This window comes from Centrocercus urophasianus, unplaced genomic scaffold (genome assembly GCF_019232065.1).
Source record: "Centrocercus urophasianus isolate 14NV4802_14NV808 unplaced genomic scaffold, USGS_Curo_1.0 seq_73, whole genome shotgun sequence".
In the NCBI taxonomy this organism is placed as follows: domain Eukaryota; kingdom Metazoa; phylum Chordata; class Aves; order Galliformes; family Phasianidae; genus Centrocercus; species Centrocercus urophasianus.
In genome coordinates, this window is record NW_024885344.1 from 3,971,095 (window position 1) to 4,095,337 (window position 124,243).

At 41.2% G+C, this 124,243-nt stretch overlaps 3 protein-coding genes across 7 annotated transcripts; 1 reads left to right on the forward strand and 2 right to left on the reverse strand.

Annotated features, from left to right (window-relative positions):
* Positions 1 to 4,296: 4,296 nt before the first annotated feature.
* Positions 4,297 to 71,913, reverse strand: POLR3B (RNA polymerase III subunit B). Its single transcript, XM_042837746.1, has 28 exons — positions 71,834 to 71,913; positions 71,479 to 71,511; positions 70,286 to 70,342; positions 70,128 to 70,192; positions 69,562 to 69,637; positions 67,496 to 67,596; positions 66,257 to 66,348; positions 64,987 to 65,104; positions 63,896 to 64,004; positions 56,668 to 56,790; positions 55,882 to 55,998; positions 54,469 to 54,603; positions 49,654 to 49,815; positions 46,151 to 46,351; positions 44,551 to 44,713; positions 42,892 to 43,045; positions 41,048 to 41,122; positions 40,270 to 40,368; positions 36,672 to 36,799; positions 30,312 to 30,521; positions 28,262 to 28,420; positions 27,210 to 27,327; positions 25,921 to 26,063; positions 16,683 to 16,786; positions 15,580 to 15,746; positions 13,816 to 13,929; positions 8,205 to 8,378; positions 4,297 to 4,872 (listed from the first exon to the last, which is right to left on the reverse strand). Exons 1-28 carry the CDS (start codon positions 71,903 to 71,905, stop codon positions 4,743 to 4,745), a joined length of 3,399 nt encoding a protein of 1,132 aa, XP_042693680.1. The 5' UTR covers positions 71,906 to 71,913; the 3' UTR covers positions 4,297 to 4,742.
* Positions 71,914 to 74,546: 2,633 nt separating this feature from the next.
* On the reverse strand, positions 74,547 to 91,459 carry TCP11L2 (t-complex 11 like 2). 5 transcript variants are annotated; one of them, XM_042837907.1, is made up of 12 exons: positions 91,201 to 91,459; positions 90,378 to 90,422; positions 88,153 to 88,271; positions 85,761 to 85,930; positions 83,817 to 83,952; positions 82,761 to 82,881; positions 82,120 to 82,340; positions 81,432 to 81,568; positions 80,259 to 80,446; positions 78,655 to 78,836; positions 77,756 to 77,928; positions 74,547 to 77,202 (listed from the first exon to the last, which is right to left on the reverse strand). In XM_042837907.1, the coding sequence occupies exons 4-12, from the start codon at positions 85,894 to 85,896 to the stop codon at positions 76,958 to 76,960; spliced, it is 1,539 nt and encodes a 512-aa protein (XP_042693841.1). In that variant the 5' UTR covers positions 85,897 to 85,930; positions 88,153 to 88,271; positions 90,378 to 90,422; positions 91,201 to 91,459; the 3' UTR covers positions 74,547 to 76,957. The 5 variants fall into 5 exon arrangements, with proteins under 5 accessions (XP_042693841.1, XP_042693839.1, XP_042693843.1 ...); XM_042837905.1 differs by lacking the exon at positions 90,378 to 90,422; XM_042837909.1 differs by lacking the exon at positions 90,378 to 90,422 and having other exon boundaries at positions 83,817 to 83,949; positions 91,201 to 91,458.
* A 5,475-nt stretch (positions 91,460 to 96,934) lies between these two features.
* On the forward strand, positions 96,935 to 103,657 carry CKAP4 (cytoskeleton associated protein 4). Its single transcript, XM_042838031.1, has 2 exons — positions 96,935 to 97,369; positions 100,651 to 103,657. Exons 1-2 carry the CDS (start codon positions 97,010 to 97,012, stop codon positions 101,980 to 101,982), a joined length of 1,692 nt encoding a protein of 563 aa, XP_042693965.1. The 5' UTR covers positions 96,935 to 97,009; the 3' UTR covers positions 101,983 to 103,657.
* The last annotated feature ends 20,586 nt before the right edge of the window (positions 103,658 to 124,243 follow it).

Below are 124,243 nucleotides of genomic sequence, written 5' to 3' on the forward strand. Positions count from 1 at the left end.
AAAAAGTCACTGCTGCTGTTAGCAGGGAGATGCTTTTCATTTGAACCAACACACTGTTAATACGCTGACTGGGATGAGGGGATAAAAGACATGCAAAATGAAGCTATTAGAAAAAAATACTTGGTCTTTGCAAACACCTCAAAGGCACCTGCCTCAGGAAATAGGGGAGTAAAAGAATAACTGGAATTAGGAGAAACACATACTTACTCTTTCCTGCCCCCTCCCACCTCCCAGCAGCAGGATGCAAGGAGCAATGGCCTGCTTACAAGCTCAGAAAGATTTTTCTGAAGGTGGAACAACGGTCCAAATTCACTCACAGAGTGGCTAACAGGAATCATTGCTGTTGACTTTTATGAGACAGGAATTAAGCCATATAAACTGCTTTTTAAAAATCTCAGCTGCAAATAATAGTAGTAATAATAAGAATTATGTATCGTCTCTGATGGGAGCTTGGAGAAAGTTTAACCAAGTTCTGGTGTTCCCCTGGATAAACATTCATAGGCATCTGTGGCAAAGATGGTGCATACGTCCTGTGAGTCTGTATGGTGAGATCTTAAATGACTGCCAAGAGGCAAAACTGATTCACTGGCTGACTCCAGCACCCATTACTACTCTGAGGAGGAGATACTGATCAGGTCTACAGGCAACAAGTAGAGCAAGGTTGGTGAAGCAGCCAGTCACTGCTCATGCACTTCCATACCTCTTCCCAAAGAATGAATTTCCCCACCAAAAGCAGGTAGAAACATTCCATGGGAAGGACAGATTCAAGCCAGAGCTTGCGTTCAAACATGCTCAAGTTTCTAGGAACATTCAGGTCTAAAACATGGGTCAATTTCCTAGGCTTCTGAGCCCTAGACGTAGAAACTGGAATGCAGATCTTCACTGTGCCTTGCACACATTAAGCTTCCCAGCACCGGTCCAGATAATAGCAAAGAGTCACCATCTGGCTGGATTTTACGGTTTGATGAAGTGCTCAGTTTTAAGGCAAGCACGTGTCTGGCACCTGGGGACTGCAGAGTCCTGATCCCAGTTCTGGCACGGTCTTTCTGTGGCCCTGGGCAAGTCACGTCCTCTTTGGAGGAGGGAATTCATCAAGTGCCCCATGGCCCCACTGAACTGGCAACGGGCTGTTAAAACAATCCTCAGCTCCAAGTGGGGAGCGGTTGGCTGGGGGGGCATTGCAGCAGTGCCAAGCTAGCTCCATGCCACAGCTCAGAGCTGCTGGTCCTGGGGCACAACCGAGAGCCTGCGCTGCTCCTGCAGGGCCCTACACAAGGCATGTGAGCTCAGGTAGGTTGTTCCAGGGCTTGGGAGTGCACAGGCTTGAAGCAGCCTAGTTCTAAGATCCTCACACGGCGGAAGCACTGGTAAGTTTTGAGCCCTTCTTATTTGGTTTGGTCTGCACAATGATATTTATTGCTACAATCTGACCCTACAGGTGCATTCTGAGCAGGGTTTACAAACCAATTTGCAGAAGTACAGCACTATTTATTTGCCATTTGTTATCACTAAACAACGACACAATCTTCAGACTCCTAACTTACTCCCATATTACTATAAAGCACAGATGTTTTCTATTTATGAGCAAGAAACCCCAAGTAATGTCACAGCGGTAATTTCTCATCATTGTGGTCTATTTTTTGTTGGTTTTCCTCCTCTTTTTTTAAGCAGCATGTAACTAGGAGCCCATGGAATTCAAAGCCCTCTTTGCTGCATGCTCAAGCTTCTTTGCAAGCAAAGCTCTTAAGATATGGATATTACAAACAAAACCTATTCATTTTCTACATCTTAAAATTATTAAATCCCAGTATACCTGTATTTGATATTGTAACCTCTCTGAATGCCAGAATTGGCCAGTCTGGTTTCATTTTTCTTTACAGTTTTCTTGTTCATATGTTTGGAAACATTTACCTTAGAAAAAAAAAGAAAGAAAGAAAGAAAAAGTCTTAAAGGGTACGCAAGTGACTAAGTGAGGCTGTTTTTCTGAACTCTAAACAACACTTTACCCACAACTCCACAAACAGCTGTGCTTTTTCTGCCCCCTCCTTGACTTGATTCTGCTTCTCACACCAGAGCAGTACAGCTAGGCATGGATGCTGTTTGAAGGGGTAGCTTTTAATGTCTGTGTTTTGAAACGAAATAACAATTTCTGAATTCTATTCCAGAAATACTCCTGTCATTTGATAGTGCTGAATCCTTCATCTGCAAAGTAAATGGGAACTTAAAGATGGAGTTAGACAGCTCTTCCCACAGCAGCACACACCTCTGGGAGCAGACTGTATCCTGCCGTTCAGTTGGGACTAATGATGGTGACCTTCAAGTTGAATAGCAATTGGAGTAGAAAGCCTCTCCTGGAGGCTAACTAGTGAGAGATAAAGAAGTTGCAAAAGAATGAACATTTTTGGCAATTTTCTAGCCACAAGTCCTCCTGCTAATGCCTTAAGATTTTGTTACGTGTTGTTCAGAACACTGTATCTCTTTCAGCAAATGTCTTTTGTGGCAGGGCTGATCTGGGGAAGTTTACTTACAGCAATGCAGCCCCTAGCTGGCATGAGACCTCTTTGTGAAGGAACTCACTGTATAAAAAGGGGGGGGGAGGGGAGGTCAGCTGAAAGATAATTGAAAGGATTGCAAAGATGAGGCTCACCAGAGGAAAGCAGTGTGACAGCTGTGGGATTCTGAGGATATATTTTACTCCACTAGTCTCTGTGTTGTAATTTGCCCTGTCTGCAGTAGGATTCCTTCACTGAACTGCCTCTTTCACCACAGCTGTCTGCTCAGTTTCTGCTGCTGGCTTTATACTGCTTATTCCACTGCAAAGAACTTACTTGTGAGTGTCTTAAGAAGGAACACAGGCATCCTTTTCAAGAGAGGCAAGAAGTAAAAACTGGGATTTCAGCTCAAATCTGCAGGCATATAAACTCCTATATATTCACAGATTTCGGCGAGACAACAATAATGTGTAAATGAAGCTGATCAAGTATCACCAAAGCAGTTCATAGTAGATGACTCTCCTTTGCTCCTAGACATGTCTAGTTTCTATGCTCTGCTGGACACAGCCAATGCTAAAATTGCAACCGGCTTCCTAAACTACAACAGAGGATTTCCTTTACTCTCTCAAGATCTTCTCAAAAGCCATTGCCATGCTTTCAACAGCATGAGGTATAACAGCTGCAAGGTCCCCCCTTCAGGACTGCACACAGATCTGTACTCTCAACAGGGTTACATGGGAGCATGCTACTTTACTCTTCTCTGCTGCGTCTGCTTAAATTTCTGCAGGTGTAATTGCTTGCATTGCTTAGTCTTGATAACATCCTGCAGTTCAGACCTCTTAAGCCAGGAGATCACTTAAAAGAGGACTGGATAGCCTTTATCCTAAGAGTGGTTTCCTTGTGCCAAGTCAACACTTCTCCCATCAACGTGCTAAAGCCTGTGAGGCTCACTCCCTCTGGTGGTGCACCCGAGCCTCAGTTTGGAAATCATGGAGAAAAACAAGTTTGTTAATTTGGTTGGGGCTGTTGATTAACCCCTTCCTCTAGTAGTTTGCAAATGACAATTTTTGGTTTATGTCATTCTGCTATAAATCATCATAAATAACCCAGAGCTGTTCAGATCTCAGTAGAGGTGCTTCAAGAGCTTTTTCAGTCCAAATGTGCTGTGCTGAGATCTACATTGCCATCAGTCCTACTGAAAAAAAAAAAAAGAGAAAAAAGAGAATAAAATCTCCCCTTTCAGATTTTGTTTGTAACCTAAGACACAAAATTGCTAGTTTACGTATTTTGTTAGCAGCTTAGGAAGTCTATTCAAGCTGGTACTCATTTGTGCTTCTTATGTGGCTAAGAGAACAGCAGCAACATGACTGGCATAGTTGTGTCAGGATCAGCATCCACAATTCAGCTGTATGAAGAGGCAGAGGGCACCTCAGGACCTTCACAGTCAATGTTCTGCATTCTGATTGATCTAGTGCAGTATATTTCTCTCAAGCACCTAAACATGCTCATAATTCCTCCTGACTTCAGTTAAAAAGGTAAATGTGCTTTCCTAAGAAAGGACTCAGGAGAGTTTAGGGTTTTGAGTGAACTCTTGGTTCATCTGCTGCTTTAGGTCTCTTTAGACCTTGTATCTCATAAAAAAAAATTGCACTTAAAAATGACTATTTCAAATTCTCTAGGTGCTGTTCTTTCATATCTCTAAGACTGACTAATTAATGCTTTAACAACATGCTTTAGGAATAGCAAAATGTTTTAGACATTAAGAGAAGGCTTCACCATCCTTAACACAATACAGCACCACAGATTCGGGCACAATTATTTAAAACATTTATTAGCCTTTCATATTCCACTAGTCTGTAAAACGTCTTTTTAACCTCTCTGAATAGGATGTGCCCTGAGGGCAGCTCATGCCTTAGTCCAGCAAAACATTTTTCAAAACAAAGTATGGGGTCCTACATCCTTGAAAAGGATACATGTGCCTTGCTGGATCATGACTTCATTCCACCATTCCCTCGTGCCTTGTTCACTAGGACACATCAATGCTTTCAGAACTACTAGTGAATGTTACTGATGAAGTGTCTTCTGTGAACTTAAAACAGGTAGAATACACACGAAAGATTTCCTACAACTGCTCTGCACCTCCTTCTGCCCACTTAGGTTGTAGAGTTACTACTGTGCACCAAAAAATCTTTCAGTTAGATACGCTGGATTTCAATTTATACAAAGTACTTTTTCTCTTCTTTTTCTTGTTCACTCGTTGTACTTAGCTAGTTTTAGTCTAGGTATGATGTTCATCGACTGCAGTTCTTGGAATAAGAGTTTACAGGCATAAGGGATCCGCAGAGAAGACACGTGACATGATGATTTGCAGTAATGGCACCTGTGGAAACAAGCAAAAAGAAAGTCAGAGTTTATGCACAAATAAAGCTCTGCAGAAAAGAGCAGTTGCCACTATCCACCATTTCCTTTGTCCACCTGCATTTAAATACTGCCTTCAGTCCCAGAAGGAGGTGAGTGCTGGAGATGCATTAGCACTTACGGAAGTCACAACTTTAGGCTCTTAAATAAATCTGACTGACGTCAACAAGAGCTTCATGTTAAACCTGCACTTTTCTTGGACAAGAATCACAGTGCTTAGCAGTTAACAGGCCTGACTTCTACTTCTTCACCACTTGCATAACTGCCAACTAATATTCAGCATTACATAATGAGAAAGAAGGTGAACAGAACAAAGTATTTCTGAAACACGACTCATGATTCAGTTGCCATTTTATAGACAGTCACAGAAAAGAGGGAGGAAGAACGAAAGATCACATTTAGTTGGGATTTTTTTTTCCTTTATTCACAATGTTACCCTACTAAGTTGCCTCAAACCAATCCACATTCCTAGCTCTGAAAAGGAGCATCTCTCTCCTTAGGTCCCTCTGTAGAAACAGCAAAATCTTTTGCAGAGATGGAGATCTGGTAAAACTGCTTTAACACGTAGTCTTCGCACTCTTTACTCAAACAATGATATTAAAATCTGGGAAAGAATATTTCCTTTTTATTCTGTTTCTTACCTCTGTATTTCCTCATTCTCTTGTATTCTCCATCTTCTGGCTTTGGAAAGTTGATGATGAAAGTTGATGTGTTTGCCTTTGCAAACACAGAGTGTGTCCCGGCACCTCCCTAATGACCTACTCTCCTTCTGCTTATATGTTTCATATTTATATTCTCAGCATAAAGTCAAGACAGTCTAAAGTTCCAAGCAGCTACATGCTTCTGTGGTGCAGAATGAGACAAAGAACGAACATCTGCAATAAAGCCAATGCTTAGTCATTTGTTTCTGTTATCAGTGACCTTGATCTAGAGCCTGAGGGAGTCACTGCAGCCAGGCCTAATAAGGCTGACTGATGTTAAGCAAGGCTCTTGGTTATGAAACTCACCATTAGTTCCTTCACAGTTGCTCTTCCCTAACTATGCTACTTCTCTTTTATGGATATATTTAAAAGAACATCCCCAACAGATGTTCTGAAAAAATGACCTCCTCATGCTCCATAATTGGGGTATTTCTTTTTTTTTTTCCCTCCTGAAAATCATCTAAGATTTGACAATTAACGGTATAGAAGATTTAATTACATTTCTCTAGTTTATAATGTCTCAAATCAGAACGGGCATCAATTACAGGTTCATAACTATTAACTTGGTCCAAATTTATAGTGATAGCTGTGTTTTTACGAAGGGTGAAGTAGCATAAACAGAAGCAATTTTTGATGACAATAAATAGCAAACAATTGTACTAAGAACAAACAAACAAACAAAACAATACTTTGCAAGCCCTGGAAGCTTGATGAGTCACAACGTTTCTGATTATTAGCAGTAATCTAGTGTTTGATAACAGCAGCTAAGAGCTGAGGAGTCCAAACTACTCACTGCACCACACCTTGAAGCTAGACCCTCCTGTGCCTGTTTTGTAGGTGCACAAAGATCATCCATAAAGGTTACAAGATACAATGTGCACAAATTGTAAATTACTGTCAACAGAGATCATAGAAAGTGAAGTATCCAAGAGACCATTTGAGTTTAGGATTGATGCCACACTGAACAGAAAAAGGCAACAGTGCCAAAGCTGATCTTAAGATTTTAAGACGCCCAGACTCTATGGAAAAGAATAACTTATCATCATCAAAAAAGGACCAAATTTCATTTGAAAAATTCAGTACATAACTCTGTAGCACAGCAAAGCTGAAGGATCTGCATGCAGCTGGTTTTGTTGCAGCAAGCTTCTACCTGTACCTTTTATGGGGACAAATTCTGTCACTGCCACAACAGCCCCCTTCTATGAAAAGTACCAGTCCAGGCCCCAACATCAATGCACTGTTAGTGTGCTGCAGAAAGACATACCCAACTGCTAGTCCCTGTCTGGGAGGAGAGCATCTCTTCCTGCAGACAATTGTCCTTAATGACATCCACCAAACAATATGTTTCACAAGGTTTCTCACAGCAATGCCTGATTAATGCTGGAATCACTGACCAAGCCAGTTTGGAAGACGTGAGTTTCTCTTAATGACCGTCTCCTCTGTGATGCTCATTATAGGGCCACTTGCTTTGGCTACTGGTAGGTGCTGTGTATTACACAGCAGAATCTATCTCTTTTTGATTACTCCTGCACTCCAGACAGCTTTTCACAGAACTCAACTGCAAGAATGTCTCGCTCTGTCTGAGAGCTTCTTTCAGTTATTTTAAAAACTTATTAAACTTCATTATGTTACAAACTTCAAAACAGAAAGCATTTGGATTAGCAATCCTTTAAAAACAAAGTTTAACACTATCTCTAATGTTTAAATTCCCATTTCTTCAAGGTGCTTTCATTGAATCCAGTCTCTGAAATTCAATCTTCAATTGCACTACATCTGCATGAGGGTATTTTTAAGGCACTGCATTACACAGTGAGAAGCAGTTGTTTGAATTCATGCATGCCCTTCCTTCCAGGCAACTGCCTTCAACTCTTACTTGTGCTGCAGCAGTTTTAAAAGACCTGGATCAGAAAGAAGGCTCACTTGTTACATACAGTGCATACAGAGCTTAAAAATGTTTATTGCACAAAAGCCAGTAGGGCAATGTCCAACTAGATATCACCAACCAAGGCTTTGTCTGTATTTCTGCTCCATAGGGAACAGAACTGCTAGTGGTATTAGCAAGCACGGTGAGTTCTTTCTGGCCAGACACACTTCTGAAGAAAGATTTGACCACAGCAAGAAAGGATAGCTGTCACTTCTATGCCTATAAACTGAAAACATGCCTTACTTTCTCCCATATCACAGAAAAATTACTCTCCAAGAACCAAAGTAAATAAAGCCCAACGTCCTGCCCTTCCTAACTGATATTGATATCCAAGATGCTACAAACTTCCAATGTTATTAGGAAATATTTAGAAATGAATCCTCTTCCCCTAACTCCTCGTCTTCCCCAACAAATAAGCACTGAAGTAACTTGCAACATGAACACACACAATTGATATTTTCTTCCCTTAGTCATGGGACTCTTGGCCAAGGGCGAAGTTCTGTCACACAGAGGCACATTTACTCTCTCTATAACATGTTGATTTATGTACCTTAGAGTTGAGGGCTATCTTGAAAATAGGAACATGTAAGAAAGACACCGCATGCACACAGTGAAGAAGGGACACCATGACCTACAAAAGGTCATAACCACTGCAGTTAGACAACTTACCAGCCAGAGTATCCCAGCAAGCCACACTGCCCACAAACATCCACTTCAAAGGCATCACTTGAAATCATCAGTCTCTCCAATAACAGCATGCTGGCTCCATAACCTATCAGGCAATCCCGTTCCATCTCTCCAAGACGTAAACCACCATCACGGGATCGACCTTCAGTGGGTTGCCTTGGAAATAAATATTAGGAAAATGCAGTAAGAATTCCAGAACACAGGTTCCACCACTCTAGGAATACCTGCTTTCAAACTACAGGAATGGTATAATATCATCAGATAACAACATTCTACAAACCAGTGCTGCTGATCTCACAGATGTTATTCAAATTGAAGAATTTCATCTTTGCTCCTGCACTGGCAATGTGACGCAGTTCTGTGAGCAACAACGGCAGTGTCGTGCCACATCTTTACCTCACGGAATGTAGCTGAGCAAGCAAGACCAAAACAGTATCCAAGAAGAATATCTAGCAACCACAAACCTGGATACAGATACTCTTTTTTAGCTGAAATGTTTATTGTATTTTATAGTCATTTAAATGACTATAAAACATATAAAAATGATATAAACTATATATAAAAACTATAAAATTCAGCAGCTAATGAATGCGTCATCAAGATGAACTACAGCTAAGTGAGGCTAAATTGTTAAAATAAGACCGGTTTTAATCAAAAATACCAAAACAAAGCAAGAAAAAGCATGATCAACTACTCCCTTCTGCTGTGTGCGTACTACTAACTCATTACTTAAAAAAAAGAAAGATGCAGAATTTCAGTAACAATTATCTCATTTACTTTTTCACATCTGATGGTTAACAAACTAATTTCAGTGCTGTATGGGCTCTCTCTAGCTCCTCAACACAAACTCAAGTCTCACTACTTGTCTGGAAAGACTTCTTCATTGTGGTGCCAGAAGGAAGGAAGTTTTAAACAAACCACAGAATTGTAGGGGTTTGGAAGTGACCTCTGGAGATGATCAAGACCAACTCCCAAATCAATGGAAACAGACATTGAAAATTTTGAGACAAAAAAGCAAGGTAAAATCTATTACTTAACAGTATATATATATTTTTGGTTGGTCATGGCCAGAATTTTCAATATTCATTTGTCATGCTGCAGTTTAGTTCGGTATTAGTTCTGCTCTCATATATTAGCACACACAGTAGCACTTGGGCTGCAAATACGAAGAGTGAACTATGAAGCAGAAACAATCTTCACTTCCTGAAGCACTAATATATTGCATGCATGTCATGAAACACTTCAATCTTAGTATATTCCCTAAAGCATGACAGCAAAGAGAAGGAATAAAAATTGTTATCAGCAATCACAGGAGGCTTTGTTGGTCATTGAAAGCCAGTGTTTATGTGCTGTTCCTTTCTGCTAGGGCACTATAAATCACATAAAATATACAATGCATACATAACTTTTGGAGTATATTCAGTTGATATTATTTCAATCTACTAAATATGTTAAATATATTAGATAGATTTAAAATAAGTTTTTGCCAACTTAGGGAAAAGGATTTCTAAAACACTTCAACATCTAATAATTATTTACAAGTTAAAAAAAAAAATAATGTATAGCTAATTACCAGACCAAACTGACCTTCCAAAGATGCAAGCTGTGTTTGTTTTTTAGGGGAAGTAGCTCCCTTTACTCTGACCACAGTGGAACTTTAAGACTAATCTGCTTGTAATTCAAATTGCCCTTTTCATTCACATAACCTTCTATTTTTCCCTGCTGTTGGGAGAATGGATAGAAGCTGTTTACATCCTGATTTAACTCCCGAGCCCCCCTCCTACTCGGGCAATGGCACCATCACTGTTCAGACACAGTTTTAAAGGCCTAACCCTGTGGGAATGCAGTTTTGTGAAGCGCTTTGAGGCAGATTTAAAAGCAGCTGAGGCGTCCAGTTGAGCACAGACATTTGCTGCAGCACTGCACTAGAAGTGCCCGAGTTTTCTTCTACCAGCTGACTTGTCCAATAATAGTTAAACTTGGAAGCCTACTTTCAAGAATTTCACCAGGTGTTGGTCCACAGGATAAAATGCCAACAGAGCTTTATAAACGTGACCCCCCCACCCCCTTCCAAATAAAGTCACAATCCAATTAAGGGAGGATAAAACCACTTGAAAAAACTATGGGGTCTCGATTCCAGCCCTTGAAGAGATGTAGGACGAAGATTTTTAAGGCAGCTGAAATCCCATTAAAAAAACCCACGCACACACGAACAGAAATTTCAACTTCAATCTTAAGCTCTTAAACGTTTCACTCCCACTGAATGTCAAAATTATCTCACTAAAAACAAAAGAAAGCAAATAAAACCCTTCCTTTCAGAGAAGTAGTCTAGTTCTGAAGTACCCAAACTTTCAATATCGAGATTGGGCCTTTGAAAAGAGTCTGTCTTTGGCTCTTAAGTTTATCAGAGTTTTTTCAGCTTACACGAGTTGGAAGATTTTTCATGCTAAGGGTCGTTTAAAATATTCAGACAGTTTTTAGGAAGCATCTGTGCTTCTATACACATACACTGCAGCTGTTGCCCCGGGTAACTGCTGCTGTTATTTATTCTGAATATAACATTCTGAAGACAAAGCAGACACTCAAAAGATAAGATGAGGAATATACAAAAAAACTACATCTTTCATATTTCAAGGAAAACAGAGATCTTAAGACTCTTAAATCTTACGTCAAATGAATGGATTTTTTAAATTAAAAGAACTAATGATCAGGCCAAGTGGTCTTCATACTACTCAACTGTTGCATTTAGGAAAAAAACCCATGAGACAATTAACTCCAGTGGTTTAATCACATTAAGGGTTTATTGGTACTATTTTCTGGAAGAGCAGCAGGTTCAGCTTCATGGTGCCATTCCTTGTTTCAGTGGCAGTGGAGGAAAATGTGACCTGCTCCCGTGAGCAAGGGGACACCTCCTGGATCTCACCTCAACTCCTTGCCTGCACCAGAGCTCTTGGCTGAAATGCTGATCTCCCAGAAGTGTGGCACTACCTAAAAAAACCACAGCCCAACAGGAGGTGGGAGCACTGTGCTCTCCAGAGAGGAACTCTGACCACACTCACATTACGGCTCCACGGTACAATAGGAACTGGCAATGTCTGATAAGTTCAAAGGACGCGCAGGCGGCAGCTCTGACTGCCCATCAAAATAACCATGCCTGCAGAAAGCTTACACTGTTCTCTCACAAACAAAACTAAAACCAGTTTATCTATTAGATATTTAGCAAGACTGAGCATCTGCACAACACCATCTATAGAATTACGTTTTAAATTAATTGTTAACCACTCATGGGAAAAAAATAGTGAAGTCTTGCATTTCATTTAGCAAATGCCAACTCAGAGGGTAACACCCTGGTGGTTTTTGATCATGCTGACAGAGTGCTGCTTTGCAATTTCACAAAGTCCTGTTTAAATCTAAGCAGTACTTAACATTAGCGATGTTCAGGGAATTCAAGTCTTCTGCCTTATTTCAGATGGAAATGTAACTCCATCAGTTAAGGTACACTTGATATATAATAACATGTATTTCAAGATGATGATTGCTAAATTCCATGTTGGAAGCTGTTACAAGATTACCTCAAAAGGCAAAAAAAACCCAACAATGTTAGAGGCAATCTAACAGGAAGTGCGATGGATGAAAAAACAATAGTGAATATGAAAGCTGGCAGAGCAGGCTCCCTCAGCAGAGGCGATGGCAATAAGGGCAGTTTAATTAGTTGAGGAGAAAAAAGAAAATTCCTAAAGGGCTAGTCAAGTGGCAGCATAAATTGAACATTCACTAGCTTTCCTCAAAGTCAAATAAAGAGACCTAGCTCCATAGTGTGATGTTACTGACTGGAACAAAGGATTCAAAGCAAGGGGTGGGGGAAATCACAGCACATTCATTTTTACATACAAGTATTACCTTGACTTGGGATTTAAGTTTTATTTAAATTCATTATCTCTAAAAAGCTGAGAAAGCTGGGGGAGACAATATGAAAGCTGATGAAGGGATTTGGATAAGCTAGGAGCTCTAGTGAAACAACTGTGTGCACCTCTAGCTGAGACTAAGTTTTCATTTTCGTATGAAGGGACAACGGTATGACTAACACAGAAAATGGGGCAGACAGACCAGTAATTGGGAATATCATTCCCACTATACAAATCATCATCCAAATTGTCCAAATCATATTGGCAAGGAGCTATGACACAAAAATTAAGAAGGAAAGTGCAGCAAAACTATTCAAAGTTTAGAAATAGAAGTTTTTCATGTTTTCTCTCCCTGTTTAACTATTGATATTTTTCTCTATGGAATGTGTGAGACAACTTCAATTTGCCCCAGAGAAAGCATGGGGTCAGAGAGCTAAAATACATGGGAAACGTGCAGCAAAAAGCAAGAGAGAAGGATGCTTCTTTATCAGGTAGAGCAGAGACCTGCACCTCCACTCCGTAACAATGTAAGACAGGCAAAAGCTGCACCTGTTAAGAGGACCGAGTGGCTAACATAGTGTGTGGGCAGACAGGGCAAGCTGTCTGGCAAGATTTAGCTGATAATCCTCTGTGATGGACAGAGTTAGACTAAGGGATTCACTAGAAGCCTCCTCAAAACAAAGACTGTGCCACTGAGCCACCTTCTGTGAGACAGGGATGTCAGCAATACAGCTCATGAGTGCAAGCAGCCTTAGAGCTGGAGCAAAAAAGCTTGTTTGCCCTCAAGGAGAAAAGGTGAGTAGCACCAATGAAAGCAGAATGCTGCCAACTCCCCAAAGGTGCAGAGAATGTAAGCCCACCTCCAGGTGTTTTTGTTATGTTTACCCCAGTGTATATCTTCAAAATTTACCCAAGAGGACATCAATGCAGCAATCAACATTTTTGTTGGAGAGAGAACCAAGTTCAGCCTCGGAGCAATCAACACAGCTCCACAGAAACTGAAGACATATTTAAACAGGGCAAGTAAAAATGGAGATTTATTGTTGTTGTCTCTGTAACCTTTGCAATTTATTAGTGTGAAAGCACAGTTCTCTTGCACAGTATTGTACAAAAACTGTGGATCACCACATAAAACTCTAAATTAAATTTTACAGTTGAATGGAAGTTTTGCAAGGCCAAGTGCAGTGTACTGGGGATGCATATTATGCTAATGCTGGTTTGTGCTACAGTTGGGCCACATCAGTATTAACCTGCTCCGTATCACAGACTGTTGAAGTATCTAAATTAATTTGTTTCTACTCGTATCTTCTTTTGTAAAAGTACAGTTGCTAAAGGGGAGAACTGGTCCTCCTAAAATGCCTATGATAAGAACAGTCCAGCGGGGAAGGGCCACATTGTGCCCTGAGAATCAGAACATGGTGCTTTTTAACCAACTGCTAACAGAAGTCTGAGAAGCACTCAGTTTTTGTACAGCACAGAGCACACCTGGATATTCAGAACAACCTCCTACCACAGCGCACTGTGAGAGCTCCACTGTGCAGAAGCGTATCAATAGGTGACAGCATCTTTTGTCAAGCATCAATAAATAAACTGATGAATAAACTGAATAAACTGCTTTACACCCATCTGTTGGATGAGCACATTTCTGAGTGCAGGTGAGGAATGCTGCATCCAGCCTTGTACAGTACCTGGTAAGCACTGCTCTGGGTCCTCGAGCTCTTGCATGCATTTTATCCAACACCATGTGCTTCAGTTTCTGGTAATACACAGGGCCAAAATAGATGTATGCTTCCAGAGGCTCCCTGGATGAATTAAGAAAAAACACAACATTCACAGTTAGCACATATTTACTTTAAGAGAGATAAGCGTGTCACAGACAAGAAGAATTTAAAACCATCTGGGAATCACAAGTCCTTAAAATATGCGTTTGGGCTTCCAGGTCTGAAAATCCTCCAGAGAACCCCTCTGAACAGAAGAGCAGTGCACTGCCAGCACCACGCACTGCTGCATCAAGGGACAAGCAAGGAACAAGCTCCTCAACTCTTGCCACATGATGTTCTATCTGCAGCAGGTGGGGGCCTGCTCAGCAGCCGTGCCCCCAGCACAACACTCTCTGTCCGGAGACTCTGACAAGCAGGGTAAAAGGAGCATTCAGAACTGCACTTAAGATGCTGAGCTTTGCATCCACACAGGAACATTTAGAAGCAGCACAGAGGGTGTTACTCATTTCTGGAAGCTAGAATAATAGGTGAAGATTTCTGTCTTTAAAATAGCCCCAACTGTAAGAACAGCACAAACAACTAAAGATCAGAAAGCAACAGCTGAGAATACTTGGTCATTTCCCAGTTACCACCTTCAGCACTCACTAACAGCCAGATTTAACACAAAAACTCAGCACACTGCCAGCCATTTCTTTCTAGAAACACGCATGTGATGCAAAACCAAACAGCAGACGACCTCCCAGTCACAGCCCCTATTGACATGGTGGAGTGTTAATCCAAAAGCCACCCATTTAAGCCAGTAACAACATGCAACTAGATATTTGGAATTTGCATACGTATTTGGAATTTTCACACATATTTGCTTCCAAATTTCATAAAAAAAAGAGTACATGAAGCACGTGAAATTTTGCCTGCGAGAATACCAGCAACCTAAAGAAAAGTTTCTAAATAGGACAAAAATCAGTACAAAGCTGAAGTTCAGGAGCAGGAGAATTCTAGAGCAAGATTATTCTCAGTGGGAAACAAGATTAGGCATGTTTGTTAAAATCATGAGTTATCAACAAAAAGTTTTTCAAACATTCAAGTACTTCACAAAGAATGTAAGGTGTAAAAAATCTTTGGTCTTGAAACAAAAGACAAACAACATATGGAATAAGTTGGTAAGAATAGCAATTAAAAATAAAACAACTTACAGGAGAGATCCAAACTTATTCCTTGAGAAGAAAGGGACTTGGAGAATAATAAAAATAGCAGGAAGGTGGGATTAAGATACATTTTGGAAGGCAGGCATGTGGAACCATATGGCCTTTTCCTGTTCCTAAACTATCTTGTGTTCTTTGAACTCTGTGCCTCAGAAGCCAGTCCCATCGGCACAGCAGGAAGGTTGCAGATTAGTGTGCAATGCCAGACTGAATCATTGTGTAAGTGAAAGGAAAAATAAAATAAAGCACACAAAAAATATTCTCAAGGAACAGACACCTGCTTCCAAATCTACATTTTACAGTACTATTAGAATCACTATGAAAATGCTCATCTGATTCCAAGTACATACAAGAACTGCTGCTAAAAGAAAACTGAATTTTCTCCCAATCCCTCAGAAGGAAAACCTTGATTTTAACTTTTTTGCCATACAGAAGAACTCGGCAGATTTTCATGTCTCCTACAATAGCCAGTCACATTACAGCATTTCCCCACTCCCCCAGACAGCTAAATTACACAGCAAACTCTTACCCAGTGATACCAGATGTTACATAGTCCTTCCCTAGGTAGTTATAACCATGGCGAATGAGATCTTCACACACATCCTTCACTTTACTGCCTCCAAAAGCTGTTCCGTAGTGAAATCTGCCATCTAGGACCCCAGCCTTCCCAGCCAGGAGTTCAATTAACTTTCCTACCTACAAGGAAAAGCAGAGTTAACAGCCTGCTGACCAGCACATGCTAGAACATACCTGGATCAATCACAGTGTTAGTAAGGCAGATGTCTAGTGGGAGGTGCCCCTGCCTATAGGAGGGGGGATGGAACTAGATATCTCAAAGGCCCCTTCCAACACAAACCGTTCTGTGATGGGCCTGAGATGGCAACCTGTGTTACTGTGTGCAACAGAAACAGTGGAAGAAACCCAAGGAGAACAAGGAGGTATTCCTGTAGTGAGGGATGAAAAGCAGACCGGGTCTGGGATCCCTTTAAGTGCCAGAGTCAGACATTCCCTTTTTTTTTTTCCAGCTTGTCTGAAAAGTGAGCAGGATCCAGTGTGGCCTTCTGCTGTGGGAGACTGCTGCAGAGTTTGACACTCTGACCCACAGTGCAGCAGTTGGAACAGGAGGAAGGCAGCTAACAAAGAAGAACATCACAGAGGTATACAAAGTAATCAGGAGAGGTTCCATACAAAGGTCAGGTTCTGATGTACGTGGTACAGCCCCACAACAAGGCTTGCATGAATTCCATGGAGATGTCAGTGATATAAGGCATAGAACTATTACCGAAACTCTGTTCTTCCCCTCACTTTTGCCCAGCTGACTTACTGGGCACGGTCACTTGGGAGGGAAAGACTTTAAATGAAGTAATTGGTCGCTCTTCTAATAGTTCGATGCAGAACAAAATGATTGTGATGCACAAACAAAAAGCCCACATCCCAATTCCTTTTACAGAAGGATGTTTCAAAACAGATGGTTGAAGGTTCATAAGAGGGTAAGCATGTGGTATGAGGACTGGAGAATATTCTGGCTGCAACTGTATGGCTCTCACATACGCACAGTTTTGTTTTTCTGGCTTAACAACTTCACTTTCTATTGCAGGATGCTGCCTCTTTAATGACAACATAGCCACTAACCGTCATACGCGATGGGAAGCCATGAGGGTTCATTATGATATCTGGACAAATCCCTGTATCACAAAATGGCATGTCCTCCTGAGGAACAATCAGTCCACACACCCCTGCAGAAGAGAGAATATTTCAATTCACCAACAGCAAACCACCAGCAGGGCTGACGCCTCATCACCAGATTTTCTTTGGTGTTTTTCTCCTCCTCTCTTTCTCATGGATCACTTTTTACCCAGATTCATTACCGTGACCGCTGCTCGGACCTGCAGACTGGAAGAGAGCCCTTGTGACAGGACTGGCTGCATTAGCATAGCCCTGCATAATGCTCCCTGTGACGTGTCAGCTAGCAATTAGGGAAGAAAGCTTCAGATACAGTTTTCAGATGCAACCAGAAGCTTTTGACCATCAGTCTGGAACATCTCAAGTGAAACTATTTTTTAGAGTTGATACTATAATTGTCAGGGAGAAAAAAAAAAAAAAAAAGAAATCAGGTTTCTTGCATTACCTCTTCGGACAAACAAAATTAACACTGATTCAGAATCCCTTTATCACGTGCATCTTCACTAAACGCTCAATAAAGTCAGCATTTGATGCAAGCTGGAGCAAATTAAGGGAAAATACAAAAACCCAACATTGTTTCAGGTAGTGTTCATTTGCTGAGCAAAAACTGTTCTTGATGAACTACAGGCAGTATAAGGAGGGGTTGTACTTTGTATTTTGTCTGCCCCTGAACTCACATCGTAACTTTAGGAATTTTTTTTTTTTGTCTCACTGAGACAAAACAAAAGAACAAAACACCAAACTCTAAAATTACTTGTGACCTGTTAAGTGGAAGCACAAGAACTCACTTAAAAGTCTATCACGCATCGTGATGTTTTCCTTTCCATTCTTACAGTCGAATGCTGCAGATCAGAACACTGCAGTGATAAATGACCAAGAGATCTAACATACAACTTCAGGTGTTAAAATGCAGCTGCTTACGCCCATACTCCTTCAAGCCAATGCTACCGTTTGAGCGGCCAATTTCTTCCAGAAGCCCTTACAACTGGAAAAGCCAACAAGCTGTCTGAGATGAGCCTGTCACACTCTGGGAAGGGCCCCACAGTGGAGGGGCTACTAAGGGCTGGGGGTGCTGGGCACATCCCCAAGCAGGCAGCCCTGGCCGCCAGCACACAGGGGGATGGCGGCGGCAGCTCAGGAGGGAGCAGCAAGGCAGGGAGAGGTGCACCAAGAGCAGTCAACAGAGCGGGAATGTAAGTATGGGGGGAGGGAGGAGAAGGATGAGAGTGCCTGTGGGGGGGGGGGGGGGGCCGCCATTTATTTTTTAACTTATTTAAATTAATTTTCACTGTTCCATTATGATAAAGCGGTAGCACCTTTCTACCCTCCCAACCAAGAAGCAACCACTTGCTGAAAATGAAAAAAAAAAAAAACACCAAAAAACAAAAAACAAACCCCACTCTTTCTTGTGAGCACAAGTTCTTTATCCTACATTCATACACATAAATACTTCACTATGGCTTTATTATGGCATTTGTGTTGTGCCTTATTCCTGTTTAGTTCTAAGAAAGCATTAGGCTACATCTGGACTCTGGGGCACCTGTAAGCCAAAAATTAAATCTTAGCTAACTTAAAATTACTTTAGGCTCTGAAAACCTTTTATATGCCACGCTGGTTCCCATAGCAGACAGCCACTGTGTTGTTTGTTTTGTGTGAAAGTGAATGATAAAAGATCCATGAAATCGACACAGAAAGGCAGAACAGCAGAAAGAACTGAGGGCTCTCCATCATAGCGGCTTCTACCCTCCGCTGACTTGTGGAACAATGGGACCTACACACCCAACTGCAGATCTAACACAGCTGTGCATTTCATTAGATGAAGAGCACTAGTGACACAAGTAAATAATTAACTTATTCTGGTCCGCTGGCTGTGGTTATGAGACCAGTCATAGCTGACAGATTTTAATACAAGTTAACACAAAGACAGCATAATGAGCTTAGAAGTTAAAAACAAAATATTTAGAATCCAGCAATGGGAAGCTCGCTAGGCCATTTATAAAGTTTCTGTTATAGCCCAGGAAAAAAAAAAAAAAAAGGAAAGAAAGAAAGAAAGGGAAAGCTATGAAACCTCGGTTCTGAGTGTCTGTATTTTAAGAAGTTGCTGAGTTTAGGTAGCAGATGTACAGCACATTCAATTGCAGAGAAATATGCAGAGAACGGGATGGAGAGCAGCTTCTACTTCTCCGTGTTTTAAGAAAGTTTATTTTTTCTCCTAAGGAGAAATGTACAAACCTGAAAGGCACCTTCCTGCACACAACACAACTTCTAAAAGCAAGCAGCTGCAACTCACTCCAAAACGTGAACTTGATTCACTTTGTAGTCCCTCTCTGTCGGAGGCTCTTTCAGAGATCAGCTAATGCCTGCAGGTCTGCTCTGAGAGTTCCTGACTCTGCTTCTCCCTTTCAGACCCGACTGCTGTACCGGGGTTTGCAGCAGGGCAACAAAATGCCAGTTTTGCATTGCCAGGCAGCTGCAAAAAGGTGACTGAGTGAATTAATCCATTAGAAGTAGAATAATCACTTGAAACTGGCACATAAAACAGTAAAGGAGAAAAGGCAGAAGCTGGATTTAATACAGCCTCAAGTTCCAAACACTGTCCCGTGCAACACCAACTACATTTCACAGCCAAGCTGCCCGGCCGTTCCCTATGCAATATCCATAAATAGGACATGCTCACACCCGTACTTAACTTACTGCAGGTTTGTAGGACTTCCTGATTATTATTCATTCAGACATCACATGAAAACTGCTCCCCAGCTTTCATATGGAACAAACAAAATTACTCGGTTTCATTCTCCCCCCCCTCCCCAGCACGCATGTTCATGTGCTGCATGTGAAATCCAGCAATACAGTTTTAGCCTGCATGCTGTATTCTGATGGGCCTGAATCTCTTCTCACCCGTAACACTGTGAAGTTCTTTTCTAGGACCAGAATCAAACACTAACAACCAGAAAAGGCAGCAATTACTTTTCTAGACAAAACAAATGCCGTGCTGTTGTATGCCAGCCAGTAAATGCCAGCCCTCATCACTCCCGATGGCCTCATCTTATGCACAGCTGTCTGCATCCCAGCACCCCGTGCTTCCACATGGCCCTACAGGACACAGAGCTCTCCCACCTCTTTTCTCCATTCCTTGATGGGAGATATTCCCATTTCCAGAACCGGTGTCTGCTCTGCAGCCTGCTGACAGCCATGAAGGGCTGGGGGTGGTGGGAGGGGGCAGGGTCCCAGTGATGGTATGAGAAAGTTTGTCACCAGCTCTGTCAGGTGCCCTCTATGCACACATGCCAAATGAAAAAAAAAATAATCAAATAAGTCAAAACAACCTAATATAGAAAACTAATTACTAGCAGCAGGAGGGACATTAGCAAGCAAAGGAGACAAAGTGAATGGAAGCAGCAGTAATACCAGCTCCTATCAGCGAGACAAAAAGAACTGCATTACTAAGTTGTCCCTGTTTGTTTATTCCAATGATAGAACGGCAAAAGAGCTCAAACTGAAAAGTGCCTACTTTAGATCTGCCAGGTTTGACAGAGTTTGGAAATACCCCTGCAAAAAACAGCTAGGCCATATAATGAAGAAGAGGGGTACCTACAACACAGCGCTGTATATTGCGGGCAAAGGACCAACTGACGGGCAATAATGAATAAGGTTAAGCAAAAAAGTACATCTGCATCAGAACTCTGACTGCACACTGCCATGGCTAACTAAGCACAAAACAACTCCAGGAGAGAAAAGTGCCGCATCACACGAGCTTTGCTCAATATCAAATCATTCGCTGATCTATCGTATCACTTCCTAGATCCCATTTGACATAAGAACAGAATTAAAATTAACAGATAAATAATGCATAAGTAAACTTGATTAGTTTTCTTATTAAAAACATCACTCTAAATGAGAGGAGGTGCTAGAAGACAATACAGTTTGTACACTGCTTTCCCATGAGCTGCTGAATGGTCTGATGTGATAAATTTGCATAGTCTGAAGCACACAAAGAGCTGATTAATTGAAACCCTTACAATGCTTCTGGAAGCAGCTATTGTAAAACAATAACCATAGGAACTTTACAAAATACACATGGCTGAATGAGTCAAGAGCTTAATAAAATGTGTGTTCAGGATACACTATTTGGAAACAGAATTAGAGATTTTTATTCTGTGCCATAAAATGCTAAATCACCCCAATTTCAGAGGTTGTTGAGGATTTACTGAAGAGGTCAGAAGGTTACCTGTTTGCTGCTTGAGATAAAAAATGCCATGATTTTCTTCCTAAGCAAGCACGCCAAGCAGCGGTGTTGTGAAAAATAAACAAACAAAGCCCGTAAGGGAAGTTTTAACAACATTCTGACATCTCCTTTTCTCATAACCAACTTCTGAAGATTAAAATAAGGTAAGAAATTCCTACCTTCCCCAATGTGCAATAAACGCTAATCATCCTGCATTCCTGCAGTCAATAACAGCAAATTCTTTTTAATACCGCTTTAACCATTTAATTCCTATAAACCCACCTATGTGTTATTAGAGATAATGCACTAAGTCTGATTTATAAGGTGGGAAAATGACACCAGCAACGATTTAAAGCTCGCATCTCAGTTTACACACACTGCCTACATGCAGTGCAAAAGCAGCCACTGAGAGGACAAAGATAAGTTGTTCTGAGCTATGAATTCAGGCAAGCATGAGGCAGATGCTCAAACTAGTAAAAATTTTAGAAAGTAAGCAAGGTCAGACTTTGGTATATAAATGGCATTGTAATGAAGTTTATGTAGTTGACAATGCTGTGAATGGATTTTGTTTTGACAATAAAGAACACGGTTCATTTAGGAAAACAAAGACCATCTTTCATGAATTTAAACTCGCTTCCTTGTCTTTAGAGTTGTTTAAGTGCAGATACTTCAGAAAGGTTTAATCCTTTATCTTAGATCTCCAGCTATTAAAAAGCTTCTGTTTGCCAGTTCAAACAATCTCTTGCTTAAATACAGTTTTTCCACTCCTCAGGAATACTGTTCAGTATTGCTGCTTAGTTCTGTGATCTACAGGACCTTTGTTGGAGGTGTTAATCCTTTTTCACATGAGAGACTGAGAAATGTTCTTTCAGAGAAGTGATATATTGCTTTTTTTCACATCAAAGGAGCCCAACTTTTTCCTCATTGTGACTTGTAGCAAAGCAAGAGGAAATCTGGAAATATAATAATTTAGTTTGTATGGAATTCAGATGAAGCTTCTTTAGCTTAACAATCCTTTAGGCTTCTGTGCTTTGAAAGTGAATTTTCTGAAGAATGCAAGATTAGAAAACAAAATAATACACCAAAAAAGTTTCTTTATCCTTCTGGAAAATGTATGATATGATATAGTTAAAGCAAAGACCTACAGCTTAAGATAAGTCCTCTCTGGTATGTATACATTTAGTCCTGAAACATTAGAAGCTTAAGGACTTTACAAACTAAAAGGACAGCCCTAAGATCTCATTGTGACATCCTGTTTGAAGATGAATATTGGGATAGCACAACATACTAGCCTGTGGGTTTCAGAACACAACGCAATGGCCTAACTTTCCTTCTTCTCCTGCACTTTGCTGACAAGTTTCAAAGGGAAGGCGAGGGCTTTCCAGGCAGTTTGGAAGAAGTGCACTTACAGCATGGACTTGCATGAAAAGAGTGGACAGGCCAGGAAGTGGTGACCCTTGCCCATACAGTGTTGACATGGGAGAGGACACAAAGAAAGTAGCAAATACAGATGCAGTGGCATAGATCTAAATTATTACAGGGGCCTACCAAATCTACATGCGTATTTAATGAAAGGCTCTTCTGTAACAAAAGGCTAAAGCTGGTTTGTGAGATTTAATCTGTTGTATCCCAGACACTTTCCAATTCTGTTACTCTGCTTCCTTCTGCCCCAGTGACAAAGTATACCTTCAGAATACAAATCAATTTGGAACACATGGAAAAAAAAAAACCAACATGAAAAAAGCTTTGCGCAATCTTGTATTTAATACATATTTAATTAGTTTAAAACTGTGACCACAATATCATGAAATCAAATCTCATCTTCATACACTCTCTCCAGAAAATAAAAAATACTGACAATAGAGAAAGGACAGTAATTTGCTTTCTCTCCTTCTTACTAAATTGAGGTACTTGTTTAAATGGCTCTACGATGGGCTTAAAACTAACACTCACAAATTAAACTTGAAGAGGTAATCAGCTGCATTCAGACAAAGAAAGAACAAATTCAAGGCTAATTAAAAATTCTTTCAATAGAAAACATTAAACCATTAGTACTGTGATTTCTGTTTCACAGTTGCCTATATTCTTCTGCTACAACAGATCCTTCCCTGATTTGATGTTAGAGAAAGATGATACTAGCAGTATGCTTACACAGCTAGCGCAGGAGATTTTCCCCTTCTTTTCAAAGCTTTTGTTGCCTGTAATCTAACATTAAGTCAGCATCCAGTTCTTCACTGTATGCTGAAGTCACAAAACAGTAAGCTCCAGTGTTCTTGTCAGTATTTATTTCTACGTATCTAATGTATTTATCTTCTCCCCAAGCACATTTCTCCCTTCCACCACTCTTCCTAACATTTTTTCTTCTTAAGTACTACAAGACAATAAACTGAAAAGCCTGCTACCAGTAAGGGCATAAATCCCTGTAGGATATAATATTTAGAACATGCCAACTCCCAGGATCACAAGAGATTATTACAGATTGATGTACTGGACAGCTAACAAGCACACGCCTGCAAAATCTGTAACACAACTGTTGCAATGTTCCCACTCTTATCCCCCCCAGCAAGTGGAAAGGGACATTCGGCATTCTGAATAATTGACATTGGCTTATCATCATCACAGGTCCAAAGAAGGGATGGAGTGGGCATCAGTCATTCTAACCTGATATGATGTCAGGTGTAACTGTGGATGCTCCCAAATCCCCCTACAGCATTTAGGATGTTGTTTTTCATTACAATGGGACCCATACAGCTATTTTACTTTAGGGAAAAAATATTATTAACACTCTCAGGTTTTCCGGATATTAAAGAAAATACCGTGATTCCACTACCATGATTATCGTGTCTGCATGTGACCACAGATAATATCAGAGCTTAACAAGGAGCAAGAATATCCAGTGAAATGTCTGTCCTTCAAGACCTCTAGAATAAGCTCTCTCTACTGGGAGATGCCTTATGTACATTTAGTGGTAGGGAACCTGGCACTTCTGCTTCCTCCTGTCATTCTTTCACTTCTCCCTCTTCTCCTCTGATGAATCTCAATTTGTGGAGAATTATTCTTGGTTTTTGGAGCAGTATGGGAAACAGTTCCATTTTAATGCTCTCCAACTATTTCAATTGATGCGCATCGATAGCCCAAGTCAGGAGACAACCGCACATGCTTACATTTTTCATGCAAGATAAATATTTGTCATGATTAACATAGTAGCTTCTTAACTATAATGTACAGTTTTTAAATTCCAATAAGAAAAATTGTCACATGCAGCTACAATGCTGCATTACGCCTGAAAGAAGAACAAACCAATTAGATAAAGCTTAAGAAAGTACGAAGAAATGGGCTTTGCTATAAAAACAGTCTCAAGCTTAACGTACTTCACATCTCCTTTGTGTCTTAGGCTGTAAAATTACTTCAAACAAATTCTACAGGAATTCTTCATGAAAGAGAAAAAAGGAATGGAGCAGCTAACTATCAAGTCTTTCTATTTCTCTCTTAAGCTAATGATCTTCCTTCTCACTTACAGAAACTATCCTATATGGCTGTTGTGGAAGAACTTGACTGGATTTTAAAGGGAAAGTCAAGAATGCACTGTTTCTTATTTACTTTTTTGAAGCCTTCCATAGGTATTTTTTCCCCAGATACTTAGGGAAACAGTGGGAATCACTTCTGTTTTTAGATTAAAAGCCACCGTGAAAATAGAACTGAGAAAAACATTTCAATGTTCATCAGAGGGGTTTATCTCCATTTCTTAACAGTAGCAGAAAAAAGGCGAAAGACCAGTTTAATTTCAAGGTGGCAGCCCAAGTTTTAAGCCGAGCTATTACTGCAAAGTTCATTAACTACAAGTAGTTTTAAGTATGTGTGTTTCAAATCTAAAGAGTGTTCTCCACTGTTTCCTCAGTTTCCTCTCTCTTTGCTCCACGTAGACCTCACAGATACTTGTGTCACCAGATAGAAGAAGTTGGTGTGCTAACACTGAATGCTGTGGTTCCAGTTCCTCAGAAATCAAACTAGGGAAGTACAGATTTTGTTATTGTTGTTGCTGGTCCAGTAGTTTTTAAGGTGATATCACGTTTGCCCAGTAGCAGGAGAGATGTGTATATGCCTCTTTCCTTCCCCAGTCCTTAGTCTCACGTCAGATGCACTGCCTTCAGTGAGACTAAGCAATGATTTCAAACCAAAGCAGGATCTAAATACACACTAGGAATACAACATTCAGGTAACAGGTTTAGTACATCACATACAATGCGGCAAAAGGTCATGCTAAATTTCTAAATTTCTAGATTTTCCATGTGCAAAGATGAAAAAGTGACTAACAGTCAAAACCAGTCCCATATTTAGACCACAGGGAACAAACCATGTTCGCAAATCATTCGCGGTCAGACTGCAAATCTTCAGCCACTTCTTTCACTACGCGCCTCCCATGTACCCCCAGTACTTTGAGATTCAGAGAGGATATTCCATGTCATGTTTTATTGCCGTTCATGCCAAAGGGATTTCATTACTATCTTCAAAAGATAGGGAAACAAGCTTCTAACTTTCATTTTACAACGAATATTCAACCCTGGAGATCACCATGCCACTGAGCAGCTTCTTAGTAGGAAGCTATTTTACGGCTCTTGGTTTGAAGATCAAGAGGTGCCCCAGATCACGTTCCATCTCTAGTCTTCTCTGTTATTCAGAATAGGCCCTCTCACTCTTTCCTTCAACACCTTACTCATTGATAAATCTATCTGAAATCAAATTCACACTTGGAAAAACTACTTTCTAGGTTCATATATCAACAGTTTTGTTTGCCGATTCCTCCTTCTCTTTCCAGAAACATAATTGCTCCATTAGGCAAACTCAACCAATAAGGAATACTTCTTCTACCACTGTAGTCATAAAATATCTGAAACATGCATGATGCATATATGTGATGGGAATACTCAACATGTATTTCTTTTTATTAAATACATAGCTTACCTTTCTGTCCATGACGACTGCTAAATTTATCTCCAATTTCTGGGCGCCTCGTTTGCCTCAACAACATTTTGATCAAGAAAGCATCCTCTGCATTTGATGAAATCATTACTTTTTCAATATAAGAATCAGTAGCACCTTTATAGCTAGCAAAAGAAGACAGAACATGAATTTTACATTTGCGAACAAAATCAGTTAAAAACAAGTACCTATTTATTGTTAATTTTCTGGCTGAGATGCAGCCTTAATGGAGCCAGGATTATAACTGAAGAAAGGAGCTTAAGAAATATTCTAAAATAATTTAAGAACAAAATGAAGACATAATATCATGTACTGGTATAGAAACGAATGATGGGCAGAACACAGTATGGGATACAGAAAGGGAAGAACTTCACAGGTATCACCTGAGTTTATGCAGCAGGAGATGCAGAAATTAAAAAGATAAATGCAGAATGAGGTTCTATCAGATTTCAGTATCTCATGTAGGAGATTGTTTTGTCTGTTGTTCCAGTAGCTGAGATGGTTGAACTATGACACCTAAACTTAGAGCCCTGTATGCATGTCTGTATCTCTTGATAACTATCTTGTTATATCACTTCTTTATTAGTATCCTGTAGGAATAAATCTTCAGCTTCCTATTGGTTCTGAATCACAGAGAAGTGCAGCATGGCTCTATCTGCCTTTCTGACCTGGGCACCAATTTTTGCCTTGCTCTCCAGTAATTTATCAACATGCCAAAGCTACTGCCGACTAAATAGTAAAAAACTTTGCATGCTTCCTAATTTATGTATTTTACTTCAAAGTTTTCATCTCAGAATTCTTCTGATCTTTCAGGACACTAAGGGAAAAAAATCTTTTTAATTGTCTTTTCCTACTCATTTGGTGCTTTCATAAAGAACATCTGCTGGAGTGCCCAGAGCAAGCTGACCATCGGTCACCATCAGCCTCTGAGATAGGAAGGCCTCCATCTTCTGGACTACTACCTGGAAAAATGAGAGCTGAGCAGCAGTCAGTGTTTTCTGAGAGTCTCCATGGAGGAGATGCACTCCCTCACTGAGCATACATGTGTTCCCTGCCCTCCCACTTGTTCTGCTTCTCTCCTGTTTCTCCATTGCTTAAGCTATGTATGACACCACTCCTTGCTCACAGTGTCATCACTTCTTTCTTGGATTCTCCTGGGAAACTCTCTCAATGATTCCTCTCTATACACATATATTCAGGAGAGTTCCTTGTACAGTGGGACCTTTCCTCTATGCTACCTTCCCCAGGTAGAAAGTCAAGATGCAACATACGTTACTGGCACGTCTTTGTACTGTGGTTGCTGTGGCACACTGCTTCCTTCCAGAGGTGTCTGGGTCACTGTTGGCATTGATTTGTTCACAAGGACTTGTTTATTTTCTACTTTTTCACCTACATCAAAGAGAAAATAAAATAAAATGTATCTGGGTACCTATATTAGAAATACATTCAAAGCTACAGAATAAGGAGTACTGGAAAACAAACTGTTAGGAACACATCCAGGAAGCAGGCCATGTTATATTATTGAATATCGCATGGTTAGGGAATCATCAAACCAGCTTTTTTGGTAATCAGAACAGTTGTGTGTCGAGGGCACTTTGAGAAGATCTGTCGAACATGGCCAAGGTCTAAATATAAATATGAAAAGGCATCTAAGGTCATTTACCATAAGGAGAATATTAACAAGCAACACTGTAATTAATTTTAGAAATTTCCACCTAAATGTCTGGACATTACATAACATCCACGAGTTGTGCAAGAGCACTTTTAGTCTCTCTTTCCCTGCCCAATTGCATTTCCCATTGTATTTGTTTTCCTCTCTCCCTCAAAATATATTTTTGAGGTGTTAAAATGACAAAGTCTTACCTCCTCAGGGAGCTGCATTAGCTGACAATGCACTAGGAGGTTTTAATAATGAAAAATAATATAAAATCTCTCCTTAAAAGTCAACAACAAAAAACCATGATGGATGGAACCAGTAAGAAACTACAATAATAAAAGTCTGCCATTTTGGGGATGTAAGAAGAGTAGTAGTACTTCATAACAGTGAATCAATGTAAAGGTTAGGACTTACAGTATAAATTTTCTACTTAAGCACCTCTCTTTCCCATGCTCTCCCATCAAAAAAACAACCAACATACCCACAATATCAGGCACCACGTTGCCTTCACAGGCTAACATTTAAACATTTTCCTCTATAATATTGTCCACTACAAGCAAAAAAATACGCTAAGAACAAAACAAAGCACACAAGAAACAGTAACAGAACGTTCATGTCTACTTCAGATCCAGTAGGTGCTAGGCCAAAACATGCAGTCTGACATACCAGGAGAGCAGATCCCATCAGCATCTAAGATTTCATGGCGCCAGATTGGTTTGCGAGTAGCTGCATCCAACATCGGACCCATCACTTTGTCAAACGTCTGATTTGTGTAACGCTTCAGTGTACACTTGGCATTCTTGTACACAAGACACCTTCCAAAACCTAAAACGTGTTCAAAAAGTCTTTACAACATGTTATCATAACAAAAAAAAAAAAAAAAAGAATGCTGAAACACGTGCTAAGCTATGAAATAATGTATTTTTAAGTTAGATTATTCATCATTGTGAATATGCGTACTTGCCACTGCACAAAGGCACAATTTAAAATCAGATCATGTATGCTATCACTTTTTAAATACAGGACTGCACACCAATTCTGAAGTTCTGTCAATCCCTCCTATAGCTCTGTACACACACACACACACACACACACACACACACACACACACACACACCATTTTTCTTATCTTTGGTGGTCCACACACAGACATACCATAGGAGGAGATGTTTGAACAGGATGAGAACAGCCCCTCTTCCTTTCGGAGGTTCTAAAGGACCCAAACTTTCACTCACCCTTGTAGCTAACAAAGCCTAGCTTACCAGGAAAGTGATTAGTGGGTGTTTCATACAATCATTCCATTTTCTCCCAGTTCCAAGAAGTATGAATTACATATGACTTATATGTACATATACACATACATACACATGTATATGAATACAATTACATGTAGAGTCAGCTTGTTTAGATGAGAGAAGCAGCACCTTTGGAAACTTCTCCCTAGGTGTGGCAACTAGCCATACTACAAAACTTCCATCACGCTTAGAGTTACAGACAGCCTAGAGTGGTGCTTTCTAACAATCCTACATTATTTTAGTCCATTTGAAAGATGGCTGTGGCCACATACAGTACATCTATATTGTTAGATTATGTCAAGTAACTCCTGACAGGCACCACAGCTCGCCCTGTAAATGCTACCAGTCTACCAGAAAAGAAAACATTCCCTTTTAAATCATGCCTGTTGTTGTTTTAGAAAAGGAGGCATAAATTAAATGCATCAGACATTAATGCCAAAGATACATGTCTAGGAATACTATTATTGCTGCCTAGCAACAGGGAGGAAGGGTGTATGGGGGGGAATAAAGTCATGGAAGAAACTGATTTTGGCCACCCAAAAATAAACCAATTTGATCACACTGCATTACGTCTCCTCTCAAGGGAATTTATTGAGGAGAGAGAGAAGAGACACCAAGTTTTCAGGGAACTCTGCTCTATCCCCCAGCAGCATTAACATAAAGCTCTGAGATCTGTGGAGAGGATGACACAGGCCAGAATAGCACAAATACAGGTTTCATTTTGTTAGCTTCTATTTGGTGCATTGAAATATTGAAATATTCGGTACATTGAAAGACACATGCAGTGCATTGGTTTTACTTTTCTGCTTTTAAAGAAAGAAGAAATTAACTTCTCCCGGAATAAATACTATTTTGTTTTAGCCAATACTATTAATTTTCCTCAGAAAACAAGCAATACTGTTACAGTGCCCTCAGAGCACCAAGATCACAGCACACAAAACACTAGACGTTACACACACTTTCTGAATACATTCAAAAATCTGTTTTTATCTATTGCTTTCATTACTGACAAAAATTATGAGACCTGTGTTAGCACTGATGAAAGTCTCAGGCAGCCATCTAGAAAGCAAGTACCACACACATTTTATACAATACCTTTTTTTTTTTTGGCAAGCTAAATATTTCCCAAGAGACCATTTCTCCTTTTTTACTTGAAGTCAAAAGTTGTCATAGGTTCTTATAATACTCACACTCAAGAGTTTATTCACACATTGGCAACTTCACCCAACTATTACAACCATGGAATTACAGACACTGTACATGCAGAAAACAAAAGCACCCAAAGTGGTTTTGAAAACTGTTCGTAACTGTTTGTAAGAGCAATAAAATATAATATATGATAACACCATGAGGCACCGAGGTTATTAAAGTATGTATTGCAGCACACAGTGGAGAACCGGGAAAGAATTGGTGGTTCTTACCTCTGTCCAAAGATGCTTTGTTTAGGACAAGAGCATCTTCAATATCGTAACCACTGTAGCTCATGACAGCAACTGTGGCATTCTGTCCAGCAGGCAGTTTCTCAAAATCTATCAGTTCAATTGTTTTTGTTTTTACCATTGGCTTTTGAGGATAGGCAAGAAGATACATAAGAGTATCTATTCTGTTTCTTTGATTATATCCAATAGTACCTGTACATAAAAGAAAAAAAACAGTCTGAAGGTCAGTGGGTTTCCTAGAAAAAAGCATTTCTTAGCAAAAAATCACCAACATGCATAGAAACTAAACTGACAAAGTGAGAAATTTCATATAGTGAGATGAATTCCTCATGAAAAAAGTAAAAAAATCATACAAGAGACTGAAGCAAAACAACTTCACATTATTATACTCAGATAAACCTCCAAGAGGTTTCTTATTTTAAACTTACAGAAAGATTATTATTTTTTTTTTTTTTAAGGGAAGACCTAAGCACCAAGGCAAAAAGAAAAACAAAAGAAATCAAACTATTGTCTCCCATGACTGAATGCAAATAAGATTCTTTTAAAACACCGAATTACAGTACAAGTATTAAGTTTGTTGTTACTGTTGCAATAGCCACAGAATTTTTTAAGAGCTGAAACTGTGACCCAAAATTCATATCAGAACCAATAGAAGGACTCCCATTGTGTTCAAGGGGAACTCTGGATCGATCTCTGTCTCTTTTACTTTGTATTTTCTTCCTTTTTCCGGCCAATAATTAGTTTACCAGCAGCCTGTGATACAGTGTCACAAAGCACAAACAAAGCATACAGCTAGCAGCAGCCAAGACTGATTTACTTTTGGAATTAGAGACGCCTTTGCTAGAAAGACTACTGTAGAAGTTCACCCACAATATATTTGTCTTTTTACATGAAATTAATTTTAAATTTACAGTTCAGAATTCAATCCTTTGTATAGACCTCCCAGCTTGAGACTGAAATTTTTGGCCCTGTCCCATCAGACTGCCAGAGTGTCTCCTGAAATCTGAGGAAAAAATAATTAACACCCAGCAGGGAAACATAAACTGTTGTGTAGCAGAACAAAAGTTAAGGCAATCGTATGTTATTAGTTTGCTGTACCAGGACTATGCTACGTCTCTAAGCAATTAAGAAATTATAGCCTGAAAAGCTGAAGCACTAAATATTCTGCAGTACATGTGCTAAAGAACGAAGTCTTTCAGAACCTTTCCCATTTCTCCTGCAATTTCAAAGAGTGGCTTTTTTCAAAGAAAGGTCAAAGCAGCCTAACTATAATGAAGACTTCACATGGCCAGCATATAACATAGCTGAACACAAAGCTGCTCCTAAGGGCTTTATGTGTTATATGCACATACTCGCAATTTCCAATTGTCTGCATTTAAATAAAACATCTAGAATATCAATGATTTAAATGCAGGCAGCATCATGGGCAGTTCCAAAGGCCTACTGGGCTGCTTACTGCTAGGCTCACTGTTCTGAACCACCATTCTCAGGGATGAGAACAGGGAGATACCTCAACAAATAACGTCAAAAACAAACATCTTACTAACCATCTGGCAGGCCTAGACTTTTCTTGGTTCGAGGAACTAAACCTGAAGCCACAAGCACAATGTTCTTAAACACCTGGGACAATTTAGAATGCTTGACAGGCTTTACCCATCCCTTGCATCTGAACAGCTGCTTTCCTGTCTTTTTCTTAGAGGAAGAAATAGTTCACCCCAGAGCAGTATTTTCTGCACGCGGCAAGAAGCAAGCTCACAGGGCCTGGAATTTCCAACACTGAAGACTCTCCCAGTAATCCCCGAATAAGGCTCTACAACCTGAATGCTCTCTTACTTTTGATATTACTCTAGCCTAAGAACAAGACAATGTTTTCATTTCTACTGCCAAACAAAATGGAGCTTTAGACCACTCTTTTTCTTGGCACCTAGAATGAATAATGTGCGCTTTCAGGACAGGCTATCTGCTGCACAGCTCATCTTAAAAGTTTTAGACAGGTGTATTTCCCTGTTGTTGAAAGAAATATTCTCCTGAGTATGCCACCATCTTTCTCAACTTTCCCTTCTGAAATGCTTGCAATTTTTTTCTCCTCTGGCGTGTCAGATCTTAGCTAAATTTCTTCTTTTATACTCCAGGAACAATCTGAGTAACCTCTTATATCTAAGGGTTTACAGATGACACACTCACATATTTCAGGCAATTCAAATTCAAATTCTGTCTATGCCAGAATAACAATGCTTCATGTGTTTCAAAGGTTCAGCTGTTACTGCTTATCTCAGACCAGAACTGACATTACTGAGATTCTGAGCCTCAGTAATAAAGTATTCAGGTAATTTTCAGAGCTGAGTGTTGTAGCATATCAAATGGAAAATGTACATGTAGACCAAGTAGTCGATATCCTAGCAGGAAAGAAATGTTAGTAGAGAATGATTCAAGAACACAAGTAAAATGATCAAACACCTGAGGGATGGGATGCCACTCAGAGGGACCTACACAGGCTTGAGCAGTGGGTCCAGGTGAACCTCATGAGGTTCAACAAATCCAAATGTAGGGACTTGCACCTGGCCCTCAACCCAGGTGCAACCCCCCCACTATCAATACAAGGATGGGGGATGAAAGGATTGAGGACAGCCCTTCCAAAAAAGACTCGGGGTGCTGGTCAGTGGCAAACTGGACAGGAGCCAGCAATGCATCCTCACAGCTCAGAAAGCCATCTGTATCCTGAGCACATCAAAAGAAGTGTGGCCAACAGTACAAGGGATCTTGCCCCTCTGCTCTGCACTGGTGAAGCCTCACTAGGAGCACTGTGTCCAGGTGTGAAGTCTTCAGTACAGGAGAGACAAGGACCTGTAGGAGCACATCCAGAGGAGGGCCACAAAAATGATCAAAGGGATAGAACATACAGCCAGCTAGAATACACATTTATCCAATCCTCTGGTGTATTACTTATAGCAAGATTAAATTTAACAACCAAAATTAACATAAATACAGAAATTAATCTACTTGAGATAGGAGCACAAAGGGATATATTACTGCACAAGTCAAGAGAGGAACTTCCATACTTCTGTACTTCCCTTAGTTTCACCATGGATTTTCTATTATTCTGTCCTTCATATGAGCACAAACCAACAGAGAATAGGTGAATCATTTTAAAGGCTGCAGTGAACTCTGAAGAGAAGCTCCACCTCAGCTCACAGATTTTCTTTCACATTACATGTGTTGATTGATCTGGACATTCAGGATCTGAAATATTCTTCTCAAGGTAGAAAGATTAAGAAGTTGGTCCCAAAGATTACGGGGGAAATCTGGCTTGTTACTGCCCCAACAGGTGCCTGGTGACAGGGAGAGAAGCTCCAGACAGGGGCTGCCTCACAGGGCCCAAGTGCTGCAGAACTGGGTCTGGCCACAAAGCAGCAAGCCCAGAAGAACAGCACAAGCTGGTGTTGCTTTGTTGGCTTAGTTCCCTGCCTACAGGCCGGCCATACACAACCTGGGAGCACTTCAGCTCTCAGCCCACCAACCAAAGTTGCATCAGTGTTCTTGCCCTCAAATATTCTCTGTTCTTTCACAGGCTGGAGCTACAACTGACATGCAGAGCCTTCCCTCCTTGCTCAGACTCGTGTTAAACACTTGGGGTGGAACCACCACACACAGCTTTGCGGACTTGCAAAGCCACCCTCACAGATAGGCCTGTGCAATACAGTGGACTGCTGGCAGGACTATGGGTGTTTTCACACATTAGGTTTTTGTGTAACGCTTCTCAGTAACAGAGGTACAGCATATTAAACAGACCCATTTCCTGCAAGTTGAAGTGACTGAAAAGCTGCATTTAAAATCACACCTCTAGTCTTAGGCGCCTTTGATCATTTTAAACATTACTGTACCAACACACGGAATTCGAACAGTACAGATTGTTGTATTTTAATCCTAAATATTCCTCAGATTTTATGCTTCTGCTGTTACTTCTGCACTCAAATGTCAGCCTTCCACTGAGGCCCTTGCAGCTGCTCCTGTATTTGCCAGCACAACTTCCCCTCGGTCTCACAGTACAACTGACAGTGCAGTACAGCACACGGTACATCGTCTATGACAAAACAAAGTGATTTCATTTCAATATCATCTCACTGAAATCCACTTTGCTCACTACACCGAGCGCAGCCCCAGTCCTCCAACAAAATGACCCACTCAGAAAGAGAGATATTTTTCCATATGTTTTAGACGGTCGTATTTTAACACCTAACACTCATCAAGGATGCTGGATTGCAGACCTCACTGCAACCTGACGGACACCCTCCCTTTATTTGTGCTTCCACATCTTTCTCTACAGCTGATATTTGTAAAAAGGGCTGACCAAGCACACAGGGCCCTCCTGAACACGGGGCCCCCGCTGTGCTCCCCAGTTTCGGACAGACAGAAGTGACACCGTGCACTTGGACGTGTCTCCACATGGCAACATGGACCTTGGAGCCAGTCTGCAATTGTGAGATGGGGAAAGAAAGAAGGGTGGAGAACTGCAGAAAAGCTTGGGGTTTGTAGTGCAGCATTACATGCCCTCGTAAGTAAAGTCTGAACTACATGTAACCTGTTTCAGGATTATCCTTTTTATCTCATTTGATCTACAGCTGTATAGAAAAACAGTTTCACACCCTACATATTACCACTGAGCGCGTTTTTTTTAGAAAGCACTAATTAAAGAAAAGTTTGGGTGCTTGCAGATACTTCAGGCAGAGCAAAACAAAGCTCAGGTCACGTGCCAACATTTAAAATGTACTTTTATCTAGCTGCTTATTCTTAAAGTCAGGTGTTTTGTCATAACAAACTGAAACAAAAGCTTTTTTTATTGCTCAAGATATTCAATGGCTTTTGTGTTCCTAGCGTCAGCAGAAACGTCAGAGGATTGTATCCAAGGAGCTAAATGTGCAAGACCTGGGGTCAAAGCAGCTGAATACACCAACCTCAGAAAACACAGACAATGAATTGCAAATGACACTCAAAACAAAACGGGGAAAAAAACCTTCACACAGAAAACTACAAAAGAACTCCACAGATACTGAATTGGCTTTCTGTACACACTGATCCTGCTTAACTGTGTGTGGTAACTAACCAAACCTTCTGAGACTAATAGTCATAAAATAGAGACTAGGGGGTGGGAGGAAAGATAATGGGATGGGGGAGAACCGTAAGAAAAAAAATTGCATCGCCCCTCTCTCTTTTTTAAATTTTATTTAAAGGGGATAACACACATCTGCTTCTATTTTCTGCTATTTTGTTGGCTGACCACGACAGTTCAGCATCAGGCAGTTAGCATGCTACTAGTTCTGCTGGAAAAGGCTCACTAAAGGTGCTGAGGTTCAGATGCACAGCATTAACAGGAGTGGTGTGCTTTTTTTCTACAGTAACTCAGCTTCCAAGGGACCATCAATACAAGCACATGTACAGCACCAGTCTGAGTGCAGCTGTCTGAGCTGATGTACTGCAGCTCAGATTCTTGTCAGCACTCACTCTGGTTTGATCACAGGCTGTATGACTGCAATGCTTTAATGCTAGCTTAGCTAAGTAAGAATGGAAGAATGAGGACATACTGTGTGTTAATTGCTTACCACTGCATACTTAGAAAATGGTTTGATTTTTCTTTAACGATCAGCTGGTACGTTTGTAAAAAGAATAATTAACTGATCATAAATCAATTTTGTTTCAACCATTTTTCTGGGAAGTCATTATTATATTGCATTCTTCATTTAAAAAGGAAAAAAAAGAGCCCCGAATCTAAACTGCTGCTGTGGGAAGTGGGCAAGTAACTAAGTGTGCTCTTTAGTAATTTGCTCACTGTGTTTCTATTATGTCAGTCTAACTTTTCTTTTAAAAGACAACTGCTCAGCTACTGAGGAGAAGTCTCTTCTCTTTGCACTGCCTCTCTTTGTGAGAATGCTTTATTTATTTATTTATTTTTGGTCTGGAATCTCTTATCTCTTTTTGTCTGGAAACTCATAGCACATTGCAGCATAAAGAGAAAGGAAAACCTGACTGCCAATCCTTCCGTTATGTTGAAAACTTCAAAGTCATTATGATTTACCCCCCCAAAAAACCAAAAAAACAGCAATAGTGCCCCCCCATTTTCTCCAAATGTAATTATTAAGACTTACAGATATGGTCTCCATCCAGCATAACTGCTTTTTTTTATTTTATTTTTTTGAACTTTTTAGAAGTAACTTCCTTACTTCATCTCCCTTCCTATAGAAACATTAACGTTGAGCAGGAAAGAATATCTCTGTTTTGTAACTTTCTCTACACAGCCTCAAAAACTACATAATATTCCAAAGTGGAGTAAAAATCAATTAATCTTACCCATTGCTTGTTTCCCCATGGCACACTGGTAAGTGTTTCGTGGCGACTGGTTGTGGTGAGGATATGGAATCAGACCGGCACAGACACCAAGCAGTGTGAAAGGCTCAATCTCCAAATGTGTTGTATCCCTTAAAAAAAAAAAAAAAAAAAAAAAAAAGGTACCAGTTACCAAAGGCTCGTGAACAAACATATAAATATCAGTTATTTAATTTAATAGTATCTCATAACTCTTTATTTCAGTTTTGCTAAGGAAAATGCAAGCCAGTAAGACTTCAAAATATGGATTCAATGTGGGATTTTTTTTTTAGCTTTTTTTTTTTTTTCTTCCTAATTTTAACTGTTTCCACATGAAATGAATTAAAGGAAAATAAAGTTTCATCAAGGAGAGAAAAAGCCTCTAGGTAACAACAACCTGAGGGAGCTCAGCAAGACAATAAAACATCAGCTTATACAGCAAGTCCCAAAAATGCCGTAAGGAATGTCATCTCATGTAACAAGAGTCCTCCGCATCAAGTTACCATTCTAGAGATCTAAAATCTACAGGGGATGTGGAGGAAAGAGAAGCAAGACAGATTCAGGTATTGAAGAAAATCCCAAAGCGTAGTTTTAGTTTTCCAAAATCAGTTATATAATATCAGTTAGAAAGAAAACATCTGTTTCCAAACCAGATCCAGCACCATGGATGATACGCCATAATAAAATACTACTTGAAAAGCTCTGCAAATATTTTGATATTAATTACGTTGCTATATGGCACAACTGATGAGGAATAAAAAGACAGGGACAAGGCGTACAAAGGCTGAGAAATAAGAAAAAATCCATTCTACCTGGCTTGAGCTTAAGAAATTCCATGCACAATGAAGACAATTAAATCAGTGTGCGCGAGGATGCACACAGAGCGACTAACAACTGAGGATGCAGTATACAATAAAGCTTGGTTGAAGCAGGCCTGTTTTTTAAAATCAACATAAGCAACTAGGAAATGCTTCATTTTAAAATAAAGATAATTATAACTAAACCTGCCCAAGGCGTATCTTTCAAGATTTCTGGAGTTACTAGGCACAGCACATGTATAGGTATACATTGCTTGTCTCACACATCTAAATCCACTGCACTCCGCAAATCTCATGTTTAATATCTGACTTATCTGGAAAGTCTCTTGGAAATTTTTTTGAATTGAAAACATGAATTTGATTACTTAACTTTAAGACCCTGCAAATGAAACAACTGGAAAAATATTTATTATAACGACATTATAAAGGGGTAAAGCACTACAAACTCAAGAAGGCTGAGGCACAACCTGGTAGTGCACACTGAAGAGAAAGAATAGCAGGAACTTACAGAAACAACACACAAACCACTGGAAAGTTGAATCTGAACAAACTGGAAACCCTACGGACCAAGCCTAGTGAAAACACCTGACATCCCAGGCACCTCTATGAATCACAAATCTGCTTCAGCAGCCTAAAAATCACCTGCTGGTCAGAGGGTAGATGCTATTTTTCTCAGTTTATTATAAATGTTTATTGAAGCCTACCTTAAAAAACACAAATAGTAGAATGCCAACTGCAGTCAAGGAATTGTAAAGTAGTCTTAAGAGCCAGCAGTTAACTTCAAGCACGGACTGCTCTCCCATTCTGTGCAACTTCACAGAACTAACAGCTTTTCACACAATAAAACAAGAGGTTTAAGAACCTACTGATGAGGAAGTTACCAAATTTCTCGAGAGGGTACTAATGCATGGATTTACATACAGATTTTCAGATAGCGTAAAGTTCAGCACAAATATTTTTCTATGGAGGTCAACCTCATTTCATCCACAGAAGATGCTAGATCCAAGGATGCATTTCATAATAATTTAAAGTTTAGAAGAGTTCAATTTCTGCAAGTCAAAATGCCTCTGCCAGAAATGGAACCAAGAAAGGAAGGCAAAATTGTCAGCTTGAAAATAAGAGTTACAAATGGGTAAGGAAGAAATTGAACACGCTAAATAGAAAAAAATTCTTAATTGGATTGGGAAGGCAAAGAGAAGATACCGTAACTAAAAGAAGCCTCCATTACAAAAGCAGGAATGTTAATGGGATACTTCACAATAGTGGATTGTATCCGTTGTATTATCAGAACAAGTTGTACCAACATGGTTGTACCATTTAAAATGCAAGATGATGTTGGGGGCAGGGGATACTCAAAATGTAGGGAATATTATTACTAAAACCAAGGAGCAATGTGCCTGTATGGTGCATGCTTAGATCCTTATGACCCTATTAATTACAAGGAATTACACTAAACTCAAAGCAAGTTGATGGACAAGAATCTTCCAAACTTTTGGCAGCTATCTTGGAGTCATTTCTTCAACACTCTCCATTGGAAGCTCACAGGCTCCTCCTATTTTTAAGTAATCTATAATTTCAGATGATATGTTCCCATCAACCTTCCTAAATGAGTCAGCCGTAGGATAACTTAAATTTTTTAGCTCTGACAGTGTAAGGAGGTTGCTTAATTTTGGCACAGAAGACAGCAGTTGTATGTACTCTTCTTTGCTCATGTATACAGAAGCCAGACAAGAGCATGCAAGAGTAATTTCTTAAAGTGATGAAGTCTTCCAAGGCCTGGGCATGAGCAATGCAACTTAATTAGCAGAGTTAATGCATTTCAACTGGCAAAGGGTACAGACAATTGAAGGTCTCATCCAGATCCACTGAAATCAATGATGTATTTCTACTAGCTTCCATGAGCACTTGACAAGGACAGAACAGTCAGAAAATGCATTTTCTGCATAAACCTACTGATCAAATATTTCATGGAAGTAACCAATATGCTCCTATGTGTAGCCTTACTTGACAGAATGTTGTCAGAGCAATGCTGAAGTAGAAAGATATGAGGACTTAAAAATTTTAAAGAAATGTTCCTTTTATATGGAGTTTCAAATCACACTCACAAGCTAGAGGGTCTTTTACCTATGCAGAAAACACACACACCCAAAAAAATAATCAATAAATCTTTTTAAACAAAAACTACGTGCCAGGAATGGGCTTTAACATATGGTAAAGATACTTAGAATGATACAGACATTTTTATTGGGGCCTATTGTACATCAAAAAGTCAAATGGAATGTCTCATCCTGACACTTCAGGCATTTAATGTAACCCAGTTGTCTAGTATCCCCATACATTAAGAACAAAGAAACTTTTCCAAAGAACAATCACAAAATCTTAATATCATTGTTTAACGAATGGAACCATCTCCCTTCTGGCTTCCTAATGTATAAAACTACTCATGATGAGCAGCTCAATGATTAAAAAAAAACAAAACTACCTCCAGAGAATTGAACTATATACCCTTAAATATTCCATATTATGGAGAATTAGAAGCTGGGGTAGATCTCCCAAAAAAGACAAAAGGTAAACCACTTTTTGTAACTATCCCACAGATAATTAAGGATGTCTGGAAACTGATACCTTCTATCTGGGGTTGTTTTAATCATTAGCAAGGAAGCAGTATACATGTATAAAAATAATAACATAATATTCTTGCATTTTGGAGAGTCACTCTATGAATTTTTTTTATACATCAGTGTTTAGTCTGAATGCATACTTACTTATTAATTGTATGCTCATACAGTGCAATGTTGCAGTCATTTTCTTCATTCACATCCAAATATTCAACAAGGCCTTCATGCAAGAAATCTTCAAAATTCCTGTTGTTAAATTAAAAAATCACATTGGAAGTATGGTCTTTTCTTATGTTTCTGCAAAAATTGAATTACAGAATGCCTATATTGAAAGAATGTAACGTGTGGAATACAATCTAGAGAATTCATTTATATTAAACCTCTGCATTTTTAGTATTCAAAGAAAACTGCATCTTCAAGCAATCAATTCCCTTATTTTGCTGCTTCACAAAGACTGACTGACCAGTGATACTTACTTGAACAACAAAGTAAAATATCCTGAATGTATTCATCATCACCATGATATCAGCAAAGCATAAGCACTTCATTTTCAATCAAGAGGAAGATGGAAATCTCCCTGGAACTTCCACTTGTGGGAAAAGGAAGCTCTGAGAGATTTTATTCCATGTAATTGACAAATTTCATACCACACACACACACACACACACACACACACACACACACACAAAAAAAAAAAAAAAAGGACAAAGAAAAACTAAGACAACTACACTTAATTTGACTCTGAGACAGAAAACCTTCAAAACACTGATTTACACACGTAACTTATACATGTAAATGTATAGAAGAACACACTCCTCTTAATGGCTAACCAACACTGTGAAATGATGGACTGTCTAAATAATTTCCACATAGTATTTACAAAAAGATGTAAAGATTATGAAAATAGTATGCTTGAACTGAGTACCTGTAACCCTGAGCCAGTTCTTCCATATGCTTGTTTGTTACTGCAGGTTTTTGCTTCTTTACAATTATATAGGGTCTACAAGTAAAAGGAAAAGGAAGAATTACAATTGCAAATACTTGGGTAACAGTTTGTGCTTTCAGGACACTGCAGCCATATCAACCATTTTATAAACTGATACAGCCAAATAGACACAACCAACAATTATTCAGACCTTGGTTTGAAACACAGGTGTCCTGAACTGGCTTTTTGTCCTTTCAGTAGCAAAAAACTGCACCAGAAAAAAAATCAGATTTGAATTTTGACAAAGCCATCTTTTTTCTCTTCTAAACCTTTAAACTAACATTTTCTAAGTTTTACCTGCACATTTTGTCAATGGCTTTAAGAGATTTAAACCTTATTCCACAAAGCTAAGAATAGCATTAAGTTCTACGGATATTTCAGGAACTCCATGCAATAGAAAGTCATCACTTTGTGCTGAAATGCCCACATGCAGAATGTATTTTGCTGATACTTAGAAAGCGCTGGCATTTACTATTGGTTGCATTACATGAATCCATAAATTTCAACCACACATGGGCTTCTGAAGGCTTCCTTATTGCAAGGAAACCCTAGCACAAAGGATGGCACGCAAGAATGAAACATCAAGGGCTGTTGCTATTTGGACAAGTTGCTCTTATAAAGAGCAGCAAATAGCTACAAGATACTTGTGGAGTCCACTCTGAAGTCTAAATAACTGTTTGAAGACTAAGGAGCACTTTTAAATGGTTAATAAGGGGATCTGAACAATTACCGGGTGGGGAATGTCACAAAGCAATTTGGTTAATTCCTGGAAATACACACAATTTCACTTCTCACTCTTAAAAAAAAAAAGAAAGGAAGGAAATAAAAAAAACCCCACATCAAATCAGAACTTTTTCAAACCTGGATTAGCCTAACTGGTAAGGTGATTTCTGTGCTAATGCAATATGGCCGTACCACTGCATGTCTTGAGTGGGTGTGATTAGCTGATATTTATGAGTACTACTTCGGGGTCTTTACCATGCCTTACACAGCATTCAGTATGCTCTGAATTTCAATTAACAAACAAGGTGGAATGCCAACTGTAACTAACGTATGCACATAGTTCTTATGTCATTCTGCTCCCAATCTCTTTTTTGTTCTGTTACACCTTGTTCTTTAACCAACCGATTCCTTTTTGCTTGCCTTTGTGACATGACTGTTATCAAGGCACTCTCTGTGCAATAAGGAGTGTAAGCACTCAAGGCAGAGACCTTCCTTACAGATTTAATGAATTCCCTGCCTAGATAACAGCAAGCAGTGAACTAAACCAAAACTTTGAGACTTTCCTTTTACAACAGAGAGCACATGCAAGCCTGAGGGAGCTTTGTACCAGAAATAATGGCTCTTGAAGGCAAAGGGTAGCCTCTCATTCTACAAAGTGGTATCATGTCCAAGAGGTGGCTGCTTGTACCTTGTTTAAGTACTCTGATAACTTAAAAAAAAGAAGTAAAGAAACAATCCAAGGAAATGGACTATCACTGCAGTTGCCAACCAAGTTGATTTCTCCTTCTTCCTTTTTTAAGAAGCTGGAAGCAATATTTTGCTCTAACTTCTTTATAGAGATAAAACTAATCTATTCAGGCTTTTTTTGGGAAGTTGATTGACTACATAATGTGTCTTGCCTACCTATCTTCTTTGAATGAGGGTTATTTAAGGAGAAAATAAATGCTCAAATTCCCCTGAATTTGAAACCAGTTTTTATGTTTAAATCTGTAGTTCCTTCACCCAGTGTACTTACAGTGCACAGAACAGTGCTTACTAGATAATTCTGATAGGACGCTTACCTGCACAATCTCCCTCCATCAGAGGAAATGTAGACACATCTGTCAGAAAGATTTGTAGAGATGGAAACAAATTCATTGATATAACCAGCTCGTCGCATTATCCGAAACGTGTTGACTAGCTTTTGATGATCACGTATGACACCAAGGATGTTACCTATTCAGAAAGGGAACAAGTTCATGGCCCACTCTATGGCTCACTCACATGCAAACTCTGATCGTGTCTAACATGTACAGAAGTACTTCCCACTTCTTGCAATTAGTATACATATTTAAAATACATATCTAAGTATTCTCATGCATGATGAGCAAAGAAGACTAAAATTCATTTTTGAAGAGTCATCTAACCAAGTTTATCTTAACATATAGAACACAACTTAGTACAGTGTCATATTAAACAAAACACAGGGAGACAGCCGGATATAAATGTAGGAATATGCACTTGAAAGACTTTCTGTCCTCTTACATCACATACTTAAATTTGAAACAAATCAGACAACCACAAGGCCAGATTCTTCTAGAATTAAAACAAGAAACTAATTATATTGATCAGTTTTGCTTCATTAAGTATGAGATCATCTACATTTTGGAACATAAGTGATCTTGCTCCATACTACAGATGGAGTGTCTGAAGGAAGAATCCAATCCTTCTGCTTGGCATTTCCCTTTAGACCATAAAGCGAAACAGGAGGAGTGCATGTGGTTTCACTGAACCTTATCTTTAACATATTGCTAAAGAAAAGCAGAACTAAGGAATGCAGTTTAGTCAAGTGTTTCTTTCATGTAACTGAGAAGAATAACTGCTGTTTAATTTGAAGGTAAATGGAAAACTTACTCACAGTGACAGACCTTAAATACTAATCCCTGAAGTGGATGCTGCTGACAAAATCATAGTTTTTAACATGTCACTATTTTGGAATCTAATATTATAGTAACTGCTGATTAGAAATACTGAAAGATCAGCTGCAAAAGGAACTTAAGCGTGCAGAAGCAAAGCACATGTGCCAAATCATTCTTCTAACAAAGAAAAGCAATGCAGCTTGTTTTAAGTCTCATTTTTTATAATCATTCACAAAGCAAGTTGCTGCTTAAAAGGCAGTTTTAAAGAGAACAGCATTGCTAAATATTGCAAACAGTAAATGCTGGCTTCCTATTTTTAAACACAGTTGCATGAATAGATACAAAAATATATGAAGACTGCAATAAGAAGAAAAAAATTCTGTGAATGAAGCTCTGGATTTATAAAATTAAAGTTATCATTTTAAGAGCATTATTCTTTTTAAAAAGCACCTTAGGAAGGTCAACTAATTGGTGAATGACTAGAAAACCAACCAAACAAAAAAAATCTGTAATGGAGTATAAATATATTTGTATGCATTCATGCAAACCTGTATACAAACAGTACTGAAACTCAAAAGAGCTTCAATATCCCAGCTATATGCATTTGCAGAGTTCTGAGGACAACTTCACACACAAATAAATGCCATCATTTGACCCGTGTCCTCTGCTTAACCCTATCAAATATTTGCTGATGAAATTACAGGGGAAATTCACAGGGAATACAACAACTGTGTTTGGCCACGCTCCAAATATCGCAGCGTTTCTGAAGAGTAACTCAAAATTGGCAACAAATCAGAGTCAGACTGCTGAAGAGTTGCCTACCATTCAGGAAAACAAGGAACACATTAGGATATGAAAGTTCTTCACCACAGAGCAAATTCACATCTTCGACTCCAAGATTACTGGCTAGTTTAATGATTGGGCCATCTTCCATATCTGTAGTAATGTGAGTCATCAGAGCAAGGTTTTTAACCAAACCACAAGCCTAAAGAAAGAAAAAACAATTTAATCTTGTATCCATTCGTGGAATCACAGAATCATTAAGGTCGGAAAAGACCTCTAAGATCATGCAGTCCAAACATCCACCTACCACCAGTATTTCTCCATTAACCATGTCCCTTAATACCACATTTAAACGTTTTCTGAACACCTCCAGGGGCGGTGACTCCACCACATCCCTGGGCAGCCTGTGCCACTGCAGCACCGCTCTAAGAAGAAATTGTTCCTATTATCCAACCTGAACCTCCCCTGCCATTCCCTTTAGTCTATTGCTAGTTACACAGCCGCTCCACCTCACAACAGCCGCTTTTCAGGCCACTGCACAGAGTTACAGAAGAAATTCAAAGCACAAAACAAATTAAATACATTGAAAATTAGGAAAAAAAAAAAGTAAGTACTTTCTACATTGCACAGAAAGGTAATGGTTTAGCATTCAAAAATAAAAAGTACAATTTGTAGATATGAAGTTAACCAAAACATGTATAACCGTTTATTTTTCTCTCTTTAAAGCAACATCTTTATTATTTACATAGAAAAATCAAGGAAATAAAATTCAGCAGCACGACAATATTTGGACACTTTATTGTCATAGCACATAGTTTTTAAAGATAAAGTACATGAATAAGTACAAACAATTCAGTTTTAGGTTAATAAAAAAGAAGTTAGGTTAATAAATTTTAAGTTATTAGAATCGATTGTTATAACTCCATCCATCAAAACTTCTTAATTTTAATGTAATTTTACCACTATATCTTTGTGGAGACTTGAAAATAACAATAAAATTATTTGCAATTATTTGCAAAATAGGTAACAAAAAGCATTTAAGTATCTTAAACAGCATAATTTTACTTCAGCTGCTTAAGACTAGCTCATATTGATTACATATTTACTCCAGAAGTCCAAAGCTCTCACAGGGCTTTCCATTCAGGACGTAGAAAATGAAAAGATAACAATATAAAGGAAGACTGCCAGCATCAATAATTTGGTTGAAAAAGCTCCATATTTAAAGGTAAGATAAAGCAGTTTCTGAAAAATTAATACAATTCCAGAAAAATTGCAGGTTGATTGTAATTTCAAAACAGTATGCTCATTCTAGAACAAAGGGATAAGAGTTGAGGATTCCTTTTCCTGTCCAGATCAAAACAGAGCAAAGAGAGCAAAAATAATTCAACCTAATGATTTCTCAACAAAGCTTCTAGCCATTCCCTTCTGAAAGGAGAACAGTATAGTAAGGAGGACCAGGACGTAAACTGATGGGATGTGAGAAGACAAACAAGCAGTGCTACTTGACTAAGGATAATTTCTCTCATCAAGAACCCTCCTCAGCAAAATTCTTCCTCTGTCAGAGGACTGCTTCAAACCAAACAGTGCCACCACTGCTCAGGAGGACAGAAATACTGACAGCAACATACAAGTCCCTTACCTCTCCTTCAGGAGTGTCCGATGGGCAGAGCATCCCCCACTGAGATGGCTGCAATGATCGAGGACCACTCACTTTCCTTGTCTTTTCAAACTGAGAAGAGATTCTAGTCATCATTCCCAGAGCAGATATGTAAGACAAGCGGGACAATACTTGAGTCACACCTTGGCGGTCCATTTTGAATCTCTTCAGAGACCAATTTCCCTGTAGAACACAACGAGCATTTAAAAAACAGTTATCACAGTTTATCTGTCTTTCAACACTGCATTCCTTTTTTCAAGATTTAGACTGAACAACCTCAGGAGCTTTGCACAGCCAATACTGCCCATTTCATAGAATCCCAGAATGGCTTGTGTTGGACAGGACCTTAAAGCTCATCCAGTCCAACCCCCTGCAGTGGGCAGGGCTGTCACTCTCTAGATCAGGTTGCCCAGGGCCCATCCAACCTGGGCATTTATTTCATACAGCTGTCTAACTACCCATCTGTATATAAACTACTGGTTATGACACACTTACTAACTGAAGTTGAAACAGAAGAATTGCTATTCCAGATGATTTTGCTATAACATCTTCAATTACACAGAGACTGATCTTCACATGCACACAGGTATATCAATGCTCAAATTTAACAAAAGTAAAAGTTTTTCTGGCCTTTTTGAGTATGTCAACAAAAGGGGTGCTTCTTTTGTGTGTGAAATATACTTTTACAGTAGGTCCTGCTTCAGTTCTGTCTTTTTTGTGATTTATTTTGATAGGAAACACAGATGGTTATACTGAAGCAATCTGACATCAAAGTCATGTGCGCTTTCTCAAAACCTTTGGGTATCAGAATCCAGAGGAAAAAGACTCATTCATGTGTCTTATCTTCAAAGAAGGGTGGGAGGTTTTAGGTCTATCCACACTTCTCCAGTGAGTTTACATCAACTAGAAGAGATTCATTCATATACCAATGATTTCACGCTTTGTGACTGTCAAGGGCAGTGTTACTTGTGGTTTCAACTAGAACAAAGGAGTTCAGAGAATGTTCTAGAACACAATCACGTTTAAATGGCAAGTAGATACAATAATATCTACCAATACCCAGCAGTTCACTGCAACCTAAACTAATGTTTCAGCAGGCTATTAAATTTAGATACTATGTATCTTGATTTCAAGATCCATACTCCATATATAGAGAGTTCCTGGTACCTGAGTCAGTAGATACAGCACATTTTTGCCCAGTTGTTACTACTTGCCCCAGTCACACTACCAGTCAGTCCAAAGGGAGCCAAGAGCCTGAATGTTTTCTCTAGGACTGCCACCTCCTAATCCATGCAACCTTTTGACAAACTCATGCCAGCACAGCTAACAAAGAATTTAGAGTTTGCTTGCTATACTGCACTGAAATCTTTTTGCTAGGTTTCTTTATTTATACATTAACAGCATAATCTCATCTTTTGATTAACAGCGAGAAAAATTGGGATGGATACTGGCTTATTTGCCTACATTACAGAGACGGTTAAGTAGTCATGAGAATCTGCCTTTTTCCCTTGTTGCAGAAAGGGTGAAGACATCATATCCAACAGCAAAAGGCCTCACTACTTGTTCATCCTTCTCACTCACTCACCATGACACTGTTACAGGACTGGAAATTATCAGAATATGAATGGAGAGTAAAATAAACCAGTAATTTATCCTCATGCTAGAAATGATTGTAACCTGAACTACCACTCAGTTTTTCTGCACTGTCCAAATGACTGAAATCTCAGCAACAGAAAAGGGAGGTAAAACACTCCCTGGAGAAATAATGTGAAAAAATTATTTATGCTTCGGAAGTGTCAGAGTGACTCCTTCAAAGCTGTCTAAAACAACCCAAACAGGTCAGGGCTGCTGCAAGATAGAGGACTTCCTACTGAAAACTCCTGTATCAAAATTCCTTCTTCAATGGCACTGCATGATTTTGTAGGCTCTGAAATGTCAGTTAGGTCTGTACTATTTCTGCTCACTTACTCTCCTCTGGTATTTCCAGGATACACAGACTAAGTACCACTGAACACCAGTGTACAGAGGATTTAGCAGTGTTATGAATTATTCTGCATGCTACTAGTGTAATTACAAGTCTGTTAAGTTATCTCATGCTCTTTGGGACTATCACTGAAGCATTCTGGTGAGATTGGAGATTGCTGTTTCCAAGAACGATGTTTATGGTATTTGCTTAATCTCTTGAATAGTATGCACTGGGCATTGTTCCTGAGAAATGATTTTCAGTGCTTAAGAGCAGATGGTGTTTAACTGCTTATGTGACAGTAACAAAAAAAAAAAAAAGTCCTAAGACAGCAGAAGAAGGAAGACTTCACAATATGTACTGAATAGTTTGCAGATTTATCTCTGTCAGTCCAAATGGAAAAACTGGCACCAGCTAGAAGAAAGCACAAGCATTTAGAGAAACAAATCTGTCAACTGTTTTGGGTACGTGCACTATAGAGATTTAACTACGTTTCGGGCACTCATAAAATTAAATAGTGATAAGCTTTAAACACTGGGATTTGTAAGTAACAGACTAGGTTGTTTCAAATGCAATTTGTGGAGTTAATTTTATTTACAAGAAATGAAGAAAAATTTCAGTTTTGTACTGGGCAGAAAAGCCCTCTCAAGAGTTCCAAAGATTAAGAAGCAAGTTGCACGCAGTCTACCAGCAACTAAAATACTTTCACTGATCTAATTTATTAAAAATTCACGTATTTCAAAGTCATTTACAAGCTACTAGCTAGATTGCAGGGATTATCACACAAACTGTTCTTGAAGATATGCGAGGTGAGAGACAAAGTTAATAATTACATCTTGCTCTCGTCCACTGGCATGAATGAAGATATCCACTCTAGTAGAAGGCAGATATGAGCAAAAATCTAACCACGACAAATTAGACTTGATTCCAACCATTTTACAGTAACATCTGGTCTATTAGTTTTCCCAGTTAAATAGTTCAGTATCGCTATCATTGACGTAACAAAAAAAATACTGGCTCCTAGCTACAAATTTGATCACTAAATTTACTTCTACTAGCTAGCTCATATAATTAAAAAGGCATCACTCTTCAAAGAGCTCTTTTTTAGCAATTGTCTTTCCTTCACAATGTGTTCTTTTCCTGTCATATTTCAATCATATTTTGCACATATGATATAGCCTCAACTTAATTAGGTAATAAAAAAATATCACGAACCACACAATAAAGCAGAACGCACAAGACAGCAAGTTGGATAAACAATCTCTATTTTAAATTGGTCTGTTTCTACTGTTCCATCACAGATACTACAAACACCTCTTTTAATTAAATGGGGAAATAAAAAATTGGTTTGAAGAATAACGATTTTTCATCCAATTCCAAAAGCCATGTCCATGACAGAACTTTGCAATTTTTGATAGATTTGACCAAAGACAGTGGAGCCATCAGAACAAAATTTACACCACTTCAGCACTCAGTACAGTGGAAAAATCTTGTATATTAGAATTAAACCAAAAGTACTTACTGTGGAAATGGCATTGACCATGCCATTGGTGATTTGGTCCTGACGCATGTGCTTCACTACATCAAACTGAGCTGCACGTTGCTTGGGGATTACCTGGTCAGCAATCTTTTTCAGCTCAGAGTTAAATTTTTTGAACAAATCTTCAAACAGAAGAGAAAGAAGCTGGAAATACAAAAAAAATTGGATTAAGGTCTGGGAAAAGTGGAAGAACGCAGGTGTTTCGATATTTCTACCCTTCTGGTCAGCTGAAATGCAGCGTTTGTTTCTTACATATTACTCTCGTAAGTTTTTTTTGCTTAATTTCTCAGATGTTTCACTTTAATAATTTCAAAATAGAAAGCAAAGTAAGAAGAAGAGTCTAAGCCTATCTATTAATCTTTTTTTTTTGTTCTGACCTTCACAATATCTTTGCATATGCACCCATCAACAGTCAGAAAAAAAAACAACCAAACAAACAGCAATACATCTCTTTAGAAGCATTGCAATTTAAACTCCGAATGTCAGGAGGACTAAAAACACAGCAGCTATCAAATGCCAGAAATGGTAGTTCCCAGTGTCCAAGGCACTGTAAGGCAGAACAAGCTAGGCATTCAGCCATCACAAGTCAAGATGTCCTGGTGTCAGTTGTGCAATCTAATTTTTTTATGTGAAGAATTAAAACTGAATTATAACTGTATCCATTAAACATAGTCTTAATATCTCCTTCTCTTCTGGAAAGAATGCAAACTACTCTTCATACTATCATTGGGATGGGCCATTAGATTTCACTTGCTTTTCTCCACTTACATGTCACAACCAGACTGATCAAAGTGTTAGCCAAATGACACTGTAAAGCAGCTACATAGATTATAAAATATCATTTTCACTAGCATCAGTGCATTTAAGTATGACAAGATCTACTAGAAACTCACACAGTTGTATGATTAGGCAATACAAGATTGTCACTACCTTTCACAGAGATTAAGAGTAGACTAAGACAGTCTACACGAAAGATGTAAAGAGCATTTAATGTGCAGTCATTAAATAGTAAAACCTTATATAGAATAGTGATCATGTCACTGCATGTTAACTCTTGACAAAAACAGAACCCTATTTCCATTCAGAATAGAGAGTCTTCAATAAATTTTTTTTTTTTTTAAACCTGGTCTTGATACATCATGAAGGTTTTGGAGACCCTCTTCCTTCCTGATCCTTGTAGTACCATTTTACAATGCAACTTCCTCTTACTACTGTTAAAAGAAACTCAGTCACCTGAGACTCACTGCAGTGTCACAGCTTTTTTAAAGCCAAATTCAACTAGAAATGAAAACATCTTTCATGAAGTATTATATTAGGAAGGACAACCCACTGGCATCTCCAAAAATCAGATTATGAGAGATGTGTTTCAAATGGAGGGAAAAGGGATGTGCACAGTTTTAAGATGTCTGAAAGTCTTGTTAAACACAAAACAGACTGTTTTGAGGTCAATCCTGGTATACATTTAATCTCAACAGGTTTCCGTGCAGAAACTTTTGATAAAAACACGTCACATATAAAGACAATAGTTCCATTTTTGATTTCTTGATCTTAAAAATCTTTACAAAGTCTCCTAGTTCCACGTGCTGTAGGGATTACAACATCATCCTTCTTCTCTGAAATAATAAAGCCAAACCCCAAGTACACAAACTTTGCCAGTCTGAAAAGTGTTATGCTTTGCTAATTTCACTCACGGACTCTCAGTTTGTAAGAGCTCTGACTATCTGGCAAGGCAGAGTCTCACAATAACCACATTATTTAGGTCAAGAGTGGGCGATTAAAGAAAAAGGATGGAATGCCAGTGATAATATTCAATGGATTTCATAGTTAGTCCAGGGCCTTTCAGCCTGCTTAAGTCAGGATCACTAAAGAGCAAATTATATTAAAGAAAAAAAAATACTGACAGCTCATCAATTGATTTTCATTGAAAATCCAAAGAAAAATTAATAAAGAAGTTAAGCTGCTGAAATACAGTTTCACCAATTAGCTTAATGTCAGAGAATTCTAATTAGGCGCCTTGAGATTGCTATTTAGCGTTTAAGCCTTTTGAGTGCCAAATTCTCCCTTTCACACAAACTGGTTGCAAAATTAAAGACATTAGGCAGCCTTAATTATATTATCAGAACAGCTGGGATTAGCCAATCTCTGAAGTCAAGGCGGTATTCTTTTGTCACAGGGTAGAAATCCCTTGCTTTCCAGGGTGCCGGATTTTGGTGCTGTTCCATATCTCACCCATACAAAGCAAGCTGCATTAGAAACAAAAAAAAATGAGGACAAAGAACAGAGTAATGCTTAGCAAATAATGAACACATTAAGGAAACAGAAAAGGTAGGTGAAAAGATTAAGCCTGAAATCGGTAGGTTTTGCTAACACCTCAGCTGGCACCTGGCCTACCAAGCCTCTCGTGGCAGAAAGACTAAGAGAAAGCTCTGTAAACCAGCTTGGCTAGTGGATACAACTCTGTTATCTAAAGCTAAAGCACATTTCGTACTCTCTTGTCCCATGGGGTGTGAAATTAGCAGCTATTGTTTTCACACATCTTTATAAACACAATGCCTTTTATGTCTCTGCATTGTTTAGACCGCTATGTTTTTCTCCTCACATGGGAATCTTTTCTTTTTTTTCCTTTATTCAAATTATAAATCAACAGGATTTTTATTCCAGGAACATGCTGGCATGAAAAGAAAAAAATAACAACAACAAAACCCCCTCACTGCTCATTTTATCCGCACAAACTTTAGCTAAACACAAACATTTAGAAACTGACAAAAAAAAGATTTCTACACTTCTTAGTCAGTAATCAAATCAACAATATTAAACTGATAATACAGCAGAGAGGAATTCAAGTGTTCAGCTTGAAATGAGCATTTAAAATATCACAAGGGATCCATAACTGCTCTTAAGCAAGTGTTACAGCCTCCCCCCTGTGCAGCTCTCCTTGATGTAGAAAAAATATGCATTGCCTTTGTTATGATGATCCTCTACATTTAAGACCCCTTCCCAGTTAATTTAAAACAACTTTGGTTGTTAACATCTGTGAGCAGAAGCCTTTTTCTTACAGCCTGTAAAAACTTCTTTCCGCTTTATTTTCTGCCTCTAAATTATCAAGAAAAATAACTACTTTTCAGTCCAGCTAAACAAGAGCATATGATAGAGCACTAATTACATTGATTTACAGCAACAATGCTAAAGCAAAATAAATAAAAAACAAAACAAAACAAAAAAAGCCCAACAAACCCAACAAATAAATCCATTGTAGACTGAAATATTTGTCCCACTAGAATATTGAAATTATGTCTTATTATTCTGCTTTGCTACAAGAGTAGAATCCTAACGGACAATTACACATTAACTTGAAGAAAAGAATTCCTTTCCTATGTGGTTAAGAATTTTCATTGTTTAATTTGTACTCAGAGCACCATCCTAATTCTGCTGACAACTAGGAAGCAAAGTACATTTTTATTCTGAAGTGACTGCAAACTGTGTGTGCACATGCAATCTGTATTTGCGTTCACACATGTGGATGAGAACAAGCGTGAGTGGGAAGGAAAACAGGGATGTGAGGCAACATGCACTGTACTCCTAAATAAAAGTACAGTAAGATGAGAATTCCCATAAGACTGGAACAGAAACTGATGGATATTGTTATTTGTACTGCAACAGAAACCCCAAGGCAAAGGACGTGGGGAGCAGAAATGCAATTTCCCATGATAAATTATGTATATTTGTTTGGATTTCTGATGCGTGATCAATAATCACAGATTATATTGACTGCAATAACTCCAACTTAAATTCACAGAGATTAGAACAATGAAATCCAATTGTTATCTAAAGAAAACATCCATGCCAGGATAATTAAGCTGTTCCTTCACCCAATAGGCAAATTCGTACTGCTTTAGGAAAACATGGCGGGTTGATGGTTGGACTACATGATTTTAGTGGTCTTTTCCAACCTTAAACATTCTATGACTTTCTAAACTTCATTTCGCCAACAGCCGTTAGCCACCAGCCTCCTTGCAAAAGAATGGTGCCAATCATGCATAAATTCAGCAAGCAAAGAAACCCATGCACTCTACTTTAATTAGTCAGTCAAGTTAACCTACTATTTTCAGAAATTTCAAATAATCCCTCCTAGTTCTGCCTTTAGTAAGCTGAAGATTTTTCCCACTAGTCATTTTCTGTCAGAACCAGAAGGCACACAGCTGCACCCAGAAAACACAGCAAGGGCTTCTGAAGCAAATCAAGTGTTTGCGCTTCCATTTTTGAAGGCTCAAAACAGAGCTTATTGCCAGAAAAGAAGTATCTAGTAAGGCTTTAAACCACATACTAATCATGTTACTCTAAAGGCTAGATGAGCAGTTGATAACAAATAACCAATCACAGGGACTTCTCCTAATTACAGATGGCTCAAGCAGTTGTTCTGCTAACTGTTGCAGAACCTGGGTTCTCCACAGAGGCTGAGCCCTGGTTTAATATATAAGTTCTCTCAGTACAATGCTTCTGTATGGGGGGATGGATTTACTGCAGAAGTCTTGGCACTGACAAAGGTACAATGGAAGTAAAACTGATGCAGTATTAACAGTTTTGCCTTTTCATTTGTTGGAGGGGCAGAACAGAAGTCAGGATACAGTTTATTAGTCCCAACAACCTATCTATGAGTTAAAACAGAAAAGCTAATGAAAATAATACCAGAGGAAAATGCTTCAGTTGAGAAGGCAGGGATTCCCCTTATTATACCTCTTTTAAAAACAGGTACTAACAAAACCCCAAAAGAGCCTTAGCTCTGAAGTAAAAACCTACCTGCCCTGCCAACTCCAAGCGTTTATTTCCATAGTAGTCTCTGTCATCTACTTTATTTTCTCCTTGAGCCAGAATTACTCTGCGCACCATTACTGCTGTGTAAATGCATTTGGCACGGAAATTGAACTCCTTCACCTGTAATGAAAGAAATGAAGAACAAACTGATGCTTCAGGACCAATTCCTCAGTTCTGACTCAGACACCAATTTAAAACACAAGAGAACATGGCTGGACAAAAGGATTACAAAATAGCATTCTGTAGTTGAGAATGTTCTCTATCAAATAGCGTTACTGTACTCTTTGTATCTGTTGTAGTTTCCATGGAAATAAACTGGAGGCATTTCTTTCAGAGCAAGTAGTACAGGTACAGGTAAAGACCTGAAGTAACAGCTGACAGTGTCTGGCTATAATTCAGTGGTACAGCATTTCATAAACAGATTACTTTTGACTCAGTTAAAATATTTTTCTTCAGTTTAAGGATGATTTACTTCATCTCCACAACAAAGCAAACAAAGACATTTCTGCCATGTCAGCAAAGCTCTTCCACACAAATTGCACTGATTTTTCCATATAGAACAGTCTTTTGTCTCACAGTCAAAATCTGGGTAATCTGGGATAAGGATCATTTTTTTTACTGCTCATTTTCAAACACTAGCATGTTGCTCTCACAGAGATTTGCAGCTGTCTTATTTCATATTTTGACCACACAAACCAAATCCGTACTTCTTCCTTGATTGAAATCACACTTTCCAGAAGTCCACCTGTCTTAGTCCCAAAACTAACCAGGATAAAACTTAAAGTTCTTGCATTATAGGAGCATTTCTGTGAGGAGGATGAGAGAGGTTTGTTCAAAACTTGTCGTTATTGCATCCTGATCAGCTTCTGTAAGACCATCAGTTCCTGTTTTGTTTTCAAAAGGACTGATGTCATTGCAACCAACACCATTTCTGGCCATCACTTTTTTTAAAAGACTAAAAAAAATAATACTTTCATATTTTCCTTAAATGAATGTTTTTCCATTGTGAATATTTTGCATATTTGGTCGGTTTTTGCTATGTTTTTTTCTTTTAAATCCCAACTAGCACCAAAGTTGCTCCTACGCCACCATGTTCTAAAGCAGGGCAAAAGAATAATAGAGGCTGAACACAGACCAAACAGAACATCACCATCTAAAATACTCCAAAAGCATCTAAAGTCTCACATCACTTCTGGGTTTTCTCTCCTTAGCTGTATGATTTTATTAGAAGTCTGTTTAGCTCCAGAATGCCACAGTCTGCAGTTCTTTGTGTGAGAAGTTTTCAGGTGCTATATCATTACAGACATACAGACATCATTACAGAACGAAGAAGAAAGAACTGGACATCTCTAAAAATAACCACACAGATCTACTTCAGGGAAAGAAACCATTACATACAAGAACATGGGTCAGAATAGTTGATGCTAGCAGTTCTCGTGCTTCTTCCATCTTCGTTTTCTTTGGGCCTCCCCACATCCTTTGCCTTCGTACTTTGTTTCCAATGTACTTCAATGCCTGTCAAGTGAAGCAATTATCTTCAGTTAATATCAGAGCTGTAACCTATAAAAACACACATATCTTTGCTTTCCTTAATCAATCAGTGCAAAGCCACAAGCTACAGACAACACAAACTTCAAGGTGGAAAATAAGAAACTGCATAAGTGATGCTAACAAAAAAAATCTCAAGAACTGAACACGACTATGATTATAATACATGCATACGTGTTGCCTATCTTGTCCTGATAACATCTGGAATTGGAAGTGTTGAAAGATTATGATTACTACAGTAAGGATTGTAGGTATAAGAAAAAAGATTGTGTAAATACCAAAGACATCTAGTTTATCTCATTAGGCTTTTTCATCTCCAGTTCTTTTGTGTACTTGCTGAGTTTCATCTAGGTATAAAACGATGAGGTGCACTCTGAATTTAAGGATGTCACTACTTTTCACATGCATTACAACATAACCCCAGGCTTCTGAAAACAAAGAATTTATTGACTTTGCTTCCTTTCAGTTAAGCAGTTCAGAGCAAAGCCTAACTATCGACAGGGCCTGCTGCCTAAAAGCCCCTGGCTTAAACTATCTCTGCAAAAAAACAAAGTGTATGTGGACTGCTGACAGAGCAAAGTGGTCAATATAATCATCTTTAGATTTTATGGCTACTTGCAAAAAGAAAAGATGCACCTGCATCTGTGTAAAAATTTGAGCTTTTTGGCACTCTTCCAGACTAGGAGCAAATGCAGCCATCACGTGTTCCTCTGTGCCAATCATCTGTACAATCTCTTGGTCACTTTCAACACCCATGGCCTAGGAAAAGAAGAAAAGACAGAAACAGCACAGGCTTTATGTTTACTCACTGACATTTGCTTATGCTAATTTGGTATTGTTTGTCTGCATTACTACTAAGCAAGAGCTAGTTCTTCCCTCAGAAACTGTGCCATCTGGCACTGGCAGTACATATTTTAGCTATGGAAGAACCCAAAATGGAAATCTTGATAAGCAGCAGGAACACACACACACACACTCTTTAGACAACAGTTAAATTCCACACTTCTTTTGTGAAAAATAAGTAACAACCCTACACGTGTAAAACCAAAACCAACTCAGAATCTACAACAAAGGAAGGTGAAATTACTTAAAAGATTACACATGGTCTCTTACCACAAGCAATTTGGCAAATGCAATTGTCTACGATACAGCACGTCCTGTTGGAGAATTATTATTATTATTATTTTTTTTACAATACACCTCTTCTGCAGCTCTTTGCATCTAGAAGATGACTTCACTACACAGTTCCACTTGAAAGCCATTCTATTATTTCGGTGATCCTTGGACACCTTGTTAGGCTTTATACCACAGAAAAAGCTTAATAAACTAAGAAAGCGCTTAACAGGTTTAAAAAAAATCTCTCTATCAGTAAGTGTTTCAAGGTGGCAGCCAGCAGTGAAGGCCTTTGTGGATTCCAGATGGTGCTAAAGCTCCCCCTTCACACATTTGTCTGGAGCTCTGCCATATCAAGAAACAGAATAATCTCACTAAACCTCTTCTGGTTGACTTATAATACGTTTCTCAGAAGTTTGGGAGGAAGTTACGTTTGCATTCATATTGTTCTTCAAACTGCCAGCCACAAAGACCATTGTAAATAATGGCCTATGTAGACTCTGCATTCTGGTTTTCATTAAAAACTGGCAGTGTCCCAAAAAGCTACATTTTCCTCAAAAATGCACAAATACCTTTCCTTCTTTTTGCCTTCATGGGGTGTTATTTTGCCTAATGCCTACCTAATGCTATCGCTTTGCAGAACTGCTGCCCCAATTGTGAAGTACCCAGCTTTTTCTTTTTTCTCTTTTCTTCTTTCTTTCTCAACAAGGAGGCCGAAGTTCTTTCAACTTAGAACTTTCTCTCTTCACCTTGTGGTTTATTGGAAATTAAAAGCAGTGCAAAAATAGCACAACCCATTAAAACTGTGAGAATGGTTCAGTTTTGACGCGAAGCGCAGATCACTACTCCATTTATCTCAGACAAATTTGAGTGTCAAATCAAGACAGTTAACTGCACCAGGTAAGAGTGGTTCATCCCAGTTCATTCCTACCAGGTAGTCATACCATCGATATCAAGGCACTTCTCAGAACCAGAATTTGCCTGTCTGATATGACTGTAGTTAACTTACGTGACTATTTTTCAGATACAACTATGCTACCTCATCCTTTCAAATAAGGTCACTTAGTAGTAAAAAAAAAAAAAAAAAAACAAACCACTTCAGCAGAGAAGTAAACAAAATCCATTGCAAGTCAGTCTCATACGAAAAGCATGAAAGCTTTACCATAGTCATTTTCCATGTTTCTAGAACTTAGAAGCTAACCAGCAAACCAATTTAGGAACCACTACTTGATTGACACCATTGTTACATTTAGTTCTAATAAGAAGAACATTTTATGAAGGGAATTCTTCATACTGCTCCAGGCACACATACCAGGAACACATTTACCTAGAACACATCAAATACAAGTTGATAAGGCATTGCTCCATATCCCGCCACCAGATTTAAGGTAAGAAGGCAACCAGACAGTAAGAATCATGTGAAATGTGAACAGAACAAGCAGGGAAGAAAAAAACCAAGAAAAATATCAATCTGCAGTTTTATTATGTTCTTTTGTCCCTTTAAAAACAGAAAGTTGCAGTCAATTAGAAAAGGTTGATCATTTCTTCTAAATTGACAAATAGTCTGATTAAAATTCGGACAACATACAGATGAAAATAGGACATACCATCATACCACTACAGATTTTCTAGTTCAAATTTGCAGCAGCAAAACTCACTTGAAAATTCAAAGGCTGTAACATAATGTATATTGTATTATTACAGAAATACAAACTGGAGAAATTAATTCATGAGTAGTAATAACTATAATTTCGGGCAAATAACTAAGAAAGATATGCTGATGTAGTAGCCTACAAATAAATCCATGTATTCTCTTCTGCGTTCTAAAAAACCAGTCAGAGCTGCACATACAAATCCACCTACATGCAGTGTGAATGGGGCAAACAAGAGACACATACTGGTATGAGATGTTTTCTTTGTTAGTAAGTTCAGGACAAGTGCAACACAAGGGCTATCTTCTCCACTCACCCCTCAACAAAACGAAAAAAAACACCCACTAACCCAAATCCCCCAGACAAAAACCCACTCCTGAATTAACTTATAACATCGTTAGGATAGTAACATGACATTCTTGGGTTGCTACCTGTGTTACAGGAACACTGTCACGGGGGTAAACCATGACGAACACCAAAGATGTGTGAAGTGCTACAAAGCTGACAGGAAGAGAATTAACATTAAAGCACAGTTAGCCACAAGTTCTCTTGTTCGTTTTTGTTTGGAAGGCAATGCTGCAAAAGAACAACTTCACAGGAAAGTGGGGGACAGAAGGAAGGGACATGATGCAAAGGGATGACTTAGAAAGAGCAGTGATGGGATTAGAAAGGAGATGGCAGAAAGATGATGAAGAGCGTGGTTGGAAGTCTAGCAGTCAATGGATGCAATAGAAGTCAAAGCAAACATTAACAATACTCATATTATTCTGGGTTCAAGTGGGATAAAGCGCTCCAACTAGGGTCAACTGCTTCCTAGGACTGGGGAGGATCCTGTTGCACAAAGTCTGTATGTGTATGTGTGGATACACACACTCGTAACACACGATAAAGTGTGCATGAAAGAGTGAGAGCCCAGTTCTTCCTCCCCCAGCTTGTGTCTTAATGATGATGTCTAGGCGTTTCCATGGCACTTGCCTAGAATGTAGCTCTGCAGTCCATCAGGCTAAATTACAGAATGGAGACAGGCAGATGACTGGATTAAAAAGATGTCAGGGAAGTTCAAGGTTGACATCACAGACAGAATTGGTCTGGAGCTTTCATAATTCTAAAGATACGAGCTATGAAACTGTAGCCATGGAAACACATGATTCTGCGGGTCCAGCAAGACCACCACTCAGCTGTTCCTCCAGGGTTGCATCTTAATGGCTCCAAGGCTAACATAATTTTTTTTTTTTTTTAATATGAAACTCAACCCACTGTTTACATCTTTTGCTGCAGGTCTTAGAGCATCTCCCTACAACCTCAAGATAATTCATCCAGCAACTTGTAACATAAAATTCAGCTTTTGAGCCCGCCCTTGGCTACATATAACTCTCTTCCTTCTCCAGCTGGTTTTAGTGCAGCACTCAACCTTCATTTACTTCAGCGCCCAGAGCCTACCCAATCCAGGCCATACATCCAAACCAAAAATAGTCTTTACCTTAAAACAGCTCTAATTCCCTGCAAAAATGGCAGCAGCATCTCATCTGTAACCTGATGTTTTTCAAAACAGGAACAACAGACACTGTAAATATTGCTCTGGTTGCATGTGTATATTAACTAATAAAGCAACCTTATTCAGTAAGCAAGTTACTTTTGTCTGATGCTTTCTACTACAAGGAGTCTGAAAATCTTGGCAGATACATACTTCAGGGGACAAAATCGTTCACTTTATACTACTTCAAACCAGAAACTGCATTTACACATACAGGTGCTGCACAAGTGCTTCTGTCTCTTTCAAGAAAAAAAAAAAAAGTAAGGGAAAAATATCTGTGTTAGCACAGCAACAAAGGACTAAGTGCCCAAAAAGCAAAGAGTAGATACTTCCGAGTTTGTTCTAGTCTACTCTCAGGAACTTGTGCATTGTAACCTATCATATTTCATTTAGTTGTGGTCAATGCATTAAACTCCATAAAACCATGGCCTATATGTACTCATTCAGCACAACTTGCTGCTAAATCTTCTAATATGTCAATCACAAAGATTCTTACAGGTCAGGATGGCAGAAGAACTCACTCAGGCTTGCAGTTTAGAACAGACTACGGGTAAGGATGAACTACAAGGCAGATGCTCCTTCTAGGACGACCCTACACAGGCCGGTTCCCCTACCTACCCACCTTAAAGGACCTTTACAGCCACACCACTATTTCCTTCTGTATAGAAAGGTGATGACAAATAACCAGTTCTAAATTACCCAAAAAAGGATGATGGTCACAAACCAGTTAAAGAAAGAAAGATTTGCTTACCCATCCCAAAGATCAAGGCCCACCAAATATTTCAGAAAGAAGGATCTCTAGGTAAAGAACATTTCCCTGTGGATCCAGCCTCTAATTGAGGCTTAGGGAAGCTGGTTCCACCCCTTCTGATCACACAGGTGAACTACTTTCACCTGTGCTACCAGGGTTCCCTGTGCCCCTTCACCAGGTACTCCATCATTGGTTCAGTCTGTGAGTTAGCAATTCCCATGCTCCTTCCCTCCTCATAAAACAAAAGAAAAGGTGGGAACAACATACAAAATCATATAACCATTAAGGTTGGAAAAGGCCACAAAGATCAACCAGTCTGACCATCAATCATACGTTCAGGCCTTGCCACAAAACGTTGTCAAGATGTGACCATGAGTCATGCCTGAAACAGGAAAGTGATCTTAGATTCTAGTTAAAATAAGCACTTTTTGAGTTTTAGTCCTCAGCTCTGTTGGTCATTGGTATCTGTAATGCTCTCTACTTCACAGCCCTCGCTTTTGAGATAAAAATGTCTAAGGGATGTTATTACCTCCACTTTGGAATTAAGGCATGGGCAGTCAAAGCTTCAGACCTAAGACTGTATATACAACTTAACTTCAGCCCTTCCAGATGCACACTGTGATACAACCTCTACGTTAGAGAAGGAAAACTTACTAGTAACAAGTAAGATCCACATTCTGTGCCCTTTCTACTGAAAAGAATTACTCTCCTTGTTTTTCCAACAGATGTCCTGAGCAGAATACTGGAATACTGCTGTGTGAGAGCTGAGGTACAAGGGGATCCTTTGGTTAGAAATTTTCTAATTTCAGAGCCAGGGACTTTGTAACTTGAGTTCTAGTAGTTCAATAAAAGCTATATTTACATTCCGCAGTGACCAAGAAGAAAAACATCAGAAGGCACTGTCTTCTTAATAATTAATTCAAAAAACTATTGGGATTTTTAGTTTGCAGCTGGAGAATCATCAGCAATGGAACAAAGACGTCTCAAGTTCACGTAACATTGAAAGAAAAAGTAAGGAGAATGATGTCTCATGAATTCATCAAGCACTAGTCAGGAATGGGGCAGTCAGAACAGTTAAAAGGGGTGCATCTAATTCCCTGCTGGACCAAATCGATATAAGGCTGTGAAAAGCACTACTGTGAGAACATCCAACAGCTGCAACCCCTTATTTAATAAATACATTTAAGTAAATATGCAACAGTTATCTGGAATTTTAAAAGTATAGAAAAGGCAGGTAAATAACTCTAACTCACATGGTTGGAAGGTGATCAAATAGACTGTATAATGCTGCTAAAAAGAAAATAGAAAACCCACAAACCAACCCACAACCTCCTCAGACTTAATAACCCTGAGCAGTTACTCGTGCCTGTGGTCAGGTATTTATCTATACCAGCAGGGCGTGACAAAATGTAATAAAAGTCTGTTAGTGAAGGTGGAACCCAGCTGTTTGGTGCTTGAGCAAATGGATTATGGGCTACATTAACACTTTCCTGTAACAGAAAAGTTATGAATTTAATTCTGACATTCTTATGTGCATTTCTCCCCACAGATGGTCTCTCTGTCTCTTTCAACACTGGTCACGGAGACCAGATGATTTTCTCTAACCACTTCAAGTGATCAGCATCCTCCGACATAAGACATTTGCTTCCCATGTCTAGAACCAATTATCTAGGTATATTCCAGAACCAAACCCAAAGCACTTCTCACAAGGAAGCTGATTCCTACAACTCAGAGCTGTGGTAACACAAAGCCTGTAGCTGCAAACTTCAGCACGCAGTACTGCTGGCAGGAACTTGATGGATGATGTGAGCAAGTGCTGACCTCTGCTGGCAATATATTTCCTCTGTAATTATCCCATTGCCAGCACTTGTTTGCCACGAAGCACTATAGGTGAAGACAGTAAAAGAGGTATAGAAGTTACTTCTGCTGGCTGGTGAATCTAGGGGGAAGGCCCTCGGTTTCCCTCTAGCAGCAAATATCCTTGAGTGAATCAAAACGAAAGTGACAAGCAGAGGGCAAAATAGGATAGTCTGTGGTTTCACAGGCAATGAGGGCCATGGCATGATTCTGTCACCAGCTCAACTGGCAGGGCAAATACTCCATATTCACTCCAGTTCTTGCACTGAATCAAGTCTTTTCATTGGTCTCATCAGGGACCGCTTTAAAACTATCATAGCTGTCCACATTCACTGCACTGAAGAGAGGTGTGCCTGAACCACAGATTCTGAAGGCTGTGAGACTCCATGAGTCTCCTGCCAAGAAATAAAAGCCACTAGTCATCTCAAAGGATTTAGGACTTGGTCTAAGAACTGCAGGGCCTCCCTAAAAGCAACCAGTTGCCTTATGGTTATGACTGGAAGTTACATATGTCCAGTTCATGGCTATGTCATGTCACTGCATCTGAAATCAAAAGATACTGAGCCCCTCAGCAGCTCAGGGGTTCTGGGGAAAACAAAACCAGAAATGGAAACCCTTAACGTAAGTTTGCAACACAGTTCATTAGAAAGCAAGAAAAAAGAAAAAACCTTTACAACTTCCTGCAGCAACATGACAACAGGCAGAGAGACTTTACAAAGCAAGAAGGGGTAGCAACTGTTTGTCTTGGCACAGCAATGCTCTCCTTACTGAAAATAGCAGTGCTTTTCTCCTTTTTGCTGAACAACAAAGACAATATCCCAGGGGAAAAAAAGCTTTCTTTCTTTTTCTCAGCCATGCCATGTCTTTCTGTACATATTAACTTTTGAGAGCTGCAGTCGATCTTCATTTTTTACTACAGCATGGATACGTATTTTTTCAAACCAAGAGTTGTATTACCTTAAAGATGATAGCAATAGGAATATCTTCAGACAGAGTGTTATGCCTCAGGTAAAATCTTCCTTGTTTCACAACCAAGTTTGTTCTGCTCTTCTTCTCATGAGTGGAACTAAAGGTAAAAAACAAACGTATTATGTGGAACATAAAGTTTGCACTGACACTCCAAGAATCTTCTGCATAAAACTTAGCAAGCTCGAGGAATCATTTAGCTGAACTAACATTGTGTTTTCTCTTTGAAAAATTACATGACAACTGCCAGATACCATCTTTTAGCTCCAAGATGGTGGGCTATTATCATCTGTGATCTGGAAGGCCAGCATTAAGTTTACACATGCACAAGCCCACACTTTTCAAGAGCATCTGTGTATGGTTTCACCCCTGGTTCAGACATAACCAGCAAGGCCAGTCTGCGCACAGATACTGTGACATCAACAGTAACAAGATAACAGACTTTAAGTTGTACTTTTTGCATCATTTAGGAGAGATGTGGGAGACCTCTAGGAAAAGACAAAATAGCCCTGACATCAGACAGTGACAAGCACTATACTACGCCAGCAGGCAGCTGCCAATAGGCAAAAAAGATAAATAAAACTCAGCTGAGAAGGAAAGGCCAGACTTAGACTACTTTTCAATTTTCAACAATTTCTGAAGTATAAAAAAAATTTGTTTCCTTCTCAACTGCCTTTAGAAGTTTTAACACCAATTTGATTGAGGCAGTCAAACAAAAGGTTATACCCTATTTCCACAGCAGTGACTTCACGTTACTTGCTACGAAATGAGGTCATACATCATCAATTATGAGGTTCAACTTGTTATATTAAAAATTCGAATTCGCTTTTCCTAGTCTAGGATGAATACTGAAGCATATGAGCAATTCCCACTGATTTTCAGAGGACTGCTCTCCTAATAGATTCTGGGACTGACATCTGACCATACAAAATGACAGAAGCAAGAGAGGAGCACTGAACACTTACACTTATTCTCCATTAAGCTATTTTAGAGAGAAAACTGCTCAGCTACTTCAACTACAACAACTAATGCTCAAATTGTCATTTTTATCTTCTTCATGTAATTGCAGGCATCTACCATACCTGGTAACAGAAGCACCCACTGTGCCTTTTCTATCAGCTTCCACAATTATTCTGTTTTTGGATAACTGCTCTTGGATAAGGATGACTTTCTCTACACCTTTAACGATGAAATAGCCACCTATTCAAAAGAAAAGAAAGGTTTTGCATATCAGTATCCCTGCACCTTACTCACCTCTTTCAGTATCTTTGAATAAAAATTATTAGACAGCAAACAGTGAGTATTTAAAGGACAACACAGGAGAGCAAATTTTCCCTTAATAAAGAATAAACTGTCTAAAAGCTATGATTTCCAGGAAAATATTCCATTAGACTAAACTGAACTTTTGCTAGGTTCAAATCCAGTCTTGGGGATCTAAGAATGTGTTTGGAAAGTGCTTGGACAGAATAAAAGTGGCCAGAGAGAGCTCTCAGTCAAACTAAACACTGTAAAGTTGGAAAAAAACAACCCTCAAACCTCCAAAGTAACCATGCTTATTTAAGGATGTTACAGAATTATTAATTTTACAGTATTGCCTGCCAGAAGAGTGTATCACAAGGACATCACAAGAGAGCTGGCCATTTCAGATACTTGTTATAAAAGAGTAAGTCTCCCATAATTTACTCACTTGCACTCTCCAGCACTCCAGGAAGAAATTTACTTTGTATTACTTTTAAAAATGTATTTCAATGTTGCAGCTAAGACAATCTAAGGAATACGCACATAAGCGATGTTTGATTCCTGCCTTAAATTGCAGCTGTCTACTCACGCTCCTCCAGCACAGAACAGTATGTCACTGTATTTTCCCATCATGAGCAAGCACAGTCCAGCATGTGCTTCAAAAGCAGTCTATTAAAAGCCAAGATCTTGCTTGTTAGAACTCCTTCATCTCCTCTCTGCATATTCAAGGTTATCATATAGCACCTTATTCTTGCTTCACAAAATGCAATAAATGAAGGTTCCTGCTCTGGAGAATACTGTTTTATTCCTCTGTTTCCTCTCTTCCCTGATCTATTTCAATGCCACAAACTAGCCCCATCGCTATTCCCTTACAATACATCTCTGTACAACGCTATATGCACATCCCAACTTCTTCAAACTTGCAGAGCATCATTTTTGTGGTTGAAAGCTCTGTCTGCAAACACAAACATCCCCTGCTGTTATTTTCAAAAGCCTGATGATTTCATTTAGCTACAGGTTTACATTTGAGAGTTCCCACGACGACTTCACAGTGATAAGAACCATAGCAATGGGGTATTCATCTGCTCAAAAAGAACTTGAATGGAAACGTACCTGGGTCTAAAGGACATTCGTTGAGTTTTGCAAATTCTGCTGGAGTTTTTCCAGTAAGAACACAATTGGAGCTACGCAGCATGATAGGCATTCTGCAAGAAAATCACAGTTACAAGACAGAACACACTTAAGGTACCTAAAACATAAGCAAAATGCAAACAACAAGCTTTTCCTTCAATCCAGCCTTATTTCACAGACTTTCGACATAACTTTATTTTTTAATGGAGAATATATGCTTTTTTTGAAGTTTCCTTCACCTATTGCATACATCACAAAATGACTCAAAGAACCCAAATTTAGATGTTCTTTTAAAAAATGACTCAGACCAATAAACGGTATGACACCTCCAGAAGCACAGGGTTCTAACTGCATTATTGTGCATCATGTTCTACTGACAAATGGGACGGATATTTACTATAGGAAGTGTAGCTTTTTAAGCACCTATCTTCTCTTTCCTGCCACTATTCCAGCTTTGGTACAGTCACATATTAAACAATGACAGTAATCCAGAGTTGGCCTTGAAAAATCTTGTCTACAAAAGACATCTTTGTTGCCTTTAAACAGAGCTGTGCTATAACTGCCAGCTATTTTGCTTTTTTGGTATGGTTAAGAGCTTGTCTTTTTCTCATGCCCGTTATTATTTCTTTATGAAACCAGATGTTCTTCACAATATTAATACCCTCAAGTCATTTGATAGTTGATAGGAAAACATCATCAGTAAATGATACTCATCATTTCTCCAAAAACTTTGCCTTGGCTCTAAAATAAATAAATTTTAAAGTAGAGTTTAGTCTCATCTGGGGGAACCAGAGCTTGCTTTACTCATTTCACCCTCTGCTCCCACAGATACCTCTACATTTTATGTATGAAAGACTGAACAAAACACCTTTGGCTACCAAGTAAACACGATTATTCCCATTTCACAAAAAAGGACATTTGCAGCTCTACTTTTCTTTCACACAGTTTCCTCTAGTTTTATATCAATACAAACATAGGCAACATTCATCTTTATATCAATTCTAATAAATAACCTTCTTTGGAGGAGACCAATTTGCAAAAGCTTTTGAAAAAACAGATTTTGTAACGGAGCCTATGAGCCTTACTGTGTACAGCTACTCATCAAGATTTCTCTATCGCCTCTTAAGAAGGAAGCAAGGTTGGCCTGCATTTATTTTGCAACGCAAACTTTTCCCAACACAGCGGCAAATAACAACGAGTACCAGAAGTTTGACATCTTACCTGCCAATGGGTAATGCATTACGGATGATCCTCTGGCTACCTCGGGTATATTCAATGTCCACTGTAATCGGGGCAGAGTAAGTCATGTCTCTCAGGCGGCACTAAAAACAGAGCAGTCCTATGGTTGGGTGGCTGAACAGTGTCTCAACACATCCCATGCTCTCTTTGTCTCTCTCTTGCTCAAGACTCAATCACTGCTATACTGATCTTCCTGGTCTGCTCTCCTCAGACTTGCTCTATCACTGTTGCTAACCCTTAGGTACTCCTGTATCTTCATGCAAGACAAGGTTTACTGCATATGCAGAACACAACAGAGCAACTGACAGAAGGTCATTTGTGACCTCATTGCACATTTTATACCTCTGATCTCCAGAACTGCAGATTTATCAGAATCCAGATGGATAAACTTATGGTCCTATGCAGCTTTTCTGTGTATTGATTATGCATTACTATAAGGGAATTAAGACTATACTGCGCACTGAGGGTGCATCTGTAAGGAAAAACAAGCCTCAAGAATCACTGCAAACTGGTTACTCCTTCTCACCACATGAAAAAGTAAACAACTTCTCTAGTAATAAAATACTGATGTGTACAAGGAGATATAAAATTGTGACTTGTAGGAAATTGGATCCCATTATGCTCCTGGCAACTTCATTGAATCTAAAAGTAATTGACAAGATATTCACTTCTAATCACTTCAAATTCATCTGTACAGTTGACAAAACTCACATAAGAACTGTGTAAGAAGGAGAGTTAGATCACTTCATCAGTATTACCTGAGAAAAACAAGGCTTCAGTATTCTTTGTGTGTGCTTTGTCCACATAAAACACACTATAACCCATTGAAAGAAAAAGAAACAATATCTAGCAATAGGCATTAGTGAGAATACTTGAGATACAAGAGTTGGTTATTCTAAATTCAGGGTGAATATGCTCCTTGAAGCATTTATTTTGCCTTCTTGTGCCTGTACAATCACCTCTCTTTACAACAGACAAGGATTTTGATTACCTTATTCTTAGGTCTGAGTTAGCCACTATTTCTCACATGCAATTTCATTCACATATAGAAAAATCTTTCTCATCTCATTTTGTGCATGTTTAAATATACTGATTTAATGCTAGCTTAAAAAATTGTCAGAACCATGAGGTGGACTCTATTACATTTAATTTATTGTTGATGGCTGAGTTATTAGCTTTACTTAAAACACTTCCATTGAGCTAAATGAGAACTGAGCCAGATTGTAGAACACAGCAATGTGGCCATGCACAAGAGGCAACAACCAGTAGAGGGCTTTTTTACAGAATCTCTCCCAACCACAGAACATCTCTGTGAAAGCTTAAGTGAACCACATACATTACATGGGAAAAAAAAAGGGAATAATAGAGAAATAGATACAATTTCAAGTGTGAAATATATACAATAAAAAAGAAAGCATGCAAAATGGCAACTGATCTATCAGGTTGACAATAGGCTGCATGTAGATAAACAGGAAAAAGAGACGCATGTTCCAAGCTCTGTTTTTCTTCTTCCTTATATGTAAAGAAGCTAGCTTACTTTCTACCAAAACCAGCAAACTTCCTAATTCCAGTCACAGCATCACTTGTTCTTCAGGAGGCTTTATTTCGGACACGCACAATCTATCTGTTAGCCTACATCCTTACAACAGGGAAAACAGCTTTACATGCAGTCCATAAGACTAATGTTCTGCTGCAGTTTGTAAGTTATTATCAACTTCCAACTGCTCAGAATTTCTGTATCTGCTCTCTATCTGACTCAGACTTAAAAACTGCAAGGGATGTACTTCCAAAGAAGACTGGGTCTGAAGTGATCTACAGTGCGAAATGTAGCTGCCATGAAACACTGAACACAACTATTCACACATGTCAGGGCAATAACAGAAGGAAGAGTTACTATGTGATGTTTAAATATGAAGCTTCTTTTTACAAGCATGTGTTGAATCATAAAACATGGCACGCTTGTGCTTGAAGTAAAATCAGATGCAGCAGTTACCCAAGGCATTACCGAGGTCAAACAAGGAACCCCTCACAGACACAAATATCGGTACCTCGTGAGGCGATACAGGTCGTGTCACATTGAAACTTTCTTCCACATCTGGAGTACCCACATAGATGTTGAGGTATCTGTAACACAAAACAACTTAAAAACGAGCCAAATGTCTTCCGGGCAACCTGAAGGAAAAGGAGTTCTACAACAAGTAGAAAATGAATTTGCTTTGATGTGAAAGTAGGTTGATTAACAATAAGCAATGATTCTTCCCAAAGTAACCCACTGTATTTGAACACTGTTATAGTTAGTTAAAACTTAAACTGCACATACGAAAATAAACCCAGATCACCTTTGCAAAAAGGGAAATGGAGATTCCCCTCCATCACCTGAAACTAAGTTACAGAAAGACAGTGACATAAAGCATTGTTAACAACAGAGTTAACTCTATTTATCAGAATTATTATTTAAGCATCTGTGTGTACGTGCTCCAACTAAGAGCAAAGCATGAAAGAGCTTTGCTTCATTTATGCCCAGGCTGATGCTTGTAAACACTTCACAGTCAATAACAAACCCATGTAACTTTATGCAAGCTACTCCTGATAGGGAAACCAGTTTTATGCTTACTTCAAGTACCACATTGGATCAGCATCACTTGTCACTTTTTCATTGGCTTTCATGATTTTCTTTATCTGAAAAAAAAAAAAGAAAAAGAAAAAAGAACTGAATCATTTCTTTTTTTTCTGACTACTAACAGCCAGCCCCTTCCCACCAGGAAAACATACCTCCACGTTGATAAAATAGTTGAATGAGTCTATGTGCTGCTTCACAAGTCCTTTCACCTGAAAAATACATGCATGCAGCAAATAGCATCAGCTTTAATAACACTGATCATATAAGGCAGACATTGAAATATAAGCATTTATGAATGCTTCTGAATCACTGTTAAATTTTTTTTGGTGGACAAATTTCTTAGAACTGAACAATCTGTCTGGTTCCACACTATATGTTTCCAAGTCTACACAAGAGCTGAAACAGAGAAGTAACTCAGGAAATGCAAAAGCAAGCACCAAGCAGATTCTGAAGTTATATAAGCAGAAGATAGTGACTGCACGTCAAAATATCTTTTGTCTTTTTGTAGCACAACTAACCATTTGTGTTACTTGAGAAAGCAGTGATCTGCACCCTGGGAAAGGCAGCTGCCAGAACGAGAGGAAGCCAGTGAGAGCAGAGAAGTGGGGTGTTAAGGAAGTTGATAAAGAAGGGAACAGCCACACAAGGACAAGACAGACTCTCATAATAAATCTGAATTTGATTTCTAGGTAGGAAGAGCACTTGCCCATATGTAGTATCACAGAACCAACAACACCCTTTTTTTCCTAAAAAAAAAAAATCCAAAAAAAAAAAAAAAAAAAAAAAGCAAAAGCTGCAGGGACTGTACACTGAGAAGGAAGGGAATTAACTAAGTCAGGCTGAAAGATGCCTGGTTGAAGGGGGCAGCACCTCCAGAAACTGATTAGAGAGGTGCAGAGGTGGCTGCTGTTCTGCAGAGGTACCTGTGTATATCATAGGCTTCACCTTCACCACACAGTTCTTTCACCACACTCTGCCCCTTTCCATTCTCACTTCCAGCTGCCAACTACCTGTTATTGCAATTCATTTTAAGTAGAACTGTGCCTTTACCTCATACCAGATTATGAGAATAGCACTGAAATCAAGCAATCTCGGTGCTCAACCAAGCTCTGATATTTGTGAGCAGAGATATCCGCACACTGCAGCCTCTGCAGAATGCAGATCTGGGTTTCCCTGCAACAAAGACAACCGCAGATCCAACAGCAGCGTTTGCAGGGAGCTGATATAAAGACCACGAGGAGGGTGTTGGGGTGCAGTGGGAGCCTAAACAACTGCACTACCCTGCCAGAACTGTGAAGCACAAAGAGCTCAGGGTGTTCCCGCCTGGGGCGGTGCATCCACTGACCTTGAGGAACGCGGGTAGGAGCCTCCATTTCTCCTGCAACCAGAACACACAGTGGGAAAGTTGGTTACCAAAGGGTGACCAAACATGTGTGACAGCTAGTAATGGTTTTTGACAGTAGTTACATTTCACGTCACTTAGGAAAGAATAAAAGACCGCCCAAAGTCAGCTCAGACGAGCAGAAACACCCCGAGGGATGACTGGGACCACCTCAGCAGCCCCACGTGCTGCGCAGCACCGACCAGGGGCAACACCCAGGCGCCAGCAGCACTCTCAGGTCACCCTACTGCCGAAGAAGAATCGCCGCTCCTCGCCCCGCGGCTTCCCCCTGCCTCCTGCCCTCCGCCGCTGCCCTCACCTCCACTGCGCTCACAGGGGCCGCCGCCCGCTCCGCCGTCACGGCGCCCAACTCCGCCGCCAGCGCCTCCATCTCAGCCGGCGGACCCGGCGGAGCGTGCCGCGGTGTAGCGACCAAACGGCTCCCTGCTCCTCCTCGCGGAGCCCGAACGTTCCGGGCACGGGCAGTTCCGAAGCGGTCCGGCCTCGCGCGGCTGAATGATTTGTTCCTAGCGCACAAATGCTCCAAACAATCCAATCTTCCCTTGAACCCATCCGCGCCCCCGATTTTTTTTTTTTTTTGTTTTTTTTTTTTCTGGTTTTGTTGTCCTAAAAGCAGATTCGCCTCCCGGTGTGCAACGAGTCACTCATCACATGCTCAGAGGAGACATTGCTTCTTTATTTCAGGATTGCAAACCTGGGTGCTGGTGGGTTTCCATAGGTCACACGCAAGCACAAAATGATCTGCACAATTTTTATACACCAAAGTTATGGAGTCTGTATTTTTCCAGTCTGCTCTCCTCATGATAATGGGTCAGTGACAACATTGCTGACTCCACACTTACGCGGCTACTCATGCTCAGGGGAAAAGTCTGCATGTGGGCTGGGGTCTGTGTGACCTGTGGGTGTGAGGATCTGTGACCTGGTTGAGATCTGTGGGTTAAAACTGGGCACCAGACAAAGGACATCTGGTGGTTGGGGTCCGCTATAGCCACCCAAACCAGGGGGAGCAGTTGTGGAGCCTTCTCTCATCTGCTACAGGAGGTGCCAAATCGCAGGGCTCATCCTGTTGGGGAAAGAGCTCTCCTGCCTCTAACATGAGGAATTCCACAGAGGAGGCAGGAAACCGCCATGGCTGAGCCAGGGCCTGCTGGTCAGTGACATCACCAAGCAGCGGGCTGTGATGTCACCAAGTCTTATGCCTGGACTCCCGCCAAGTGTGTGTGCGTGAGGCTTGGAGCAAGCATTTGTCTTGGGTGCTGGGTTGTGCTTTGGGCACTGCTGGCAGTGGCCCTCGCTGCCCATACCTACAGCCATCACTTGCATTTCCCTGACCTGTCTGGCTCAGGCAGCTGGAGCCCCACATGCAGCAGAAGAGGCGAGCTGGGTGGGGACATGTCCCCAAGGGTGGCAATGAACACTAGGACACGAGGAGCTGCCAGAGCCAGGGCTGCATCCTGAGGGCTCTCTGAATGTGTGGAGCATGGGGATGAATGTCATCTCAACTCTCCAACCTTAGTTTTCCACAAAGTCTCAGTTTTACATGGAACAGAGCTGAGGCACAACAAGCTCTGTAAACAAATATTTGCAATCAGGTCTGAGCAAATCCATGCAGCAAACTGAAGTTTAATGATCTTCTTTCTCTCTCTCTTCTTCCTTTACCAATTTCCCACCAAAGGAGGTGGGAGAAATGAATTAAATCAATAACCAAAGGCTTCATTTTTACAAACCCTTTAACCATTAGAGCTCCCAGTCTTCACTGCACCCTTCACAGCCTCCCCCACCCAAGCACACTCACTGCACATGTAGAAGAAATACTCCCAGCCTGGCCTTAACCATATTCAGTCCATGCTCTGTACTTCAAGGTTTCAAGTAATTGTTTCATTCCTTGATGTAACCCCATTCTGCCTGTTGAGCCTTTCTATTCTGCAGTTAGTATGCACTGCAATATGGGGCAAAGGCCCACTGTCATTCATCCTTAATTAAAAGGACACAAGCAGTGGAGTGGTGAATTAGAAGTGCAACAGCATACTATCTTGGAATCTGAGCTTACAAAATGTAAGAATAGGACTCATCAAATGCAGCCCTGACAGAGGAACAGGAATTATTTTTGCATTATTAAGAGAATCCAACAACCATCCTGCTTTCAGCACAGTCTCAGCACATTGTATCTGTGCCCAGGCCATACCTCAAGTCCATCAAAACTAGCCAAAGTGGGCAGATGATCGAGATAAGGGAAAAAAGCAATATTGATACATTAACCACCTTTAATAAAAACTTCATTTACGAATATTCCACCAGACCCTGTCACATTAATGGAATTCCTTGGCAATCAAATCAAACTTCTAATTACCCCCACTCATCCACCAGTCTGAAGCCTGTTATGATTAACATACTCCTCATAGAGTGTAGCTATAGAATCTATAAGGTTGGAAAAGACTGCTAAGATCACCTAGTCCAACTGCCAGCCCACCCCCACCACACCTCCCCAGCCATGTACCTCAGCACCACATTCACACATTTCTCAAAACACCTCCAGGGACGGTGACTCCACAACCTCCCTGGGCAGCCTGTGCCACTGCAGCACCGCTCTTCCTGAGAAGAACTTTTTTTTTTAATATCCAACCTGAATCTCCCCCAGTAAAACTGAAGGCCAATCCCTTTCATCCTATCACTGTTACCTGGGAGAAGCAGCTGTCCCCCATCTCCCTGCAACCTCCTTTCAGGTCACTGTAGAGAGCAATGAAATGTCCCCTGAGCCTCCCTCCTCCAGACTGAGCAACTCCAGTTCCCTCAGCCGCTCCCTATAAGACTTGTGCTCCAGACCTTCACAACTCCATTACCCATCTCTGGACATGCTCCAGGGCCTCAGTGCGACCTATGATCACACAGAGAGTACATTAATTTCATCAAGAGCCAGATGTCAAGGACAGCAATTACACAATGTGTAATATCTTTTGCTCTATGCTCCAGCTGAAACTGAAAAGTTACAGAAAAAGAAAAGCGCCACAACATATTAGTGCAGTCCTTTATCTTCAGCATTTAACATGATCCATTACATTCCAGAAACAATTTGCGTAAGAGGCTTTTCAGCACAATGGTATCACAAACAATTGAATGCATACAAAACTTCAAAAATTTGTATTTCAATAAAAGAAGCTGTAACAGAATGGCATCTTGTTTCACAAGGACAGTTTCAGAGCAGAGGCAAGGGCTTTTCAGCCAGGGTAGCGTCACCAGCATGCAGTAACATGACATTAAACAGATGCAATCCTGATGGTTGAAACATCAAATAAAAATTAAGATACATTAAACAAGCACTTGAAACATAGGCCATGCTATAAAACGCCCTTTTCAAATCACCAAAATTTTTTTTTTCCTTTGAACAGCAGAATGTATACATTGTATTAAAGTTCATAGTTACATTATAAATGTTCTTCCAATACCCATTAAAAAAACCATCTTTTGGCTGAAACTTGACGTATGTATTTCCAAGGGTGTAGCAAATCACAGAGAATTAACTTCCTGTAAGAGCTTTTGAAATGCATTCTTATCTCGCTGACTTTGAATTGCATGTCGAAGTTCTGTATCTGTTTGAATCAATCCATTTTACCACCTGGCACTGTTACTGTATTCTAAGAGTTCCTTTCTCAGGCTTCCATAGAAGTTCCCTTCAGAATACATACTCAGTTTTTACACCTTTTTTATTTTTTTAAAACAAAGGATAGAACAGAAGTGCACTACAGCCATTTGTTTTCTAAAAGCCTTTCAAAAAATGATTTTCATACCATGTACATGAGGCCAAAGTCCTCAGACACTGAGGAACAGCTGACAAGAAGTCATTTCCCTTATTAAAAAGAGTACACAATTCTGTAAAAATGGACTACAAAACCACAGTGCTAATAATGCCCAGTTTTGTTATGTTAGACATAGTAATATATATATAATATGTGTGGCACATTAAGCTTTCATGGGCAACTCTTCACATCAATAAGAATATATCGTAGTATAAAATATTAAAAACAAGCTATTTAACTTGTACCACATGGAATTTATATATATCTGACACTTTAAAAGGACCATTGTATGATAATATACTAAAGGATCATTTTCAAGTAAATTATGATTCATTTCCATAGATAAGAACACATGTATATCAAGTATTGCAGCAGTATCTATTCCCAGTAATCTGAAATATGCAAAATAAAACATGTAAACTTACAGAAGTTTACTTCCGTATCTCTCAGTTCCAAGCCTATTCTATTTCTGTATGTAAGATTCTTGCTGTATTAAATGGGAACCAAGTATTGGGGCTGAATCTGCAGGGATTTTGAGAAAAGCAAATTCAGAACAATATAAATCTAAAATGAAGACGTACTTCTCTCTGACACCTACTGAGAGTGAACATGATCACATTTGCAAGAATTGCAAGGGACCTGGCTGTCTGCCTTGTGACACAAGAGTACCCAAAATACATTTTGAACATTCTAGGCCCTTATTCAACAGATTATAAAAGGTGAATGCTCTCTGTTGTACTCTGTAAGATCTCTCCCAAAGTCAAGTGCTTTCAAGAATAAAGGTCAGAAAGCCCAACCTCAAAAATACTTAATACCCATTAAAATCAATATAAGCATATATATTAGAGGTTAGACTTGGGATCTGTATGATATTCACTAGATGGGTATCATACAGATATTTGCATTCCCACCCCACCCCATGCCTGGCATCATGTTTCTGAAGTGTTTCATCTCTCTATCTTGTCCAGTTGACAACTACTGAATTATTCTTATTTTAAATAATGAACGCTTCTGCAACTTCTGTACCAGAACAACTTGCAATACTGGCATTCCTGAACATAACAGGGGCTAGGTTTAGTTCCAGTATTCACAGGAGCACCAGACGTTGGCCTACTATAAACCTGGATTTGGTTACAAAAGCAGTTATGCTTCATTTCTTTTTATACTTCAAAGTCTTTTCAGAATCATGATATTTTTTTTATTAGACGCTGCTCTAAAAAATACAGTGTAAGCATAATGCATTTTATCTACAATTATTCTGTCATCTCAAAATAGCATATGTAAATATATGTAAATATATATTTTTTAAAATATTATGTTTTAATGGTGGCAAAACAGTAAGTGCTTCACCACCTCCTACCCACCACAAATACAAATAATTGCTCGTCTCAAAAAGTGAAATACAAGTGCCACAATGCATTGAGCAGACTTAGTTCAATAAAATATATATGTAATAGAAATTAACTTTCTTCCAGTGGATTTCAGAAATTATCCATCTACAATTTACGATATTGCTCTCGTTAATAGTCACTGGAATTCTTAGTGGGGGAGCCAGAACACAATCTCTATATTAAAAAAAGATAAAAGGTAAAATAAAGGGGTACAGAAATAGTTTGGGGTTTTTTTTTTCAGTTACTGGGTGCTTCTATTCCTGCTTTCCCTATTGCTGCCTCAGGAAAAAGTAGTTTTTTAAGTATGTTTGCATAGAATGGTCCATACACTTGTTTATTAAATTCTACAATGCTTGCAAATTGAGATCCAACAAGTTCCATCTCTGGTTGAATCACAGAAAGGCCTCCTGGCAGTGCAGGCATACATTTCCGAAAGCTTGGAAGAGCAAGCAAGCTTTTCATGAACAACTGGATCCGTTTATCTGAAACATAATATCAAGTATGCTCAGAACAATGTCAATCCAAGATGAAGACACACTCACTTCCCAAGTGCTCTGTACATCAGTACAAGAAATTCAATAATAGAGGTAACTACACTTTCCTAAGCCTCATCTTTCAGAAGGAAGCAATATGAGAAGCCTTTTGCAGCTGGCTCCTCAGAGGCAGACAGAGCATTACCCTGTTGCAATAAAGTACTTTCACTAAAAGGTAGTAGATACTAACCAAAAACCCTCTGGGTTTAAACCCAAAAATGACAGAGAGATTGAGTATCCTTCAAAGCTCTGCTATCTCTTGGCCTTTAAGGACATGTTTAGAATTTTTCCTCACTACACCAAAGCACACCTTGCAGCATACCCAGAGCACAGACTCCAGGTAAGCAATATTTCTTTACTCTTAGCTAATCCAGTATTTTACTGCACTAAGAAAGTGCTTTTAAAACAGCTAATTAAGCTTGCTGGAAGTAAGTTTTAAAATTTATCTAACAGCTTCTATATAGACACATACAGTAAGACAGTGATGTATTTTCTTACTAACCAATCAAGGAACTGACGGGGTTATTCTCCTCAACAATACTTCTGATTTGACCCATTAAATTATTCTGCATTTCTGCATTAAGAGTGGGAAGATCTCTTGCAGTGAGAGACTCATTCACTTTGATGCAAATCTGAACACCAATAGCATTTAGAGCTTCTTTCAAATCAAAAGTTCTGGAAGATTAAAAAAAGAGAAAAGCATTAACAAGATTTACAGTTTCTGCACCAGTTTAAAGTGAATTTACTATCTCTTTTCCCCCTCATTTTCAACCTGCCCTCTGCAATTGTACAATATAAAAACATTATCAGCAGATTTCTGCACTTCTACAGATATAAGACAAGTTAGCATCTGTAAGATAAGGATGTCAATTGGAAAAAAAAGTCATTTTTAGCATGCAGCAATGACAGACTCACACTGACCTGGAGCTTATGCATTCCTTGGGGCTCGATTCACAGCATTTCACAAGGAAAAAGTAAAATGGAAGTTGTTGGGGTTTTATTTTTTTGGGGTTTTTTTTTTGAGACACTCTGAGATCACATCATACTTGCTTGTAGCACAAGCTGTAGCAACATTAGAGGCCGTATAACTTCAGCTTCCTAAAGTAAACTTGAATCAACTGGCAAAAATGATTTGGGGAACACACTGCTGCAGCCCTCCTAGTACTAGAACAGCTCAGTTCAAAAGGATCTACAAACACCAAAGCCCATCTGCCTGCTTGACTTCAGGACTAACCAGAAGTTAAAGTGCAGTACAGAGAGCACCATCCAAACGCCTCCTTTTGCCATTCACAATCAACAAATGGTGGCTCTAACATTTAAACTGTTTTCCCCTGAGTTTTTAGACCTGCTTGGTATTCCTTGTTAAAAAGTAAGTATGAAGAGGGATAAACAAGGCCTTACTTCTTGCTCATGCCTTCAAGAAGGGGAACAGAGATTCTTTTCAGTAGGTTGGCAAAATCAGGCACATTTGCAATCGCTGCGCCCACCATATTGGTTGTTATGAGACAAACACAAGCTATGATTTTTAATTGATTCAGCTTTTCTCTCAACTCCTGAAGACGAACTTCATCTGTTATTAGAGTCTAGAAACAAAACAATAACACCAGTTTAGGGATACAGAGGGAGAAAAGCAGGGAGGAGGACAAATAGGATTTAATCATGAAGCATTAACGCTTTTAACCAACAAATATGCAAAGTCAGACAAGACAGCAGTTAAAACATTTTGAACATGCAACACTGCACAAAATGGCATTATGCACAAGTACCAAAGTCAGACTGTGGTAGGGAAGAAAGATAAGGCCTCCAGTGAACAGAGCATGGAAGAAACTGCATTTTATTTCTCTTTGTTGCTGACAGTTATCTGCGGACAACAATTCAGGCCATGATGTGGCATGTTTCTGAGATCCAACATACAGCAGTGATTAGGATTAGACAGAACAGTCTTCTGGAATCAGCTGTCTTTGGAAAAATGCCATCATCTGCAGTTGATGGACAGCGCATGACAAACTGTGCATAACAAACATCAGTTCAACCACCTGAGCAGGTTCTGTGAGTCACCTATAATGCTGCAGGCAAAAAGCCAGCAGATCACACCAAGAATGTAGTTACTACAGCTAAATGTAGTTTTTTAAAGATCAGTTTTAAGTTTAAAAACTCACGATAACCAAATCTCCCCACTGATGAGCTGGGCATTAATATTCAACTGCTCAATAGTAATCTCATACTTCAACAGTCTAGATTCACCAGAAGATGCCTGTGTGGAGCTCTTATTCAGACTCAGTAGAAGAATGGTAAGGTATTTTCCTTTTCTTCTGTTGACTGGGAGTGCTAAGAGCACCCCCATGTAGTCCAGGAATTCTCTGCCAAGCCACTAAGAATAGCAGCTAAGATGCTTGCTGCAGTTGCTAATTTTATCCTTGACTGATAGACCATTTCACACTGGCTTAATTTAAAGTGGCAGAGGTTGGTAATCAGGAATTGGAGGGAAATACCAGTGATTCTTGAAGCAATAGTTTACACGCATAGAGAAACTATGAATATCCACTATAGTAAGCTTTAATTTCTTAATGACTGTCATAGAGTAAGAGATTCACAACCTGATCCCACCAATTCCAGTTTCTGCCATTTGTTTGGGAAAACAAGGTACTGCAGACAAATCTCTCTCTCAAAAAAAAAAATAAATAAATTAAAAAAAAAAAAAATGTATGTATATATAAATAAAGAAAGCCAAGCATCATCAGTACAACGTCCAGCTTTTGACCACAGGCATGATTGCTCTTAGGGTGGAGCTAGTGAGCTATATGGAAAGAAAACAAGCTTTTCTGGTTATTGAACTTGCCCCATCTCAGTTCAGAAAACAAAACTAGTCAATTTCCAAATCTACTACTCAGAAGATTAAGAACCACAAGAGAAATGTTTCACTCGTTGTCATTAATAGCATGATTATCATACTGCATCAATATTTTCATACAGCTAGAAAGCTGAAGACACCGGAACACACTGACCTCTGGAATTGTTTTGTGGTAGTCCCACTGTAGTAGTTTCAAGTAGCCATTGTTTAGCACCAGTGTAGGACTAATACTTGATTTAGAACTATGATCAGCACCAGGGGATGAGGATGATTCATTGGAAATGGATGACAATTCATCTTCTATGGATTCCTTTATCCATTCTGTTGTGAGATCCAGAGCACCTAAGCATTGCAAATCAGCACAGATTTATCAAATAATTCCATCAAAGCAGCAACTTGAGGCAGAAAGCTGAATAATGTAAGCAAGGTTAATATGTACTTCTGAATACTGAGAAAATGTGGTGGACACTATGCCCTCAGAGAAGCCAATCTTTCCCTTGCTTTTTTCATGACCATCTCAGCTGATCATCTTTGCACAAACCCAGTAAGAAACTATTGGACTTCAGCCAAGATTAATGATAAAAACCCTCAAACTCCAAGGACCCAATTCACTTTTTCCTCTTTCAGGGAGGCCACTGAGTAGTTGGGTCACAGAATTGGAAAGAAGAGGTGAAAGGAGAAACTGCATTAACAGCAAATCAATCCCTTTTAAGTTACTTGACAGGCTGCATTTATAAACACAGCCGGCTGTATCAACGGCTCAGGGTTCCCATTTTAGAAGCCAACACTTAAGAAGCAAGTTTACTCTTTTCCTCTCCTTTTAAAAATGTTCTCTTAAAGGCTGCTTTGCAACATTAAGCAAAATGCGTACCAGTGGATCAAGGTGACCTAAAGAAGCTTTCTCAAAGTTTGCATTAAAAAAAAATTTCAGAACTTCTGCCCCTCTGACTTTTCAGGCACACTAACTGGTTTTCCACATATACTTCAGACTAACAGACTTGCTGGGTAGAAAATAAGTCTCATCTTTCAATACATAACACCAGGCCTCTTTGTCTCCAGACACTAAGAGTCGCTGTTTGTTTTTCAGATACTACTCAATTAGACAAATACAAATTAGTCAGAAAACACCCAACAGACAAAAGATGCTTAACAATAAATCAGCACTTACTTACTGGAGTTTTTCGTCTAAGTTAACTAGAGAGAGATTCTCTAACACACCCTTAAATATATACATGTATATATATATATATTTCATTTAAATCTCTAATATATGTATATATATTATATAAGGACAAAATACAACAGGATATTGTATAAGGACACCTACTTGGTGTTTCTTCAAGAATTTCTTGGAATTTTGTTCTTTCATAGTCCACCAAATTACGCCGGAGGTATGGTCTAAGGCTTTGAATCGCGTAATTTGCTACATCCATTCTCATCAGGTCCAGGACATGGAAAATTTGCCTGAAAAAAATAGAGATTTTAAAACAAGAAAGCTAGAATAGTCCATGGATTTTCATCAGTAGAGGTGAAGCACGCCCTCATTAGCACTTTAATTCCCATTTTGGTGAAGGACTCTCCTTTGTTATTTAAATGCAGCAGTCCCAACTGTTACTTTTTTTTTTTTTGGTCTGAATACTTGCAGGAAGCAAAAGTTCAAGGTAGAATGAATATGCCCTCTGAATTTTGAAAGAATGAGCAAGACTGAAGCAGCAGTCTCAGAAACATATTATTTCAAGTGGTGTTGTTGCTGTTCAGTGTTTAACTACTCAGAGTCAGTAATTTTAATTCAGGCACTCTACTCACCGCATTAGGATGGACATTACATCCCAGTCACAGAATGATACAGCAATTGCCTCTTGCCTTTAATGCTTCTGCTGCACAAGTTTTCTTACAGCATGAGAACAATTAAAAAATGCCACTATTTAAGACCTTCCCCACCATCTTTCTCTGCCCAGATGCTCTATGAGACTAGAGATATTTTTTTCCTGTGTAAAAACCACCCGAATACCAACCTCAGTAATTCTACAATATTTTCAGTTGCTTTTAACTGTTTTATATCGTTGTCTCTTATTGGAGCACATAATTTTCCCATAGTGTTGATGATATAGTTAGCTAGCCCATGAATATCAACAGCATTGTGTTCTGCCTGCTGCCTTATAAGATCTGTGTCCAGAACTTCACAAATTTGATTTTGAATCCTGTTTGCTCCTGGAGCCAGGAAGGAAAGAAGAATCTAAATTAGGGGAAAAAAAAAAACATGAAAAGCTTATCAATAAAAAACAAAGCACTTTGTAAACATGTTAAAATAAGATTAGTATTAGTGTCAAGTGTATTTAGCTGTAACAGGATAGATTAAGACTGGGCACAATCTAAGGTAGCAAGAAAAAGGCTGTGTAATCAGACAGAAACCAGTGGAAATGTTAAGCTTTGAGAAGAGTTTTGACTTGCAGCTAACCATCCCGCACTGAAAGCTGATTGGACATGCAGCCATAATCACAATTAATATAAATTTATTATTAATATTCTGTATAATCATGGCTTCATTTTAAAAGCAGGAACTCAAAACGTTGGCTTCACCGTGAATTAACAGAACCTTCAGTGAATTACCAGACTCAGACTCGACAAAAATACTGGAAAGGGAAAAAAAAGTTACCTCCTTAATTTCCTCAAAGAGCTTGATAGCATGTTCATATTCTGGAGGGTCTTCATTCAGTTCCGATTCCAGGTGATCCCAAAATGCCTTGTGTACTATTTGTTTCACTGTGCCTGCTAAGCTGTGGAAGAAGTCAATTACAGACAGAGAGAAAGACCACTAAAGAGCCTTCATTCTTGGCAGGACTATTTTAGGGTTAACCCAGTGACTTGCTGGAAACATACAAGGCATTGCCAGCTGTCACATGACCTGAAAAAATACTTTCCTTGTGCTGTAGACCATCAGCTCCTAAAACATGACCTACACCAAGAAGTCTTTCCCAAAACACTGTGTTAGAAAGTGCTGAAGGTAATTCAAACGCAGTTGTAGAGATACTGCCTTTCCTTTTTCCTTACCAAATTTATTCTGTTAGTCCTAACCTTGCGTGTTATGTGCTAAGCTTTCTCAAAAAATGCATCCATCATATAATTATCACTTAAGGGATTTCTGCAACTAAAAATTTCATTTTCTGTCATGTTAATTTTCTCAAGAGATGAGGTTTTTAAGTTAAAAAGTCATCTGTAATCAAGAACATTTTAATCACCTACAATGAGGAAAGTATTTCTCACTTCCTCTAGATCTCCAGATCCTTTTACACCTCCTTCGGTGTAGTACTGGAGATAAATTAATGATGAGCCTTATCTTCCTTATTGTCATGAGACCAAATTGCTACTACAAGCAGCTACACAGAAGCTCACTATTTCACCTTCTCCACAGGACTTAAACTACACAGAACAAACCTATCCTTGTTATTTTCACAATGTTAATTCATGTGACATTAGCCTTTTACTTTCCACATGACATATAAGACAGAGCATAAGATGCTCTATTTGTATCAAGCCAGTTGGATGGCAATACTTGCTCTGAGCAAGACAGCTTTGACAGCGACTCTTGGAGTTGCGTTAGAAACATCCGTAGCTTTTCAAAATGTAGTGTTGTTTGTTTGCTTTAATGCTACTTTAATGCTGCCTCTCTTTTTAATCTCCATCTTGCTTTGTGCAAAATTCATGCCCTTACCTGTTCTGTGGGTAGTCTTCGTGTTTTATACAGAAATTTGCATTTACAGCAATTTCATGAGCTAATGTCAAGTTGGATAAATTTCTCGCAGCTGCCATCAGTTCATCAAATGTAACCATCTTGGGAGGACTTGCTGCTGGATCAAACAAAATCAAGACAAAGCACTATGGTAGGTAAGTGCAATTCAAAGTATTATTAAAAATTAGCAGCCTTGTACACAAGTAACAAGGCAAGAAATTTTGCTTCTTGCTAATTGGACTCTAGTGCTTTGGAAGAAAGAAGCTAGGATTACCAGGCCTTTATATCTTCTTAAAACACTAACTCAGGAAACTCCCAGCTTATCGGGTGTGTGTGTGTGTGTGTGGATGGGTGGGTAACATCACATTTTTAAAAGCAGTTCTATATTTTTTCATCTTAACGGGGATAATTTTCTTTCCTTCAAAATGGGACCTTATAGACCCCAGACTTCCTTCCAGTTGTTCTATAGGACTCACCAGAAGAAAAGCACAGGCAATAACAGATATCAGACTTGCACTGTAATCTGGAGCACATGATAAAGCTTCTCTTGCCTGCAGACAAGGTTCCAACGTTACCCATTTAATAACCCCCTACTAAAGAACCATGGCGAATGCATCATAAGTTTGTCCCTTTCTTAAACAAATAGGAATTAAGAATGTAAACATGTCTGAAGTTTATTTGAAAGCAGGAGTATTTCTAAGATCCCTGCTTTTAAATGCCAAGTTCTCCCATTTAATATCTGTGATTATTGTTCTGTCATTATTACTCTTTAGGAGTCTAGAGCTAATTGCCAATTGCTCCACTAATAAGCCTGTTTTAACGCAAGATTTCACTTATTTGGACACTAACCAGGTATGCATGGCTTGAGAATGCTTACAGACACCAATACTAAGCACATTTAATTAAGGTGTTATTTATCAGTACTCATTCAGGAAATATCATAGAAAGGTCTGGGTTGAAAAGGACCACAATGATCATTGAGTTTCAACCCCCCGCTATGTGCAGGGTCGCCAACCAGCAGACCAGGCTGCCCAGAGCCACATCCAGCCTGGCCTTGAATGCCTCCAGGGATGGGGCATCCACAGCCTCGTTGGGCAACCTGTTCTAGTGTGTGTAACCACCCTCTGTGTGAAAAACTTTCTCCTAATATCTAACTTAAACCTCCTCTGCCTCAGTTTAAAACCATTCCCCCTTGTCCCATCACTATCTACCCTTGTAAACAGCCGTTTCCCTTCCTGTTCATACACTCTCTTCAAGTACTAGAAAGCCACAGTGAGGTCTCCCTGGAGCCTTCTCTTCTCCAAGCTAAAGAAGCCCAGTTCCCTCAACCTTTCCTCATAGAAGAGGTGCTCCAGCCCTCTGATCATCTTAGTGGCCCTCCTCTGGACCCACTCCAAGAGCTCTGCATCTTTCTTGTGCTGGGGGCCCCAGGCCTGGACGCAGTACTGAAATATCTTCCTTGTGCAAATGAGTGTTCAATCCTAGTGTTTACCAGATAAATATTAAAATCATAGATTAAACTCATGCAACTTCAGGTAACACTGAGTTAATTTTATTTTGTAAAAGATTTCATTTCAAACAGTGTGGCCCAAAATCCACCCTTTGCACATAAAGGGCAAAGTGAGTTTGGTTGAGTGAGAGACTGCTACCAACAAGATTAACTCTAGACTAGGATACAGGTAGTGGCACACTTGCCTTGCATTTTCTAAAGGGAAGAAGCCAACAGAGACACCTCCACAGACACAGCTATCAGTGATACTCCACACAAAAAGAAATGTGCTGCTCCATGGCCATGACAATATCACACATTACATTTAATACCCTTAAACACAAATTCAGACTCCCAGGCTTTGACCACTACATGAAAGAGACAGAGGATAGGTTATCCTTAAGTGTCAAGCACAGGTAAGGTTGAAATAGGCTTACAAGCTGGGGAACTGGGTTTGCTTGAAGAATCGCTGTTAAAGCTCTGTCTTGAATATTCAGAGTCACTAGAAGAAGCTGTACTTTCAGAAAGGCGAGAAGAATCTGAATCACTGTTCTGGTCATCGTTGAGAGGCATTGTGCTTCCCTTTAGCTGGTGAATTAAACAAGATCTGGAAAGACAAACACACTTCCTATGTTTTTTGGTTTTGAAAGTTGAGTACAGATTACAGTGTACAAGGAACAATAGTTGTCTTCCTTATAAAAAGTGCTACAAAAGCGACCTGGCTCGACATATGCAGCATCATGCAGTTATTAATAAATTGTATCTGTCCTGTACAAAATTTATATACTTTTGCCATTCCATATTTTACCATCTCTAACATAATCGATCTTTAAATTGATTAAATTGAAAACAAAAAACTCAACTACTGATAGCAACTCCCTTGATTGCTCACTGTCAGAATTTTGGAAGCTCTCAATCTCAAAACATAAAGACATTTATCGGGGTGTTACCATCCCCCAGCTGACTTCACCATCAAGTCATGTTTAGCAATTAGCTTCCTGCCACAGACTGACACTGAGAGCAACAACTGGAGCAAGCAGAGAAGTTGCTGGGGAAGAATGGGCAAGTAGTTCAGAGTGCTAAATTTCTGACATGATGCCTCAAGAAGCCCAGCCTGATGCTTTAGGGTGAGACCTTGCTCAAAATCAGACTGAAAATGGCAGAGACCCCAGAAATACTGCTCTAGGGATGAGAAGGCAGGTAGGTCTTTATGCTTTAATTTAAACAGTAACACTAAGTCTCTAGCACTACCTTCAGTGTACGTGACAAATAACATCCTATGAAGTTTCATGCTTCATTGTGCTGTCTTCATAAGGCAACTGCCTCCCAGGCAGATAATCTGCAACTACACAGAACTTGGACAGTTGCCCTGTTCAATGAAGATGATTAATAGTTCTAAGTCAGGAAGTAAAAATATGTTAATCATCACATTAAAATGCGAAATTGGAAGCCAGTCATAACTACTCCCAGAGGAATTTGGCCCAGATACCAAAAGGAGCGGACCATCATTGACGAAGTACCCTGTAGTACCCTGTAGTAGACTTTATGAAAAGACACAGCCAGCAAGTAACATGACTTCACTTACAATTAAACAGCATCAGCATAAGCAGGCAAAGGATACTGCACTTTGCAACTCCACTAAACCTGGAAAAAGCCCCTTATGGCAGCAAAAGGATGACCATTGTATGTAGTTATACGAATCAATTATTGTGGGGTTGTGAGGTAGACAAAAGAGGACAAGGATTATGATCTCTTCTGTTAGCTCTTAATTACAGCTTAGAGTGATTTCTTGGGTACCAGCTCATGCTGAAGAGACCTTTACAACTTGAGTTATTCCACTGATGAATACTCCCATGTTAATTGTGTTGATTAATAGTTGTTTGGTGTTTCTTTCCTCCTCCGCCCCCAAGAGGAAAGATGATGCATTTGAGTGCCTTTCTGCTCTGTTTTTCAAGGGGATCACATCAACAAGGACAGCTTTACATCAGTGTATAGAAGGTCATAGGTTCAAGGCTTTCAGCTCTAGCTCATACAACCATAGGATCCTTACAATTGGAAGGGACTTCTGAAGGCCATCTAGTTCAACTCCCTGAACAGGGACACCACAGATAGATCAGGTACCCAGGGCCTGATCCAGCCTTGCCTTGGAAGTTTCCAGGGACAGGGCATTCACCACAACTCCGCTGTAGAGCCTCACCACCCTCACTGTAAAAGATTTTTTCCTTATATGTAACCTATATCTCCCCTCTTTAAGCTTGAGGCCCTTTCCCCTTGTTCTATCACCACAGACCCCATTGAAGAGTCTGTACCCTTCTTTCCTGTAGCTCCCCTTTACATACTCATAGATCACTATCAGGTCACTTCAGAGCCTCTAGCTGTGGTACATAATATTAGAAGTCTTTTAGTAAAACAGTGATTTTATCACACTTAAACTGAAATATATATTTCTAGTACTGTCTAGGCAAAATAAAGAGTTGCGAAGAAACTTGGCAAGCCAAAAGCCTCAGAAACATTTTCAGTGGAAATGGTACTCATTTAAGTTACAATTAGAAATGAGTCACTCGTTTGTGTCATGCAGAAGTAGAATCCCTCTACTGTACTTGTGTTACACATCTCAAAGCTAAACCTGACTAGAAACCAGCTGTGACAAATAACCTCACCGTAGAAATACACAGCAGGTTCCTGATGTGGAACCGCTTGCTTACAGTAACTTCTGAGCCTGCAAAGCATGTGTTATTCACCCATCTATTGCTTCTGCATCAACACAGAACTGAAATTCCTAGCTAGAATCATGCCTAAAACCTCTTTATTCATATTCAAATAACTAACCTCCAGAAGGTCAGTGTTGCATGTGGTCCATGGAAAAAACTGCTGTGTGTTGTTAATTGTGTACTGGCCCAAGAGGTCTTGTAAATCCCTTGCCTTCACAGTGTGCCTACTGTTTCAGTCTAGATATTAAAAGAACAGGAAAAAGATCAAATAGATATTAAAAGGAAAGAAATTAAATATCACAGCATTTATACATCAAGAACTTCCCCTTAGCCATATGATAGTTTTAATAACATATTCAAATAATCAAATATTCAGACTTGCAAAGCATTTCTAACAGTACGCAGTACCAAACCATCCACAGAAGCAAGACAGCATTTTCTATCACAATCTTATGCTCAAAATAATTCAAATAGTTAAGGCAAAAATTAGATTTCTATAAATGTTAAGTACTTACACAGTACTCCAAAGCAAAGAATCTTTCAGCAACAAATAGTTGCATCTGAAAGACAGCCATAACTTATTTTGATGCACTGAGAATGTACCTGCTCCTACAATTCATGCTTACAAACAAACACACAGCAGAGAAGCTGTTAAGAGTGTTTTAGAAGACTTAAGTCCCAACAAACTAACACAAGATGGCACATTAAAAAAAGCACTGCAATTTTTGCATGTAATAAATATATTTCCTAGTAGAATGCCTCATGTGGTGAGGAAGAAAATGGGTGTACTCTGCACATTCAGAACATTACTGCTAAACTTGAAGTTTGTAAGACAGAGAAGGCAGCAGCACATCAAAGAAAACAAATGAATACGCAAGCAGGATCCAGAAATGCCATCTACGTTTTAATGTTACCCAACAGCTAAAGATAAAGGAAAGAACCACTCATTGAGAACATCAAAATACAAACCAAAAAGGGCTTTTTTAATTAGTCACAATAAAGGATCAAGCTACCTAGTCCATTCTTTATAACATACACTGCAAGAGCTTCTTGTCCTAATGCTTCTCAGAAGTTACTAAGGGCCAAGTTCACAAGTAATTTTAAGTGACTATTAATGCAGTTTCCAAGTAAGAAATACAATGGCTGCTCCGAAAGAAATGCCTCCTGTTTTATGTTGGCTCACAACACCAGAGGTGGCTGTTGGTGGTATGGCACAAGAGGTCAAACCTTCCCACTAATATCCCATTACGTTTTGTTGCCATGTGACAGATGGCAGCAGAGGGGCAGTCTGACAGAACAGTACCTGACACAGAAGTATGCGTGAAGCAAAGGTGTGTCAGTGAATTCCTCCATGCACAGAAATGGCACTCATTGACATTCATCAACATTTGCTGAATGTTTACAGAGACCAAGCACTGGATGCAAGCACAGTAAGGTGGTGGATGGTAAAATACTGTGCATCCTCTACAGAGGACAGAATACTACAAAGGCAGCACGCTTTTTATTGCTGATGGAGACACAGTTAATGACAGCAAACACTCTCAGAAATAGTGTTTTGTTATTGAGAATGCACTCTGTTCACTGATTTTATTGTGCTCTTCGTAGCTGTTGTAGTTTCCTTAGAAATAAACAGGAGGCATTGCTTTCAGAGTGACCTACATATATATATGTAACCCTTTAGCCTTCCAGGAGCTTTTTAATTCTCTATCCTAAATAAACAACACCCTCTTCTAATTTTTAATATGTTCGTTAAGCTTTATATATTAGGGTCTATCAAAGGCTTTGTCTGTGCTTACAACTTGCTCTGCTCCTCCTGCTTTAAAAAACAATGCTTTTACTTTAGGTATGATATCTTTGGCAGTGGATTTTACTATAGAGGGCTTTCTTTTGATCAGTCCCATTTTGTTTGTTACTTTTATTTACCCCTCCCCACGCAATCTGAGGGGTTGGAAAGGAACTCTGCAGATAACCTGCCCAACCCACTGCTAAAACATGTTCCCTACAGTAGGGGAATCTACTGTAGCCTAAATGTGATGTCAAGTTAAAAATATCTTCTACACATACAAAGCTTTAGTCTATTTTTTTCTACCTGCAAGTTTCCAGCTAACGTAACAAGGAATCATAGAATCACAAGGTTGGAAATGACCAACAAGATCATCTAGTCCAACCGTCCCTTGCACAGATGGCCCTGCTGTTGAGGCAGCTCTGGATCACTCCATATAGGAAAGAAGTGCACTGTACAGAGGTATTGTATAGCTGTGCTCCTGCAGTTACCCTTCACCCCACCTGACCGCTGTGGAGGTGCCCAAGATCACAAGCTGTGATTAGTTCTCAAGAACACACTTTTTATTCCAGAGGGCTTCCTTTAGCCGTTATCTTAGGAGGCACCTGGGGAAAAAAGTTCAGAAAGCTTTTTTTCCTTCAGATAACAGCTTCACAGACCACCTTTCCACAGTGCAGCTTTGTTCAACAGAGCCCTTCATCCATACGCACTCCCCTCTCAGTGCTCTGTCCAGCTGGACCGCTGCACAGGATTTTATCTCGCTCATTCCGCCGCGCTGATGCTCTATCAGCGAGGCGGCATCGGCTCGGGTTTCCCTTCTCGCTGCCTGTCAGCCCTCTGCCGCAGGGCACAGGAGCAGAAAAGCGCCTTTGTTGAGCGTTACTCAGGACAGCTTCGACTCTCCGCCCGCGGAGCTCTCCCTTCATCCCGAGGGCTGCACGCACGTCGGGTCAGAGCCCTCCGCTCCGCACAGCCGAGGGGCCTCAGACAGCGGCTCTGCTCCTGCCACCGGCTCCTCCTCTTCCTCCCCGGCCTGTCTCCTCCCCCGGCCCCATGTTTTTAACAGTTTGGCACTGCTCGACCAAAACAAACAGCGTTACCAAGGACGGGGCCGGGGGGGAAGGAGGAAAGACGGGGAAGGGCGAGCCGCTCCACCAGCCCGGCTGTCCTGACCTTAGCGTCCGTCCCCGGGTGCCCTCGTCGCTCGCTGCCCACGGAACTCCGCGGCTGTGCCCGTGAGAGGGGATACCCCCGACGGACAGCGGGACAGCCGCCCCCCCCCCCCACGGGGGGGGGGGCAGCGACCCTCGGAGCAGGACTCGCCCCGCAGCCCCCCGCCCCAGAGCCACCACACGGCACAGCTGCCCGTTCCTGCTCACTTACCGCAGCCTCGCAGCACGAGCAGCCCAGCTCCCCGTGCGACGCTCGCCGGGGTTTTAAACACCCCCCCGGGGTTATGTAGCAGCCCGGACTATGAGTGCCTTCCTCGGGCGCGCCCATCTGTGACGGGAACGGGGAAAGGAGTGTGGGGGGGAAGTAACTCCTGCCCGTCAGCTGTCGGCTATCCTGAGAGATTCAGGTCATCTCCTCCTCATCCCCACAGAAACAATGTGTGTCCCCCGGAGCCGAGCACTAAGCGAGGAGCAAGAGGAGGTGACGGAGGAAAAACTCCGTCGCCCCCCCCCCCCCCCCCGTGCGGAATGGGCCCGACCGGGGAAGGCCGGCCAGAGGGCTGGGTGGTGTTTACGGAAGAGCGGCGTCGAGCCGGGCTGACCCCCCCCCGCCCATCCACGGCGATGGGCGCGGCCTCCTCACAAAGCCCTGCCCCCGAGCCGCCCCTAGGGCTGGGCGGTGTGTGGGGCTTCCGCGGGGGGTGGTTGGATGGGGGCGAGTGAGATGGGTAAAGGCGGCATGTCACGGGGGACCCGTCTTTTGTTCGTTCTGCTGCTGAGGAAGCTTTACATTTGCTCCTAGTCCCGGTACCCTGCTCAGTGACAGGGGTGAGACTCCCCCCGCCGCCATCTTGCCTCCCCCACTGCCCCCCGCCGCCATCTTGGCCTCAGGGCAAGTATGAGGCATTGAGTACCTGTGGCATTACGAGGCCCGGTTAGCACCTGCTGAGGAACGCAGCGCTGAAGCAGTTGTTACCGATGCCTTGCTCATTGCTGAGTGGCCTTACCAACGAGCAGGCTCACACACCTGCTGGGCAGCAATGCCTGACGGGGCTGCCATCGCTTCCTGCCACAGGAGCTGTGTGCTGCCCTCGCCCTGCATCCCAGGAAGCACGGAGGGCAGAACGCTGGCAGTCATTAGTAGCTGCCTCAGAGATGAAACCAAGCCCTGCTGCTTAGGGAGACAGAGAGCTCCCCTTCCTGTGGACAATGACACTTAAGACAAGAACCATGTGGACAGTTGTTGCATTCTCAAAGACCAAAGCCTGCTGTAGGTTTTATGAATACAGCCTCTGATGAATGCAGGGTTCACTGTTTGCCCTTTCAAGAGCCAAGGGTCCTGTTCAGGCAGCAGTAGTGGCTCCTAGAGAAGAGAACACCTGTCAGCCCTGATGCTCCAGTCCAGCCTTTGGAGACGTTAAATGAGATTAAATGCAACAGCCTAATCCGCTTGCGTCCATAAAGAAGACAGCATTTTAAATAACTATGTTTGTACTACTTTGTCCTAGTTTTTGCATGACGCATGGCGGCGATCATCTCAGAGAAGCTTGTGAGAGCTTTGGAGAAGACTGACAGGCTACAGGTGGACTGCCATGTACAGGACTGTTTTTACTTACAAATACATTATTTACTATATATTTCATACATTTTGGATGGGAGTGAAGAAAACGCAAACTCTGATCTTTGCTGTGATGGCTGCTGTTGTCCTTTGTTAATTAAACAGCTGTATCATATAAACTTGCACAAAGAGTGCTTGGAACAAGCACCAGGGGCAGTGGCTCAGGGACCATTTGGTGTGCTTTCTGCACAGGCCAGCAACTGCAGAAGCCTCTGGTGCTCAGGACTAGCTTAGACAGGGGAAAGGGATGCCCCGCCAAGTAAACTAGCTTATAAAAGTACTCCTGAAAGGAATGGCTTTAAAACAGTATTTTCTTTTTATTTACAGCACTGCCCTTCCCCATAGAGCACTGGCTGATTGAAAGCCATCTATAATACCCAGCTTTCTTTATTGCTCTAGAGAGAGACGAAGGCAATGAGGCACCAAATTCTTGCTTGAAGATTCCAGTGTACAGGCCTACACACTGTAGTACTTAGCACTTGACCACCTTTTTAGTTTCAGTTCCTCATTGTCCAGAGAACATGAAGCTATAGTCCACTCTGCAGATCTTGAGGAAAATTATTTACTGTAGAGATTTTCACCATGGAGAAATGTCATTCATTTCTCATCACCTGTGTCTTCTGCAATGTTAGCCAGGAAAATAATTGTACAGCCTTTACATTTGTTCTAGTCAATCAAGAAGATCAGTGTCCGTGTCTCATAAGGACATACAGGCACAATTTAAGTTTGACTGGTGTCTCAGGTTGGCCTTCATTATTGGCCTTTCTTTAGAGAACCACTGTTAACTGAAATGAAATAATAATTTGTGCTCAGCCTTTGCAGCAAGCTAGCTCATAACTTTTCCTTATCAGTAAAACTGGCAGAGACAATAAAGCTTACATTTAACGCACTGTTTTATCCTCCCCAAGGCAACGTGGCTACTGAATGATAAGTGCAGCTGCATCTGGCCCTGCAGGTCAGAAATGTCCCAGTGTGTGACTGACTGATGCCTACAGTGGGAGGAGAGGGAAAGGGCAAGGCATGTTGTTGTTTACACCAGGGCTCATGACAACAAAGTTGAGAGCATATCTTGAAGTCACAAGATATTTCGCCCTAATCCTAATAACTGAGCCAGGCAGACTGGCTTTACCACTAACAGATGGATGTTAAGACTTTGAGTTGCCTGAGACCATCAGGCCCAGATTTCATAATAGGCTCAAGGGCAAGACAAAAAGTCTGCAAAACAGGTGTAAAAATGCTATATCCACCTGCGCTTCAATTAGGTATTCCAGGGAGAAGTCAGTCCTGTGAGAAGGAAACAAGACTGCTGCTTTTTCCCACTGACTATTCAAATTTAATACAGGCAAAACTGACCCTATGTGAGTGCTGAGTTCCTCACTAGGGTCAGGGCGGTCAGCTAACCAAGTTCTGCTGTGGCATCTGTAACCTGGAGTCACTCCAGCATCCTTTCCAGTGAGAGGCTTTTGACCTCATATCTGTGTGTGTGACAGAATTATGGTGATACATGCCCAAGACATTTAACTGCTATGTTTTCCTTTCATGACCCATGCCAGTAGTTACTAAGTGGAATATCATGTATAGGCTGAATACTTTGGTTCATACAAATCCTTGGCATAAAGATCAGATGGCTGAAATATGGGGCTGTGTGATCCTGCCTAGGTTTAGGACTCACTGTCTCTGAGGAATACTCAATCCAAACTTTATTTAAAAAAAAGAGAAGAATGTTCTGGAAATCAAAGTGAAAACAAACAAGAAAATGTCTTCCAAGACAAGACTTGGTCGAATTTCTTGTTGTAATCAAATAGTGGAATAGATACATTAGCACCCCAAGCTTTTCTCTTGTAAGGAGTTACAGCTTGCATGTATGCGTAAAGAACTTCCACTCATGGAATGATTCCTGGCAAACAAATGCATTTCAGCATAACACAAAAGCACATGAAGGAAATAAATCAAATTTGCACTAGTAGTTCAGCAGCCTGGGTACAGAACTGGAAAGAGCTTCTTGCTTGTAACATTTTGTTATGTCTTCAAGACCCAAAACTATGTATGAAAGATCTCTGCCCAGAAGTCTGAGTAGAGCTTTGAAGGATTATTTTCATTGATTGTATGTCTTGCACAGAATTGTTCTTCACTTTCATCCCACGCATTTCTTTAATACAGGCAAATAACAGATACAAACATGAACACAGACTTTTTCAAAGTCAGCTTTACATAGAAAGATACATATTAAAATGCAGGGAAAAAAAGCAAGGTCTGAGGGAGTAACCAACTGCCAAGAGCTTTTTGTTGCATTGTTCTTTAAAAACAAACCAGCAAATCGTTTTGAAATCAACACCAGTACTATTTATTGTTTGATAGTTGTTTGCTCTTAGTCCAGGTCTAACTCCATGATTGCTTTGCATGCTACTCCTTATGAACCTCCTGAGAAAACTCAAGGCAAAAGCATTGATACAAGTCTACCAGGTAAGCCTCTTCCCTAATAGCTGTGAAAGAAAGGGGCAATAAAGAATCAGCTTACATTGTTCACCATCTGGTGATTAAACGATAAAATAAAAAAGAATCCTTGATAGTCCATCCTGGTGACCTAGTTGCTCAGCATGTCTATCAGGAAAAAAGGAGGCGCCATTAAAAACTGAGCGGCCTCATTTCTGTCTGAAGTAAAGGTAAGCACTGGGACAAAGCAGCAGAGAAGACATTTTTGCATGTTTTGCTATTTAGGATTCTCCCGTTACAAATTCTGTCATATTGGATGCTTTATCACAACACTGTTCCAAGTTGAGAATGCTGGCTCCAAGGATTGGAAGCTGCCAGCTTTATGCAGACACCACCTGACTGCAAACCGTCCCTAATCAGCTTTGGAATATCATCTCCAATATGTATTTTGCTCTGAATCTTCAGGCACCTCACTAAACAGAAAAAAAGTTTTTTTGGTAGGAGTGGTGAGACACTGGCAGAGAGTTGTCCAGAGAGTTGGTGGACCCCCATCCCGGGAAACATCTAAGGTCAGAGTGGAGGGGCTCTGAGCACCCTGGTCTAGCTGTGGGTGTCCTGGTTCATTGCAGGGGAGTTGGATTAGATGGCCGTTGGGGGTCCCTTCCAACTCAGATGATTCTGTGATTCTGTGGACAGAACAAATTTTGCTTCCACTTTCAAAGTGAACAGTGAAGTACTGTTCAGCTCAGGGGGTTCAAGAACTGAGGAAAGGCAAGCAAACTGCAAGTGCAATGTATTCCATCAGCATATACGAAGAAGTCTGTATTGCTGCTGCCTGGATGTTGAGGTTAAAAGAAAGCATCCCTTAGTTGCTTTTTGTCAGTTAGGACTCACTTCCAGAACTATAACCCACAGTTAAAAAAGTCAGATGCTGTGACCACCTTTGCCTTGCCCCTGTGCGCAATCATAGAATCATTAAGGTTGGAAAGACCACTACGCTCATCTAGTCCAACCATCAGCCCATGTCTGTCACTGCTTTAGCCCATGTCACTGATGGAATCATAGAATGGCCTGGGCTGAAAAGGACCACAATGATCATCTAGTTTCAACCCCACTGCTCTGTGCAGGGTCACCAACGACCAGACCAGGCTGCCCAGAGCCACATACAGCCTGGGTTTGAATGCCTCCAGGGATGGGGCATCCACCACCTCCTTGGGCAACCCAGCATGACAGCTTCTCTTTTCTGGAACACTTCCAGGGACAGTGACTCCACCACCTCCCTGGGCAGACTGTGCCAGTGCAGCACCACTCTTACCGAGAATTTTTTCCTAATATCCAACCTGATGTGTGGACACTTACGTTAAGGGGCATTGTTACCTGAAAGGTCACCAATCCCCCATCCCTTAATCCATCACTGACTAAGGGGGTACGCTGAAAGGTCTATGCCCAGAACATCCTTACATCTTTCAGTGAGCTGGCAGAGAAGTTGGGTGCCTATCAGCCAACAGTCACTATGCTAACTGCTGCCACCAGCGCAAAAGAAATTAAAAAGAGGTACGATGCTGATGAATTGAAGGCGTGTTTTTGACACGCCTAAATTTTCCTGCAGCACGGTCTGTCCTATAGCCCGCACAGGGCTTCGGTGCCGCGCACTGCAGCGCCGCGTTCCCCTTGGCGCTGGGGACGGCCTCGCTGCCCGCCCCCACAGAGACGGCTCTGTCCCCGTCTGCGTGGCGGCGGGCTGCCTCGCGGGGGCCCAGGCCCGGCCCCGCGTGCGTGGCGGTTTCGCGGAGCGGGGCGGGGCGGGGAGCGGGCGCTGCCCGGGCCGGCGCCCCCGCCCCATCGCACGGCGGCGGCGGCTTCCCTCCTTCTTTTCCTCCCTCCCTCCTTTCCTCCCGCCTTCGCTCCCCTCCTGCCTCCTTCACTCCCGCCGCTCCCGCTCGGCGCACGGGGTCGGCCCCGTCCCGCCATGTCGGCCGCCAAGCACCGGGGCCCCAAGGGGGGCAGCCCGCCCGCCGCCTCCAACGAGCGGGGCGCGCAGCCGGGCGGTTCCGAGGAGGCGGCGGCCAAGAAGCCGGCGGCGGCGGCAGCGTCTCACGGCCGGGGCGGCCGGTCCGGGGCGGGGGGCGGAGGGGGCCGTTCCGGAGCCGGCCCGCGGCGCGGCTGGGCGCTGCTGCTGGGCGCCGCCGTGGTGCTGGGTGCCGCGCTGCCCGCCGGCTGGTACGTGCGGCAGCTGCGGGAGGAGGTCGGGCGGAGCGCCCGCGAGAGGGAGGCCTCGGGGCGGCAGCGGCAAGAGCTGGCCGCCACGCTGGACGCCGTGGTGCAGAAGGTAGCGGGGGCGGCGGTCGGGGGGAGAACGCCCCGAGGCGGACGTCGGGCGTGGGGGGAAGGGGTGCTCCGCCGGGCCGCGTCAGTGAGGATGCTGTCGTGGACCGCGGGGCCTCCTGAGGAGTCCGCCCAGCTGGGCTCGCTCGGTGCGAAGCCATTTTATGTAAAGCGGCCGACACGCTGACGTGGTGGTGGGAGAGCAGACCGTGCCGCCGGGATTTCCACCATCGCGAAGTTAAAAGGGAGCCTTCTGGACACGTCCGATGTGCGCCGAGGCCGGAGGTGTCAGTAGTACGGCTGAGCGTGGATGTGGACGTGGCAGGAGCTGCTGTGATGCTGCGCACAGACCCTCGGTCGACAGTGGAGCTGCAGAGCCGTGCCACGAGCACTGCTCCAGCTACAGGGCCTGCCCGGCTCCTGCCGTCTGTAGCACGGAGTGCGGGGCCAGGATGGCCAGCATCGCAGCAGAGATGTGGAGTGGTTGACAAAGGGTGTGGCTCGAGGGACACAGAGGAAACACTCCTGAGTTTTTTCACTTGAGCATTACTAGCCCTCGAGCCAGAGCTTCACAAATGCACTGCCCATCTGGATATGTCCCTGGGTGCTTAAAACCTTAATAACACGGTGAATGTGAAAGCATATAGTCAAAATATATATCAGTCTTCCATCTGGGTCGTAGTGCAGTGGGCTTGCAGGCAGTGTTTGAAGTTAGGGCCAAGATCAAGGCGGGGAAATTCCTGTCTCAGCTTAACTGCTGGGAGCTGCCTCCTGCAGGTGCCCGGCTCCCTGTGGGCCAAGAGCTTGTAGGATGAGCCTCGGCCATAGCTCTGTCACAGGAAGGGAGCAGAAGTGAGAGGGGAAAGGGATGCAAGAATGCAGGGCCTTAGCAGCGTTTCGGAAGCAGACTGTAAGTAAGCCCGTCAAATTCACGAAAGGGTGCTGTTTGCTGCCTCTGTCTCTGCATTGTTGCAGATAACATCAGATATCTTTTGCATATTCTGTGAGATAGGTATGTAGAGTTAGTTTATAAATAGTTGCTTTGAAAGAGAACCAAAACTTCGCTTGCCTGTTCCTAACAGATGGCTGAGGTGAGACACTCTAATACAAGAGTAAGAGGTGGGAAATGAAGGTAACACAGAGTTTCGGTGTAACCCTTGAAAGCTCTGTGGCTTTGTACTGCACTTACTGAAGAGTGTACTTGAAGGAGAGGAGCCCAGACTTTTATTTTGCCATTGCACATACGTGTGGGGTCCCGCACTGTACTTAGAGGGTGCTGGGTGGAGCTATCTCCTCTTCAGTCTTCTGCTGCAGAAGGCTTTTGTCAGGAGTGTTATATAAACTCATCTGCTTTACAAATCAGCAGGAGGAGGAAAAAGGAAATGATGTGGAAGTCTGGACTAATATAGCACAGTTTTCTGTGAGACGTCCCCTGTCTTTTTCTGATGGCTTTTCTCAGGCTGACGTGTGAAGATGGTTAATTAAAAATATGAGTTTGGCAGTTTGGCAAATTCCCTCATAAGATGGGAAGGAGAACTTTGGTATACTCTCCTCCCAGATTTCTGAATTTCTGAATATAGTGATATGGAAAACACTCTCTGTGTGGAAAAAAGTCAGAATGAATGACAGTCAAGACAAAATGAAAGTGAGGTTGTTGATTCAGAGGAATGGCTCTTGCCTAGCTGCAATAAGTGTGGCAGTATCACCTGCATTTTTCCCCCTCTTTCATTCATTTCTTGTTTCATGTATGAGCATGAGACAGTACAAGTGTGAGGAATGTAAAGTTGTTGCAAATGTTTTTACAGAGGAGAGGATAAAGGAAGTAATCTGTATGGGTGTTCTTAAAACTTCAGGGATCCTTTGGAGCAAGGCCAGGTTACATGGCTGAAGCCTGCAGTCCTTTCTTTGTGCAGACTTCCCTTAAAATCTTGGCAAGGGGTTTAGTTTTGCAAAAATACAAATGAATAACTTATTTTCTTGTTAGTAAGTCTATTAAATGTTTTGAGATGAATTTCTAGGCTCAGAGGCTGACAAGGAACTGCTAGAGCCATTCTTAGTTGAAAAGAAAATTTTCTTTCTAATATATGTATTTCTTTCTAATACATAAAATAAAACCACCTTTCCAGCTGTGTATCTAATCAGTAAACATGGCAGCACATGTGGCATGACTGATTAATATACCCTTCAGCAATAGGCATGAAGCAAGGCTGCACACATTACTCAGCACTTGCCATCCTGCCAAAGCCTTGAGGTATTTTGTTCATGATGAATTCCTGTTGCAGCCAGTGGGAGTGCTTACTCTACTTTACAAACTAAAAAAGTACAACCCACACATGCACAAAAAGAAAACCCAAAAACTTCTCAGCAGTCTTGAGACCAGTATTCTACTTGGCCCCAAAATTAAGTAACACATTCTTTCCTGTTGGTGTGCCTGGGCAAATATGAGAGCAGATGAGCTTGATGGCCACTCACCCCTTGCCCTTTTCCCTGTTGCTGCCATTAGAACCCCAATAAAGACAGTTTTTGTAGTTGAGAAGCTTAATAGCACGCCTGAGCTGTGGTAATAACCTTCTGTGTTAACTTGAGACAGAAGTCAGTCAGTCTCTTTGACTGCTGCTACAGCTTTGTTCTCAGCCCGTGTGCATGCATGCACCCCTGCTCACTAACAGTGTGTTTGTATATGCGTAATCAGGTACTGCTAATTTAGAATAATGAAGCCTTTCTCTGTTTTTATGTTAAAAACTAGTTAACAAGAAAAACTGGTCTTCAGGAACAGCAAAATGTCATGATTAATGCTTCCATTCCCCAGCCATTCCCAGCTCTCCTTTTCCCCTAGTTTTTCTCAGTTATACTTCATGTTCAGGTGCTGACCTCAGGTTTAATCTCCTGGTAGAGTATAATCTTAGCTGTTCTGTATTCAGAAGTGCATGCAGGATAGTGTTTGTTCTTTGTTTTGTTTTCTTCCTTAGTAAAGACTTGCAGCCCACAGGAATCATATAGAGTAGGAGTGGCTCAGGGTTACAGATGCAAACTCTGGACGCTTGAGCTTGATTTTTCACTGCCATGGATTTCCTGGATAATCTAAGGCAGGTCAGTGAGGTCAAGGGTCCTCACTGGAGGGTATGTATATAGATCTGTAAGGTTTAAATGATGTATCTGTGTGCCATAGGGTGATTTCAGGTAGGGAGCATGAGGGGACTACATGAGGGAGCAAGGGCCATCAGGATCTTAGTAAGGATGCAGGTAAGGATAAAATTGTGTTAACCATCTGGATTTTTGTTTTAGGTGCGTTCCCTTCAAGCCACATTTGGAGATTTTGAATCCATGATGAAAATTGCTCAGCAGAAGCAGGAGGTTACTGAGAAGGCGGTTAAGCAAGGGGAGAATGAAATTAATCGGATCAGCGAAGTGCTTCAGAAGCTGCAAAATGAAATTTTGAAAGACTTGTCTGATGGCATCCACATGGTGAAGGATGCAAGGGAACGAGACTTTACATCACTGGAAAACACAGTGGAAGAGAGACTAACGGAGCTAACCAAGTCTATCAATGATAACATTGCTGTATTCACTGAAGTCCAGCAAAGGAGCCAAGATGAAATAAAAAACATGAAAGCAAAAGTTGATTCACTAGAAAAAGCGGATGAGTATAAGCATGAAATAAAGGTGCTAAAGGATGCATTTGGCGAGATGCAAGCATCCATGAAAACCAAAGAAAAAGACATAGAGACCTTGAAGAATACAATAAACTCCATGGAGTCTGATGTTTATACTGAAGTGAAAGAGTTAGTCAATCTCAAACAGGAGCATGAGAAATTCAAAGAGGCTGCAGACACTGAGCACCTCTCATTAAAAGCTTTACAAGATAAAGTTCTGAGAGCAGAGGAGTCTATTATGCAGCTCCCTGATGACGTTAAAAGACTTGATGAAGATTTACTGCGTATTAAAGCTGAGCTCAGCAAATGGGAAGAAAATGAACTCTTTAGAAAAGCATTAGAAACTTTTGAAAATAACAGCGAAGGACTAGAGTCTCGATTGAGGCACATAGAGGAGAGCTTGAAGTCTGTAAGCTCTGTTGCTTCTCAGCATGACGAAAAGTTACAATCATTCCTTTCTAAGGAGGCAGAGTATGACAACAAGCTCAGTACTCTAGAACAAAGCATGAGTGGTCTTCAGGGAATCACAGGTATAGACATAACTTCAGTCTCAGACGTTCTGAAAAATCTTGGTGAATCACAGACTTCACTGTACAATGATGTAGAGGACTTAAGAAGAAGTATCAGTGACTTGCCATCCTCGGGTGTCCTTCAGGATGTCCAGAAGCAAATTAGTATTTTGTTGGATCAAGGAAGTCTTCAGATGGGTCAAGCACATTCTCAAGGATATCTTGAAAAATTTAATTCTGTGGAAGGCTCTGTAGATGAACTGAGATCTTCTGTCAGCCAGGTTGATTCTGATTTGAAAATGATCAGAACTGCAGTGGATAGTTTAGTCTCCTACTCTGTGAAAATTGAGAATAATGAGAACAACTTGGAGTCTGTCAAGAGCTCCATAGAGGACCTGAGGAATGATCTGGAAAGATTGTTTGTGAAAGTTGAAAAAATACATGAAAAAGTTTAGGCAGCATTGCTCCCTGTGCATATATTGGATTAAAGAAAATAGCTTTTGTATGCCCAGTTTTTTACTCTTTTTAAAAGCAATTTGATACCTCCAAAGAGAATACTTTAATAATAGAGACAGTTCTGCTTATTTCCTTTATTTCTCTTTTTGTGTAGTTGGTTTTTTTTTCTTTTTTTTTTTTTCTATTTTATTTTGAGAAAACATGAGTTTAATTATGGGTTGAGTTTCTCAGCGCTTCTGTTCTCTGTAAAGTTGTACCACTGCAACTGTAGTGGTGTAACTAAGGCACTACAGCCTCATCAGCGTGGGCACATATTTAACGGTATGAAGGTGTTTCACACTATGACATTAGAAATCCCACACCAAAGGACCACAGCTATTCTGGTATGAAAAGTGTACTGCCATATGCACTGAGGATTTTACTTGTGAGTGTGGTTTAAAAAGCAGATGAACAAACCTGTCACCCTGTCAAATGAAGAGACCTATCACCCTGATCAGCTTTGAAGCAAATCATCCATTTCTGCAGTTGTGGCTCAGCCATGGGGTCAGTTTACCAGCTACCAGCTGAGTTACAGCCCATTTCTTTGTGCCCTTAAACTGTACCGTGGAACTAATGGGAAAGCTGGACCTCCAGTAGGGAGAGGTTTGAAGTGGTATTGCTTGGGCATGAGACCTAAGAGAGGTGCTCCACCATATGGCTGGAGAGGTCAATTGCTTGTGGGTTTCTGTGCCGGCAACTTTAGCTGCTGGTGCAAAAGACTGGTGCTCAGAAGGAATGTCTGCAAAGTGGGTACAGTAATTCCTGTTGTATTTTTGGGCTGGCTGTTTCTTTTTCATAGAGACCTAAGACTCCATGATACAGAATTTTCTGTAAAAATGATCACAAATGAGAAAAGAGGACTAAAATTGCAGCAGTCATGTTTCCTGTATAGCAGTCATGTTAATAATAATAATAATACACTTCACAACACAGAAGGGGGGAAATCAGCATGAAATCAGCAGAATTACTTCTAAGGTATATACATTTCCAACTTTTCACACAGCTGACAATGACCTGAACTTAGAGACAATTCCTTATTGTTTCCCTTTGTATCTGCCTGGGGCACCACTAGTGAAGGATTCTTCCTGTGACTGGTTGAGAGAGAGGAAAATGCGTCACAGTGCTCCAGGTGTTTATGTTCATTTCAAAATCACTTTCATACTGAACTTTTTTGGTTTTCTGCCTGAAAGGATATCCCTCTGTTTCAAGTTTACTTTTGAACTTTGAAGATTTGGTACAGGGTTCTGCACATAGATATCTTGAAAATAGGGACCACTGCTGGTTTTTGTGCATTGTGCCCACCTCAGCCTGCACTTTGGCTACATTAGGAAAATCATTCCTGGAAATAGCACTTGTCTAAAGCGGTGTGTTGGTGGGAACAGCACAGGTAAAAGGGAGTTCTCTTAGTTAAATAAGATAGCAAACTGTATCTTGTGTTGTTCACACTGTAAACAGGAAAGAACTGCTGGCAAAGAAAGGGACCCATGGCATTAAGATAACTGTTGTCACTGTTTGAACTGCACTGTTCTTCTTCTCAAGTTCTTGAACAATGTTGTTTAGGTTACTGTGAAATGAACTGTATGGCTTGTTTGCAGTATTTTTAATGCATAATAAATGTTCGGAATATTCTTTGCACCTTTTTTTTTTGTTTGTTTGCTGTAGTGTTTGCCTCTACTTAATGCAGAGGTTCCCATTGGGTAGAATAAAGGGCCTGAGGGAAGGACCAGAGCTTTATACTGAGGAGGTACACAGCCCTTGACTTTTCAGCTTTCACTGGAGGTAGTTTAGCTGCTGTGCTTACAGAGGAACTCTTGATGGATTTTGAGCCTCATCACTGCTGCAATGTTGTCTAGAATGCTCAGGAGCTTAGGATGATAGTTGCGAGGTGAGAAATATGTGATGAATGCAGTGAATGCATGTGAGGCTAGATGCCACTAGCAATGCCATTGGTGAGACTTTCTCAATGCCCAAAGTATGTAGAACAGAAATAATGTACAGAAAGGACCTACATAACCTTTGTGAGATGTCTGCACCTTGTGGGTAGCTTTGAACACTGGACTGCAAGGTCTGACGCTGGCAACGTCTCCATGAAGGGTGCCTGATTTGAAAAAGTTTAGGAAAGGTGGATATCATTTTGATTACCCTGAAGTTGAATACAAGCCTGCTGCGTAAGTAGCTTTGGTATGGTAAGGGCCAAAGCTTATTTCTCCTGTTCTGTTTACAGTGTTGGCAAAGAATTTGGCCCATGATGATGTAACTGCAGCAGTGGACAAGGGAGGAGCCACTGATGTCATCTGTCTGGATTTCAGTAAGACATTTGATATAGTCTCACATAACATTCTTCTCTCCATGGATGAAAAGACATGGATTTGACAAGTGGACTGTTTGATGACAAGAATCTGGTTGCAAAATCGTACCTGGAAAGTAGTGGTGAATGGCTCAGTGTCCAGATGGAGACCAGTGACAGATGGTGTCCCTCAGGGGTCAGCACTGGGACCAGTGCTCTTTAGTATCTTCATCAATGACACCAGCAGTAGACAAGTTTGCAGATGACACCAAGCTGTATGCTATGATGGACATGCATGAGGGATGGAATGCCATTCAGAGAGACCTAGACAGTGAGCAGGGGAGAACCTCATGAGTTCAACAAATCCAAGTGCAAGATCTGCAGCTGGGTCACGGCAACCCCCGTTATCAGTACGAGCTGGGGGATGAAAGGATTGATTGATCGCAGCCCTGCCAAAAAAGGCTTGTGGGCGCTGGTGGACAGCAAGCTGGACATGAGCCGGTAATGTGCCTTCAAAGCCCAGAAAGCCAACTGTATCCTTGGCAGCATCGAAGGAAGCATGGCCAACAGAGTGAGGGAGGTGATCCTGCCCTCCAACTCTGTGCTGGTGAGACTTTGCCTGGAGTACTGAGTTCAGATGTGGAATCCTCAGTGCAGGAGAGCCATGGACCTGTTGGAGTCCATCCAGAGGGCCACAAAAATGATCCAAGGGGTGGAACACCTCTCTTATGAGGATAGGCTATAGAGTTGGGGCTGTTCAGCCCAGGGAAGAGAAGGATCCGGGGAGACCTGAGAGTGATCTGAGAGAGTATCTAAAAGGGGGCTGTAAGAAGGTGAGGGACAGACTGTTTAGCAAGGTCTGTTGTGAGAAGACAAGGGGAAATAGTTTCAAACTACAAGAGGGAAAATTTAGATTGGACATAAGGGAGATGATTTTTACAATCAAGTTGGTGAGGCACGGGCCCAGGTTGCTCAGTGAAGAGATGGATCCCCTATCCATGGAGGCACCCAAGGTCAGGCTGGAGAGGCTCTGATCACCCTGATCTCCCTGTGGGAGTCAAAGCCATTTGACTAGATGGCTTTTAATGGTCCTTTCCAAGTCAGATGATTCCACGATGATTCTATCAGTGTGGGCATCATCATGTCCTGATAGTTCCAAGGCCCACTTCACAGAGATAGGTAATGCATGTTATTAGACTACATGTGTGTAGTCTAAACAGTGGAGCACCCAAACCCTTCCTGCTAAAGGAGAATCAGCACAGCCTGTTGACAGGAAGGCACTCAAGTCCATGTAATGGCTTTGAAGGGTAGTATCCTCATAACAAGGGAGCGTAATGACACTTTAAAGCCAGCCACATGGCCAGCCCACATTGGACCTCAGAGGTTAAATGTAAAACAACTAGTTATATGTCCAGTAACTTCAATTCTGTGACAAACTTTTGAAATTAATTCACTCAGAAACAATAATTGTTCATAAATAATAATGTGGCTGGAGGCAGGCACAGCTGCAAAGATCCCTTTGTATACCTCAAGCCCAGTGTTTGTATTTGGCTTGACAGCTTCACGCAGCACAAACGCTTCCTAATGTCCTAATAAATGCTCAGAGCACACTGCGTCTTAGCACTGCTTTACCATCATTTTTACACTTTCCAATGAAAGAGAAGAGACGGCCTCAAGCAGTTCCATAGTCAATCGCCAATGTTATTTTACATTAATAGTTGTTCATGAATAAACTGCTGTTTCAGTAACAAATTTCAGCTGAAACTGTCCAGCTGATTGATGAGGTATTATTGATCAAGTCGGCTCACTAACATTTGTCTTTATTTTCATCTCTGATTTTACAAATGGGGAAGCCATTAGACTCGGGCACTGAGGACTTGGTTACACTTGAAAGGGCTTACCTGTATTCTGCCTGGCAAACTGGGTGGCGGTAAACCTGGAACTTACTGGTGCTTGAACATCTCCCAGTGGGGATCAGACCACTGTCTCAAGTGAAATAACCTATAGCAGCAAAAAGAATTGCTGGTGGCATGGATGTGTATGTTAGAGGTTTTGTTGAAACACAGATTAGTGGTTTAATCTTTTCACCGTTTTATTTGACATAACTCAGCTGGTAGTATAAACAAAGTTGTAGAAAAGTTAAACAGCTACAGGAAAAAAAGGCTTACTGAGATGTGCAAACACCAGAACTGCCTAAAAACTTGCAGTGTGGGCCCTCTGTTCTGCTTGGCACTGCTAAGGATATCCTTAGCAGAGACTGAGGAAAGGTGTGGCTCAGCTGGAGAGGCTCTGGCAGAGAAAGATAGTGATGATCAGAGGTAAAATGTTTTGTGAAAAAAAGATTGAACAGCTGTGCTCATTTAGACTTGAAAACAGTGGAGGGGCTGAAGGGAAAGAAGGGAGGAAACAAATAGTACAGTTCTCAAATATGTAAGAGGTAGTTCTGAAGAAAGAAAGGGCCCGTTTGCTTATTGTGGAGAGGGTGAGATTGAGCTGAAATGCAGCAGGGCAAAGATAAGGACGTTACAGGGGCAGCAGAGAGCTTCAGTGCCATCACTGCTTTCTGGTGAACCTTCCCAGGCTGCGACTTCGAGAGCTCATGCTGGGAATAGCACAAGGCAGATGTGCAGTGTGTTTCTCTTCCCCTATGGTCTGCAGTACTCTCCCCACTGGTACTTATTCTGCCCATTTTGCTAATAACTGGTCCCTGATGTATTTGTTGTGCCCTCAGCTGCTTTGTTTATAGGTGTTTCAGGAAGGGAAACCTGTAGTCATTTTGCTTTTAATGTTAACCAGAATATGATATTTAACACTGCAAGATGCTCATCCCTGTTGGTTCTCAAAGTACCCTGTGTTGCTGCTATCCTGCCCTTCCTGCATGCATGTTAGCCCTTGCCATCCTCTGCCAGCAGTGAGCAGGTGTTCACGGACATCAGAGGTGCGGGCTCGCAATATTTACACAACATTTATTTCCAAATCCTGGTAGGAAATGCTCAAAGAACATGCAAATCCATTCCTTTTTCAAACAGTCCCTTTGCTCCAATGGTGACCAGAGATGCTTAAAATAATTCCACCCTGCACACCAAAGCAACAAGTGTATTTTCTGTTGGCTCACATAACAAAACCTCTCCAGAATCTCTTGGTATAAATCATTTTGCCAGCTCCTAAAATAATGTCTTTTCAGTAGTTGGAGCTTGCTCACACATTGAGAGAGGAAACTCAGGAATCTGTTCATAAGAGCAGAATTTGATGATTCTGACATTCATAATGCAAGTGCTAAAACCCAGAGGTATTTGAAGTTAATGCAGCATCACAGTTTTAGCCTGCTAGACCTAAGACAAAGAGATCCCAGAGCTCTGTTTTTTAAGTATGAGAACATATGAAACAGGTGTTCCTTTGGCTGATAATGATGCATCCCAAAATCTTTTCCACAATGGTGTTGCCTAGGAGCTCAGCTCAGCATTTTGCCACAAATCTTTTGTCAAGCGATTCCAGTTTCATTTTGAGAGGAATAAAAACCAAAGAAGAAATTTCTCATTTTCTTATATCGTCTTGAGAAGAAATTAGTGTATGAAATATTTATCAGCCAGTTAACTCCTGTGCCCTGCCCTGATGTCCATCACGGTTGCAGAGGAAGAAGCTGGTTCAAATAAGGCCGGCTTTGTTCCACTCAGAAAGATTTTCTCTTGGCACTCTCTAGATGTAAATATGTCAGATTCCTGTGGATAATCCTTTCCTGTCAATGCCTAGGTTGGGGCTGGGATGGAGTCCTGCAGTGATGAGTAAGGATGGAAAACATAACAAGCACAGAAAAAATCAGACTTGAAACTCTCTTGCAAATTTTTAGTGCTCTGGCTTTCAAACAAGGTTCCAATAATTTTGTGGGTTTTTTTTTTCCTTTCTCTTTTGACCAAAATTCCCATAAATATATATGTGCCAAGAGATACAGAATATAACGTTTAAATGTTATTTGCTCTGCAGTAATATTTTGAAGCTTCAAGCTAGATTAGCTCTTTAAATGTCAGCCACCACAGACTTTCACCTTTATGGAGAGCACTGCAAAAGGCATTATCTAGACAAATGAATTGACAGCTGTTAATGGCAGATGAAAAGGAAAGAATGCAGTTCCCAGGATATTTCTCATTTTGGTGTCACTCAGGCCAAAAATAAAAATAAAATCATGCCAAGAGTTTCCCAGCCCTGGAAACCCCAAATGCTCTGCAAAAGGAAACAGGACCCAGCCTGCAAGTGGTCTGCCTGGGAGCCAGAGTCCCAGGCTGGGCAGCAGTACGTACATGAGCTGTGCTGCCCAAGCTGCCTCACCTGGATGACCTTGTTGCTCAAGGTCTGTAAATGGAAAACTGCAGGTCTTCAATAAAGATTTGCAAACCACTCCTTTATAGTTCCTACATACAAATGAGAAACTTACAAGTTCTGGTCCCAATCAAGGGACAAGGAAGGGTCCCAATCCAGATCCCTCTGAAGTCAATAGCTATACTCCACTTCCTTCTCTGGTATAAAATTAAGGCCAAAGCACTTTGCCCAAAGCCACACAGAAAATGTGTAATAAACCCAGCAATGATTTCCAGTACCTAAAACTCCAAAAATCCTCTCTTCCCCCAAGAGTGTGTCAGAGCAGTTTACCAAAACACCTAATAGTTACCAGAACTTCTCATACTGAGCAAGGCTTTCCTTTCTTAAGTCTGATTCTCCGTGTCTGGACATATACGTAGAAGATTATCAAAGTGTGGAATACAGATTTCTATGATTTATGGTTTAAACAAATATGGTTTATGCTGTTAGGGAAGCAGACTGGGCCCCAGGGCACATTTACTAACTATTTGTGTTCAAAAGATTGCAAATATAAGCAATAGAGATGGTCCAATGCTCATTATTACACTCCAGAGTAAATAACTCACTGAGAGTGAGCCTTTCCTGCACTGTTGTTTCACAGAAGCATTAAGGTTAGAAAAGACCTCTAAGACCGTGTAGTCCGTTTGTCTATCCCCACCATGCCCACTAACCATGTCCGTCCCTCAGTGCCACATCCATACGGTTCTGGATGGTACCTCCAGGGATGGTGACTCCACCACCTCCCTGGGAAGCCTGTACTAATATCTCACCAGCTGCCTGGAGCTGTGAGCAGAGCATGTTACACTGTCACCATTCAGCTGTGAGTTCAGAGATCCCATTACTAGGAACAAAAGTGACACTGAGGCATCACAGGTATTACCCCAAATGAATGGAGCTATTGTTACTCCCACGCCAGAGGGTTCAGCCCTCTCCCAACAGCCCTGGTTGAGAAGGCTTATTTAGGGGCACCTGTCTGCTGGAATGCTCTGGGCACCAAACAACTCTCTTAGTGGCATATTTTGTAGGATTAAACGTGGACTTCAAGCACCCTGCTATGATCGTCTTAGTCTCATCCTCATTCCAGATTTCTAACATCATATATTCAGGTCTGAAGATGGTATTGTTCTTAGCGATTTCATTAAGTGTTGTACATTCTCGGGATGGTTTCTGAGAAAGAAAATAAACTAAGTTTTGTCTAATGTGCTTAACATTTAAAAATAAGATGTGCAAGAGGAAGAACAGCTTTTCCATTCAGGAAGGAGATAGTTGTACGGATAGTCCTTACTAAGCTTTCATGAACATGAGATTGATGAAAGGACATTTTCATAACATTTGCTGGAGTCTGAATCCTTAGAGAGAGGTGACCCTTAACTGAGGTGATAATAACCTCCTAGACCCTCAAAAAATTCCCCTGTACTTGAATGCATTTGGTGTTCAAGCAGCATTACAGCATCTCAGGAGTATGTCGCAGCCTTTCAGTGACTGCAGGCAGGGTGGTAGCAGGACTGGAGAAAGCCCTGATCTCTTCAACCCTCAGCCATTGGGTGTTTGCAGCCACAGCAGCTGTAGGGTGTAGCAGCCTGACAGCTCACAGCCCATTTGGGTGCAGGGCAGCCTCCTCTGCTCAAGGCAAGGATAAAGTATCTTGAAGCCTTCAAGATGAAGACTACCATTCTCTCCCTTCCCTGACTTTTTGGGGTCTTACCTCTCATGCAACACGACCCAAGGCCCATGGACATTGAGGAATTGTTCTCTGTTGGTTTGCATATTTTCTGGAGGTGCAGGATATTGTGAAAAAATTATTTTCAGAAAGACTGGTGGAACAGGCTGCCTGGGGAAGTGGTGGAGTCACCATCCCTGGAGGTGTTCCGGAACCACGTGGATGTGGGACTGAGGGATGTGGTTAGTGGGCATGGTGGGGATGGGCTGGCATTTGCACTAGGTGATCTTAGAGGTCTTTTCCAACTTTAATGATTCTATGATTCTACAAAGTGGACAGAGAAAGGTGAAGAATTCAGTGACAAAGCAAAATTTGCAAGGGCTGAATAGGATGGATACCTGCTTTATAGCCTCCAGCCCCACAACATATTTTCCAGTGTTTGGGGAGCTTTCTTCTTAGTTTCTAACTTTTTTCCAGAATAAAGAGTCTTCTGTTTCTTCAGTCCACCTCTCAGTATGGACAGGGCGTACTTAAAAATATAGTTGGCATTAGATAGTGGAACTCCAGTATTATTTCATAAATATAATCCTCAAAAGTAGTTTTTGGTTAAGGACATATGCGAGGATCAAGGACAAGTGTTGCAATGAAATGCTGGGCAGCTGCATTACACAGCAAGAGAAATCTTGTGTTTGAACTTTCAGGAATCAGTCCCTGTTCACCAAAGTCCACACACAAAGTCCACCACAGAAATCACTGAGGATTGGCAGGAGGTTTGCTTTTAGGTTTCATTTATCTATTCATCCAGTTTGCAGAATCACTACTCGTATATAACCTTGCTGTTTTAGTAGAAGTTCTGCAAATAGTTCTGGAAGAGAAATATGTGTGTTGCAGCTATGCCTATAGTCCCTGGGTCTTGAAGCACAAGTGCTGACTGCCTGCTGAGCATGTCTGGGTAGTGCAGCTCTTACGGATGTGGAGTTGTATCCAAGCATTAAACTTGCAGAAAAAGCTTCATCTATCCAAGAGTCCCATTACATTAGCTTTTGTTTAGATCCTAGTTTGCCTTTATTTGCCTACATAAAGCTTTTCTGTAGGCTTGCTATTTAGCGGTCGTTAGAACAGATATAGTTTATCGCTTTACCTATGAAATTAATTAAATAACAGAGCTGCTGTTTCAAATAATGGTACAGGGCTAAACCCCTATTAATGAAAGTATTTAAAGAGAAGCACAACTGTTAAAAAGCCTTTTTTGAGCATTGCTTATTGTTTTTCTTGAGTACTCTCATCTCACAGTAACAAAAACCCTGATCCTGAAGAGCAATAAGACACATCCAAGATCTACAGAGAAGGAACTGGGTGTCCTGGTGGGCAATAGGTTGGTCATAAGCCAGTGAGCGGCTATCGGATCGAGGGGGGTGATCCTCTTGCTCTCCTCTGCCCTGCAGAGGCCACATCTGGAGTGCTGTGTTCAGGTCTGGGTTTAAGAAAGACAGGGAACTTCTAGAGAGAACCCTATGGAGGGCCACTTAGATGATGAGGGGCCTGGAGCACCTCCCTTATGAGGAATGGCTGAGAGCCGTGGGACTACTCGGCCAGGAGAAGGCTGAGGGGGCATCTCATCAGTGCTTATAAATATCTCATGGGAATGAGTCAGGAGCATGGGGACAGGCTCTTTTCAGTGGTGCCCAGTGACAGAGCACAGGGCAAAGGACAGACTGGAACACAAAGCTCCATAGACACATGAGGAAGAACTTTTTTACTGTGAGGGTGACAGAACAGTGGAACAGGCTGCCCAGAGAAGTGATGGAATGTCCTTCTATGGAGAAATTCAAAACCTGCCTGAACACTTTCCTGTGGAACCTACTGTAGGGAATCTGCTTTAGCCTGGGCCTGGACTGGATGATCTCCAGAGGTCCCTCCCAACACCTCAATTCACAGGGCCTGCACCCCTCTGAAGGCTGTACCCTCTAATGACAAGACACATGCTGCAGTGCTTTGCTAGCATCGTAGGGGTGACTTCGATATTCAGGCCTCACTGGAAAGAGGAATTCCCCACAACAGATGAGGAACTCATCTCAATAGATGATATGTGAGATGCAGCCTGGAGCTTTGGACGCAGGCTGTCCATCAGTCACTGCCACCGGACCACTCCCTTTCTTTTTTCTTGAGGTTCACCACTTACACCTCCCTCTGCTCCAGCCTGCTGGTTATATGTTTCCCTGCATTTAAGTCCTGAGCATTCCTCACTAATTCACCTGCTGAAATGATTTTACTGCAGGAGAAATCCTCTTTCCACATTATCTTCAGTAAATAAAGCAGAGAAAGTTGCAGTGAAGGGAAACTCCTGGGGAAAACCCCGGAGAGCAGTGAGAGACTCAAGGCCAGCAGTTAGCTTGTCTTCAAAACTAACGGCAGCATTTAAAGTACAGCTGAAATTCTTTTTGTGCCTTTTGGTCTTAGTCACCATAAGCACATTTCTCTTGCTGGCTGCATTTTGAGTCTCCTTTGCAGCTAACAAAGAAAAGGGTTGGGTGTGTTGGCAGACATTGGCTTCTGCCACTAAGTTTATTCAGTACAACTAGTGAGTCTTGATGTTGTAGGGAATCTTATGCTGTTGTATTAAGCACCTAGTAAGGAAGTATAAGGTCTATCTGTTCATTCCGTGCCTCCTTTTGCTCCTTTCTTTGGGTGTATTTGTTGCAAATGCTGCACTTCAAGGCAGTTCACTCAATTCACTCTTTTCAAGGACAAAACGAAGCAGATTTGTTATCCCATCCATACCTGTTAACAAGAGGAAAACAGCACTTTGTTATGATGGTCTAAAGATGTAAAACATCAAGAGCAAGGAGCTGCGTGGGAGGCCACACAAGCACATCTGGAGCAGCTGGGTGCAGAGCTGCAGCAATGCCTGTTTGCCCCTGTGCAAAAGAGGATAACAGTGTCCTTAGGATGGGATGTTGTGCTGAGTGTCCTTAGGATAGGTTGTTGTACTGAAGTCCCCAGTGCAGCAGTTTCATCTGTGGAGATGTGAGAGCCCTTCCTCATCACCCTGGCAGTGTGAATGTATTCTGAAGTCATAAAAAAAATAAATCCATAATCCGTCGAGAATATGCCTTACTTCACATGTTATGCAGAATAAATCTGGTAGTGCCCATCTCCAGGTTGACTGATCTGCTGTCTGCTGCTGCCCTAAATCCTGTAACATTCTCAAGCTGGGCAGAGTTTGCCATTTGTTGTCCCAGTGATGCATGGAGAGACAGGCTGCTAACCAGGTTCTTTGTGCCTCTTGAAGAAATGAATTGGATGCTGAGAGTGGAAGGAGCAGCCACCCACTGAGTCAAGCTACCAGCAAGAGACCATCTAGTGCTAATATAGAGGATGACCGGGCATGTGAGGCTTTTGAGGTGTAGATTTAAATCCCCTTGGCCAATGGTTTTTCTGCTCCAGAGGATCTCTAATCCAGTGGGGCTGAGCTTTGCTTCTATGAATCTTTCTCTTCTGAGTTTCACTGCCCATAAACTTCCCATTAGTCTCCTTAATATGAGGCAAAAAGTCTTCACACTAGCACTTTTTGAGTCTGTTTTTCTAAGATGAGGGACTCATTGGTTCCACAGGACATTCAGAAATAAAATGCATTCAGTAGCCATAAAGATTTTCCATTAGCTTTATGTTTCTTTTCCTTTCAAAACTTGGAACTATATAGCCTATATATGCTGCTTGCCACTGCTCCTTTTCAGTGCAAATCTTCATTTTTTCTCCTTTAAACTTGGTGCCAGATTCTGGCCATGTAAATCCAAGCCAAGTCCTCTGGCTCTGCCCTCAGACTGCCCAGTGGAGCAGAGTGATGGATCGATGCTGGCCCTGGCACCACCTCCAAAGTTGGGCCCTGATCTTCGGTATGGGTGTCTTCAACGCAGGGCCTCGTCTGACAGCCAAAGAGGGGGCAATGCTGGGGACAGTGGGAAAACAGCATCAGACAGTGGGGAGACAGCTATCCAAGGAAGACAGTGGGGACTTCCCTACCATGTCCTGGGTGTGGTTATTATATAGCCTCTTCTGCTGTGGCCTCTTTTAGAAGCCTGTGTAAAGCTGCCAGTTGAAATGGTGTTACCTGTTCTGGCAGTGGTTTTCAGGAATGCAAAACTTAAAAAATGGAAAATTGTTTTTGGTGGAATTCAATGCAAAGCTGGGTCCAGCAAGGCCGAGTCCAACGGTAGAAGGGGCAGAGACACATGTATGCTTCTTGCTGGCTGCATCACAGGGCAGCTAAGGCTACCTTCCTTCTGGTCTGCTCTCCAGACCGCTAAATATTCATTCATTTGGTTGGCTCTGATGCTCCACAATGCACCTGCTATTTTGCACGCTCTCATTTCCTACCTAATCTTATTGATGCAGCCTGGGCTACCAACGGCAAGCTACTTCCTTGGGGAAAATTAGGCTGTCTGAACAACGCACAAGGAAGAAAAGGAACACCCTATGTGCATGACCCCTCTGCCTCCAGTCTTTGGGCAGTTAGCAAGCAGCACTGATGAACGACTGAAGGATGCAGCCCATGGTGGTGGCTGAGGGAGCACAATGCCTGTGAAGGGAACAGGGCAATCCCTAACACCACTGATGGTCTGTGCAATGGGAATAAACATCTCTGCTACAGAGCAGGTGTCAGGTGAGGGCTGAGGGCCCACCTGCTTTTTTGTTGGGCTGAACTATAATATATAAGTAAATGTAGAAAATCAGAGAAACTGCACCTCCAGAAAAATTAGAACAAAGCAGGAAAAGAAACCAGCTATGGATGTTGTTATCTTGCACCTGTGTTTTAAAAAGAAAAATAAAAATTCCCTGTGACTTACACTGGCATAAATTAATATTATTTCTACCAAAGTGAGTGGGGTTACACTAGCATAAGCACAGAGAGCAACAAGGTCTCACAAAGAACAAAGCCCCTGGATGAAATTGCTGGAGCACGCAAATGCATTTCACAGACCTCAAAGGTGCCCTGCCTGTTTGTACCCATGGTGAATTTGGTTCGTTTTCCCCAGAGGCCTTTTTCCATTTTAAATATAGCACACACGCAGATGGCTGGGACTACAATGGGCTGCATGGCTTTGTATTACAGCAGGCAGCTTGACGTCGGCTTGAGCACAGTGACGCGCTCTGCCATGATTGCATTTGGAGCTATCAGTGAGCAATATTTCAGCTCCTTGTCACCTTCAGCTTGGGGATGGTTTGCAGACCCTCAGGCATCAAAGCAAGCATAAAAGGATGTTTAATGCTGACAGGATTTCTTATGTGGCCATTTAAGCAATACAATCACACATGTGTACACGGAGGTATTTTTTATACACACACTCATATATATGTTTGCTGCTGCTGGCTCTAACATAGACTCACACCTGCACATACACATGCAGTTTTTATTGATTACAGCAATCTCTTGGAAATCAGACACTGCTGTGTATTTTGACTCCTTTCCCTCGTGGTCAGTGTGGCCTTCTTTTGAGCAGTCCTGCATACCCACTGCTCCCACCAAGCACTGTGGCAGTCATGAATAATCTCCTCCTCTGAAAATCCTATTTTGCTCTCACGAGCTTGCTTGCAAAGGTCTGCTTCTGTTGTAGCTTCAAGTAAATATCTGTACATTAGACTTCTGCAGTATCTTCAAACACTGGAGGTTGTGTCCCACCAGAGCACCTCTGGCAGCTGCTGATCTTAAAATGTGACTCTAAAGCTTTGCCTCAGACTGAAAAAGCTGCTTTGAGCTTTACCTTTCCTGCAAAAATGTGTGTTTTTGACAGTATCTGTCTGTCATCAGGAATGATGGATCTTCTGCTGCGTTCCCAAAAGTGCAGCCACAATACCAACACATAAGCATTCAGATTTGATCAGTCTCTTCATGACTGCTTTGAGTGCAGTATGCCTAATACTATCCTCACCCACACTCTGTCTGACTTCAGTGATGCTAAGCCCAACTTACACCCAAGTTTGCATGCCAAAAATTATATTTACCGCTAAAAAGTAGTTGAAAAGTGTTGCTGGGTAGCACTGCTGGGTGATTCTGTTTTGCAGACGCATTTTTCTACAGCCACTGGGTGGTGCTACAGAAAGGGATGCTCCGCTTTCTAGAGCAAAGCAGGTTTCTTCTCTCGCAACGAACGCTATCCAGAGACATCTATCGTTAGATAAAGTGGTGATGAGAAACACCCTTTTTCCCTTCACGTCTCCAGTACAAGTATCGCCTTTGCATTGTTCAAGTTGAAATTTTAGAAATCTAGCTATCTCATTTCTCTATTAAATGCTAGTTTAAATAATCTCACTGTCAGGTATTTGATCTACACATTGCCAGTGGAGCTGAATATCGCAGGGGCACCGCAGGAGAACTGTCCCATCTGAACATGAATGTGTTCCATGCCACCGTTTGCTTGCTTTCCCCGATGATCCAGAACCAGTGTTTATTTTTCTTTGGCAGCATTGCTCACAGAAAGCTTTTGGATTGCACAAGCAAAAAGAGCTCTCGGAACAGAGGATGCACCTTTGCTTGGCACAAAGTCAGTAAGAGATGGTCACAAACAACCCCTGTTCTCTGGAATATCCTGTCGCACCCTGTGGGTGTCAGCTGGCATGAGGGGATGAAAGGTAACAATCTTCCTTCAAACAATGGCAGGAGGGTGATGAGAGGCCCTGAGGCAGCGAGTTCTGAAGCTTCCAATCCAGGTCCTAAGGGGGAAAGCCTAAAGCAAAGCTGACTCATCTGCCCACAGTGAGAAGGGAGCAGAGGCAGGTAGAATTCAGGTGTCATCATGCTGATGGGGGATAAGTGTGCAGGGAGAAGGTCCATCATTTCCAGAGGTTTTGCGGAAGCATCTGTTGATTTCAAGCAGTCGAAGTGGTGTACAAAATCTTTGTAGGCTTCAGTGCCAGAAAAGCCTCCTGTGCGTGGAGCCCTCACAGAGATTAGTGCAAGCTGAGGTAAAGTGAGAAGGATCCAGCCTTGCTAAAGCAATGGGAAGTATGCGGAGGTCACATTGCTCCTCTTATTAAAATCGGATGCTTTTTTCATCTTGGTAACAGGCCTTTAAGAATGTTCTTTAGAAATAAGTGTCCTATTCCACTAAAAATAAATGTTTCTTTCTTATAACACAATTAATGTCAGCAAAGCATTCTGCGGATCCAAGGAGATTTATTTTTGTATAATTCTTGGGAGGCAGGAAAGAGTATTCCAGTTCTGCAGGAGAGATAAGGAGACACAAGCTTAAAAGTGTTTTTAGGCACTGGGCCAGGTTTTCACCATGGCTGATGGAGGACAGAGAGGAATCTCTCCAAGTCTCTACAGACGTGTTGGGGAAGGTAGCTCTTCCCTTCTATCAGCATTTTCTAGAATGTCATGTGCTCTGAATTGATGTAGAAGAGCTGGTGGCATCCATATGTTGCTTTGATTCTTCCTGTAGGATTCCTCCTGTAGTTCTCCTAAGACTTGTGTTGTCTTAGAATCACAGAATCATTAAGGTTGGAAAAGATCTCTAAGATCACCTGGTCCAGCCACCAATCCACCCTTACCATGTCCACTGACCACATCCCTCAGTGCCACATCCACGCGGTTCTGGAACACCTCCAGGGCAATGACTCCACCACCTCCCTGGGCAGTCTGATCCAACACATCCACGCTTTCTGAGAAGAATTTTTTCCCAATACCTAATCTGAAACTAACTGTGGCTGTTACCTCTCATCTTAGGGTTGTTCACTGTGCCTGTCGGTGCCCTAGCTGATGTGTTGGAGAAGGGTGCAGAGTGGAGGAGCTAGCACCATGTAAAAACTGCTGGCATCTTAGCAGAGCAAGCACAGCTCTTCCCCGCCCTGAGGCCCAGCCCAGCCCTGTGCCTGCCCTGCTGTAGGCTCAGTGGTAGGGATGGTGCTGGAGTCACTGCTGCCCTCCTGGGCACAAAGACGTGAAAGGTGGCATCCCCCTGTTTGCCATTTTGGCATTTGCTATTCCCTTTATACTGCCTTAGAAGCACAAAAGATGCGCAGGAAGCAATGAAACCCTCCCCCTCGCAATTCCCTAGTCAGCATAATGAAATTTTCATGCATAATAAGTCTTTGATCATGTTTGTCACTTAGCCAATTTGCTATTGATTTAAAGAGCTCTCTCTGCTAGAAAATAGACAAAGAGAATGTGCTTTTAAAAAGATCTAATGGAAGATCATATTAGATCCTTGTGCATCTATGCACGAACAGAATCATTTTCCATTTAACTGTGCTCTGTGCTTTGCTGCCCCAGATTTCTGGGCATGTCTTTTCCTGTGGAAATCATGTTATATCATTGGTATACATCCTAAAGTTGTAATATTCTGTTTTCATCTTTGTAATTGCTTACCATAAAATGATTAGTCTGCCATTAATGGCTTTTATTATTTGACCTAATTTTATTTACAAGTCATAGACAACACTGTTCTCCAAAGCCAGGAAGTGGCTGCAGACAAATGAAAAGTAAACAAAATAAAACCAAAGGAAGCTGGCAGCCCCTGTACTGAGTGTATTTTCTAGTTTAGTATTGTCTCAACTTTAACAAAATAATTTTCAGTGAATAAAAAAACAAGGACAGAATCACAGCTACAAAGGGGAGCCAGGATGCAGGCCTAGTGCTGAATTCCAGTATGTTAGTGGGAATTTTGAGGAATGAAAGGACAGGGAGGTGGTTTCTCAACGTTCCTAGCATGGAGATGGTGGTGAGGGGAGCAGTTCTGTGCTGCCATCTGAAACATCCCAAGGAAGAAGAAAGGCTTTGCCTGGGGAAGGCACACACATTAACTGGAAAATGATATGTGTTATCAACTGATGCTGTTCTTTCTGAATGTATGGTATGCGTCCCCCATACCACAGCAGATAATATGTTTTAGGTGCTGTGGGGTTGATTTTCAACAATAGGGCAGGATTTGCTGTCATTATCCCAATCTTTGGAAAAGCTTGTTTGAATGAGTGCATCCAAAGGAGCTATCATCCAAAAACTGATTGATGCTACATTTAGCATAACGTCTTATGCTTAAGCTTCTTCAATCTAAAATGTATATGTGTATTTGAAAGGCAAAAAGAAATCTGTATTTTTTTTACTCCACGCATTATTAGAATAGCCTTATCCTCGTGTTTCCAAAGAAACTATTTGTGCATCTAAGAACAGCGTGAGAAGATCTACAATCCAGACACAGACCCCCAAGACCTCAATATCAGAACAAACATCTTGTGCAAAACATGCACAATTTGGTTTTCCTCATCGCAGGCACAGAGCAAAGAACACCACACAGAAGCCACATCTGAAGCTAAAATGCCGCTTGTCGTAGGATCTGCCGGGTGGCGATCAGACTGGGCAGGAAATCCCAAAGTCCTGGAGGGATGTAACTGCCCCATCTCATCCGTGAGTCATCCAGGACGAAGAGGTCAAAATGGCAAAAGTTCATGGCTCTCCATTATGTTCTTGTACAAATGTCTCTGGGTGAAGGCTCCTATGGCGTGGGCTGGGGATCGGTTGCAGGATGCCCCCAAGTTGGGGAGCGCCTCGGGTGCATTTTGGTTACTGCTTCCCCTTTCACCGCTTCAGCTGCCTCCTGGCCACACGCCTCCACCCTTTTCCGCCACAACCCACAGGCACCGCTGTGGTCTGAGCTCGGGGTTGCAATACCAACAAGCGAGGCTGAGATGGTTTACTCGCTTCACCGCACGCACTGCTGCGCTGGGGAAGTTGGTGACAGAGGCATTGTGATAATGGTGCTGGGGGGACAACTGCTTGTGGAGGTCCTTTGGAGAATCTGTGTGCTATAAGAGATGCTGATGTCGTTCCACATGCGAGGTCAGGGTGTGGGCACAGTGACCCCAGCTCAGATCCAGCAGTGCACACATGGCTTGATGTGCTGATGGTTGAGGTGATGCAGCCAGCTTATTTCTCAAAGAATCGGCAAAAAAACAGCTGTGGCGGAAGGGAGGCAACCAAGGGCAAGGAGGGGAAGTGATGAGAGGAGGGCAGCATGCTGTTGAGTGACTTAGTGACTTTTGTCACTTCTTTTTCTGCACTTTTCATTGGTGACATGTGCAAGCCAGCAACCCCCAGCCCACCTTCCTGCCAACGGTGCTGAAAGCTGTAATGTTGGGCTTCCTTTTTACAGCCTGCTGATGTGAGTGGACTTTAATGTGGAAAGGATTTATGTTCAGGGGGCGGAAGGGAAGCCTTTATCATTTATTTAATAAAAGTAATATATAAATAACACAATAAACACTTATACCATCACCAATATTTTCTGAAGGAGTACCTAAGCCAAACAAGAAATTTGAAAGCAGAAAAAGGAAATGCACATGCTTAATCTCTCTGGAAATCCTGTACGCTGCAATAGGAGAAACACTGGGCCTCAGCATCTACATGCTGGTTTTCTCACTGGTGAATTTTGGATACCTTCTCCCTGTTGGTCAGCCACACTGAGTGCCCCAATGTAGGCACTGCAAAGGTTTTGGGAACTGTGCATAATGGCTGAGTATGGAAAAGCAGATGTGAAATGGATTAAAATTCTGTATGTGTGTGTGACATAAGCATGCAGGCACATACATGCATATGTAAATATGTAAATGAATTTCAAACCTGGAGATGTAAATCCAGCTGATTGGTATCCTCTGTGCTTCACATCGACTAGCAGAAAAAAGCAATGAGTGTGAAGGAAAAGATGATAACGTAGTCATTGCCTAAATTCCTCGTTAAATCCATTGAAGAAAGGTCGAGGCTTCTAAATGGAATTTTAGAATATGCTCCATGGACATGTAACTGCCTGGTTGAGCTACACCTCAAAAGGTGACTGCTTGTCAAGGTAAAGATTTACAGGAATCCGTACAGAGAAAATGAGAGTTACAGCCTTAATCCTGAACTGGCGTGACTGCTGTAATTTCCATAGCACACGCAATTTCAAGGATTGGATGTGGTCTGGCAGGGCAGATAATATGCAGATACCTGCTGCAGGAAGCAGATGGATGCCAGGCGCATCTCCTTCTACAGGATAATCCCTATCATTGAGTGGAGCACATTAGCTTGCTTTCACTTCATCCGGCCAAAAAGCTTCCTATCAGTGTGAGCTCATAGAGAGGAGAAAGTTCAGTTGAGGGAATGTCCTCTGGATTTGCCTGCCAGCATCTTCCAAATATTTGCAGTTATGCAATCTTTAGATTTGAAGGCTGAACAGTGCTGAGCACTTCAACTTGATCCAGCAAGCTGCACTTTGCTTGAAAATATTAAATGGCAAGGATGTCTCTATGTCAAATACCAAAGAAATTGTGCTGCTTGAAAGTTCACAGCAAAAATTAATCCTAAAAATGTACTGAGTTTTGTGATAAACTTATATTGCTGACATGTTGCCATCTTAAGATTTTTCTTCAATTCACACTGACTTAAGGAAGATAAGCCCACTGAAATCAATGGTTTTATTGTTGTTATTCTGATCATTGATATAGTTCAGATTTGGTACAACATATTCTGCAATGCTATTTTACAAATTAAAGCCTAATCCTATTTCCTTTGAAGCTGGTTAGCAGAGATCTACTGGTTTCAATGGGAGGATAATTCCTTCTGTGAATAAAGAAAAACATTTACATAAAATAACAATGTCAGAAATGAAGAATCCCCTGGTTGTGCCTGCAAACTCAGAGCAGTGAAATCCTCACCAACTGTTCACGGCAGAAACAAGGAGACACTGCATTTCTTACAGTGACACGGAACAGCTAGAGTGATGCAAAATATCTTGAAAAAGCCAAATTTAAGACTGTCCACCTCCATTCTATCATTGCCTCTCATTTCTTCTGTGGTTTTTACTTCTTGGTATTCTTGTAGATATTGTAAAGGGCACTGCTTGACTATTTGCTCTCATGATTTTTATTCCTGTAATGACAATATAGATTACAAAGGTGACAATATGTTACAACTGAAAAGGAAACATTTCCACATACCAGCGATACACTTCATCTCTAATTATCATTATTTTCCATTTCCATTATTTCATGTGAGCACAGAGATGCTCCTGTGCCCAGTTTTAATTTGTACACTTAATTTGCTTAATGCCTTCTGGCTTCACATTGACGAGTGTGGAGATTTGAAAGGAACCATGGCATTTGCATGCTACAGAGTACTGTGCTTATTCCATTATAAAAATGGCATTTTTCATTTTGGAGCTTCTGCTATTTACTATGCCTTATATCAATCACAGTATGCCCCCAACGATTCTTGTGACAGACTTCCTTGTGGAATTGGTGCTGTAGGTCTCCAGGTAGTTAAAAGAGACTAATCTCAGGAATATTAACAATACTCATGCATGCAACATAATGAAATGTATTTTAATAGCTGGGATTATCCAAGAGCTGCACAGGAGGCTACACCAAGCTCAGCTTAGAGGGAGCTCCCAGGCCAACCACAGCCAGACACGCTTCCCTCCCGCCCCAGGGGGGCACCCAGGGCACAGCCAGCTGCCTTGGGTGCTGCAGGAGCCAGGCAGGACTTTCATCTGGACAGACTGCTGCACCTTTGGCACTTGGTGAGATTGAGAGTCAGATTTAATCTATTTAAGTAAAGTTGTGTTGAGGTGAACATGCGCCAAGACAGTTTGTCACTCCTTGTGGCAGACAAAGGCACCATTCTGTGCTGCCAGTTCTCTGACAAGATTTCATCCTTTCCATGATTAAAGTAAAGGAAGGGGCTGCAGGAGGACACAGCTCTCTTTCTGTATGGTAACAGAGAAGCAGGCTTCTCTTGCTCTTTCTGCTTTGGACCAGACAGTTTGCAGTGCATTCTGTGAGGGATGCTGCATTTCAGGCTCTGGGGCTCAAGCTGATAACCTGTCTCCCAACGATCTAGAATCAAGTGTGGGAGGCAAGATAAGGGTATTGGTGGGCATTTTGGCATTTATGGGGATATTGATGGATGGGAAGCTGGATGTGGGCCAGCAGTGTGCCCTCACAGCCAAGAAAGCCAACTATGTCCTAGACTGCATCAAGGGAAGTTTGCAGACAGCAGGGCAAGGGAGGTGATCCTGCCTCTCTATTCTGTGCTGTGAGACCTCGCCTGGAGTACTGTGTCCAGATCTGGAGTCCTCAGTACGGGAGAGACGCAGTTGGAGTGCATCCAAAGGCCACTAAAGTGATCAAGGGATGGAACACCTCTCCAATGAGGACAGACTGAGAGCTCGGGTTGTTCAGCCCAGAGAAGAGAAGGCTCTGAGGGAGGCCTGAGCCTTTCAGCATCGATAGGGAGGCTGTAAGAAAGACAGGGACAGACTGTTAAGCAGGGTCTGTTGTGATAGGACAAGTGGAAACGGTTTCAAACTAAAAGGCTGAATGTAAGGAAGACTTTTACACTAAGTGCTCAGAGGCACTGGCACAGGTTGCCCAGACAGGCAGTAGATGCCCCAACCCTGGAGAAATCCAAGGTCAGGCTGGAGGGGCTCTGAGCACCCTGATCTAGTTGTGGGTGTCCCTATTAATTGCAGCACAGCTAGTTTAGATGGCCTTTAAAGGTCCTTTCCAACACAAACAGTTTTGTGATTCTATGATTTCAGGGTTTCCAGAGATCGTTGTGAAAGCCTGCTCAGCTTGTGTTTGTGAGGCTGCACTGCCTGAATGGGGACCACAGCAGCACTGGGGCACAGTGGGCTCCATATGGCAAACCTCCCTGGCAGCCCTGACAATGTGAGCCCTGCCAAGCAGGGGCTGGGCGTGCCCATGTTTTTCTGTGCGTTCCAGTTACATGGAAACCCTACAGGAAACCGTCGCCCGTTCGGCTACTGGGGAAAATTAAAGTGTTTTCTGGAAAAAAAAATACGCTTTCCAGACCCAGATTTGGCACGGCTTCGCCTCTCCTCACAGCCCGTGGCCGCACACCCGCTCCACAGGTGCCCACGCCCAACCGCGG

What these genes read in the sequence shown, in the direction of transcription:
- POLR3B (XM_042837746.1), bottom strand. Translation starts at nt 71,905, where the DNA reads ATGGAGGCGCTGGCGGCGGAGTTGGGCGCCGTGACGGCGGAGCGGGCG. An exon ending in ACTATTTTATCAACGTGGAG is followed by an intron (nt 70,193 to 70,285) that starts GTATGTTTTCCT and finishes TTTTTTTTTCAG; the next exon opens with ATAAAGAAAATCATGAAAGC. An exon ending in CTATTGCTATCATCTTTAAG is followed by an intron (nt 56,791 to 63,895) that starts GTAATACAACTC and finishes TTCTTTTCCTAG; the next exon opens with GCCATGGGTGTTGAAAGTGA.
- TCP11L2 (XM_042837908.1), bottom strand. Translation starts at nt 85,896, where the DNA reads ATGCCTCTCAACGATGACCAGAACAGTGATTCAGATTCTTCTCGCCTT. An exon ending in CAAACCCAGTTCCCCAGCTT is followed by an intron (nt 83,953 to 85,760) that starts GTAAGCCTATTT and finishes TGTTTGATCCAG; the next exon opens with CAGCAAGTCCTCCCAAGATG. An exon ending in GAAGACTACCCACAGAACAG is followed by an intron (nt 82,882 to 83,816) that starts GTAAGGGCATGA and finishes CTTCTTCCACAG; the next exon opens with CTTAGCAGGCACAGTGAAAC.
- CKAP4 (XM_042838031.1), top strand. Translation starts at nt 97,010, where the DNA reads ATGTCGGCCGCCAAGCACCGGGGCCCCAAGGGGGGCAGCCCGCCCGCC. An exon ending in TGGACGCCGTGGTGCAGAAG is followed by an intron (nt 97,370 to 100,650) that starts GTAGCGGGGGCG and finishes TTTTTGTTTTAG; the next exon opens with GTGCGTTCCCTTCAAGCCAC.